The following is a 114,405-nucleotide window of genomic DNA, read 5'->3' on the forward strand; positions in this document are numbered from 1 at the left end:
AGCTGGCCAGCGTGCATGCGCGCGCTGGCCAGCTGAGTTCACCTTTTTAAAAGCTATTTTTCGCCTTCCCCAGGCTCCAGAGGCTTTATAGGAGCCTGGGGATGGCAAAAAGAGCCTCCCCGCCCCCCCCCCCCCCTCGGAGGCTTCAGGGACCGTCCCTGAAGCCTTCGGAACGCTTAAAACCACCCTCCAAGCAAACCGGAAGTGACTTCCGGGTTGCTCGGAGAGTCGTTTTAAGCGTTCCGAAGGCTTCAGGGACCGTCCGAGGCTTCCCTGATGCCTTTGGAGCGCTTAAAACCACCCTCCGAGCAACCCGGAAGTCACTTCCAGTTTGCTCGGAGGGTGGTTTTAAGAGCTCCGAAGGCTTCAGGGACGGTCCCTGAAGCCTCCGGGGGGTCGGGGGAGGCTCTCTTCGCCCTCCCCAGGCTCCTATAAAGCCCCTGGAGCCTGGGGAGGGCGAAAAAAGCATATAAAAATGGGGGGGTCGCGCGTTGCATTATGGGTGCGGCACGCCCGCACTCAACCCCCCTGCGCTCCCCCCACTTGTGGCACGCGAGCCAAAAAAGGTTCGCCATCACTGCTCTAGTATAACCAAGTAGCTGTAGAAATGTATTGCATGTCTCTACTTACCTCAAGCTTGGAAGCAATGAACAGGGTTGTAATTCCTATAAGCTGAAGCATGGTTTTATTTATGTCCTTCTGAGTCAACATGAATCTATCAAAGAAGTCTTGGGCCAAATAGAATGTTTCCCTATGAAGGGTGTAAACTTCACAAACCTGTAATGAATATTTTGAATAGTCGGTGAAAAGTTCATTTTGATATTACATGCCCTTAATTTTAAATAAAAATTAATAAGGTGGAAAAATGTTTTTGCTTGATTTTGTTCTCATAATTATTCACTTGCAAAGTAAGCATACCTGGGGTTGGAAACATACTATAAGTGTTCCATGTTGTGCCTTTTCTGTTGCCGTGGTGTGTGTGGTGTGTGTAGGTGTGTGGGTGTGTGTATGTGTGTGTGTGTAAAACATGAAATCCTATATATGCAGGTTTGATTCATCAATCACATAATGGCTTCTGTTATATGAAAAATTTAAAGTTGCAAGCTTGCATGTATTCCTTTATAAATGACTTGCTGATGCATCTAGTTTAAGGAGACAAGTTAAGCAAACAGGTGGGTGGAGTTCGCAAAACGCCTTTCTTTTTTTCTTGTTACTTCATTGAACAAGGCTGATGTGTTTCAGATTTGATCGTAAAATCCACCTTTCTCTTTTAAAATTATTTACTGAAGTTCTAGAAGTAATGTTAAATCCTTAATTTAAAACTGGTGCTTTAGCTTAACAAGAAAAATATACATTGTTAAAAGTAAACAAATTAAACACTTAAGATTCTTGGACACTATGCTATTCCCTCAGTGTTGTTTTACAATCTTATTTCAATACTTACTTCTAGAAGCCAATCCAGCAGGACTGATCTCATATGTGGCTGTAGATTTGAGTGTAGCGATGTGAAATGCTTGCAGTGAGAATATTTGTTTTCTTTTTTGAGAATGTTGAACCAAACATCTCTAGAACTTCCCCAACTAAAATCAAGATAAATAATAAAATTTCAGATAAAAGAAAAAACAAACATGCAAATTTGCTTTGGCACAAGCATTTGATTCTGAAACTAAATGCTTCTGTTTGGTGAACCCAATTTATTATTCTTAATTTCTAAAACAAAACACATTTTAACAGTGATTCTGTTAAATGCTGTGAAATTAAGTGCCATTTTATTTATTGCATTTCCTGGTTGATTTTCAGTACTGTATCATAAATACAAAAAAACCCAGTAGAAAAATAAACAGACATTTCACTTGAGACAAAACTGTAACACAGAAGATTGTTATATGCAAAAGAAACAAAAAATAGCATGAACAAGATCAAAACACATATTCTATGCAAAGCTATAGTTTATCTTAGACTTTTGAGAATTTATATTCCTAGATTCTACTGTCTGCTTAAAAATGGGATGTTTATTACACAGCAACTATACCGAAGTGAGTTCCATATTTTAAAAATCAGTTAGCTGTTTTATTTACACCTGAAGCCTCAGCACAACAAAATTCTCATGTTGGTCAGTTTTAACAACAAAACAGATTACTTTATGACAATTTCATACTTTAGAAGAGGTCACAAGAAGAGACGTTTTATTTGTTATATACGAGCTCGGAGCTCCCATTTTCCCTCTCAAAATGGGGATGAGGGAAATGGTACAACAGCCATATTGAGGAAATGCAGCTGTTATTTTCAAGTGTTGTTCCTGGAATGAAAGATCTTCAAGTGACTACAATCAGGTAGTTTTCTCCTGGCAAATAGTCAATTGCATTCCAAGGTGCCCTTGTCCACCAAGATTTGAGATTTTAGCATTACCTCTGAAAACATGAAGAAGGCTTAGATTAACACCAAAACATTTGAAACAGTTGCACTGGTGAGTTCTTTATTATGTTCCATATATCACTGGAATGAAGTTAAGTGTGACTCTTTTGTATACCCTCCTTAACAATAGTTAGGTATGGAACACGTTCTGTCTCCCCAGCTCCGCGTAGAACAATGGGTGCTAGCCAAAGCGCTGCTGCTTCCAAGCATGGTTTATCAATCTCTTGGAATTGTTAGGCACGTTATCCAAATGCAGGATGACATTACTTCAAGCCTATTTAAGGAAACTACTGTATCTAAGTAGCGTATGTTATATGTCTTTCTTTTAGACCGCACAATTAATGCTTAGGTACAGTTTAACCATAGCTATGCATGAAGCTTTCTGAAGAGATATCCTATTTTCTCCATTGATATATTAATACACAGCAATATTTTAAATACATTTTCAGCACATCTAGCTTACCTAAGATCCGGTAAAGGTGATGGATTTATGAAGAGATTTCTAAATCTGTATTTTTTGAATCTGGAAAAGTCTGTGGTTGTACTTTCTTTGTGTGGGGTTTCTATTATTATGCAAGGAGATACACCGCCTGATATTGTGGATGGCCAACAGCTCTAAAAATAAGACAATAATACAGTTCTCAGATAGTTTTTTCGCAAACAGTGATGCCTTCATCCCACACATTTTTTAATATGGATTTATGTCATTCATATTATGTTATCAACCCATTCTCATTTTAACTAAGTAATTACATACTGGGAACTAAAATGCAATGTTTCCTTACTGAACAATGGTCATAAACAAATTATAACATTAAAAACATGCCATTCATTTCCTTCTTACGTGTTTATTAAAACTAGATTCTGTCAATACAGAAGTGAATAAAATCTTCCCTTTATATTGAATCCACATATACTTTCTAAATTCTGAAGAACAGAATCCCATTATATTTCAAAGCAATATTATACAGATCAACCATACCTTAATTTCATATTGATATCCCACATTTTCTTCATCTATCTTGGAATCCTTTAGAAAACAAGCAAAAAGCATTAATACCTAAGCAGCAATGAACTAATATCCAGTTCCTCAGATTCATTAAGAGCTTCTCAAACAATTGGGACCCAGGGACAAAAACAATAAGACTTTAAATGCATGGCTTGTTATTCAAAATATTTATCAGATCCCGATATCGATCCAACTTCATTTCATGACTATGAAACAGCTGTACATACACTTTCCTTAATAACATAAAGTAAGTTTTATGTTATTAAATAACATAAAATAACATACGTTTTTTACAATCAAGCCAGGTCAATCTCATATGGTTAACAGATAAAGGGATTCTGTTGTAGGTTGTCAAATATTTCCACCAGATGTACGAATACGGCTACTGCCGTATACTTGAGGTGTTCCTGACAAGTGTCACCCTAAAGTAAAATTGGGTCAATGGAAAAAGCAGATTCAGGCCATAGCTAAGGTGTCAGGAGACATGCACTCAGGGTCCCACTCAATCAGATTTCATGTGCGTTTGGAACAATCAATCTTCTCAAACTACCCTGAAGGATTTTTGTGGTGAAGCTGAGAACAGGTCTCCATCTAAGCCAACGTGATTTCTCAGGGGAAAAAACAAATAGGTATAAATGCATTAATGAATTGGACCCTTAGTATTTGTAGATCTACGACGGGTGTTGGCAATCCGTGGCTCCAGAGCAGCATGCGGCTTTCATCCCCCTGTTGTGGCTCCCTGTCAGCTGAACCCACTGGCTAGCCCTGCCCCTCATCCTCCCCTCCCAGTCACTCTTCGCCTGAGAAGGTAAGGGCGACGGCGGTGGATGGAGACTCACTCCATATTCCAGAGCAGGAGAGAAGCACCCCTGTACTTGCCTCTTCTTCCGGCCCTTCTTGGTGCTGCACTCAGGGAGACGCGTGACTTTCTCTCTGCCCTGGATCAGCCCGGCTGCAGCCAATGCTCCCACTGTGATGGGCTCCAGGAGGAGGAGGAGGGGACATTGTCTCCCCTATTGTGAAGCACACTAAATCTAAGTCTGCTGTGCAAGGTGCTGAGAGAGCAACGAACAGGCCATAGAGGTGGCAAGAGCAGTATGTCAGCAGCGGCCAGGCCAGGCCAGTGTCTCAGGGTGGAGAGAAAGTTTCAAATCGAGAGAAAGTCGAACATCTCCCCGAGTGACTGAAGTGTGCGCAGCACCAAGAAGAGCCGGAAGAAGAGGGAAGTACAGGAGAGCTTCTTTTCTGCTCTGGAAAATGGAGCAAGTATCCATCCGCCACCATCGCCCTTACCTTCTCAGGCAAGGAGTGACTGGGAGGGGAGAGACAAGCCAGTGGTGGCTTCCGCTGAAAGGGAGCCACAGCAGGGAGATGAAAGAGCTTCATTTAACTGGGAGCCTGAAATGACTCTTGATTTAAATCATATGGTAAAAAGCAACCAAAGAAGAAAGAACATCAACAACAACAACAAAAATCCCAACCCTCGCCTGTTTTGGGAAATGGTTCAAGTGGGAACACACATACACACACAAGAGAGAGAGAGATGAGAGGGAGAGAAATGAGAGAGAGAGATGAAAGGGGAGAGAGAAACAGATGAAAAAGAAAAAGAGAGATTCACAGAAGGAGAGAGAGATACCTGTTTCCGAGAGAAAACACTGGGAGTCACAAAACCTGGCTAGGCATGACTGGGGGCGGGGGGTGTCATGTGACTGGGTGGGTGATGTCGGGTTGGCCACTCCCAACCAGGTTTTGTAGCTCCCGGTGTTTTCTTTTCTGTGGGAAACAGGTACAAATGGCTCTTTGAGTTTTTAAGGTTGCAGACCTATGCTTGAGAAGCTAATACCATATACATACACACACACACACATGCATATACATACATACACATGCACACAGGGATTTAAATCAGTTGCATCCAAAGGAGCTTGATTCTTTTGTCAGAAGGATGAAGGCAGCACTGCAACATTGTGCTGCACATCATCACAATGCGCTTACAAAAGCGACAACACTGTTTTTGTCATTCTTCCCCTACCCTTGGTCTGCCCTACAGATTCCACTATATTGAATTATTCACTAGTCATTCCATAAGGCCACCCCAGTTGCTACACAATCTTTTTTCTATATGTGACTCTTAAAATTCCAACCCACCTGCATTGATTTCCTTTTTCTGTTCTGAAGTGACAAAGGGACTTGCAGTTCTTCGGGAGATGCGTCCTGGCATGGCTGATGCAGTTTAGCTTGCAAACGGCTACTGCAGAAAGGAAAGATATTTTATTCCAACAGATATATAGAAGAGTGCACTGTTTTACTTGCCCTGTATAATTATAAAAGTGATCATTACCTTCGTCTGGACATCTTATTGGTAATTCCAGATTATTTCCTGCAAATAACAGAAGATCAGATGTTAATTCAAAGCCACAGTTTCTCCATTAAACACTAGCTTGTGAAAATTCTGAGCTTCAATTACTTATTCTGAAAAAGTGCTTCATTTGTTGCACCCCAAAAGTTGGGGAACTTGTCTCTATGTATGCATGCGAGTTGCATACTTCACCAAGACTTGCTACAGCAACATAAAGAACAACAAAGGACCGAAGCACACATTTATGGCACATCAGATTAACAGAGTTGGAAGGGACCTTGTAGGTCATGTAGTCCACACGCCCCCTCCATCTAAGCAGGAATCCATCTAAATAGATGTTTCTGAAATCCAGGTTCTGAAATGTACAACAAGAACAAACAAATGCTCCACAGAAAGGCAGGCTCCCGTTTCTCCTGAAAAACCTGGGCTTGGAAAATTCATTGGGCAAACTGCCCACACCAGTCATGTTTCATCCTGGGGAAATTCTGCATGCCTGAATCAGGTGAATTGAATTGGGAGACTGGCACACCGTCTCAACCTAAGATAACATATTTCTCTAAACCAGTATTTCTCAACCATAGCATCTTGAAGATGTGTGGACTTCAGCTCTCAGAATTATTGGCTGCGGAATTCTAGGAGTTTAAGTCCACATATTTTTGAAGCTGCCAAGGTTGAGAATCACTAGTGTAACCCCTTAGAAGAAAAGGTTATCTTTCCATCCTTTCAAAGAATCTAGTCAGTTTCAGGTTCGCCTACTTCCATTTATTGCCTCACAGTAGCCATTTTGTACTATATTTAAAGATCCTGCTTTGAGGCACCTCCTATTTCTGTTCTTGAAAGCAACTAACCCTATACAGTATTTTAGCCCTGTACAGTATTAGTTACAATGAAGTGAGAATTGTATAATCCAATATTAAGCGATACAGATACGTAGGATATACTGAAAATCTTAACAGTTTAAGAACTAGCACAACCTTTAGGAGCCGGTTTTATACCTGAAACTTTTCTAGGCACAGATATACATACTGACTACTGTACAACTCCCAGCCTTTATTTTATCCATTATTATGGTAGCTCATTATGACTACAAAACAGATACATTGTGGTTTCTCTTGGTTCGGGAAACCAAAAATAAAACAAAACTTCAATATCTCCCACCCCCTTCCCTTCCTTACTGCTGGGCGGGAAGGGGCCTGATCCTGTCCTATAACCTTTGCTCGTCAAGAGGAGGCAAGAGCTCTTCAAATGCCCCTGGTTCTCCGCTCTTAACAACCCCGCGCCAATTTGCAGAGAGCGGGTAAAGTGAAGAAGGCGGCAACAGCAGCAATTCGTCCTCCCAATGTCCACCCAAGTCCCGATTGTCGCCACTCTTAAACCTGCTGCCGTGCGGTGGCTGGGTCCGGGGGGGGGGGGATGCAAGTAAAAGGGAGGGAGGGAAATGGGGGGCAATAACGCCTTGCTAAATTTGCAAGGGTGAAGGGGGGGGAGGTCGCAAGCGGGAACCGGAGGGTGGGGTGGAAACACCCCTTTAAACAGTCACACAAGAGAACAGGAAACCTTTCCCGCCTTCAGTTACTTATTTGGGGGGTGGGGGGAGAAAGTGCTTTATTTCTCGCACCCCGATAGTCGAAGAGACCTTTGACACAAGAGCTCCAAGGGGGACCCCGGGAACCCCGATTGCTCCCCACTCTTTGCATTAAGGTTTCCCTCCAAATGGAGCAAGTCCGGACACCCCCACCCCAGGACAGCACCGATCGAGAGCCGGTCTTTTGACACACATCCCGGGCAAATACTTGGGGGGTGGGTGGGAGGGTATTTTGGGGGGAACAAACGAGCCCCCCCTCCCCAAACTGGCTCTCTCTCTCCCGCCTTCTGTTGAGAAAGCGCCTTCCACCTCCGCGCATGCCCGGCACCCCATCTGGATTGGAGGTGGAGGGGGGTGAGAGAAGGGTAAGTGGTGGGGCAGCCCGGGAAATGAACGGGCGGGCTCCCCCCCCCCTCTCTTGCAACGCGGGAGGGGAGTCCGGCTCTCTCCCTCCAAAAATATCTGGCACTCCCAGCAAAGGCAGGCCGATCGAGCCGGGTCTTACCTTAGGATATATATCCCCTTCGCTGAAGGATCATAGTCCCCCCACTTCGGTTAAGGCTCGACCAACACCCCACTCCAGCCCCCACTCCAAAAAAACCTCATCTTCTCATGCCCGGGATTCCCTCCGGGCGGGAGGGGGGCAAAGAGATATGAAACCACCCAGAAGCCGCCCTTTTGCACCCGAAGGGCAGACACCCCTCTCTCCCGCCACGACACCCTCCGAGCTGAGATCTCCGAGGTCGGATGGGCAGGGGATCCCCGTTATTTCCCCTTCCCCGCCTCATTCTCCCTCCAAAACTGCAAGCCGGAGAGCTGGCGGGCGTGCATCCCGCCTTCTGGCTTCCTTCCCCCTGGCGAGGAGCTTGGCGCCTCGGCCCCGCTGCCAATCGCTATGGGGCGCCCCCACCCGTGGACCCCCCCAAGCCCCCCGTCAGGATCTTGGGGCGTAGTGCACCCCCCGAAAGCATCTCCACAGCCGCTCCCCCATCCAGCGCCCCCTCGCGTGGCAGAGAAAAAAGGGGTGGGGGGGGTGAAGCCCGGGCAGGGCAAACCCCCCCCCCCACGGCGCCCCCTGGGGCATCCTCGCCCCCCTCCCCGCCGGAGCCCCCACGCACCGCACCTCAGTTGCTTCAGCCGCGCAGAAACTGAACTGTTCTCAGCTGGCGCCGGCGCCAAGGCTCTATATGGGGCAGGCCTGCGCATGCGCCAGCGCGGCTCCCGGCTCGTCCCTCCAGTCCGCGCCTGCGGTTCCCGGGCTGCGGATTCTCCCGCCCGCCTCGCTTGCTCCTCCGGGCGCTTCAACCCGCATCCAGGGCCCCGGGGTTTTGTTTCGTTTTTCCTCCGCGAGAGAAGTCCCCTTCCTTTCAGCCCGGCTTAGTCTGGTGGGGCTGCTGTTCCCCCCTTTGCAGGTGGAGGGAAGGGAGAGTTTGAAAGCCGCTGCTCAGAACCGGGCCAGGGTGGCGGTGCTGGGGGCTGGGGTGTCTCTTCCCTGCACCCGCTCGGCGCGCCTTGCAGAAAGAAGCTCTGCTCCGGCCTGCTTTATTCTGCCACCCCCACCCCACATACACCCCAAAAAACCCGGCGATTGCGCAACAGCGCGCCGCTGAGTGCCTGCCGGCGCCCAGGCTCATCCTCCCTTCCCTTTCCAGTCCCGCCAAATGTGTTTTCGCTGACATCACCGCTTCGAGCGGCTCCCTGCAGGGATGAGTCCCCCCCCCCTTCGGGTCGCTAGGAGCGGCGTGGTGCTACCCCCAGCCCGGTAGCTCCGAGAGCATCTGCCTCTTCCCTGGAAATACCCGGGGAAGATGCCAGGTTTGTACCCGGGGAGAATTAGCCCGGGAGGGATAAAACGAAGCCCCTTGTCCCAGACCCGGGCGTCCTCGTTCCCACGTGCGAGATATAAGGGTTCCCCCCCCCCCGCCCCGATGAGCCCCATCCGCCTTAATGCCACCAGGCGCAGCGGCAGCTCGGGGAGCCCGCGGAATCCGCCGCTGCCCGGGTTTCAGCCCGGCCTGCTGGTTTGTTTGGCGCTTGGTCGCCGCCCCTGTGGGCGGAGTCAATCGGCGCGCCGCAGCCAATGAGAAGGGAGGGAATCTCGGCAACGTGGAGTTGTCAGCAAAATGTAAACACAGCCGGTTTGAAGGGTGGCTGAGGCAAAGAAGCGCCGCTCTGCCTTCAACGCGGGGAACTGCAGCCGTGGCTTCTCTACGCGGGAAGGGAGGTTGCAGTGTTTCTCCGGAGAAACTATTGCAAAGCTTTAAAAGCCTGTAGAGCGGGGGTGTCCAAACTTGGGGACTTTAAGACTTGTGGACTTCAACATTTAGGCAAGGAAAACGAAATGCACAGGTACAGTATAGGTGGTACTTTGCTCAACAGTAGTAACTGTGAGAGGGATCTTGGAGTCCTAGTGAACAACCATTTAAATATGAGCCAGCAGCGTACAGCAGCTGCCAAAAAAAAGCCAACACAGTTCTAGGCTGCCTCAACAGAGGGATAGAATCAAGATCATGTGAAGTGTTAATACCACTTTAGAATGCCTTGGTAAGGCCACACTTGGAATACTGCATTCCGTTTGGTTCACCACGATGTAGAAAAGATTTGAAGACTCTAGAAAGAGTGTGGAGAATAGCAACAAAGATGATTAGGGGACTGGAGACTAAAACATGAGGAACAGTTGCAGGAACTGGGTATGTCTAATTTATTGAAAAGAAGGACTAGGGGAGACATGATAGCAGTGTACCAATATCTCAGGGATTGCCACAAAGAAGAGGGAGTCAAACTGTTCTCCAAGGCACCTGAGGGTAGAACAAGAAGCAATGGGTGGAAACTAATCAAGGAGAGAAGCAACCTAGAACTGAGGAGAAACTTCCTGACAGTTAGAACAATTAATCAGTGGAACAGCTTGCCTCCAGAAGTTGTGAATGCCCCAACACTGAAAGTCTTTAAGAAGATGTTGGATAGCCATTTGTCTGAAATGGTATAGGGCAGGCATGTCCAAAGTGCGGCCAGGGGGCCAAATGCGGCCCTTTTTCAAATTGCAAGCGGCCCACAGCCTCTTCTCCCCACCGGAGTTATTTGTTTAGTCTTTCATAAAATACCGTATTTTTCGAAGTATAAAGATGCATCTTTTTCCCCTCAAAAAAGAGGCTAAAAATCTAGGTGCATCTTATACACTGAATACAGCATTTTTTTGCCTTTCAAAACTCTGCCCCCTTCACCAAAATGGCTGTGCATAACCTTTAGGAGGTTTTCAGAGTGATCCTGGGGGCTGTGGAGGGCATAAATGAGCAAAAAGCAGGCCATTTTTTGCTCAACTTTACCCCCCCCTAGCCCCCAGGAGCACTCTAGAAGCCTCTTAAAGGCTATTCATGCCCTTTAAAAAAAGGCCCATTTTTGTGAAAAATGGGCCATTTTTGGGAGAGTGCAAAAAACTTTTTTTTTTAATTTGCCTCTTCAAAATCTTGGTGCGTTTTATGCTCCGAAAAATACGGTAGTTAATTCGCATTTAATGTTAAGGGTTCAAAGAATGTCAGGCTGAATGATCGGCCCCACACATTTTCACCTCACCAAATCTGGCTCTCCTTGCAAAAAGTTTGGACACCCCTGGTATAGGGTTTCCTGCCTAAGGCAGGGGGTTGGACTACAAGACCTCCAAGGTCCTTCCAACTGGGAGTTGAAGTCCACAAGTCTTAAAGTTACCAAGTTTGGACATCCCTGCTGTATAGATTCTTAGTCATCCAGGTCATGGTTCTTTATGCAGCGCCTTCAAAAGAAAAAACAAGAAAGTCCAGTCACGTCCTGGAAAAGCACCTTTGGGACAACCATGACCTGGATGATTTTATTTATTTTTAATTTATTTTTATTTATTATTGGTCAAGCATGTATAAGATAACAGATATAAGTATAAACATGATTATACTTGCGGCCGCGCGGGTGATTATGGGGAGTACTAAGTACTCCCATGTGACACCTCTCCTGTGCGAGCTGCACTGGCTTTCTGTGGTCTATCGAGTGCGTTTCAAGGTCTTGATTACAATCTTTAAAGCGCTCCATGGCTCAGGACCTAGTTACCTGCGGGATCGTATTCTGCCCCATACATCCCTACGACCCATCCGCTCGCACAGAGAGGGACTTCTCCAGGTGCCGTCCACCAGACAGTGCCATGGGGCGGCGCCTAGGAGCAGAGCCTTCTCTGTGGCGGGCCCAGCCCTGTGGAATGACCTTCCCCCGGATATTAGGACCACTACTGACCTCCGCTCCTTCCGTGTTAAGCTCAAGACCCACCTTTTCCAAATAGCTGGCCTGGCTCAACCATAACTTCATAACGCTCCTGATGGGTTTTTTAATTTAGTAATTTTATTTAAGGGGATTTTAAATTGTGTTTTTAATTGTCTTTCACTTATAAGTCAACTCTCCTCCATGCACATATGTATATGTCTTTGTTCTTTTTGTATATATGTTTGTCTTATGTGTATTTTTACCCGTTTTGATTGTACGCCGCCCCGAGTCCTTCGGGAGAGGGTTGCGGCTAATCAAATAAAATTATTATTATTATTAAATTATTATGAATACATGAAATGGCTATGAATAAATGGGGACAGTAGGACAGGGACAGTAGGCACGTTGGTGCGCTTGTGCACACCCCATACAAACCTCTTAGTAATAGGGTGAGATCAACAGTAGATAGTCTAAGGCAGGAGTGTCCAAACTTGGGAACTTTAAGACTTGTGGACTTCAATTCCCAGAATTCTGGGAGTTGAGTTTGGACGCTCCTGGTCTAAGGTTAAAGTTGTGGGGGTTTGGGGAAGAAACCACAGAGTCAGGTAGTACATTCCAGGCTCTGTGGTCTTCAAAAGAAAAAACAAAGTCCAGTCGCCACCTGAAAAAGCACCTTTGGGACAACCATGACCTGGATGACTGAGAATCTCTACAGATGTTTAGCTATACAATTTGGGATGGACACCTTTCGAATGGTGTGGGAGTAGGAATGGATTACCAGAGGAAAAATTGTAGACTACAGGTACCAGGAGCACTACTCAGGTGAGCCTGAGGACACAGATAAACCTCCAAGTGCTTCAACAACCCTCAAAAAGGATGCAAATGACCACCTGTCTGCAAGGAATATAAATCCTTCCATCCCCCACTATCCTGTCAGAGTTGAAGAAGCTTCTTAGATGAGAAGTGAAACGTCTTCGAAAGAAAAAACAAGGAAGTCCAGTTGCCTCTTGAAAAGCACTGTTGGGACATTGCAAAACTTTGTACTTTTTGTTGAGAACAAGCTCCATTAAACCCACTGGGTTGGCTGTACAGAAGTGCAAAGCGGCATTCGGCTTTAAGGAAGAAGTAGAGTAGCATTGATTTCCTTTTGCACCTCTTGAAATGTTTTTTTCCGATAGGGAAGAATTCCTCCAGAAGAGGAACCTTAGGCTTGAACTTTGGAATTTATCTCTTCTTAATGACTTGAAAATCCAACAATCTTAATTTTTCTTTGCCAACACCCCATTAGAGTGCTACTAGTCCTGGCAGATGCTTGTTGCTCCTTTAGCCCAAGTGATGGTGAGCCTTGGCTCTGTCTCTAAGGTCTACTGTGAGTACCATACTGTTGCAGAACAGGATGAGAAATTGAAGGGAGACAGAATCTCCACTGCCTGGGCGCTGTTTCGTTTATTCCATCTGAAGAGGAACATATTAACTTTGATGTTGAACTGTAAGGTGTATAATCACAACCTATTAAGATCTTAACACATGGCTGACCCACATGAGCTACTCTTTGGGGAGAAGTTTGCTTGTGTGAATAGTGTATTGGCATGAGGAGGGGTATTCTAGAGGTTAATAACCATTATAAAACCTGAAATGGATGACACCTGGAATGGATGAGTCATCATGTTAATCATCTTGATAAAAAATGTGCTTAAAGATAAACGCATCAAAGGGAGCCTACTGCTTTAATTCTTGTACAGGTAATCCTTGACCTATGACCATTATTGAGCCTAAAATTTCTGTTGTTAAGTGAGACATTTGTTAAGTGAATTTTACCCCCTTTTACTATTTTTGTTGCCACAGTTAAGGGAATCACTGCAGTTGTTCGTAATGCAGTTGTTAAGTAAATCTGGCTTTCCCGTTGACTTTGCTTATCAGAAGATTACAAAAGGTGATAGCATGATCCAAGTATGCTGTGACCATCATAAATATGAGTCAGTTACCAAGTGTCCGAATTTTGATCACATATCTATGGGGATACTGTAATGGTTTTAAGTGTGAAAAACTAATCACAAGTCACATTTTTTCAGTGCTGTTGTAACTTTGAACTGTCATTAAATGAACTGTTGTAAGTCGAGGACTATCTGTATTCTTCTATTTTGTGTGTGTGTGTGTGTGTGAATCAAGATTTAATCTGGATGTGATTGAATTGATAGAAAGTATAGGCCTTTTTATAGCATAAAGGTGAAATGTTTATTACTTACATTAGCTGACATAGATGGCGTGAAATCTTTTTAGCAGTAGTCCAATAAATCCTTTCATCAGATATATATATATATATATATATGTATGTATGTATGTATGTATGTATACACATACATACATACATACATATATATATACATACATACATACATACATATATGAATATATATATATATTCAGTTTAAACCCAAAGATATTTGTTTGAGAAAGATGCCAAATTAACTCTTGGTAAATGGTAAATTCTCTCTTCCTATTTTACAGATGGATATCATCTGTGTCTTTCATTTTTCTGTTATTTTTGTACTTCCTAATTGCTAGCAGTTTACTCCCACCCTTGTTCAATATTCCTTTTAGTTAGTCAGCTGTCTAACATGATGGCAGCCCATCTTCAGTTCCAGGACAATATAAGCATATGACTGATCTGTCAAACTAGCAGTTACACTTACATGTTTTTTTTTTAAAAAAATACCAGAGTTGGTATTCATGCACATTTTTCCCACAATCTACTCCACTGCATGAATATGCCTCCCAGAGTCATACATGGAAGCAAAATCCCAAAAGTAAAAGTGATCAAAGCCTGCAACACCTAGACAAAAAGCACCGTCACATTTAAATTCTAATTGATTAACACTAGGATGGCAAAAGAACTTTAAAGTGGAAATTACATTGCAGAACCAGTTGAAACAGTCGGAGGCTGTTGTCTCCTTGGCAAAAAAACCAGTGTAGCGTTGGTTGACCTATGTTGCTAGCATTTATCCTTCCAGTGCCCAGGCCATTTAGCAGTAAGGGGCCTTCCAGGGGCTGCTTGGGTCATGCAACTTGTTACCTACAATTCAACATCAGAATTGGCTGGCGCTTGTTCAGAACAGTGCAGCAGAGAAATGAGAAGGTCTGTTGGTATACTACTGAAGGCCAGTTTCTTGGCTTGACCCAGATGCTAAAGAATTCATCTGATTGTATGATGTACATCTTCTTGGTGGCAATGGTGGAAGATCAACTGAGCTTCTGTAAGCTGCGGAAAATGTGAGGAAAGGAAAATAAAGTGCCAAGGGGAAAGGTGGTAAAATAGATGCGGTGAAGATCTGAGACTGAAGAAGTCTGATGGAACTGGCCAAAAGATACATTCTCAAGGGAAGGCAGAGGTTGAAACTGGAAGATATCTCCTTCCACTAGAAGTGGTATAAAAAAGGTTCTCCAACCTTGAAACTAGAGGAATGTGCCTTTGAAATCATCAGGAGTCGAAGGGAAATGTATCTTAGACTTAATTTCAAATATTTTGTGGGAGAAAAACAGGAAGACATTAGTATTTTTGTTTCTCATAGACAAAGTGTCAATTTATTTATGTAGTTATATGTTGCACTAATGCTATTAGTCAGTGGCTAATTTCTATGCAGGTACCTTTGTATTGTTTTGGAGCAGAAACAGTCCCCAACTTTTAAAAAATCCTGGAACATTTTAAGTAAGTTCATTAATCAGTTAAGTTAGTGCCATTCTGGTACTTCTTGTCTCTCAATTCCATCAACGGAGTCTTTTTCAAAAGTTGCATTGCATTTTGTATTTAACAGGGAGCCTTATCTGAAGAGTCTTCCAGAAAAAGCTGTAGTTCTCCAAAGTTGGTGGAGACAGCGGTCATGCATGGGTTAACTCAGTCAGTAACCAATAGAACCGAGTCTACCAAAGTGATGTCATCACCTCTGAGGAGCATGCTCCCATTTTTTTAGACTCAGTTCGATTGGAACCGGCTAATCACTTTCTCCTTAACTAGTATTTAATAATTGACTATTCTAATTGGATTTAATTGGCTTTTACTCAAAGAACTAAATTTCTTCTAAATTGGAAACAGAGAATAAGCTCCTACTGGGCCTTTGGAGGCAGGACTCCCAATAGCCCCTGGGCGGCTGGAGAGACATTGCCAGGGCTTCTTCGAGGCTTTTGCCTCCGAATTTGCCTTCGGGCTTCTGAGACTCCCTGGCTTACAGCACAGTTTTGCAATAACTGTTGGAGGCTCCGCTTAGCGCTGCCACCACTGCTGCCTTCCCCTGGCTCTTCCTTGCCTCCAGCGCCGCTGACCACCACCACTGCCATCAGAACCCGTCGTTCAATGCAGGAGCCTCTAAAAGCCGCGAAAAGTTGCTGCTGCCGCACCTTGCCACTGTTCTTCCGCGCTCCCGCTGCCGCTGGGCCACCGCAGCTTTGCCCTTGGCTCGGCAGTCTTGCTGCAGGGCCTCAGACGCCCATGCGCAGTTCGCGGCCTTGGCTACCTCATAGCGCCGGCCCATAGGCTCTGTAGCTTCAGTGGCCATCTTGTTTGGGCGCGAAAATCATCTGCCGGCCATTTTAGGTTTCTTCAAGAGACGTGAATACAGCCTTGCCTCCTCTCCCTATTCTTCCTCCCTTCTCTTTGGTCCTCCTTTAGAGCCTCTACTGGTAGAGTCCAAGGATAAGCGGAAGGTTCTACAATCAGCCACAAAAAAAGCAGGAAGTTCGGAACCAGCCTTTTTATCGTAGGCAGCCCTTTTGTGGCCAGGACGGGGGTGCCTCCAACTCCCGTCTGCAATGGCAAGCCCCACCCAAACAGGCGCCCTCCTTCTCTAATAGATCAGGCAGAAACAATCAGAGATTCCAGCCCAGAAAGCCTTTCAGGGACAATTTCAATCGTTCCTTTAAGAGGCAGAAGTGACTGCGTGGAGGATCTCCCAATAGGGAGGCGTCTGCGGCCTTCGCAGATCGTTGGGACAACATCACCAATGACACGTGGGTCAGGTCCACAATCAGATTCGGCCTTCTCCTGGACTTGCGCTCCAGCCCTGCGAACCACTTTGTCACGTGCCCGATCACCAGGGACCCTCAAAGAAGGTTCCTAGTAGAGCAGGCCGTTCATCATCTGCTCCAGATTCGGGCCATTCAACCTGTGCCTTCAGGCCAGGTGAGACGGGGTTTTTATTCTTGTCTTTTTATCTTGCCAAAGTCTTCGGGGGGCTGGAGAGCAATCCTCGATCTCAAATTTTTAAATCAATTCATCAGATACAGGAGATTCAAAATGCATTCTCTCCTATCAATTCTCGAGAGTGTGCGCAGATACGATCTCCTAACATCAGTGGACCTCATGGAGGCTTACCTCCACATGCCCATTCACAGGCAACACAGACGGTTCCTCCGCTTTGTCCATGTGGGCTGCCATTTCCAATATCGGGCCCTTTCCTTCGGGCTGTCATCGGCCCCGAGGGTTTTCACGAAACTTCTGTCGGTCATAGCAGCCCACCTGTGGACCAAGCCCATCTGGATCTTTTGTTACCTGGACGACATCCTTTTGTTGTCCAGGTCACATAACCAGGCCCTTCGGGATCTCCAGGACACCCTACAAGTGCTGCAGAAGGTGGGGTTCTCCATCAATCGGGAGAAGAGTCACTTCGTTCCCACCTCTCGCCTGGTGTACTTGGGAGCCCTCATCGATTCCTCTCAGGGGAAGGTCTTCCTGTCTCAGGACCGCCAGAGCAGTATCAGGGATTTAGCCAAGGAGGTGCAAAGGAGACAGAAGGTCCCTCTTCTCCAGCTGTCTCAACTGCTGGGGAAGATGGTCTCCTACTTCTCCATTGTCCCTTGGGCATGGCTTCACGGCTACTGCCTTCAGTGGTTTCTTCTGCCTTTCCAGAAGACCAACAGCAGCTGTTCCCTAGTAAAAGTCAGCTTGACTCCAGAGGGTCTGCAATCTCTGGACTGATGGATCTCCCCGGCCATAGCTCAGGGCTCCCTTTTCAGGGAACCTTCGCATCTCATAGTTACAACGGACACGGGTTTGACAGGCTGGGGAGCTAACTTGGAGGATCAGTTAGCTCAGGGTCTCTGGTCTGATTCCGACCTATCCCACAGTACGAATTGTCTAGAATTGAGGGCCATCCATCTGGCCCTCCTTCATTTCCAAACCTCTCTTCAAAACACACATGTGCTAATTCAGACAGACAACACTACGGCCAAGGCGCATGTCAACCGCCAAGAGGTATCTCTCATGGGATCTGCCTTTTGCCTAGGAACCTGGGAGGAAGCCAACCTTCTCTCTCTCCATGCCGAACACATCTTGGGGTCTGACACCACCAGAGCAGACTGAATCGTTGCATTTTCAACCAGCTGTCATCCAGGTATGGGACTCCGACTCTGGATCTCTTCGCGACGGCATCCAAATAGCAGCTGCTCAGGTAACTGTCTCGCTACACAATACCAGGTGCGGAAGTAACGGACGCTCTATGGTGCAGGTGGCCTCGCCGTCTCCTGTACGCCTTCCCTCCCTTCCCCCTGATACAGAGAGTGATTCTGAAAATGATAGAGGAGGCCGATCTCATTCTAATCGCTCCCCATTGGCTGCGTTGACCATGGTACGCAGACCTGGTCAATCTTTCAGTGGAACCTCAGTGGCTTCTCCCCATGATACCGTTCCTCCTTCATCAGGGCTCCGTTCACCATCCCGACCTGCGCTGGCTCCGCCTAACCGCTTGGAGGCTGAGCGGGCGGTCTTAAGGGCGACTAAGCTTTCCGAGGCTGTAATCCAAACTATTCAGGCTTCCCGCCACCCAGCCACTAATAAAATCTACGAATCTGCGTGGCAGACCTTCGTGGCTTGGTGCCTGCCTCAAGGGGAGGACCCTCTGAAAGCTTCGGTTTCCCAACTATTGGATTCTTGCAAAGGGGCTTGATAAGGGACTCTCCCCGAACACGTTACGGTGGCAGGTGTCAGCTCTTTCCTCAGTTCTCTCACTTCACCGGGACTAACCCCTCTCCTTGCACCCTCACGTCCGCAGGTTCCTTAAGGGGGCTTCTAATCTCTGTCCTCCTGTCATACACCAATTTCCCTCCTGGGATCTGACCAAAGTCCTTGACTTTCTCACTGACCCGCCCTTCGAACCTCTCAGGTCGGCCTCCTTGCATCACCTCACGCTTAAAACTTCCTTTCTGGTGGCCATAACATCTGCGCAGAGGGTTTCAGAACTGGCGGCTCTTTCCATCCGGGCTGACTTGTGTGTGTTCCACCCAGACCATATGGTCCTTCGCATCCACCCCACCTTTGTCCCGAAAGTGAATTTGGCATTTCATCGCTCTCTGGATCTCTCTCTTCCAAATTTCTGTCCTGCTCCATCTCACAGTCTGGAGCGCAAATGGCACAAGCTAGACGTTAGGCGTGCTCTTAAGATCTACATCGCCAAGACAGCAGTCTTCAGATGCAGCGAAGCCCTCTTCATATCTTTCCACCCTACCAACAAAGGGCTGAAAGCTTCTCCATCCATGATTGGCTGATGGATCAGGTCTGCCATTGCACAGACTTACATCACGCATCATCTCATGCCTCCATCCAACATTATGGCTCATTCCTCGTGCAGCACGGCTACGTCAGGCCTCGGTGGAAGAGATCTGCAAGGCGGCTACCTGGTCTACTCCTAATTCATTTATACGACATTATAAAGTGGATCGGTATGCGTCGGTGGATGCGGCCTTTGGACGGCGAGTCCTTCAACAAGTTCTTCCTTCTTCCAGCTCCTAGGCCAGTCTCATTCCCTCCTGGGGACACGCCAGCTTTGGTACGTCCCATGCATGACCGTTGTCTCCACCAACTTTGGAGAATGGGGCATTGGTTCTCACCTGATACGCCCCTTCTCTGGGCAGGTGGAGACAGCGGTCATCCCCATTCTTTGGGGTCCTGGCCTACTTCGCAAGGGAGATCTGGGAGCATGTTTTGAAGTCACAGGACGGAAAGTGATTGTTCACCGCACAGAAGTCTACTTATCTTCTTCATCAAGAAGGCGATGACATCACTTTGGTAGACTCAGTTCTATTGGTTACTGACTGAGTTAACTCATGCATGACCGCTGTCTCTACCTGCCCAGAGAAGGGGCGTATCAGGTAAGAACCACTGCCCCATTCTGTGCTATATGAACTTCAGTGATCAAATGATGCCGTAACTAGGGGTTTGCACTCCTAAATTATCTCAAAATATTCCTTTGGCAATAGCCCTCTGTAAGTTGGCAAGGAATTGCCATTTTCTCGGCAGCTGTTTCAGAAGTATCAAGATATCTACCAAAATTTTGAAATGAGTGGCCTGTCCTCCTGCATCTCATCTCCCAAGGCCCCACTGTAGCAATATGATGGCTTGCTTACAAAAATCAGCCCAAGTGCAGAATTGCCAATACACTGCAATTTTAAAGACATTGGAAATTTGCCTTGATGGTGAGCATAGAAGCGAGGGAAAAGATTAAACTAGTTAGAGTAAATCTTGATTAGCTGGTAGTTCTCTGCAAGCTTGTTCGACCCACAGATGGGTACACATGCCTGTATCCAAAGTTTCTCTGTGTACAAGTAGATACAAAATAATTTTAATTTAATTATGAATTTGATGCATTTGAAACCAGATTCCGAAGAGATGAGAAACAAAAAGGCTAAAAATCTCAAGTAGCTAAAGTTAGACCACTGGTCCACCTATTGTAGTTCGGTGATATTTACCATCATTGATGTGTTTTGGGGTTCAGACTTTTCTAGTCCTACAAAGAATTGCAGAGGTGAAACTTTCTCTATGCAAAGGACTGTTCTACAATTACATTTTCCTTATCTATTGCAATTTGTATTGGGATTCTCCTTAGGCACAAAAGGGTCTTTAATCAGACCATAGTTGGTAGTTATCTGGGGAGATCATTTGGTACCTCACACCTCTCAGTGCAGAACCACAAAGGATTTTTCAATTCTTGATGTTACTTTATTGAAATCAACAAAAAGGTAAGCAAGCTTTAGTGTTTTGCAAATTGGGCTAAATCTAGAGATCAAATGGGTCTGAATTGTGACGAGTAACCTATGCCTGCTCCACTCCCAGATATTATCCTCACAACTCCAGCAAATCAATCTATCTCTTCCTCTCTCTCTCACACACACACACAGAAATGATTAATATAGAACAAATATTGGAGTCTGAAAACTTTTATCAATTGGCCTTTTTATTGACTGTTTCTCCAAAGCACATTATGAAACAAAATACTTAAGGTATGTAGATGAGTTATTATGATTAATTTCCCTTTTTTTCCTAGAGACCCTTAAAACCCTTTTATTTGACCTATTAGATTGCTAGCGTACAACGAGGTCTGAATGTGAAAATATCTGTGCCTCTATCACAACTGGCAGTGTTAATGTGATGAATTCACTGAAGAAATTGCCCTAGAACAGCAGTGTAGACCAGCATTGTGGCCCAAAGGAAACCAAACCATGACCAAATGACACAATGATGCTGTTGCCCAAAATATAACACACACAAGGAATAGATGGGGGAGAAACTGATCCGAAACAAGGCTTTCGTTACAAAATTCCTGGTCTGGCTATTCTTTGAGTGTAATAGAAAGCAACAATTCACATTAATGATATGTCCAAATCAGTCAGGCCAATATTTTACCATTAATATATCAATAAAAAAGAGCCTATAAAGACAGCTCAAAAGACACCAATTTCTCCAGGTAAAATTGAGTGATTTGTACATGTTAAACTGTCCAATGGATTTGGTTTATCACATATGCCAAACCAAACTGTAGTATTGACAAACACTGGCATCCAACTTTTATTTAGGCAGCAATTCAAGACATCTTCCTGACAGGCCAGCAGAGGTTCTGTTAATGTAACATCACATGATAGGACAGGGCCCAAAGTTCCTGGAATGTTTGTTGGTGGATTAAGTGGTTTGAATGTGTTTAAGGAAGTGTATAGCCACTGGGAGGTAAATGCTTCAATGCCATTGTATTGTTACTCCTAGCCTAGCACAGTACCATATGTAGACATAACCATAAAGTAGCTGCTTTGGATATAGTCTATATACTATGTGCCCTGAGCCTAATAAATTGGGACAGGGTGGAAAATTTCTACTAAGCACAGGTTTTCTAAATATAGGAATATTATCTTTTTGTGACATATACATTGAAATAAGGAGTCACTTGGCAAAACTTTTCTTCTTCATAGGAATAGATCATTGTAAAAATGAACGAGAAATGAGTCCCATGCATTTTCAAAATGAAAAGAATGGAAAAATAATCAGATGAAATCCAATTAATTTTCATTTGTCATTCATTTTCAGTTAGATTCTATTCTGGACCACAGTTAATTGCTCACATGGAGATACAAGCATGGAAAGAAATAAACTATCCAATGAAACTGAAAACTAGCAGGCTAGAAATCTATCAAACCTGAGCAACTGGTTGAGTTTGAACAACTTTTTAATGGCTTGTTAACCCAGCCCTCCCCTTTTTTTAATCCATCTGAAGAGTGACAGGTCTAATATCCTGTTTTAACAAGAGCCTGTTTTACAGCATTTTGCGCTCTTTTACCAATACCTGTATAAATACAATACAGTATGGTTGTTAAATGAATAAACTAATAAGGAGAAGCAAAATGGTTAAACTTTAAATGAATTGGGGGGGGGGGGAGTTTAAGCGTTAGAATTGTATGAGAAAAATGTCCTCCCTTGCTCACCCACAGCAGTCAAATGGTTTTTATCAAGCACCATGTCATTGGTGAAGATCAGAACTGCAGATTATGATTGAGCAGAAAGCTAAGCAACGTTATGCCGTCCTTATGGGTCAACTCAGACTTCAACAGTCTTCAGCGCCAGCCAACATGATCAAGGGCCAAAGACAACTATGAATCTGAAGTCTAACTCATTGCTTCTGAAGATGCCCTGCTGTAGGCGAATCAATGAAGGAAATGCTACTATATCAAAACCAACTTGCATTAGACAGCAGAATTTCATAACATATTGCAATATTCACAACATATTGCGTATTTCCTTTTCATTCCAGAACAAGAATTTGGTGTAGAAACTATTCAAGCTCTGGTCATTTTGAGATGTTTAAGTACTGTAACCTGTATATGGTATCAACAGGATGGCTAAACCTTGCTTACTAACAGTTCTGCCACAGACACAAGGAAAATGGCTCCACAAACAAGCTGCCATTGAGAATGCATAGGCTGATATACAGTATTTATCCAAACAGAAAGCTGCTTTTTTTTTTGTATCCTCAAATTCAAGTCTGGTGTGTACAAGTCATTGAAAAAGGCACATTTTTGTTTATAATATGTATAAAAACAGTTCCAGCAAAGTTATTGAAATACCATTCAACATTACACAAGGCCTTCATTTTTACAAGTTATTACATTTGTTTTTTGTGGAAAAAAATATACAGATATATAAAAAGTCATATTCTAGCCACAAAACACATATTGTTTGAAAAGCAACAAATTCTAATACTCTAATAGTTCCAGGCACGTAATAAAACAAGCTATATAAATATACAAGGAAAAGAGTCAGGCTTAAAGTTGTGTGTAAAAAATCCTTTCACCATAGCATTATTTCCAATGTTACAAACTGACAAGCACATATTTCTTTTTCCCTATCACTAACAAATTATCCATTAAAGACAGCAACTGTACCTCTCAATTATAAGTCCTAACTTCAAATTCTTGCTAAATCAGGAATGCAGAAATAAATGTGGCCTTTATTTTAAAATTCCTAAAAGTAGATAATGAGCATAATAAGAGTTTATGTAGGGGGAAAAAGATGGAAGTTGGCTAAGAGTCACTTGCTGGTACAGTACGTTATTTCACTTAATCAATTTAAAATCCAAGCCAAACTTGAAAGTGGTTCCTGAGTTTTAAGGGAGGAAATACAGTGATGTTCTGTGAATTTGACAGATGAAAGGTCCTGAGTGACTACTAAAACAAGGAATGCTTTAGCAGTTTTTAGAAACTGAACAGGAATCAAGATTCAAATCACAGAAATTTAGTAGAGTAACATCTCTCCTGAATCCTGGAAGCCAAATGGCAAATTCAAATATATATCCCCCAAAATATGTGGGGACAGCCAGAAAACAAACAAAAAGCTACTGAACTTTGCCAGCTGTGATTTTAAATTGCTTGTAAATTCTTTGGACTCTTCTTTTGGGATATTTGACAATTAGTGTCTGTATAAAAGCATGAATCTTTTTTTAGAATATCAAGGAAAAGTTAGTTAAACTTAAGTGAGGAATACACAATTACAGTGAGAAATTTGGGTTGCCAGGGAAACAACAGCCAGAGGAATTTCAGATTTCTACTTCAGCAATTATCCATTCCTTTTATAAACTATATTCCTGTAGTGTGTTTTGAGAAGGCAGTTGTGAATTGCAGTTCCTTAAAAAAACAAATATAACTTTCATCAATCTAGTGTAGATTGAATCTAATGGACGGAAATATGGCAGATCATGCTTATAAATCAGTTCAAAATTGAGAGTGCAGCTTTTGGCCTGACCTCAATTAATAAAACCTGAAGAAAAAGCATTATATGCCTCACATTTAAACAAAAGAGGATTTTGAAAAATGCAACACCCACGGTGGGCAATGATTCAAACAAACCAGAGCAGAAGAGTTATGCCTTTCAGCCCTATTAACCTCAACAAGTTTCCAGAATCTTTGATTACCTTATTTTTCAGAGTATAAGATGCACCTTTTTCCCTCAAAAAAGAGGCTGAAAAACTGGGTGCATCTTATGCACTGAATACAGCATTTTCTGCCTCCCAAAACTCCACCCCCATCACCAAAATGGCCATGCATAGCTTGTAGGAGGCTTTCAGAGTGCTCCTGGGGAGGGTAGAAATGAGTGAAAAACAGGCCGTTGTTTGCTCATTTCCCCCCCCCACCCCGAGGAGCACTCTATAAGCCCCCCAAATGCTATCCATGCCCTTTTTTTAAAAAAATGGGCCCATTTTTGTAAAAAACGGGCCATTTTTGGGAGGTTTGCAGAGTGCAAAAACTTTTTTTTTAATTTGCCTCTTCAAAACCTTGATGTGTCTTATACTCTGGTGTGTCTTATACTCCAAAAATACGGTAAATGTTCTGTTGTAAAATAGTCACTAAGTAATGTTACATTGTTTTGCATAATTGACTTTAGACCAATGCACTCTCTAGCTTTGTTGACAATAAGAAGGAATGTTTCGTTTTATCTGGGGATAATCTTTGTATTTTCATACCATTTCCTTTGACTATGGAGATCAGGTGCAACCTGAAATCAATAAAACCAATAACAGTGAATCTATACTCAATATATAGTCATTTTGGGACAGACTTCAAACTGCAAGTCTGAAACTTGAGACATCTGACCTAATTTGGGGACTTTTTTACTTCCTCCCTTTTCCATTTTAGTAGCTTCTTGCCTGATTGAGAGTTCTAGAAAATGTTGGGTTAAATTTCAATCGTCTTTAAACTATTATCAAATAATAGATTTTAGATTTCCCCCCACATGGCTTATCACTGCTTTTTATGAAAAGTTTGCTCCCATTCTTCAAAGTAATCTTTCCCAAACTGGGTACTAGGTATATTGGACCACAATTTCCATAAGTTAATTATATAATAGGATGACTGGAACACATACTCAAAACCTGGTTTGCACTGATCTTCATTTGTAGGTCCATTACATTCTACAAAATACCTCCATTGCACAGGAAACTGGTAAACCATACTAAACCAGAGATTTTGAAAGCTACGTATAAAGATATTAGGTTACACATTTTTCCCTCTTCGCCTTCCTTCTACTGCTACATAGAAAATAAATTCCATATTAGGAATATAATGCCATTCAGGCCACCTGTATTTGGATGGTTATGTTAATATTTTAAAAGACAATCTACAGTATACACAGATAATTGCAAGTGTATGGGTGACCCTGAGAAATTCTGTAACTACAAGATGACTGAAAGAGGCCTTATAACTTGGCTGTAAATACTAATATAAAAAACAAACAAAACCCATCCATACCTAATAAAATTTATAAAGTCTGACATAGGGAGGCAGAGAGGCACAATCACACAAACATTACTACACATACTGCATATATTACCTGCTACAAACAAAACAATGAAAAGGCATTTTGTGACACTGAAATCAAAGTGGTTTTCAACTGAATTGTAACACTCCAGTGATTGTGTAAAAACAACTCACGAGCATCCTAAGACAGTTCTCACCTTCATTGTCTCACAATAGTTAACAAATATTATTTCTGGGGAGAAAAATGCAAAACACTCTCAGTAATTATACTGACGCTGGCAAGGCTGGTGAACAAAAAATCCGCTGCTCTTGAGTTGCCGCGTGTAGGGATCCCTGGTGAGATTTTGGCGACGGAGATAGTTTCTGTTCAGGGATTGTCTTTCGCTGAACTCTTTTATCCACTGGGAAGGACGAAAACTCTTGGTACTTTGTTCAAGAAAAGTTGAGTGAGCAGCAAGTGCAGCGATGTAGCATTGGACGTGTTGGCCCATTTTGCTTTGGGCTTCGGATCTAAAATTCCAAGCACAAGGATGGAACTGATAGCACAGCCTATAGAGCACATGGCAGAGAGTTTTCATAGGTAGCCACAATAATACACAACACAACGAATCCTAAACTAGTCAATCACATTCCAATTTGCAAATATGTGAGCCCAACCAATGCACAGGTAGTTCTTGAATTCTGACCATAACAATGCCATCATGGTCATAACTTGCGATAGCCATAAATTGGATCGCCCATATGACCAACCTGATTTTATGACTTTTTTGCGATGTTGTTAAAAAATGTCACATGGCTGCAGAACATTGCAAACAGCCATAAATGTAAGCTGGTTGCTTAGCGCCTGAAGTGCAGTAATGTGACTGGACCCAGGGGGAGGGGGGATTGGCCATCAAAACTTTGATTCCAGTTGTAAGTAGCCCCAGGAAGGTCCATCATAACTTAGAATGGTTGCTAAGTGAGCGGTTGTAAGTCAAGGACTATCTGTAGTTACTTAATGGCTCACAGTGCAAGCATGTGCAGTTAACCTGGGTTAATACCATAAGTCCTCTTTAATTTAACCAAGGGTCAAAGTTTGTGCAAATCCAACCTACTAGTCTCACTGAAATGAAGTGAACAGCATTTTCCCCAAAGGGATACGAAGATACTGTACTTCTTTCCCCAAAGGAAGTTAAGGAAAGCCTTTGGATGCATGGTCAACTGCCCATTTTCTATAGGAACAGGCTGGAGAAAGGGAGTGAAAGATTGAGGTGATTAACAGGGCTTCAAGTAACAGCCGATGCTTCCTCTCCATACAGAGGATATGAGGAAATTCTTGATTCATATGCGTGTGCATGCATGTGTGCGTGAATCTTTTATCCAACCACTGCCCCTTCACTTTCCTTCTTCCTCCTCCAAATGTTAACTCGTGCAGCTGTCTGCAGTTCACCTTACTGAGATATACTGTATGAATTCCACTTAATGTGTGTAAAACCATTTACAACAGAAGCAGTTTTGATCTCAATAGGGGACTTGCCTCCAGTTCCTGGTATTTTCTCGTCTATCTGTCTTCAATGCTTTTTCCGCTCGCTCCTGTTAGCTGTTTACAAGCAAGCAATGACAAAGGCATTGATACCATACAAAGAAGCTCAAAGAAGAGGACAAATGAAGGACAGTGATGAAGGGGTAGAGTGGGGGAAGCAAGGAGAAAAGCATTCTGCTCATTCACACCACTCATAATAATTTTCAGTGCTGTGTTAATATAATTTTCCCATTTTTTTTCACTTGGTTGCTAGCACGTCTACATGTTGCCTGAATCAAAGAATAGAGAACATACCTATGATTGCTTTCATTGTGGGACTCCACTTCCTCCTCCTCCTCCTCCTCTTCTTCCTCCTCCTCTTCCTCCTGTTCTTCTTTTTCATCACAATTGTTCTTGTTGAGGTTGTGACAGGTATTATGGATTGCATATACAGACATGCTGGGATGTTCAATGAGAAGATTTTCCAGTGGGCTGGTTTCTACTTTGAGAGTGGTTAAACCACCTGCTGTAAAACACGGAGGGGGAGTGATGAACCAGCTTTCTTCCATGGGGCATGAGTCTAATTGGATGAAGCAGGATTCACTGGCATCTGCCAAGCAGTCCAAGGAATCAGGCAGACAAGAGAAGATGGGGGAGTGGTCATCAGGAGGTGGTTTGCAGATGTCATCCACTTCCTCCTCCTCCTCGTCTTCATCAACCGTAGAGAAGTTTGAACAGGAATCTATCAGGAATTACAACAGTCTTTGAGAAACACAAGAGCTGATCAAAGTAGCTGGAGATTGGATATTCTAGAGCAGGGGTGTCAAACTCAGAGAGCTCGCAGACTGCAGCCCTCTTGAGCTCCATTTTTGCTAGCAGGGGGTTGCAGGAGACTGCCATAGCCAAAAATGGAACTTGCAATGGAGCTTGCAAGGGTAACCCTCCCGAGCTCTGTTTTTGCTGGCAAAGCATTGTAGGAAGCCGTTGCAGCTGAAAAGGGAGATTGGGAGCCAGTTTTCATTGGCAGAGCACTCAGGCCACCACAGGTGCCCCCAACATGAGTGACCCTAGCCCTCCAAGGTCAAACACAACCCTGATGTGGCCTTCAATGATACTGAGTTTGACACCCCTGTTCTAGAGTTAGCCTTCTAGTAGCCAGGGACCTCTAGATAAGTTGACAACATATATCTCAACTCATATAGAGGGCCTAGTTAAGGAAGATTTAGTTATAGGAACAACATATAAATTGTTTACAGAATGTATATATTGCTTTTCAACCTCCAAAATAATCAAGCAGTTCATGTTAAGTACTGTATATAATACATTCCATCAAATTAAAAATAATACCCAGAGAGTAAACTGGCAATTAATTATGGTAATACCCATATTTTACATTTTATACGTATGTATGCAGATAGAGAAAAGCAGGAATCACACTAACTTAGCTTCAATACTTATAGGGTTGAAAATTCCATTTCCTGTAGCTGAGGAAGGTACATGAGTATTATCTCCTACTATGGATAAGAAGGATTTTCACACCAATGTAAACATTTGAACCAAAAGCATGCAGCACCCATCTCCAAGCTGTCCCTCTATTCTTATCAACTTCAGCCAACATGACCTCTAGGATTGCTTTGGCCTCGCTGTCTATCAATCTGCTACCAAGTTGGAGAAAGCAGCCCTTGAGAATTTATCCTTTTGTTCAACAATAACTGAGCAAACTGGAACAGGTAGAAGCAAGAATGAGGAATGGAACAGAACAGAACAATCTTCTGTTATAATCAATTGTTGAAGCACAATGAAATTATGCTAATTGTGAAAAGGTGGGCTAAGCAGCTTGAAGTTATATTATTTTCTTCCTCATGTCATTCATGTGTTAACCTGCTATATTGCCTGGATATAAATAACTTTTTGGTTTAAAATCTGCCATTGTTATGGCCCACCAGCAGCCAGAAGTGCTGGCAGCAGTTTCGGACAGTAAAGAGGGAACAACTAAAGAACAGGGATCGAATTGGGAGTAGGACCACAGGTGGACGATGAATGGTCCTTCCCAGACGAAATAAAAGAGGAGCGAAAGGGGAGTGGAGCTTGCAGGAGACAATCAGTTCGATTAATTGGTTTGTGACTCTCAGAGACTCCTTGCCAAGTTTTGCAGATATCGGCCTGGCAGCTCTCTACGCCAGATAAAGTCTGTGACTGTAAATCCTCCCTTGAAAGACTTTGTTGTATGTGAATGAGCAGAATTCACAGTCAATTAATAAAAGGGTTTTTTGTCAGGACCAGGAGTTTGCTTCATGCTCTTGGGAAGCCTCGGTCAAAACAGCCATTTAGACAATTCTGTTTCAAAGATATCTTACCGATAAAGTCTACCAGAATCCACTCTTCTTCTTCTTCTTTCTCACTGAACTCTGGTTCTTGGCTGGGCAAATCACTGAGTTCTCCCACAAACATATTATTCAGCCTCTGGAACATTACTAAGACGAAACAAGACTCTGGCTAGCACTTGTTTACGCCCACAGGATGAGGTACCACTCCACAGCGTACCAGCCAAAGTTTAAGGGTGCAGGTAGAAGATTAAAGTGCATAAAAACTTTTATCAGCTGAGGCACTGGATGCGGAGAGGCATGGTTTGTAAACAGTTGCTACAAAAACCTGGAGAGAAGACAATAAGAAAAGCATAACTTTAACGCTCTATGCAAGCACAAAACACATCATGCATCTGCATTCAATTAAACCTACTTGAGCATACCTGACTGATACATGCTTACCTCACTGAGATTATGTGTGTTTGTATGTTTACGTAACCATGTATAACCAACACACACACACACATGTATATGTACGTGTGTAGTATATTCTTGACCTACCTGAAAGTGGCAAATCTCACCCTAGTTTTAATACACCATTGCCCATGATAGTGTTGTATATGTTGTATTTACCATGATATGGTATATAACCAGGCAAGCCTGTTGAAGAATTCTGAGAGTTAAAACCAGTTTACCAGTTTGGAAGGTGTCACTGACTCAACAAAGTTCCCTGGATCTGTTTGGTGGTTTTTGGAGTTCTCATAAAATTAAAAACCAGAGAGGTCTGCCACCTGTGGTGCTACAGGACTTCCACAGGGCATCACAGAAAAGGAGACCTCTCCTTTTGCCATCAGCAATGTATTAATGTTGTCAGATATCTCCTTTCCCATGTTGGGCACCTTGCATATTATACTCCCCAATCTGGCTGGCTCCAAATACGCATCGGTCATTTCCTAGAATTCTCAGCAGTAGCCACCCTGGCTGAGGAATCTGGATCTTGGAAATTCATTCATCTAAAACACCCATGTTGGTCACACAACTATACTAAGCATAATGAGAACTGTTTGGTATTGGCTTAGTCCAGAGGGTATTCCATGGATTGTATTCGATTTTATAGTTTTCAATGAATGCTGTGACTATCATTAAACCTCAGCACCAAAAATCATTAACTTCTAGCAATGTGGTTTATTACTTTATTTTCCACCAAACATTCCCTTTAAAAAAAAGGAAACAAAAATAAAAAGAGAAAATAATCAACAATCTTCCATTGATAGCTTCAAAAGCTGTATGGACCCAGCCAACTATGATTTATTAAACAAGCCAGCATTAAGGCAATTATGGTTTAATACAATGTGTGAAGATACTCCTGATCTCCATTTCTTCTGACCTTACAAAACAAAAAAATTGTGTTTTGGAATCTATTCCAAATCTTCAAACTTCATGTTTTTTTTGTCTTTGATCATTTCTTTAAATATACTGCAAGAATATTTAAAAACCCCTTTGTTTTTCAGGGCACACTTTTGCTCTTTGACCATATCACTGCTTCCAGCAGGGGGCTCAGCATTGAAAAAGATTTACGGTAAATTCTAGTGTTCTCCTCCAGAAACCATTGACCATGATCCTTCAGTTTTCTTGCCTTGCATATCTGCAACAGGGTAAGGCATAGAGAGTTGCGGTAGATTTATATTATTGTATTTAGAACTTGTCCAAACAGCAAATCAAGCATACCACATAAGACATGGTTTACCGTAGAAAGATTATTTCAAATAGTTATTTTCATAGGGAAAAAAGTATAAATCTGAAACTCCCTATATAACTAAAACCATTCCAATCCAACCCCGTCTTCTCCTGAATACAAATGTAATGCTCTAAAGGAGTTTTTTTTTCCCTCCATACAAGCATCACCGCTGATTAAAATCTGAGAAGTTCATGTTCATGGATGTCTGAGATTGCATCAGATTACATAAATTGGATTTAGCCATGCCCGCAGTGAAAATAAACAAACAGAACAGTTGCCCAATATTGGAGGCGTCTGTACGAAAATACTTTTGAAACATAAAGGGGTGGAGGTAGGTAGGAAAATGATTCGCTTCTCACCAAAGAATCAAAATGATCTGTTGTACTATTTCATAACAATACATTCGCTGCTTAGAACAATCTAGGACACACTACCTTTACTGCTGCTTACTCTTTAAATTGGACCTCTCTCTCTCCCTCCATCTCCCTCTGTGTGTGTGTGTGTGTGTGTGTGTGTGTGTGTGTGTTTGTCTCTCCCAACTCCAGGAAGTGTTGCCCTAAGACTCTTTTCTAAAGAAACAATGGAAGAAGTTCTCAAAACCTCACATAAGGAGGAGGCCCGTCTAAAATATGGTTAGTCCTTTGAGATAATCTTACAGAGTCATTCAAGACAGTAAATGTCACTGGTTAAACATAATTTCAAAGGTCATTCCAACAATAGGGATTTCCCCCACCCACCCTTATTCCAGACAAAAACAAAATAGAGCAGGAAATATACTCATCTATAAAAAACTGGAGAAGTTTCCAATGTCTATCTACCCATAGGTCTCTCAAAAACAACCCTCTGGATCAGACACCAACCCACCCTACTTCAGCATTTTGTTTCTCACAACAGCCAGCAAGTTGCCTTTAGATGCTCATACATTTAAAAAGGCTCTGAATAGTTTTCAAATTGAGTTTGCAGTCAGGGAAAGTGGGGTTTCAATAAGAGAATAGTTGTAGCTCAGTCCTGAACTGTGAAGTCCTGGGTGCTTTCTAAACTGGGTTGTTTTCTTGGAGACGCTTCATTTCTCAATTAGCTAACTTCCTCAGAGCACTGAGAGCAAGCCGGGTAATGAAATGTCCTCAAGAAAACCACCAAGTTGAGAGAGCACCAAAGATGCCACAAAATGGGGTTTGTAGTACTGAACACATGGGAATGACAGCCTGTCTGTGTGCATTTTAGGAATTTATTCCTTATAGTATATGACTCCCACCCCACCCCCACAAAAAAACCCTGCTCCTGCTCAGATACACACGCACACACGCATAGTCCTTGACTTATGACCACAACTGAGCCCAACATTCTTGTTGCTAAGTGAAATATTCCGTGCCACAGTTGCTAAGTGAATCACTGCAGTTGTTAAGTTAACCGCATGGTTATTCAGTGAAGGCGACTTCTCCATTGGCTTTGCTTGTCAGAAGGCCGCCAAAGGCCTCTGATTTAATTTTGGATGCTATTTGGAACCCTGACACATTTGATGTTTTACTATTCCTCTCTTACTGGAGTTGGAGCTTCAACCACTTTCAGTACCAATATAAAAAGGAGTCAAACTCATTCTATTCTTCCCTGTGAGGGAGACAGAAATTTTAAATGGATAATTAATAAAATGCATGAGCCCAGGACATTGCAACCGTCCTGAATATCGAGTCAGTTGCCAAGCATCCTAATTTTGATCAGGTGACTATGGGGATACCTCAAGGGTCCCTACAGTGTGAATAACGGCCCTAAATCAATGTTTTTAGTGTGGTTGCAATGGTCACTAAATGAACCTTTGAACGGTCACTAAAGGAACTGTCGTAGTTGAGAGGACTTGGGGGAGAGAAGAAGGGAGGGAGGAACGGTGAGAGGGAGAGAGGGGGGGGGGGGACAGAAGACAGACTGATTGACTGGTCGCATTTCCCTGACAAGAAAGGGAAGGGAGTCAGGGCATCCGATTTGTTTTGTTCAATTTGTTTTGTTCGCCAGCTAACTCCTCCCTGGCAGCGGCGGCGCTTGGCTGCTCCGGGGAGGGTTAGTCATACCGGAGCGCCAAGAAAGTGCCCCGAAGTAGTTAAGGAAGGAAGGAAGAAAGAAAGGGCTGAAGAAAAGGCCACTTCTCGCTTCTTTTTAAGCAAAACAGGATATGCAAAGGAAGAGGGCAACCCGACACTTCTCCAGCCCCCTGGGCGGGACCGAGCACTTCCCTCTCCTCCTCTTCCATCTCGCCAGGAGGCGGCGAAACGCGAAAGCAACTCCCCGCGGCAGGTTGCAAACTAAGGCAGAGAAAGTGAAGAACGTGAAGCTCTAAAATGGGAGGATCGAGGCCCGCCGCCACCAGGCAGAATCCCGCCTCGTTGCCCGGCTTTTGGGTGGCACTTCATTCCAAGGAGCTGCGTTACTCCGAGGGTCGCAGCAGGCGGATAACTTAAAAGGGGCATTTGGGGAGTATTCGCCCCGGAACCCTCGCTGAATGGGATGCTGACCTCCGCTTGGATTTCTCGAGAGTTGAAAAGGGAGTCCTTTCCCGGCCGCCAAGCCTTGGCGCAGGCGCCCCAAACTCAATTTGGAGTGAAACCACGTTTTTCTTTCTTTCTTTCTTTCCTCCCTTCGGTTATTATTATTGTTTCAAAGTTTCATAGCCGCAGCCAACCATTCCGCGAGAACAAGCAAAATTCAAAACTCCGAAAGTGAACCTGGATAAGCAAATCGCCGATCCGTTTTGGGGAGAAGTAGGATTTAACGTTGGGCATACTAAATGCAGAATAAAGCACGTTGCAATCGCTCCCCCCCTGAAGCTGCGCGCACGTTGCTTAACGGCAAATCCACCCCCAATAATCTCAACTCGTCTTAATTCCCGGGTTTTAGCTCCGGGTGGCCCCTAAATACCCACCCACCCAAAATGCCACTCGAGACCACATGCAGTTATGAGAGAAGTGTAAAACATTAGGTAAAATCAGGTAGGAACTTCCCTCTCCTCCCCCGAATCTAAATGGCCATCCTTAAAAAAGAGCCTCTGAAATCCCTTCGCCTTCTTCCGGGGGAGCCCCACGGAAATCACCTATCGGAAAGGGCGGTCGAATAGCGGACTCTGCATTTGAACAGCCGTCTGAATCGCCTCTCTCCGGATGGGCGCTGAGACTGACCGACCTGCCTGGCGTCTTCCCTCCGAGGAAACGCGAGCAGCAAGGACGCTCGGCGCGGAGTCGGCGAGCTCGGAGAGACCTGCGCCACAAGTGGTTGCGCTGAGCCGCGCTAGCTAAGGCTGGTCGAGCCTGGGGCAAAAGCCGCCAAGTGGCTTTTCTCAGGACGCGGCTCTTGGAAGGAGAAGAGCGATTTTGGAGGCGGGGGGAGAATAGAAGAGGAACTACTTTTGTTATTGCGGCGTTACTTCTTCGCCTCGCCACCGGTCCGCTTGTTTACAGCTTTGCAGAAGCTGGAGGGGGGGGGGGAGGTAACCGACTCCTTCCTTGTCCACGGAAGGATGGAAGTCGATCAGCCCGCCCCACCTAAAGACGGCGACGGCGGCGGCGGCTATGAGAATCCCCCCCCCCCTGGTTCGGATCTTTAAATCGCCTCCGGGCGCGACCGATCCTTCCAGGCGGGACATGCCCGGGCAGATCGCGCGCCTTTGGGTCGCTTTGGCCACCCATCCAGCCACCCATTCGCTCAGCCCGGTGCAAAGGGCTGCCCACGGCGGCATCACTCACCGTCCTTGCTAACGTCGGGGCGTTACGAGGCTGGACGGCGGCGGCTGAGGTAGGTGGCAGGGCGGCGGTCCCCTCCGTTCCTTCGAGGCTCCCTGTTGCGTCGGCCCGTCTCGGCTCCCGGCTGAGTCTTTTGTTGTTATAGAATCCAGCGAACAGCTGATCGGCAGGGGCCGTCCCTGGCCCCGCCCCGGCTCCCCCCACTTTCCCATCCCATCCTGTGCTGAGTGTGTATGTATCTCTCTCTGCGTGTGAGAAAGCGGGGGAAGGAGGGGGGGGAGAGAGGGATGGACAGCGGCTTCGGCTGCGCACCAATGTGAGCCTCGCGGTGTTCGGGGCCGCGCCGACACAGGCTGTCACTAACGCACGTGATCCTGGCCCTTCGCTGCGGAATCGAAGCAAGTTCCGAGAGGTTGCAAAGCCCGAACAACAAAAGGAGTTGAGGAGGACGAAGTAGGGAGAAGTTGAGGGAGGTAGAAGAAAAGAGGGCAATTTGGGAGGAGGGGGGTGGGGAGAGAGTGAGGGACAAAGGGATGAAAAAGTGGCGAGAAGGAAGAAGCGACGGCCGGGTGGAAAAATACAGCATAAGAGAAGAAAGGGAGAAGGGAAAAAAAGGACTGAGTGATAGGATGGAAATGTTCCAACTGTTCTGAGGTTGAGTAAACATCTGGGCATGGAGAAGCTTTTCCCAATGTAATTCTTAAGTTTTTATCTCCTCAATTCTCAGGCTCTCCCACACAGAACAAACTTTTATCTCCCCAGTTCTCACAGGGATATATATCTCTGAGCTTGGCCACCAGATGGGAATAAGGAAATTCTGGTCTTGGTTTAAGAAGGTGCCAATATTTCGGGGTGGGTGTGTGGAGATCCCACCTGTATATCCTACTAATGACAAATCCATGCACTGTTTTTATAGTTGCCAGCAACATCATTCCTGTGGAATTCAACAGCTAGCTTTTAAGATAATTATGGACTTCAACTCCCAGAATCCTCCCGCCAACACGCTTGCTAGGGAATTCTGGGAGTTGAACTCTAGACATAAAGTGCTGAGGTTGAGAAACACTGATTTACATCACTAACCCTCTATGTAAGTTGGTTTTAAAGAATTTGGCAACAAACTCTAGAAAATAAAATATTTAGAGACCAGATGTATTGGCTTTGAATAACTTCACTAATTTGCAGTTTTAAGTACAATTCAGAGGTGTACAGTAGCCTTGATTCATACACAAAAAATGTGTAAATACTAAATATGTATGTCAACAATGTACCTTCATTATATAGCCATGATGGCAAACTCGAGCCATATCTGTGGGCACACAAGTTCAGCTCTGGCGCATATGGACATGCCGGCCAGCTGATTCTCGGGCCTTCTGGGCCAACCAGAAGTTGGGAAACAGGCTGTTTTCGGCCTCCAGTGAGCCTCTCGGGGTGGGGAAGGCTGTTTTCACCCTCCCCAGGCTCCTAGATAGGGTCTGGAACCTAGGGAGGGCGAAAAACGGGTCCACCATGCCATCACGTGCCAAAAGCGGGGAGAGGGCAGGGGTCTCACAAACATTCACGGGGCAGGGCGCATAGAATTATGGGTATGGGCACACATGTACATGACCTTCCCCACACTCCCCCCACTTTTGGCACGCGATGGCAAAAAGGTTAGCCATCACTGTTATATAGTATGCTATAATAGAGATTGATTGTGATTTGCTGTGGCACAAGGGAAACCTCCTCTCAGCAAAGTATGAAGAAAATTTGAGTCCAAAACAGCCAACTTTTGCTGACCTTTGCAACTCGTGTACATGCGGATGGGACTAAAAAAAAAAAGTGAAGATAGCCACAAGAGTGCCATCAAAATATTGGCTTTTTAAATATTCATTGTACAGGAGGCATACAAAAAAGGGGAACATAACTTCTACTATGGATTTTTGGTTTACTTTCTATTGGGGACTTTTTAACCCACTCCCCCTCAATAGAGGCACCTGCCTTACTATGAACTTTATGAACCCTAGTTACCCAGGCTGATTATGACAAGCGTCTAGCCTAGCATGCGTTTCCCCAGAAATATAAAATAAAAGTGGAATTTGAACCAAGCAGTCCACATACAGCAAATTATAATAGATACCATCTGTTTACCCAAGGTGGAGAATAGTTATATTAGTAATGTAGACATTTATAATTTAGTAGTTAGGTTTATATTAGGGTAGGGTAGGGTAGAACAAGAAGCAATGGGTGGAAACTAATCAAGGAGAGAAGCAACTTAGAACTGAGGAGAAACTTCTTGACAGCTAGAACAATTAATCAGTGGAACAGCTTGCCTCCAGAGGTTGTGAATGCCCCAACACTGGAAGTCTTTAAGAAGATGTTGGATAGCCATTTGTCTGAAACGGTATAGGGTTTCCTGCCTAGGCAGGGGGTTGGACTAGAAGACCTCCAAGGTCCCTTCCAACTCTGCTATTGTATTGTATTGGAATCAATAGCCTCCTTTATGTACGACCCACTTATTTCCATTGGTTTTTTTTCTTAGTGAAGACAAATTGAGATAATTTCTGATGACTCAGTTGACCCCACGGTCTGCTGATGTAATCATTGTGAAAATTGCATGCGTATCATTAAGATGTAAGCTCTTTGTCCTGAATAGAAGAAATTTTAGGGTTTTTCTTTTCTAAAATTATTCTTCAATATATATTTGCACCAATGACTCCTGAGGATGTAGACATGGTTCTATGTGCTAACAGTTGAACTACCATATTTTTTGGGGTATAAGACACATCGGCGTATAAGATGTACCAAGATTTTGAAGAGGCAAATTTAAAAAAAAAGTTTTTGCCCTCTGCAGACTTCACCAAAACGCCCTGTTTTTCATGAAAACTGGCTCGTTTTTTGTCAAAAAAAGGGCAGGCATAGCCTTTAGGAGGCTTGTTGAGTGCTCCTGGGAGTCAGGGGGGCAAAAACAAGAAAAAACGGCCTGTTTTTTGCTCATTTTTGCCCTCCCCAGCAGCATTCTGGAAGCCGCCTAAAGGCTATGCACAGCCATTTTTGCAAAGGGGGCGGAGATTCAGGAGGCAAAAAATGCTGTATACAGTGTATAAAATGCACCCAGATTTTTACCCTCTTTTTTTGGGGGGGGGGAAGTGTGTCTCATACACCGAAAAATATGGTAGTTTCCTGAACCCAGGCCCCTCCCAAGTTTGTGAAAATGCCCTGGGAGATGACCTGCATTTGGGTTCATCCTGTAATGACAGCCTCTTCGAAGAAGGGGGTTGTTGGTGCAACTTCTCCTGAAGAGACCGTCCTTGGGCGCGTGGTTTTTGATAACTATCATCCTGTCCCCAAACTTCAATTTTTAGGGAAGTTGTTGAGAAGGTGGGCAATCTGCAGTTAATGACAACAGATTTTCTGGACCCATTTCAGTAAGTGGATTTAATACAGAGACAGTCTTGATCATGCTAGATTACCTGTGGTGAGCCAAAAAGAGTAGATGCACCATCTTTGTGCTCCTGGAACTCTCAGCAGCTTTCATTCCATCAACTACAGTATCTTTCTGTGTTGGCTTCGGGGGTTGGGAATTACGATACCATTTTATAGTGGTTCTCTTCCTTCCTCCAAGGTTACCTTGTCCATAGTTACAAGTAGAATATCCGCAGAACTACGTGGCCCTAACATCCATAGCCACTCAGTCTTCTAGGATTGAATCGGAGATGGCTGCTCTTCCTCAAAATCTGCAGAGCCTCCAGGCATTAGGAAAGGACCACAATAGCTTGGGTTCCAAATATAATTGGGTATCGTCATCATACTATAATACAATAGTAGAGTTGGAAGGGACCTTGGAGGTCTTCTAGTCCAACTCCCTGCCTAGGCAGGAAACCCTATACCGTTTCAGACAAATAGCTATCCAACATCTTCTTAAAGACTTCCAGTGTTGGGGCATTCACAACTTCTGGAGGCAAGCTGTTCCACTGATTAATTGTTCTCACTGTCAGGAAATTTCTCCTCAGTTCTAAGTTGCTTCTCTCCTTGATTAGTTTCCACCCATTGCTTCTTGTTCTACCCTCAGGTGCTTTGGAGAATAGTTTGACTCCCTCTTCTTTGTGGCAACCTCTGATATATTGGAACAATGCTATCATGTCTCCCCTAGTCCTTCTTTCTCTTAAGCTAGACATACCCAGTTCCTGCAACCGTTCTTCATATGTTTTAGTCTCCAGTCCCCTAATCATCTTTGTTGCTCTTCTCTGCACTCTTTCTAGAGTCTCCACATCTTTTTTACATCGTGGCGACCAGAACTGAATGCAGTATTCCAAGTGTGGCCTTACCAAGGCATTATAAAGTGGAATTAACACTTCACGTGATCTTGATTCTATCCCTCTGTTGATGCAGCCTAGAACTGTGTTGAACTGTGTTGGCTTTTTTGGCAGCTGCTGCACACTGCTGGCTCATATTTAAATGGTTGTCCACTAGGACTCCAAGATCCCTTTCACAGTTACTACTACTGAGCAAGGTATCACCTATACTGTACCTGTGCATTCCGTTTTTGTTGCCTAAATGTAGAACCTTACTCTTTTCACCATTGAATTTCATTTTATTAGATAGTGCCCAATGTTCAAGTTTGTCAAGATCCTTCTGTATCTTAAGCCTATCTTCTGGAGTGTTGGCTATTCCTGCCAGCTTGGTATCATCTGCAAATTTGATGAGTTCCCCATTTATTCCCTCATCCAAATCATTGATGAAGATGTTGAAGAGTACTGGGCCTAAAACAGAGCCTTGGGGTACTCCACTGCATACTTCCCTCCATGTAGATGCAGTTCCATTGAGAACTACACGTTGAGTGCGGTTGGTCAGCCAGTTACGAATCCATCTGGTGGTGATGCTGTCTAACCCACATTCTTCTACTTTATCTAGTAGTCGGTACTGTTGATACCGAAGTCCATACTGGCAAATGATCTCACCCAGCAGTTTCATGTAGGAGGGGAAAGACAGTTGAGTCTATGGGGCCCCACAAAGGAGGAGCCTAGACGCCTCACAACTTGAATTACTACTGTATACATTGGGTTGCCCTTGAAGACCACCTGGAATCTTCAACTGAGCCAGAACACAGAGGAATGAACAACAATTGGGATGTGACATCCATGCTTGGTGAGCTGCACTGATTATCAGTGTTCTTCTGGTGTGACTCAAGGTGGTGATTATGGCTTATAAAGTCCTATATGGCATAGGGCCTGGTTACTGAGGAGCCACCTGTCTCCTGTGATACAGCCCTGGCAGTTTGATCTGACAGGTTGGCATGTTCTAGGTTTGTTTGAACAAACAGTGCCATCCAACCAGACCTTAGTGCCCTCTGAAATAAGGATTTTCCAGAAAACCAGACGATAGCATTCCAGTGGGCCTTAAAAGATCTGGCTCTTCTTCCAGATTTTAGGCTAGGAATACTAAAGACCCTTGTAGAGTAAATATATGTTCCTGTTAGCTGGATTCACCATTTTATCCGTTGTTTATTTTATCTGAATTTCAAATTGCAATTTGTTTTTTATGCTGTGAGCTGGCCAGAGTCAAATCATATCCAAGTTGAATACAGTACAATGCACAATCCTTTTAATTAAAGAAACCTCAACCGTTAAAGGAACATCTCTTTAAGTGTACATAATTTATGCTACCATTGGAGGCTCAGTTATATCACAATATTGTTTCTTAAAGACTTGGGTACTCTTTGATATGATCATCTTAATCACTGACTTCCTTTCTGAGATAGATAAGACTGCCTCTTCCTTGTTCTCTTTCAATAGCTAGTTGGGGTTATGAACATTTTAACAACCTGTGATGAGATCATTTAACATCACACTGACATTTGACTACCTGTTTTTTAATCCTCTGTTTCTTGATTTTATATTAAGCTTTAATTGATCTCCTTAGGTAGAGAGCATAATTTATGTTAAATGATTTAACATAAGTTTAATAAGTTCATAAGTGCAAATGTGGGAAGGCTTGTAAATCTGTATGTGAATATTATAATGCTTTTGTTTTACACTGTCCTTTCCTTCTGCTTGTGCACAAATACCAGCAGGGGCTATTCGTCCTTGAAAGAATAATTGCAGTTCCATACGCCCTGACTTTCAGTGGCCTTTGTTCTGCCTTTAAAAGGGCTATATCATTTGGGACACAGCTGTGCAGTGCTGTGTTTTTTAAAAATACAACTGAATACTACAGAGTCCTTGAGATATTATATTTATCTACACAGGAGCCCAGGATAGGAGGTGTGGGCTTATCATCAGAAGTTTGAATTGCAACTGGAACAGAAGAAAGAACAGAAGTGCAGAAAAGGTGCCTTCTCACTTTAGGAAAATGGTAGAGTAGGTAGTCAGCACCCATCCGTCCCCTAGAAAAATGAGATATTTTAGGAAATATTAAAAGGGAAGAATATTTCCCCTAAAAGGGAGGCAGAAACTCACACACCCCTCACCTTTGTCAATGGGCCATTAAGGCCTGAGCCAGTCTATTCTACATAACTAAGATCTACCTGCTTCAGGCAGAGCCATAGTAGGAATTGCCCAAAGCCCTCTACCCATCTCACCACATGGCACCTGGGAAGATTACATCATCCAGCAAGGCTCAACCTAGCCTGGGACTCAGGACAGCCGACAGAGTTGCCCCTGCATGGCTTCATGGGAGTCTGACAACCAATCAGAATACAAGCTCAAATTCAAAAGCCCAGAGAGGGCATAAAACTAGGGCACTCTCAGCATCTCTTCCCTTTTCCCCCCAAGACCTCAAACCACGTGGTCCTGTCTACCATTAAAAACCATCTTTCCAAGCAGTCTCCGTGTTTCCAATATCTATAACATTTCTTCCAACAGTAGGTTGACCAGAAAAGAGAATTGGTGAAAGAACAAGCCAAGATGCCTAAAGTCTGCTTGGCTATAGTAAATTTTCATTTGAAATCATTGATTTTATCACTGTTTGATCATTGTTTTTATATATTTGTTGTTTTTATTGATTGTGATACAGTGCCCAGGGTCCCTTGTGTGAAATGGCCAGCCATATAAATGTTAAGACAGACAGACATTTACGTTTCCTCTTGAAAAATCAGGATTTTAGATTTGCCCCAATATATTTCAAGGGAGTTTTGCTTCCCATGATCCAAAAAAGGCTTAGAAGGTATTTGAGTCTCAGTCTTGAATGAGAGGGTAAAACTATATTACCAGCATGTATCATTGAGCATGGTCTTCTACAACCAAGGGAAGGGAAGTGGCTTTTGGTGCAGTTTAGAAATGCTGGCAGATCATTAAGATAGATGTTAAATAGAATTGAGGTTAAAATGCAGCCCTGACATGCAGTCTCATTCACAGGGATAATGTTTCTAAGATCACCATCATTACAACATCTTATTTGCAATTAACTATTTTTGTACAGAGCTCTGTCTTTGTGCAGAGATTAGACAGACTAATCTCTTGTCAATAGCATTTTGTTGAGCTTTTGCCAGACTTTGGATTTAGGGGAAGACAAATATAGTCAAATATAGCCCTCAGGCCCATTAAGGTACCAGTTCCTCTACTGGGAAACTGAAATATTTTCCTGCAATGTGAGACCCAGACAGAGATCCAGAGTGCCATTTCCTGAAGGCAGTTTGGGCTTTTGTGACTAATGATCTCCCCCCCCCCCCCCCGAAATGATGTTAATTTATTATTTAGAAATCTGGACACCGTTTCCTGTAATAAATAATAAATTTATAGTCTACAGTTGGCAGCATTCATTGGAGAGCCTTTTCTGTAGATTGGGCATATTATATAGCTCAGTTCCAGCCTGAAGGCATTCCTGTATCCCTGAGTTGGTAGCAATTGTAAATAGCACGGCAAGTCAAAATACTCATAAATCAGATTTTGCCTGGTGAAATCAAGGGAAATATAGAGGGAACGCCCAGGAGCTTTCCTGTAGGAAGTTAAAACCCTCTCCTAGAAAAATGAAATATCCAGGAAAATATTGAAAAGGCAGAATATTATATTTCCCTGGATCAGAAATGGAGAAACATGTTTTTAGGCAGGAAACAGACTTACTCTTAATAGCCCCCACCTTTGTCATTGGGCCATTAAAAGGCCAGAGCCAATCTGTTCTACATAACAAAGATCTCCCTTCAGCTCCAGGGAGATGGGATTAAGGCATGATAGTATTAGCCCTTTACCCATCTCACCACAGGGCACCTGGGAAGAAGCAATCGTCAACCAAACTTGGACTCAAAACACAGCCTAGAGAGTTGCCCCTGCAGGGCCCTATGGGAGTCTGACAACCAATCAGAATACAAGATCAAGATCAAGGCCAGAGAGGCATAAAGCCAGGAACTTTCAGCATCTCACTCTTTTTTTCTTCTTCACCCTACATCTGGAAGCATGTGATCCCCCTTTTCTGTTCAGGAGCTCAAGCCATGTGATCCTGTTCACCATTAAACCATCTTTCTAAGCAGCCACCATGTTTCCAGTGTGTCTTTCCCCACTTGGAACTGAACCCAGAAGGACATTTCTTCCAACATTCCCTAATCTGAAATATTGAACAAAGAAACAGATCAGTTTCAGTTAGAAGAACTCAAAGAAGGGAATTTATAGTATTAAAATCTTTTTGGTTGGTATCAAAAGTCTTCTGGAAAAAAATAAGAGTTTGGAAACGGTCTTGCAAATAACAGACAGACGACACTTAAAATCAAGTTATTTAATTTATGCAGATGCAATTTATTGGTTAGATGGACTGGGCCAGCAATCAAAAACAGTTATGTGGTTGTCTTGAGAGTGACCAAGAATAGTCTTCAATGGTAAGAAAAAGATGTTACCTCTGCCCTCTGTCCAAACAATGCATATTGGTGAAAAACTTTCTCTGTTGATGCTTTCCCCACCCCATTCTTCCAATTTAAATGGAAGAGGCATGGTCACTGTACTTAGCCTCACCCCCCCCTTCTTGTGTGCTAATGCCTAAATTTCACTGGCCTTTAAGGGAGCCCAAATCTCTCAAAGGACAGCATGTCCTGTATGAGCACACATTGTTACAGAGAAGGACCAAGCCACTACTTTGCAATTCAGAAATGCCCTTGCTTTGCCAGAACATTATCAGCTGTAGCAATCTCACAAATCTGGTCAATGTGCAAAGCGATAAGGAGACATGTTGTTGAAAGCATCTTTTGGAGGGTGATTTACAATTTATCTCAATTCTTTTGGGGAAGTTGCTACCTGTGGTGAGCCTCTCCTGATTGAATTCTGATTGTAATGAGTAAGGGAGTTTGTAATAGGATTGCTGGCAAATCCGATTTTAAAAACATTTATCCTATTTGTTGAGATCAAGCCATTCAATATAGTTTGGTAAGATTGTAGAAAGTTGGCACCCACCCCTCTCCTAGAAGAATGAAATACTTTGAGAAATATTTAAAAAGGCAGAATATTATACATCCCCTAAAGGGAAAGAGAAATCTTAAAAGAAACAGAAACTCAGAACCACAGTTCCCTGCCCCCAAGCAGATACTAAGTGGAGGCCAGCTTTTATAAATGCAGATTTGGTAATCCATTCAAGACAGGATATTTTGAACAAAGGAAGAATTAGGTAGAATGGTAGGATCAGCCCTCACTCAAGATTTAAACCAGAAAAGCTATTAAGACACAATACGAATGGCCCAACATCCTTTCAGGACACAAGCCTCCTCATTACATCATCTCAGAGAATCCAGGCTTCAATCAAACTTAATTCAGACAACCTAAAAAGTTAGCTATGATCCCTGCATAACCCCTTGGGAGTCTGACAACCAATAGAATACATGCCTTGCATATAGGAAGCTCAAGGGCAAGGCCCAAGAGAGGGTATACATACCTATCCACTCCATGTGGTCAGCTGCTCAGGACCTCAAACCCATGTGGTCCTGTTCATCAATAAATCATCTTTCCAATCAGCCACCATGTTTCCAGTGTCTTTCTCCCCACTTGGAACTGAACCAGATGAATATTTCTTCCAGCAAGATAAAAGCTCAATCGAGTTGAGTCAACCCCTATTGTTTACGTAAACTCATCAATGGTGATTGCAGCTGTATTTTTAAATTTTGCAATTGCTTTCAGGATTTAAAAATTTTCTATTTCTTGCCTCCAGGTCTAGAATACCCTGGTAGACTCCATTCTACGGTCTAACCTGACTTGAACCTGCTCAACTCAGGTTGCAACAGGTTAGTATTAGAGCCAGAGACAAAAATGCACACAGTGTCTGTTGATAGAATAACCAAAAAAAAAAAAAAAAAGGAACAGCTTTACCCAATGACAATTTAGTACCCATTTAGTACATCTTTCTGCTTGAGGCTATTGTAATAATCCTGCAAAACAACAATTAAAGGGCTCAATCCACATAGTATTCAAAAACAGCAAAGTCATTGTTATAGATATATACATTTCAGTTACTCCCTACTATCTTGCATTGTCCATAATCAGTGTTTCAGACACCAAGTATACAAAAGAGTTGTGATGAAAGAATGAAATAGTTAACACCTGCTTTGCCTTCACCTTATTTGATTCTAATCTGCATCCAGAGAGACTCTTGAAAATACCAAATTTGCAGCATGAAGATAAACTTTGCTTCACAGGATTCGTAGAGGCCTTGATTGCAGCCCTTTGTAAACATAAATCTTCTTCTCTTCCCTGGTTATCATGATCCTTTTGCTGAATAAGCCTTGTTAAAAATGTCAGCCTGAGACAAACTGAAGAGGAGATTTCTTCAAGAAGAGCAGGAAAAATTCAAGCAACCTTCCCCCCCCCTTTCCATTCAGTCCAGAAAAATCTGAAATCTCTGAGCTAATGCCCAGACCTAGCAATGCCATTTTGTACTATTAAAACAGTTTGATTAGAATAGAGCAGGGGTATTGAACTTGATTTCATTGGGGGCCACATCAGGGTTGTGTTTTACCTCGGCAGTGGGGGGGGTGGGCATAGCCAGGCTGGGCGTGGTCAGTTTGATGTCATTCGTGTTGAGGGCACCTGTGGCAGCCTGAACGCTCTGCCAGAGAAAGCAGACTCTCAAGCTCCGTTTTTGGCTGCGATGGCTCCTGTGACCCTCTGCCAGTGAAGAGCTTAAGGGCTGCATGCGGCCCTCCCGAGCTTAGTTTTCGCTGGCAGAGGCATTGCGGGCCAGTCCTTCACTGTTTCCAGGATGGCCCTGCGGGACAGGTCTAAGCACCCCGTGGGCCGCATACGGCCCCCAGGCCTTGAGTTTGACACCCCTGGTGAAGAAGTGTGGGGAAAGATGAGGCTTGACACGCTGAGGAACGTCCAACACAATTTTATTGAATAACACAGCAAGAACTAATACAGGGGAGAATCGCCCATTCCTCTGCCTGACAGCTATTTATATGAAGAGCTGTCAGGCAGAGAAACCAATCAGGGAAGCAGAACAGCCCGCCTTCAGCCAAGCCGCGCCTGATTGGCTAAGGCGCGGCATGGCTGTTGCTAGCTGTCAACAGAGGGAATCCCTGGTCGTATGTCAGGGAGGAAAGGAATATAACACTCCTTCCCCCCTAGCGAGGACGCATGTGTGACAGCGGAGCATGCGTAGTCGCTGAGATACGCAGGGCGGCGTCGGACACGCCCAGAACGCCTCAGAACTGGGCAGACCATCGGAGGAGGAGGTGGTGCCCGTGGGAGCTCCTCCCGGGAGGGAGTGGAGCTCCGGGCGCCATTTTGAAGGCCCAACCCAGATGGAGGCGGAGACTCTGGAGCAGGTAGGCAGGGCCGGGGTGGCGCGGCCGCTGGCGGGCTTGAGTCAGGGAATTTTGAAATACTTGTAGGGTAGGGCTGGCCTGATTGAGGGAAGGCCAAGGCGGGGTGCAATGTTGGAACTGGTTGCCCAATGGGGGCTGGAATGCTGGAGGGCTGTGGCCAGCGGAAGGCGCCGGGCCCAGTCTCTGCTGGCAGATCTTGCGGAGCGGGCAACGGCCACGGCGGAGGGATCGGTTGCGGCGTCAACCCGAGGGCCTGCGGTTGAATGGCAGAGGCCGACCCTGCAGGGTTGTTGGTTGGATCCAGCGGTAGGCGACGCCTTAACTGATCCACGTGGCGGCGCCAGTCTGCACCGTCGGCGGTCCGGACCCTGTAAGAGCAGGGGCCGGTTACAGAGGTGACGGTGGCAGGCACCCACTTCAAGTCCCCCGAGAAGGCCCTCGCCCATACCGGATCGCCCTCGAGGAAAGAACGGGAAGGGGGCCCCAGGTTGCTCGGCTGTGCCTCTGAATAGGTTGGGTGCAACCTATCTAAGGTGGTCCGCAGGCGCCGGCCCATCAGCAGCTCAGCAGGGGTTTTCCCAGACAGTGGGCACGGGGTGGAATGCTGAACCAGGAGGTAAGCAGCCACCCTCGTGGGCCAGTCGCCCTTGTCCATCCGTCCAAGGGCGTCCTTGGCCGAGCGGACAGCGCGTTCCGCCCGGCCATTGCTTGCCGGATGATAGGGGGCTACCGGGGCGTGCCGGATGCCCTGGGAGGCCAGGAATTCCTGAAACACAGTGGACGCAAACTGGGGCCCATTGTCCGACACAACGACGTCTGGCAAACCATGGGTGGCAAACAGGCGCGTTAATGCTCGGACCGTGGCCTCGGCTGTGGTGGAGGTCATGAGGATGAGCTCCACCCAGCGCGAGTAAGCGTCCACCATGACCAGGAAAACCTGGCCTCGGAAAGGCCCAGCAAAATCCAGGTGGAGGCGTGACCATGGGCTGCGAGGAATCTCCCACTCCCGCGGCGGGGCCGCTGGAGGTGCTGGACGGGAGACCTGGCAGGTCGAGCACCTGGCAACCTAGGTAGCTATCTCGTTCTCCAGACGGGCCACCAAACATAGCTGCGCGCAAGCGCCTTCATGCGCGCTATGCCAGGGTGGCCGTTATGGAGGCGAGACAGCACCTGTTCGCGCAGGGTGGGTGGAATGACCACCCTGTCCCCCCACAGGAGGCACCCACTGTGGAGAGACAGCTCTAGCTGCCTGGCCTTGTAGGGGCGGTGGTCGTCAGACACCGGCCCCCCAGGCCATCCCCGCAGAACCCAAGTCATCACCTGGGAGAGGGTGGGGTCGGCCAGAGACGCTGCAGCCACATCGCTAGCGGAGAGCGGCAAGGCTAGGTCTGCAATGGCCAAAACAGACAGGCAAGGCACTGTCTGTGGGTTGGAGATGGGCAAGGGGCAGCGGCTGAGGGCATCAGCGTGCCCCAGCTGCTTGCCGGGGCGGTAGACCAGGGCATACGAGTATGCCGCTAGGAACTCCACCCAACGGGTCATCCGGGGAGACAGGATGGGAGGGGTCGAACGGTCACCGGCCAGAAGCCCAAGGAGCGGCTTGTGGTCAGTGAAGATCGTGAAATGCTGTCCGTAAAGGTACTCGTGGAACTTTTTAACCCTGGACACAGCAGCCAGAGCCTCCTTGTCGATCTGGCTGTAGTTCCTCTCCGCTGGAGAGAGTGTCGGGAATAAAAAGCTATGGGGGCCTCCGAACCGTTGGGGAGGACATGGCTCAGGACAGCCCCCAAACCCACGGGGGAGGCGTCACACGCTAGAGTCAGGGGCATCCTGTCACTGTATTGGACTAGGACTGCCTCTGACGTCAGCATGTCTTTGACAGCCGCGAACGCATGCGCTTCGCGGCTGCCCCAGTGCCAGGCCGCGGATTGGTCGAGCAACCGATGCAGCGGCTCGGCTAGTGATGCCTTGTGCGGCAAAAATGGCGCATAGAAGTTTAAAAGCCCTAAGAACGACTGCAGCTCCGCCTTGGAGGCGGGGGTGGGGGCGTTCTTAATGGCTGCGACTTTAGCAGGGGTGGGGTGGATTCCGTGGGCATCTATGGAGAAGCCTAGGAAGTCCACTTTAGGCACAGCAAATGAGCATTTGCTGCGCTTTAATTTGAGACCCGCGCCCCTAAAACGGTCGAGGACCTTCCCCAACATTTCGAGGAGTCCTGAGCGGCTGGACGCAGCGATCAGGACATCGTCGAAATAGGGTACAACGCCAGGGAGCCCATGGAGCAATCGCTCCATGAGGCTCTGGAAGATCCCCGGGGCCACGGAAACGCCGAATTGGAGGCGGCGGCAACGGAAAGCCCCTCGGTGGGTGACGATAGTCTGCGCAGCCGCCGCTTCGTCATCCACCGGGAGCTGCTGGTAGGCCTGCGCCATATCCAGTTTCGCGAAAATACAGCCCTGCCCCAGGGAGTGGAGCAGGTGCTGTACAACAGGGACTGGATAGGGGTTTGCCTGAAGGGCCAAATTGATGGTGGATTTAAAGTCGGCGCAGAGGCGTATGGAGCCGTCGGCCTTCACGGGGACCACTATTGGGGTCTCCCAACGTGAGTAGTCAACAGGCTCCAATACGCCCTGCGCCAGCAAGCGGTCAATTTCCTCATCAACTTTGGCCCTTAAGGCAAAAGGCACCCTGCGGGCCTTCAGCCTAATGGGAGCAACCTGGGGATCTAAATTAAGAGAGATGGGGGTGCCCTTATACAGCCCAAGCTGGCCATCAAACACGTCCGCGTAGGCGGAGATGACGGCAGCCACGTCAGGGGGTGTGTCTGAGAGGGAATACACCCCCTGCACGGAGAGCCCCAGGGCGGGGAACCAATCCAGCCCCAGCAATGCGGGGAGGGGCTTTTCGACTACCAGAACGGGCAGGCATCCCGAAAACCCCCCATATTCAACCCTAACTGTGAAGCTGCCCAGGGTTGGGATAAGTGACCCCTGATAGTCCCTTAGGGCCACGGGGCTGGCAGTCAATTGGCGCTTTAGGACGCCGGGGCAGAGTTTGTTAAAGTCAGCCCATGAAATTATGGAGCGGGACGAGCCGGAGTCCACCTCCATTACGCAAGGGGCGCCCTCAATGAGGACTGACACCTTGATTCTGTCCGCACCTGCGGAGGCCTGGTAGATTGCCTCAGCAGGGGCGGCTGCTGGTCCTGGCTCCACAGCATAGCAGCTGGCTCTCGTGCGCGGCTGGCGGCGGGGCTGCTGCGGCCCTGTGGTCGTCTGCTGGCCGGAGGCTCCTTGGAGTGGAGACGGAGGCAGTACGGCCCGGCAAACCTGAGCCAGGTGCCCTTTTTTGGAGCACCGGCGGCAGATGGATGCCCGGAATGGGCAGGCTGACCAGTCGTGGCTGCCCCCGCAGCCAAGGCAGGCTGCTGTAGTCTGGCGCGGTGGTCGCGGATTGCGGCATCTCTGCAGCTCTGCCAGGCGGGCCACCAGCTCTTCCTCTTCTTCAGCCGGGCTAGGCAACGGCGCCAGCTGATCAATGAGGCAAGTGCGGGCTGGATAGTCCGGCAGCTGGTGGCGGTCCATTTCGGCAGTGGACTGTTCGGACAATTCCACCGCGCGCGCCTCAGCGACCGCCTCGGCCAAGGTGATTTCTGGCCGAGCCAGGAGGCGTCTCTTCAGCCGGAGGTCCTTGACCCCGCTGACGAACTGCTCCACCAGGTTGTCCTCCAGGTCTAGGAACTCGCACGGGATGGCCGTGGTCCTCAGGGACTGGAGGAACTGGCTGACATCTTCGTGGGGTTTCTGGACACACTGGCGGAATGCGTACCGCCGCGCAATCTTCGATGGGGTTGGGGCGTAGTGCCCTTTCAGTTTGGCCATCAAAGTGTCCAAGTCAAGTTCGTGGACTGGCAGAGGGGCTGCCAATGCCCAGGCAGCGTTAAACATCGGGGTTCCGCAACTACTGAGGAAGAAACTGCATTTTTCCTCCATTGGAATACCCCGCTTTCCATTTGCCCTCATGAAGCACTCTAAGCGCTCTAAAAAACCGGTCCATCCTTCTCCGTCTGTCCCGAAGGGAGCGAACGGGGGAAGCGATGCCATAGCAGCTTGGAGTTGTTTGGCTCGGGGAGCTGGAACTCAAGCGGCAGATCGAGGAGGTCGGGTTCCTTCAGGTTCGTCACCTCAGAGCGATCCCACCCTCGTCGCCAGTGAAGAAGTGTGGGGAAAGATGAGGCTTGACACGCTGAGGAACGTCCAACACAATTTTATTGAATAACACAGCAAGAACTAATACAGGAGAGAATCGCCCGTTCCTCTGCCTGACAGCTATTTATACGAAGAGCTGTCAGGCAGAGAAACCAATCAGGGAAGCAGAACAGCCCGCCTTCAGCCAAGCCGCCCCTGATTGGCTAAGGCGCGGCATGGCTGTTGCTAGCTGTCAACAGAGGGAATCCCCGGTCGTATGTCGGGGAGGAAAGGAATATAACACCTGGAATAGAGCTAGGAAACCTTACACTTACCAGCTATTTTAAATTTAAACTCCCACTAGCTCAGGCCAGCATGGCCAATGCAAGGAGTTGTGGAAATTGTCGTATTTCATTATTACTGATTTATAGTAGTCTTTCCCAATCAGGGGCCCTCCCACTGCACTGAACAGTAGTAGCGTCCCTGACTGCTTGCTAGAGCTAAATGCTGAGGGTTGGGAAAGAGTGAGTTAAATAAAGTATTTATGGAATGTATAAATGTTGAAAATCAAATGAATTGCTACTGACAGCTACTTAATTGATTCAGGCTCTTACATTAGTGGGGGAAATGTGAATTGCTAAGCCTAATAAGAGCGAAGACAAATGCTTCTCCTTTTTATTAAATATTTCAGTCCAAAGCAGAATTTCAAGCGCTTAGGGGTGCATAATAGGTGCTGTGTAGATCGGGAAATGCATGCAGGGGGGATGTAGGATGGCTAGGTTGACTGTGACTGTGTTGGGCTGGCTATGGCGTCCCATAATGTGACAAACAATTGGGTAGCTCTGGGGCTGAATGCTGCCCACCCCCACCCCAAGGCAGGGTGCTGGGCAGCCAAGAAGGCAGAAATGGGAAAAGATAAAATGGATGGAAGGACTTGGAGGCGGTTCCTTATTTTAATGAGGCTCAGGGCTGGGGGGAGGGAACCAAATCCCGATTGGCTTGGATGGGGGTGGAGCCTCAGCTAACAACTTGTAAGATGCACTTAACCATGGCAACAGGGATTGTCGAGATTGCAATCACTAAGTGACATGGTCACATGATGCCTTGCTTTATGGGCACATTTCTTAGTGACTGAAATTCTGATCCCAGTTGTGGTTGTAAGTCAAAAGATTACCTTGCGGTTTTAAAGCAAAGTTTCTAATGCAGACGAATTCTGGTTTAGGTAGTAAGATCTACCAGCAAGTCAGAGGTGGGTTCCTACCGGTTCGGACCCGTTCAGCCGAACCAGTAATGATTTGGCGGCCTGGGTTGCTGGAACTGGCAGAGACCCAGGCCTGCCATGCCCCTGAACCGGTTCTTCTATGGGGCCGCCATCTTGATTTTCGGTTCTGTGCACGTGCAGAGAAAATGTAATTGCACACATTTATTTTTTCCCCTTTTTAAACATTTTGCGCATGTGCAGACCTATTTTTGCGCAATGATACGCGCACCGAACTGGCAGTAATGCCGGGAGCAACCCACCTCTGTAGCAAGTGTCTACAAAAGGCAAGCTGAAATGCTTAGTAAGGTATGGTCTGCACCTTATACAGGAGAAGTGTCCAGTAAGTTCTGATAAAATGTCTCCAGAGGCAGAAGGACAAGCAAAGAAGCACACAAGAGCAGGTCCTACAGGGGCATAGAGATGCCTATTCAGGAAAGTATTTGATCTTTCAGTCAATAGTAAAAAAATAATAATGAAGGACTTATCTTTTCAGAGGTGGTTTATTCCAGAGGAGAGCACACTGGGTCTTAGGTCATGTTAGGCCTTTTTGATGCATTAGTTTCACTGTGCAATAAAGATGAGTTTGATTCTCATTGGTTACACATCAACTACTACTATACCAATACCACAAGCCTGTATTAGTTACATGTCAGCTTAATATTTATTGTTTCTCTTTAAAAAATCCTGACAACCGCAGTTTGGAATGGGTTCTGAGAAAGTTCTCTTTTAGAGAATTCACATAGTTGAGAAATCAAATCTGGGTCAGTCACCTGGACAAGAGATTTGTTCTTCCGAGCTTTCAGACTCATGCTGGAGCCCATCTTCAGAGAACTTCTCTCTCATGGAATATGTGCTTTGAGCTATTCCGAGAGTTATATTTATGTGATGCCTTCCTACTGGTTGATTGGTATGTTGAGGGCTGGCGATTGGCCGTTGTTTCCTTGTCTCCTAAGTACTTCATAAGCTGGTGGTAAATCAGCACTCCTGTTAATTGACAAGGGGCCTGTTTCCCAAGCTTCAGTCATTTCCCTGGCTATCTTTGTACCTACATAGCCAACAGGGACGTGCGGTCAGGGGAGGCAAGGGAGGCAGAGCCTCACCTCTCTTCATGGAATAATAGTATATAATATTATATACATTCCCCAGTCGCTTTCGTGGCTTCGTCATCCGGGAGCGCCGACAACATTTCTGCCTCCGCAGCTCCCGGGCGCGGCCGGCTGGATGTAGCCAGAGCGATGCCAAGGCGGTCCAGGCGGACGAAAGAGCGAGCGAGCGAGCGATGGAGGTCCTCGGTCGCTCGCCCGCCGGACTGCCTCGGCGCCACTCTGGCTACCTCCGTCCGTCCGCGCCCGCAAGCTGCGGAGGCAGAAATGTTTTCGGCGCTCCCAGATGACGAAGCCACGAAAGCGAATGGGGAACGACGAGAACCTTCCTGCCTCTGCTGGACTGCAAAGTCCAGCAGAGGCAGGAAGGTTCTCGTCGTTCCCCAGTCGCTTTCGAGGACTGCGGAGCGCGAGCTGGCGGAGCACGCTCAGGAAGGCGGAGAATGGGATCACGTGTGCTGGAGGCTGAGGCAGCCTCAGCTTCCAGCACACGTGGTCCCATTCCCCGCCTTCCTGATGACGTCCCCAGCCTCACCAGCCATAAACCTCACCACACGTCACTGATAGCCAACAATCTTAGTAGCTGCGAAATTGAATGTGTGTCCTTGTCCATTGCAATATGAGGCTACCAATACAGGTTGTCCTTGACTTAAGAGCCATTTGTTTAGTGACCATTTGAAGTTACAACAACACTGAAAAAATGACTTTTGATTACTTTTCACACTTATGGCCATTGTAGCATCCCTGTGGTCGCATGATGAAAATTCAGCCACTTAGCAACTGGCATTTTTGGTTGCATTGTCTTGGGGCATTTAAAACCTTCCCAGCCAACATTTGATAAGCAAAGTCAATGAGAAAAGCCAGATTCACATAACAAACTGCATCGATTCGCTTAACAATTATGGCAAAAAGTCATAAAATGGGACAAATCTCAGTGAACTGCCTTTGGGCTCAGTTGTGGTTGTAAGTCGAGGACTACCTGTAAAACCAACCACAGTTCTAATACTAATAATGTCAATTTAGTATGTAGGGATGCAGCAGCCAGAATTCCCAGGTAGCATGTAGTTCATGGATGGCAACAGAATTCTATCCTCTGATGGAAGAGAAAGGATTCTGCCCTGTTTCCCTGAAAATAAGACCTCCCTGGATAATAAGCCCATTTGGGCTTTTGAACACGTGCGCTAAAATAAGCCCTCCCCCCAAAATAATACCTCCTCCAAAATATTGCAACACAGCAGCAGCCATGAGGTGACCACGCTCGCCACCTCCTGCACTTCAAAAATAATAAGACCTCCCCGAAAATAAGGCCAAGTGCTTATTTTGGGGGTCAAAAGAAAATAAGACCCTGTCTTATTTTCGGGAGAAATGGTAGTAACCTCTGACTCCCTTCTGTTGCAGCTATGTTTCATTTCAGCAGCACTCAGGGCACAGCCCTTTCCACTTAAGGAGAAGCAAACGCTCCTCCCACCCTCCCATAATCATAATAACCACATATTTGTGTTGCTATGGAGTAAAGCTGTGAAAATACCCATTTCCCAGTTGTCTAGTGAAGCAAGGCTGTAAAAATATGGTGTACTCATAGATCATTTATGCACAATCCTATCTCAGGAGGACTAGATTGGGCACATGTTTCAGTAAGTAGGAATGGCTAACACAAAAGCCATGCTTAAAAAAAACCAAAATGAGGGGTAACATTTATTTCCTTATCCTATCAACCTGTTGCATATTCTTACTAGTTGATGGGATTTAACAAAAGTAAATCAACTGGCAAGTTAGTCTTTAGGTTACAGTAAGGTTAGGTTAGAGTTCCCTGCTTCCATAGAGTAGCATAAGCAAGGTCATAAATTTGTCCTGGTTTTTTTTGTGCACATATAGGTAGTCCTTGACTTACAACAGTTCATTTAGTGACTTTTCAAAGCACTGAAAAACGGTGATAAGTCAACGTTTTTCACACTTTACAGCTTCCCAATGATCAAAATTCAGATGCATAGCAACTGGTTCATATTTATGAACATTGCTAAGTCCCAAGGTCACATGATCACCTTTTGCGACCTTCTGAACAGCAAAATCAATTGGGAATCCAGATTCGCTTAACCAAGGGGATACTAACTTACCAACTGCAGTGTTTCACTTAACAATGGAGACAAGAAAGGTCATAAAATGGGCCAAAACTCCCTTAACAAATGTCTCACTTAACAACAGAAATGTTGGGCTCAACTGTGGTCATAAGTTGAGGACTACCTGTAGTAGCCAGTACACCAGAAGCAATTTGAAACCTGGTTTATGAGGTCAATTGTATGACCTTACTGTTCTCTGAAAATCCTCCATGTGAAATAAGTAAGATTGGTTACATAATCTACTCCTTTCTTTTCTTACTAAAAAGTGTTGTTTGACAGCCCCAGTTGACCATAGCTACACTGAGTAGTTTGTATTTATGGCCATGGCACATGGAAAAACCACAGCTTGGAATGTCAAGAGAAGTAAAACATGAATTAACCAATCAAGAAAGGAAAGTGGATGCAATGATTACTTTTGTAATGAAGGGAAGGGGGAAGAATGTAATCTAAGGGCTACCAAATCCAAGATACAAAAATCCAGATGACCAGTAGACAGCAACAAAGAGTTAATGATAACAGTTAACTCATTGCTCTTAGCCTTCTGGATTTTTGCAGCCCAGATCTGGTAATACTCATGTAAACACTGTGAATGAATGTGGCCAGGCCTTGTAGAATGAAGTTGTATAACTGGAAAGGAACATGGAGATTTCCTGATGAGTGTAATTTTTTCTTTAGCTATGGCTGAGTGTTATTGTGCAAACTGTGTCTTCCCCTCACTTTTCCCAGAATACAAATTACTTGTTGGATTTAATATTGACTTGAGGTTTTTGTGGGAAATATTTTTCATCTCTCCTTTATTGAACAATCTTTTTTTTACTTTTCAAACATAGCTACGTAAGACTGTCTCCATTTAGCTCAGGCAGGAGTGTCAAACTCAAGCCCCACGGGCCAGATCCGCCTCGCGAGGTGCTTAAATCTGGCCCGCGGGACCAACCTGGAAATACCAAAGGACTGGTGCCTCTGCCAGCCAAAGGGGGCCACGGGGAGGGGCGTGTATAGCCTCAATGTGAGGTGTTTTTTGACGTCAGAGTGCTGCTGAAGGCTGTGGAGGCCAAACACTGGCAGCGTGGGGGCCTCGTGGGCCTCCACTTGCCACGTTTTGGCCGGCAGAGTGCTGCAGGAGGCATCTGTCCCATCTCTCCTCTCCTCTCCTCTCCCCGCTCCCCTCCACCTCCGCCGGCCCTTGAAGAAATCCAGTTTGACAACCCTGATTTAGCTGTTCTCTACGTACTATGCTGAGGAAACTGTACTGTTGCAGGCACCATGAACAATCCTAAGATATTTTCATTCTAAACTCTTTCTTAGGTCCAACCTGAGATAGAAAAAAACTCTGATCTTTGATCAGAATCTAGCCAGAAATAAAAACTTTTCACCTGCCCAGTAGACAGGGTTTTTTTTTAATGTCCATTAAACCCGAGCATCAGTAATGTTTGAAAACCATCACAAAAAGACTAAAAGGCAATCTGAGATCAATTCATCTGTGGAGCAAAAATAAATAAAATAAAATTCTTTCATCTGATCTGAGTAGAAGAAGGCATCTACACCCAGCCTCCTGGAATAGGCTGCTCTACTGGATGCCAGATTTTGGATGATATTAGCGGACATTTCGATGAAGAAGTTCCACACAGTGGCAGGTATGAAAATGCAGGATTTTTTTTTTTTTTTTGCAGATGCAGCCATTTCTGTGATGAGAAACTTTCCTTATATAGTTTGAACATGCATGGAATGCTGTGCATAGTTCCGATTATTATATTTAAAAGAGGATATAAAAGATACGGCAAGAACCATGCTGAATGAGGCAAGCTCTACTCCCTCCAGCAAGTATGCAGAGGTCATCCTCGACTTACAGCCACAACTGTGCTTAAAATTTCCATTATTAAATGACACATTTGTTAAGTGACTTTTGCCCCATTTACGACTTTTCTTGCCACAGTTGTTAAATGAATCATTGTGGTTGATAAGTTAGTAACCTGGCCGTTAAGTGAACCAGGCTTCCCCATTGACTTTGCTTGTCAGAAGTTCTCAAAAGGTGATCACGTGATCCTGGGACACGGCAAAAGTCATAAATATAAACCAATTTACAAGCATCCGAATTTTGATCATGTGGGGATGCTGCAAAGGTCATAACTATGAAAAACAGTCATAAGTCACATTTTTCAGTGCTGTTGTAACTCTGAACGGTCGCTAAACAAACTGTTGTAAGTCGAGGACTACTTGTGTAAGATTTGGAAAAGTGTATTTTGAGCAAAAAAGATCATAGGGATTGACCATATTAGAGGTTAACAAATGTTTAGTGAATGGAAATTCCAGTCCCAATTGTGGTGGTAGATTGAGGACTATATATTATTAGCTACATGATTGATAAAGAAGTACAGATGTCTCGTCTTTCTAAAAAAATAACCCCAAATATAATGGCTGAAAAGGCTCAGAAAACTACTGGTAGTTCCAATTCTTACCGGCCAGAGACGTACCAGCTGTCTATTTTTCCTTTAGGACATTTTCCAAATACTCTTTCACTAGTCTAAGAAACAGGTTCTGTGGGCGCACAACTAAAGTGAAGTGATGTCTTAATACAAATTGCTTCCAAGCAGTCTGGAGCAGCGTCCTACTCCCTAAGGGCTGTTGGGACACAGTGTGGGTGGATATGAGCGTTGTCAGCTTTTCCTATATCACACAGTGGTTGGATAAATAAGCGTTCTAACCTAAATGTATATTTTTTATCAAATGTCATAGAACTCATTTAAGTTATTTCTAATTATTGGCTTACTCGGACTCTCCTGAAGGTAACTCCCCCTCCCCCCCCGGAGGTCTGCTCAAGGCTTTCTGGTGTCTGATTTATCTGATTCACCACAGAATTTTAAAATAATTAACAAATTATTTGGCAAGCTCCCAAAATCTCAATGATAGAACTTGACCCAGGTGTGCGCCGCGTAATACCAGATGGTCAATTAAATGCTATGCTTGTTTGCTTAGGCAACTGAATAAAATGTACATATAATTGCAGTCTTAACTGTAATGTCTGTAGAGATACTCCAACAACATCACTTAAAGAGTCATGCTACCTTTCCATCTGCTTTCCTTGAAGCGTTGTCTTAACTCCTGCCAGTGTCATGCTGACCTACTTGAACTTTTCGGAGTTTGTCTGAGAAAACAAATGATAAGGACAAAGTTTGAGGAGGTACCATAATCTCGCTGATAGAAATGAGTAGAAAGGGAATTTAATTAAGAAGTAGTCTTTTCTCAGCATTTTTTAATCTAGAGAGTTTTCCCTTGACATAGCCCCAAAGTAATGCATTTTTCTTCATATAGTATTGTTTGTCAGTGATCCTAATATTTTCCTTTGCAAGGTAAATTGAGCTGTTTGTCTATTTGGGGATAGAGTTAATCAAGCTCTATCTATCTATCATCTATCTATCTATCTATCTATCTATCTCTATCTATCTATCTATCTATCTATCTATCTATCATCTATTTATCTATCTATCTATCTATCTATCTCTATCTATCTATCTATCTATCTATCTATCTATCTATCTATCATCTATCTATCTATCTATCTATCTATCTATCAATCAATCAATCAATCAATCTCTCATCTATTTATCTATCCATCCATCCATCCATCCACCCACCCACCCATCCACCCACCCACCCATCCACCCACCCACCCACCCACCCATCCATCCATCCATCCATCCAATCAATTTACCCACTCATAGAAAACAATTCTGGGCAATGTAGAACAATTCAATAAAACAGTAAAAATACAGGTAGTACTCGAGTTACGATGATTCACTTAGCGACCATTTGAAGTTATGACATACTGGCCCCCAAGTACTTACGACATGAGGTGGGGAACCAATTGTGGGCAGTATGAGGTATCTCTGTAGATTAGAGGAGACCTTGGGTGGGCTGTTCCATCATTTCCCCCTCTCCTCCATAGTCTTCCCCACCCTGAGATACCTCACTCACTTAATGACACACACATTCGATTTGTGACTGCGTGGGCAAAAGGGGGGGAGTTTTCATGTTCCTTTTTGCGATTCACTCTAATGAATCCTTTGATAACGAATGTAATTGGCAGACTCCATTATATTCGTAACTTGAGGACTACCTGTATAAAGATATCCTGATTCTGGCATAAATGTTCAAGCAAAAGAGGTGCATTATTCCTGATTGAAGTTTCTCCTCCTTCCCTTTTTCCATTAACATAATGATTGTAGGCACTATAATAGCAACGGTCTAATTATTAGGGTGAGAAGCAAAATAGAGTTTTGCACATTTGATATGATGGTAAAGTTTAATTCAAATCAGCACTTCCATTGTTCTATCCAACCTCCCCTCCCATTACAGTAATCAATAGTGCACAGGAGGTGTGTCAAATATATTTATTATTTCACCAAACAGCCCATAATCTAACAGAGATAAATATAATAAATTGGCTTAAAAGTCAATATGTTAAATAGTGGTAATACACAATGAAATGCACCAGGCCTTGGGGCAATTTAGAAGATGACAAATTAAGAATTTTTCATCTTCTAGACCCCATCTTATTTTTTTCCTCTAAATCTTCTCAGTATCTGATATTCTAGTGCTATTGTACTTTATGTAGGGTTAGGGTTACATTAGGTAATATATTTATGAACCCTGGTTGAAATAGGGTTTTCCCTTTCAACATGTGCTAATTAACGTAGGGTAGCCAGGTCTAGATTGTAAAAAAATATTTATTTATAAGATGTATATGACTGCCTTGCTCATTACACAACTCTGGGCGGCTAATAGCAATCTATAGATATATAAATGGCTGTGTGTGTGTGTGTGTGTGTGTTCCAGCATAACTCTGGAACGCCTCGAGCAATTTCAACCAAACTTGGCACACAGATGACTTACTCTCTGTAGAAAAAATACTGCGGGGATAAAATACTCCTAACACTTCTCAGGGTGTGTGTTCTGTTAAGATACAGCCTGTTGTGCCTTAAAATAGCTTCTACTGTACTGCCGTAAAATGGCTTCAACAGTACAGCACAATGGAGTTTCCATGGTAATGGCTTCACAGTTCTCCACAAGGGGGCTTCCTCTGGTAAGGGGGAAAATCCAACATTAGAAATTATGTTTGGTGTGGACATTTCCTCCCTATAAATAAATACCTGGACAATGCCAGGTTATCAGCAAGTAATTAAAACAGATCAATAAAACAATCCAAAAACAAACAAGAAAAACGCAACACCAAGTCCCACAACATCCATCCAACTATGTGGTCCCCCAGGCTCCAACCATACAGTTTTAGTGCCTGGGGGGCAGGGGAAAACAGCTCTTAGCAGCTTTCTGGAAATGTAGGAGGGTAGGGTCCTACTAGAGCAGTGTTTCTCAAACTTGGCGACTTTAAGTCCTGTGGACTTCAACTCCCAGAATCCCCCAGCCAGCATAGCTGGCTGGGGAATTCTGGGAGTTGAAGTCCACAGGACTTAAAGTCGCCAAGTTTGAGAAACACTGTGCTAGAGCTTAAGGGAGTGGATGTTCCCCAGGATAGAGGCCTCTACAGAAAAGGCATACTTCCTAGATAGCAACATTTGAGAGAAGGAACCTGGAGCAGGCACACACTATCTGACATAGTGGGGCAAGAGATGGACTGGCAGACACCCTGGCCCTGTGCCATATAGGGGGGCTTTAAATGTAATAACCAACACCTTGAATTGCATTCAGAAAGAAACTGGGAGCCACTTTAGCTTCCAGGTAATGGTGTAACATTGCTAACCAAGAGATGCCAGCCATTGCACAAGCTATTGTATTCTGGACCAGTTGTAATTTTAAGAGGGTCTTCAAGAGCAGGTCCATGTACAGCATGTTGCAATAGTTTAGGTGGGAAGGGACTAAGGTGTGAGTAAAGCTTCCTGGTTCAGGAACAGTCACAATTGGCACACTATGTATACGGGCAAAGCCTCCTCCCCATCAAAATTCCTCAAGCAGGAGTTGTGAGTCCAGAGTCGAGATGACTCCCAAATTGTGCACTATCTTCTCATTATTTGTCTGGAGAAGTGGTGCTACTACCCCATCAAGAGTAAAAGATAACACACCTGGGGAGGGGGGCAACCACAACCCCCCCTATCTTGTTAAGGTTAAGTCAAAGTTTGTTCCTCCTCATTCAGGTAGCTTCTAGGCACTGGATCATCACTGAAATAACATCTGTTTGGCCAGAGATATATTCCTAGATATCATTAGTCTACTGATGCCAGTGGATGACCATTAATGATAGCAATATGTTTGCTGCCATCTCATAGCTGACCTGATATTTGCCGATCTGTTTTAGCTTTAAATAAACTCATTGATATACTATCAAGATGTCAAGGTTATCATCAACAGTATTAAATAGTATGATAGTTCCTACATATTCTCTCTAAACTGCATCCTTCCAATCTTAACAGTCCCTCCATCTGCTCTGTCTATACACATTAAGGTAGAGTTTTATGCCTCAAATGCAGTGTTTCTCTAACTTGTCAGCTTGAAAATGGATGGATGTTAAACACACACACACCCAATCCCCCAACCAGCATAAATTTCTGGGAGTTGAATGGTTAAGAAATACTGGTCTGACTCATGAAGTGTTGTCCATAGACACCTAGAAGAAACAAATAGAAAGCTCACTTGTAAACTGAAACAGCATGTGAAGTACAGGCAGTTCTTGGATAACAAGCTCTTGTTCAATGATTATTCAAAGTTATGATGGTACTGAACAAGTGCTATTTATGTGCTATTGGAGTCCTAGTGGACAACCATTTAAATATGAGCCAGCAGTGTGCAGCAGCTGCCAAAAAAGCCAACACAGTTCTAGGCTGCATAAACAGAGGGATAGAATCAAGATCACGTGAAGTGTTAACACCACTTTCTAATGCCTTGGTAAGGCCACACTTGGAATACTGCATTCAGTTCTGGTCGCCACGATGTAGAAAAGATGTGGAGACTCTAGAAAGAGTGCAGAGAAGAGCAACAAAGATGATTAGGGGACTGGAGACTAAAACATATGAAGAACGGTTGCAGGAACTGGATATGTTTAGTTTAATGAAAAGAAGGACTAAGGGAGACATGATAGCAGTGTTCCAATATCTCAGGGGTTGCCACAAAGAAGAGGGAGTCAAACTATTCTCCAAGGCACCTGAGGGTAGAACAAGAAGCAATGGGTGGAAACTAATCAAGGAGAGAAGCAACTTGGAACTGAGGAGAAATGCCCTGACAGTTAGAACAATTAATCAGTGGAGCAGCTTGCCTCCAGAAGTTGTGAATGCCCCAATACTGGAAGTCTTTAAGAAGATGTTGGATAGCTGTCTGTCTGAAACGGCAGGGGGTTGGACTAGAAGACCTCCAAGGTCCCTTCCAACTCTGCTATTGTATTGTATTGTATTATTATGACTAGTCCTCAAACGTTCTGGCCATTCCAGCATAGTTTTGCCAACATGATCACGATTTGGGTACTTGCAACCAGCTTACACTTACAATGGCTGTGATGTCCCATGGTCATGTGATTGCCATTTGCAGCTTTCTCTGCCAACGTTCCACAAGCAAAGCCAATGGGGAAGCCAGCAGGATATGTTGAAAGTTGCTTCTGTAAATTGCTTGGACTCCCACTACTTTTTCTTCTGAGGAGCCCAGCTACAAAGTACAAGACCCCCAGGGACCTTGCATTCTGTACAGGTAGTCCTCAACTTACCACAGTTCACTTAATGACCATTTGAAGTTACAACGGCACTGAAGTGACTTATGGCCATTTTTCACACTTAACGAACATTGCAGCCTCCCCGTGGTCACGTGATTTATATTTGGCTGCTTGACAGGTTGCAGTGTCCCCAGGGTCTTGTGATCGTGTCCTGCAACCTTCTGACAAGCAGAGTCAATGGGGAAACCAAATTTACTTAACAGCCATATTACTACTTTAGCAACTACAGAGGTTCAGTTAATAAATGTGGCAAGGAAAGTTGTAAAATGGAGCAAAACTCACGTAGCAAATTGCTCACTTAGCAATGTAAATTTTGGGCTCAGTTGTGGTCGTACGTTGAGGACTACCTGTAGTGCATGTGCACACAGGCAACACCTCCCCACTCACAGCAGATGCCTTCGCACCTTCCCTCACCTGGCAGCAGCCAACCTTGGTCCTGCCACATTCACTTAATGCAGGGGTGTCCAAACTTGGGAACTTTAAGACTTGTGGACTTCAACTTCCAGAATTCCCCAGCCAGCCATGCTGGCTGGGGAATTCTGGGAGTTGAAGTCCACAAGTCTTAAAGTTCCCAAGTTTGGACACCCCTGACTTAATGATCTGCAACCCTTGCTTAATGACAGCAATGGGAATTGATGGGATTGATGTTCTAAGCCATGCATTGCTTAGCAATGGGAAATCCAGTCCTAATTATTGTTGTTAAGCGAGGAATACCTGTGTGATCCTTATTAAAGAGCTGGCTAAGTATTCTTAAAAATAAAAAAGATGAGTTATTTATTTAGTGATTGCTTTAGAAATATAAGTAGCCCTTAATGGCAAGTGAGTTCAGAAGATCCATCACCAAAGGATGTGGTTATAAAGCACAACTGCATCATTTAGCAAAGCAATCCCCTGGTTGTTAGGTGAGGTAGCTTCCTGCTGACTTCCCACAATCAAAGCCAGTGGGGAAGCTGTCAGGAACTTGCAAATCCCAAGCCAGCAAGCAGGTAAGTGCCCGCTGCTGAGTGAGGAGGAAGCTAAGGGGTGCACAGAGCTATAAGAAAGGTCAGGGAATGCATACAAGGGTGTGAGAGGAGATGCACAGGGGGTGCAAGGAGATGTGCAAGAAATAAAGCTTGGCTTGGAGAGTGCAAAGGAAGGTGTGCAAAGGTGCAGCATGGGTCAGGAAAGGTATGCAGGGCTGTGAGTGGGTGTGTAAGGATGCAACAGAGCCCTAAGGAGGGTCAGGCAGAGTGGGTAGGAGTGTGTGAGTGGTTTGCACAGCTCAGGCACAGAGGTGCTGAGTGAGGGTATGCATTAGGGGAAAAATTATCCAGCAATGTACAGTGATTTCTGCTGGTTTCCTCATTGACTTTTTGGGGAAATCACCAAGGAAGGTTGGAAATCGTTGGTTGTCTAGGGGCTAACCATCAGACTCCCTGGAAATGAACTTATTGAATTATCTGGAAACAGTTTGATTCTGTTGGACCTAAGGAAAGTGATAGGGTCCTATGGAATGTAAATGTCACCACCTGTGCATTAGATCCATGCCCCTCCTGGCTGGTTAAAGCTGCCGTTGGGGGGGGAGGGGATCATGTAAGTGGGTCCAAGTGATGGTGAATTCATCCTTGTTAGAGAAGGTGCATCTGAGTCCTTTTAAAGAGACACTGGTGTGCCCCCTAAGCAAGAACCCACTGCTGGTTCTAAATTTCCAAAAAACTTTTATATGCTGTTTTTCAATTTTAACATGTTATTGTATATTGCCCAGCATCCCTCCCCTGTGTAAAATAAATAAATAAATCATTCCTTTAGCACAATTGTAACTTCAGATAATACAATACAATAGCAGAGTTGGAAGGGACCTTGGAGATCTTCCAGTCCAACCCCCTGCCTAGGCAGGAAACCTTATACTATTTCAGACAAATGGCTATCCAACATCTTCTTAAAGACTTCCAGTGTTGGGGCATTCACAACTTCTGGAGGCAAGCTGTTCCACTGATTAATTGTTCTAACTGTCAGGAAATTTCTCCTCAGTTCTAAGTTGCTTCTTTCCTTGATTAGTTTCCACCCATTGCTTCTTGTTCTACCCTCAGGTGCCTTGGAGAATAGTTTGACTCCCTCTTCTTTGTGGCAACCCCTGAGATATTGGAACACTGCTATCATGTCTCCCCTAGTCCTTCTTTCCATTAAACTAGACATACCCAGTTCCTGCAACCGTTCTTCATATGTTTTAGTCTCCAGTCCCCTAATCATCTTTGTTGCTCTTCTCTGCACTCTTTCTAGAGTCTTCATATCTTTTGTACATCGTGGTGACCAAAACTGAATGCAGTATTCCAAGTGTGGCCTTACCAAGGCATTATAAAGTGGTATTAAGACTTCACGGGATCTTGATTCTATCCCTCTGTTTATGTAGCCTAGAACTGTGTTGGCTTTTTTGGCAGCTGCTGCACACTGCTGGCTCATATTTAAATGGTTGTCCACTAGGACTACAAGATCCTTCTCACAGTTATTACTATTGAGGAAGGTACCACCTAGACTGTACTTGTGCATTTTGTTTTTCTTGCCTAAATGTAGAACCTTACTCTTTTCACCATTGAATTTCATTTTATTAGATAGTGCCCAATGTTCAAGTTTGTCAAGATCCTTCTGTATCTTAAGCCTATCTTCTGGAGTGTTGGCTATTCCTGCCAGCTTGGTGTCATCTGCAAATTGATGAGTTCCCCATTTATTCCCTCATCCAAATCATTGATGAAGATGTTGAAGAGTACTGGGCCTAAAACAGAGCCTTGGGATACTCCACTGCATACTTCCCTCCATGTAGATGCAGTTCCATTGAGGACTACACGTTGAGTGCGGTTGGTCAGCCAGTTACGAATCCATCTGGTGGTGATGCTGTCTAATCCACATTCTTCTACTTTATCTAGTAGTAGGTTATGGTCTACCTTATCAAATGCCTTACTGAAGTCCAAGTAAACTATATCGACGGCATTCCTCTGGTCCACTAATTTTGTCACTTTGTCAAAGAATGCAATAATATTAGTCTGGCATGATCTGTTTTTGACAAACCCATGTTGGCTTTTGGCTATTATTTTGTTTACTTCTAGGTGTTCGCTAATTTGTTACTTGATTATCTTTTCCAGAATCTTTCCTGGTATTGAGGTCAGGCTGATAGATCTGTAGTTTCCTGGATCTATTTTTTTTCCCTTTTTTGAAGATGGGAACCACATCAGCTCTTTTCCAGTCCTCTGGTAGTTCCCCAGTGTTCCAGGATCTCTGAAAGATATAATTCAGTGGTTCTGAGATCTCGTCTGCTAGTTCCTTCAGAACCCTGGGGTGTAATCCATCCAGTCCTGTTGATTTGAACTTATCTAGGGTAGATAGACGCTCATTTACCATTTTCTTCCCTATTTCAACTTGTGTTCCTTATCATCTTGGAAATGATAAGCAGCATCTTGAATTGGTAGATAGCATGACTCACCTCATAGTGCGGTGGGAAAAACAGCCGAAAAGAATATTATATATGTTCGCTGCTTTGAATTACTTATGAAATAACAATAAATAAATAAAATTAATTAACATTCAGGTAGGCTTGCCTTCAAATATTATGAATGCTTGTCAATGGTGAAAACCACCATGGAAACAGTTTTTGAAATAACCCACAAATTTGTCAGTCCAGTCCATTACTATGTGTTCTACTTTAAAATTCTTGTATTTGTCAAAAATTATAGAGAAGAAATCGATAATTTATAGACAATTTTTCCTTCATATCATGGAATATTACATAGAAATATGTATTTTTCATTACATATTTCCCAATGTAGGGAAATAAGGTTTGGGCTATTCAGTTATTTTCCTTTTTCCAAAAGAAAAAAGAAAAAAAAAAGGAAGAAATTTGAACTTGCCATTCTGGATGAGCAAGTTTTGACCTTTCAAAGAGCATGCTTAGAAATACCATCATAAATTTTGCATAGATTATCTGGTACCATATAGCTGATGCAAATTGAGTAGCACATGTCATACAATATTGACACAATACTATCTGTTAGCAGATATTTCCTTATCTCGGTAACACTGTAATTCCTCATTCCTTCATCTGTTAATCTTTTCTTAAGTGAAAAAAAGAAGCATTTACAAGAGCTATACTGTAGTTCAGTATTATCCAAGGTCTTAACATTTATCACCTTACCTGCAAAATGAACCTAAATAAAAATACTACTTTCAAATGAAACTTTATTATTATTATTATTATTTATTTATTTGAACTTATTAGTCGCCCCCTCTCCCCACAGGGACTCGGGGCGACGTACAAAAGCAACAGTCAGAACAGTGTCATACAGAGGAGGTAAAAATAAATAAATAAATTACAATACTCAGACAGGTTAAAACCCCAATAACATTAAAAATTTAAAGAACTAAAATTACCAATTAAAAATGACCAAGGGGTGGAAAGGTTGTCGAGTTATGCCAGGCCGGCTAGCCGAAACAGGTGGGTCTTTAGTTTACTGCGGAAGGAGCGGAGATCGGTTGTTGTCCTAATGTCTGGGGGGAGGTCGTTCCAAAGGGTAGGGCCCGCCACAGAGAAGGACCTACTCCTGGGCACTGCCCTCTGACAATCTCTAGAGGACGGCACCCGGAGGAGACCCTCTCTGTGTGAGCGAATGGGCCGCAGGGATGTATGGGGCAGGACACGATCCCGCAGATAACTAGGCCCTGTGCCATGGAGCGCTTTGAAGGTGGTAACAAACACCTTGAAGCGCACCCGGTAGGCCACAGGAAGCCAGTGCAGCTCGCGCAGGAGAGGTGTTATATGGGAGAACCTCGATCTCCCCATAACTACCCGCGCGGCTGCATTCTGGACCAACTGCAGTCTCCGGGTGCACCTCAAGGGGAGCCCCATGTAGAGAGCATTACAGTAGTCCAGGCGAGACGTCACCAGCGCGTGAGTGACTGTGCGCAGGGCCTCCCGGTCCAAAAGGGGTCGCAATTGGCGCACCAGGCGAACCTCGCCACGGCTGCCACATGATCTTCCATAGCCAGCCGGGCATCAAGGAGGACGCCCAAATTGCGTGCCCGTTCCACCGGGGCTAATTGTTCATCCCCGATGGCCAGCGATGGAATGTGCTGGTTGTACTGGGGATCCGGAAGCCACAGCCACTCTGTCTTGGAGGGGTTGAGCCTGAGCCTGTTGTCACCCATCCAGACCCGCACGGCTTCCAGACACCGGGACATCACTTCGACGGCCTCGTTGGGGTGGTTTGGGGTGGAAATATACAGCTGAGTGTCATCAGCGTACAGATGATATCCCACCCCGAAACCACGGATGATCTCGCCCAGCGGTTTCATATATGCGTTGAACAGGAGAGGCGAGAGGATCGACCCCTGTGGGACCCCACAAGTAAGGGGCCTCGGGGTCGACCTCTGCTCCCCCGTCAACACACATTGCATCCGGCCAGAGAGGTAGGAGCGGAACCACCGCAATACGGTGCCTCCGATCCCCAACCCCTCCAGACGGCGCAATAGGATACTGTTAGATATTAGCATATATCGCAGCAAGTCTCCTCTCAGGTCCGCCGCTACGGCGGGAAACAGGTATCGTTCTGATTGGTCGAGAGGCGTACCCGATCCCTATAAAAGGGGAACCCTCCAGCCACAGAGCAAGCTGGATCACTACTACTACTAATAAAGAGCTGTTAAGTCACTACGTGTCCGGAGCCTGTTCTCTCGTTGCCCGAATCTAACATTGGCGACAAAGGTGGGATCGAGAGACAGATAGGATGAAGAGAACTACTTCAGAATCCCAGGATTCGATCCAGCCCAGGAATTCGGCAGTAATTCCGGCAGCCATCTCAGGACACCGCAGCGCGGCAAATTCAACGAACAGAAGATGGCGATGCACGCTCCCCCCGCTCCGTTCGACCCGATGAACGACCAATGGGAGGCATACATGATTCGTTTCGAGTGTTTCCTCGAAGCGAACGAATACACGGGGATAACCGATTCCCGGAAGAAGAATATTTTTCTCAGCTACTGTGGGCGAGAAGTTTTCAACATGGCCAGAGACCTCTCCGAGCCTACTCCGATACAAGCGGTTTCATGGACAGCGTTGCAACAGACTCTACAGACTCATTACGCGCCAAAACCTTCCCGCCACGTTTCCCGCCAGGACTTCAACACGCGGAACCAGAAGGCGGGAGAATCAATCAACCAATATGTTGCAGCGCTACGTAAAGCAGCGACTCATTGCGAGTTCAGGGATCTGGACGAGGAAATCCTGGCAAGACTTGTTTGTGGGTTAAAGGACATTTCGCTACAAAAAAGACTATTGGCAAATTTAACCCTCCAAATAGCACTAAATGAAGCAAGAGCATCTGAGTCAGCGGAAAGATCGTCGAAAACAATACAACATGGGTTCAACGTAAGCCAGCCAGCACTCAGACATACCAGAATCCACTACGAGGACACAGATCCAGACTACGAGGATTCCGAGTTCGAGGACAGTCACCTGATGCGGAGCAGTCACATGAGGCCTGGGGGGAGACCCGGATTCCGTTTGCCGCCCTGCGCGAGCTGCGGAGGGAATCACCCCCTGTCTACCTGTCGGTTCAGGAATGTTGTTTGTTCACACTGCAACAAACTTGGGCACATCGCACAAGTGTGCCGGAGCGAAGTCCCTGCCTCCTCACGGCAGCCTCCAATGTACCGCCAACAGAAGCCCAACCCAGGGGCTTGGCGAAATCAAAAAGGGCGCCCAGAGAGAAATCCACAAGTGTTTACCCAGAGAGACAATTCCCAAAGAGCTGAAAGGGCGTATTCCCAGAGAGATTGCACACAAAGAGCTGAGAGAGCGTTCTACTAAGACGCTCAACGAGAGTATTCTCAGGATACTGATGCTGAGATAGAGTTGACCCAGAGAGAGGAATTGCGAACCTATCTCACCACAATAAGTCAGGTCCGCACCAAGCGGCCTAAAAAGCTGAACGTCACAGTCCTCTTGGAGGGCTCTCCTTGCGAGCTGGAAGTTGACACAGGATCGTCCCTGACGATCATTTCATGGGCCTCCATAAAAAAGGCTATCCCTAGCCTCAAAAAGAGCCAACTACGCGCACCAGACATCCTGCTACGAGACTACCAGGGGAACCGAGTTCCCATCGTGGGTCAAGGCACGTTCCAAATTCGCTTCAAGGACATCATAGCCCAACTGCCCGTGACCATCGCCAGCACGCCGTTACAGAACCTTCTAGGACTAGATTGGTTTGAAGCCCTGGGGTTAGAAGTCACCGGGATCAACGCCGTGGAGAACAGCAGCGCTGAACAGATTTTTAAGGAGTTCGAGGATGTGTTCAGCCCCGGTCTTGGTAAGTATGTGGGTAAACCAATCTCATTCAATTTAGACCCCAAAGTGGCGCCAATCCGACTTAAACCGAGACGAGTGCCTTTTGCACTCCGCCCAAAAATAGATAAAGAGATCGATAAGTTAGTTGAGCAAGGAATCCTTGAGCCGGTGGATCACGCGCGCTGGGAAACTCCCATTGTGACCCCAGTTAAACCAGACGGGTCAGTCCGCATCTGCGCGGACTATAAATGCACAATTAATGTCGCGCTACAACAAAGCGCATATCCTGTGCCAGTAGTCCAACATTTATTGCACTCGTTGGGGCCAGGAAAGATATTTGCTAAACTAGACATGGCACAAGCTTACCAGCAATTGCCTGTGGATAGCGCCACAGCGGAGGCCCAAACTATAGTGACGCACAGAGGAGCATTCAAATGCAACCGGCTACAATTCGGTGTGAGTATTGCTCCAGGTCTGTTCCAGAGCGTCATGGAACGGCTTTTGCAAGGGATACCGGGAGTCGTCCCCTATTTCGACGACATCTTGGTGTCCGCTGCAAATGAGGAGCAACTATTAAAAAGCGTCAGAACTGTTTTGGCCAGAATCAGAGAAAAGGGTCTCCGCCTCAAAAAAGAGAAATGCCAAATTAACGTGCCTAGCGTAGAATTCCTGGGATATAGAATCGATGGTCAGGGAATACACTCCACTTCAAAAAAAAATAAGGCGATCCAGGACGCCCCCACACCACGAAATCAGACGGAGTTGCAGGCCTTCCTCGGACTACTTAACTTCTACAGCGTTTTTCTGAGACAGAAGGTGACCGTTGCTGAGCCATTACATCGACTACTCCAGAGGAACGCAACATGGAGATGGGGACGATCCGAAGCAGCAGCTTTTGCCGCAGTAAAGCGCCTGCTCACCACCGACTCGCTGCTAGTGCAATACAGCCAGACGCTACCGCTGGTATTGACCTGCGACGCATCCCCATTCGGAGTCGGCACAGTCCTTAGCCACCGGATGCCAAACGGGAACGACCACCCATCGCTTTCTACTCCAGGATTCTTTCATCGGCCGAGAGGAATTACAGCCAGATGGACAGGGAAGCGTTAGCTGCTGTAGCTGGAGTAAAACGTTTCCACGAATACCTCTACGGCCGCGATTTTGAACTGATTACAGATCATAAGCCGCTGTTGGGACTTTTGGCGGGAAACCGCCCCACACCAGTCTCCCTTTCTCCACGCATGACCAGGTGGACTGTTTTCCTGGCCGTGTACTCATACAAGCTAATTCATTGACCGGGCTCCACTCTAGGACATGCAGACGCACTCAGCCGTTGCCCACTTCCGGATCTCTTGCCAGACCCCACTCCCGAGGTACCGGTGTTGTTAATTGACTGTTTGGACTCAGGACCGGTTTCTTCCTGCGACGTTGCCAGATTCTCTGCTAGGGACAATATAATAAAGCAAGTTCAAACCTGGGTTTGGAGGGGGTGGCCGAAAGGGAACGTGGGCCCGGAATTCAAGCTATTTTGGGGGAAACGAGATGAGCTTTCAGTGTTGCAAGGTTGTTTATTGTGGGGGGATCGAGTTGTTATTCCTTATGCGTTACGTAGAAATGTATTAGAAGCTTTACATGTGGGGCATCCGGGGATCGTTAGAATGAAGGCGTTAGCAAGAAGTTACGTTTGGTGGCCCAACATGGACAAAGAAATAGAGGAATGGGTGGCCACTTGTGATCCATGCCAGGAATCGAGACCCGCACCCCCAGAAGCGCCCGCCACAGAATGGGAGAAGCCTAAAGCACCCTGGTCGCGAATACACATCGATTTCGCTGGGCCAGTCCAAGGTCAGACTTTCCTTATAGTTGTGGATGCATACTCCAAATGGCTAGAAGTAGTCCTAATGACTTCAACCACGGCAGAGGCAGTCATTAAGGTTCTACGGCGACTTTTCGCCACTCATGGCCTGCCCGACCTCCTGGTCTCCGATAATGGGCCCCAATTCACGGCCATGCAATTTGAAACGTACTTAGCAGGTCAGGGAATTCGGCATGCCCTCGTCGCGCCATTCCATCCGGCATCAAACGGACAGACGGAGAGAATGGTGCGATCCGCAAAAGAGGCCCTCGCTAGGATGGGTCCAGGTGATTGGCAAACACGCATTGACCATTACCTCCTAATTCAGCATATTACCCCCAGCGCAACGACGGGTAGGAGCCCCGCTGAACTACTCATGGGCCGCCGTCTACGGTCTCACCTGGACCGTCTTCACCCAAATTACTCTGCCACATCGCCCCCAGACTCGACAAGCAAAATTCGGAATTTTAGCATAGGGGATTCAGTATACGCCCACAACTATGCAGGGGGAACATTGTGGATGCCGGCAAGGGTCATTGGCATCACGGGTCCACGATCATATTTGCTAGAGCTTGAAGATGGACGAAATTGGAAAAGGCACATCGATCAACTACGAGGTCGCCTGGCACACTCCGACCTACGGGCTGAAGACGAAAACTATCTACCAGCACAAAGTCAGCCATCCGAGAACCCCAACACAGAGAATCACGACACCTGCGAGCCCAGGACAGAACAAGAGGTCGAAGGTGAAACCGAACAACGCCAAAGCAACGAAAGCCTGCAGACCCCCGAACGCGAAGCCGAAAAAGCAACCGATCCTGAAACCACTCCAGATCAACCAGAACTGCGGCGTTCCACCCGTGTAAGGCAAACACCCACTTATCTTAAGGACTATGTAACTAACCGGAATGCTCCGTCTAAGAGGGGAGGGGTGTTAGATATTAGCATATATCGCAGCAAGTCTCCTCTCAGGTCCGCCGCTACGGCGGGAAACAGGTATCGTTCTGATTGGTCGAGAGGCGTACCCGATCCCTATAAAAGGGGAACCCTCCGGCCACAGAGCAAGCTGGATCACTACTACTACTAATAAAGAGCTGTTAAGTCACTACGTGTCCGGAGTCTGTTCTCTCGTTGCCCGAATCTAACAGATACCATGGTCGATGGTATCGAAAGCCGCCGAGAGGTCTAATAGGACAAGGATGGAGGAACAACCCCCATCCTTTGCCCTCCAGAGATCGTCCACCAACGCGACCAAGGCTGTCTCCGTGCTGTGGCCGGGCCGGAAGCCGGACTGGCGCGGGTCTAGATAATCAGCTTCCTCCAGGTGACGCGGGAACTGCTGAGCCACCACACTCTCAACAACCTTCGCTAAAAAAGGAAGGTTGGAGACAGGACGATAATTTGCTAGATCCTTTGGGTCCAGAGAAGGCTTCTTGAGCAGGGGTCTCACCACCGCCTCTTTCACCAGGCAGGGGGGCATACCTGCGAGAGGGGGGACCCTCGCAGTCGTAAAATGTCAGCCCTTGAATAAATTAAGATGTTGATCAGTCCGTGACTATGGCTATGGCAGGGTTTTCTTTGCAATAGGTCCAAGATGTAAATAGATGTAAAAAGGCCAAGATGTAAATAGATGTAAAAGGCAGATGAAAGGAGAGAGGAAGCGTACATCGCCAAACCACAATAGTCTAACAATCCACCATCGAGGCCCAGAGGCAGTTCTTAAGGTGATTCTTAAGTTCTTAAGGTGTATAGAAATCACAAATCGCAAATCTGTGGGGGTGGGGGGGCGGGGGGGGATGGGCGAAGTGCCAAGGCCAGTTTCCCGGCCTGTTGATCTTCTGGGGGTTGCCCAGAGCCTCCGGCGACCCCCCTGACTTGCTTCTTCGATCCCCGCAGCTCCTCTCCGACCCCCCCGGCCTCCTAAACAGGCAGCTCACCGCGGTCAGAGAGATGGAAGAAAATATGGCGCCCGGTGTTCCAGCGCCATCTCCGCCGCAGCCGCCATCGTCGCCATCGCCGATCGAACCCACACGCCGCCCCCGAACAAGATGTAGCTCGCTCTCCTCCTCACCGACTCGCTCCCCTCATGGAATTGCTCCTCCGCTCCTCAGCTGTCCCGCCGCCCTGGCAGCCACGCAAACCTCATCCTCCGATCTTCCAGTATTCCGCTGCCGCGGCCCAGCCTCAGCATTCTTGCCTCTTAGCCTCCATCCTCCATCTCCTGTCCATCTGGCTGTCTGATTCTCCCGGGTCTCAGCTGTTCCCCCGGGTCCCAGTTGTTCTCAAAGAAGGCCAGGGTTGCCACTGACCAGCTCTAGACCCCCCAGAATGACCGGTGGGGGCCGAAAGCACCCGCTATCCCTGCCAGGGAGCCCCATCGTTCACGGAGCTCTAGGAAGGTCCACCATTGCCCCGGAAGCTCCTCCTTTAGATGGAGTTGGATCCATAATCTATACCCTTCCAGGAATGGAGACTAATGGTCCTCTTGATATTGTTGAAAGACAACCAAATATTTCTTATAATTGACCATCCCTGTTTTGACTTTTTCAAGATATAGTTTAGTGACATCTGGAAGACCTAGCTAGGTTCCCTATCCCAATTATATTCTTTTACGAAACTGTGAAAAGGAGAGGTGGGTTTTGGGCCCAGGTAAGTCATTTAATGGACATCATGGAATGTGTGATGTCATTATGGCTTTTAGCTGATGTCTATGCAGTCTTCTCCAAACTGTTGCCTTCTGGATATGTTGGGCCATTCCAATCCTGGAAGACCAGTCAAACATACCCCGGAGACAAATTTAGGAAGAATTGCTCTATGACAGCGATGGCGAACCTTTTTCAGCTCGCGTGCCACAAGTGGGGGGAGCGCAGGGGGGTCGTGTGGGGTGTGCCGCAACCATAATGCAATGCGCGACACCCCCTAGTGCGTGTGCGCACACAATGCATGACCCCCCCATTTTTACATGCTTTTTTCGCCCTCCCCAGGCTCCAGAGGCTTTATAGGAGCCTGGGGAGGGCGAAAAAAGCCTCCCCTGCCCCCCCCGGAGGCCCTCCGGAGGCTTCAGGGACCGTCCGGACGGTCCCTGAAGCCTTTGGAACGCTTAAAACGACCCTCCGAGCAAACCGGAAGTCACTTCCAGTTTGCTCGGAGGGTGGTTTTAAGCGTTCCAAAGGCTTCAGGGACCATCCGGATGGTCCCTGAAGCCTTCGGAGCGCTCAAAAGGATTCTCTGAGCATTTAAGCGAAGCGTTTAAGCGAAGTGACTTCCGGTTTGCTCGGAGGATCATTTTAAGTGCTCCGAAGGCGTCAGGGAAGCCTCCGGACGGTCCCTGAAGCCTTTGGAACGCTTAAAACCACCCTCCGAGCAAATGCTCGGAGGGTGGTTTTAAGCATTCCGAAGGCTTCAGGAAAGCCTCCGGACGGGCCCTGAAGCCTCCGGAGGCCCTCCTATAAAGCCTCTGGAGCCTGGGGAGGGCGAAAAATGGCTTTTAAAAAGGTGAACTCAGCTGGCCAACGTGAGCATGCGTGCTGGCCAGCTAACAGGGCAACGCCTTGCGTGCCCTGACAAATGGCTCCGCGTGCCACCTGTGGCACGCGTGCCATAGGTTCGCCATCAGTGCTCTATGATGTTAATCAGTCTGGAATATGTACACATATACAGGTAGCCCTTGACTTACAGCAGTTCATTTAGTGACTGTTCAGAGTTACAACAGCACTGAAAAAAGTGACCTTTGACCAGTTTTCACCCACTGTGGCATCCATGTGGTCATGTGATCCAAATTTAGATACTTGGCAATTGACTCATATTTACGACAGTTGCAGTGTTCCAAGGTCATGCGGTCCCCTCTTGCAGCCTTCTGACAAGCTAAGTCAATGGGGAAGGCAGATTGACTTAAGAACAGCTTGACTAATTTAACAACCCACAGGGATTCGCTTAACAGCTGTGGCAAGAAAAGTCGTAAAATGGGGCAAACTCACTTAAACAAATGTTTCGTTTAGCAACAGAAATTTGGGGGTCAATTGTGGCCGTATGTCGAGGACTACCTATACATACGCGGTGCAAGAAGAAATACCGTTTAGCCATTTTTACCTTTTCGGCAAAAGAAAAAAAATATTTGTACATTTTGGTTTCTTTACCATCATTTACTTCCCACCTTTTTATTTCATGTGGGATATACACAGGCACAAAAAAACACTCACACCACCACTCCATACACACTTCTTCATTCGTGGAGACTTCTGGAGAAATTTTAAAGAGCTCCCCTAATGCCATGATGGCAAACCTCTGGCATGCGTGCCACAGATGGCACACAGAGCCCTCTCTTTGAGCATGCCAGCCACCGCCCCAGCCCAGCTCCATCGCGCATGTGTGTGCATATCCTACTGACCAGCTGGTCTTCGGGTCTCTGCCGTGCGGGGGGGGGGCGGGGGGACATGCGCGGGGATGCATGTGTAGGGGCAGGGCGCATGTGCAGGGCATTTGGCACCAAAAAGGTTAACCATAGTGAAACCTAAGTACATGTGACTGGATAGTCTCTAAGAGAGTAACTTAAATGTTCTTGATAAACTTGGGAATAATTTGTTTGCAGTGGCTGCCAACTTTGCTTTATAATGCCTTGGTAAGGCCACACTTGGAATACTGCATTCAGTTTTGGTCACCACGACGTAGAAAAAATGTGGAGACTCTAGAAAGAGTGCAGAGAAGAGCAACAAAGATGATTAGGGGACTGAAGACTAAAACATATGAAGAACAGTTGCAGGAACTGAGTATGTCTACTTTAATGAAAAGAAGGACTAGGCGAGATACGATAGCAGTGTTCCAATATCTCAGGGGTTGCCACAAAGAAGAGGGAGTCAAACTATTTTCCAAGGCACCTGAGGGTAGAACAAGAAGCAATGGGTGGAAACTAATCAAGGAGGAGCAACTTAGAACTAAGGAGAAATTTCCTGACAGTTAGAACAATTAATCAGTGGAACAGCTTGCCTCCAGAAGTTGTGAATGCCCCAACACTGGAAGTCTTTAAGAAGATGTTGGATAGCCATTTGTCTTTCCTGCCTAGGCAGGGGGTTGGACTAGAAGACCTCCAAGGTCCCTTCCAACTCTGCTATTGTATTGTATTGGAATCAATAGCCTCCTTTATGTACGACCCACTTATTTCCATTGTTTTTTTTTCTTAGTGAAGACAAATTGAGATAATTTCTGATGAGTCAGAAGTTGACCCCACGGTCTGCTGATGTAATCATTGTGAAAATTGCATGCACATCATTAAGATGTTGATTTACAGCTCTGAGAAGCTCTGCGTGTCAATGTCATCCAACCCTTTTCATTAGTTACTGCTAAGTCCTCGACTTGCGACCGGTCCTAACGTCCTCCACTTACGACCGGCCGCAGGTCCTCGACTTACGACTGACAGCCGGCAACAGCTCAGCCGTGTTTGATTGGCTAAGGTGTGGCTGGCTGAGCGCGGGCTATCTAAGCATTCCTATTGGTCTCCCTGCTTGACAGCTCCAATAGCTGTCAAGCAGGGCGAGGTGCGGAATCTCTGTACATAGTTTGTTCTTGCCGTTCTACCAAATAAATAGCTGTTCTTCTTACCACAGCTGCCTCACGCCTCTTCAATTAATAGCGAATCCAACAGTTACTTTTAACAAGAATAAAACCCAGGGCAAGTTGACCTGGCTCTCCTCTCTCACCAAATAAAGCAAATGAGTAAAGACTGTCCTCTTTCCTTCTGAGCAGGTTGCACTCCATACTGCGGCAGGAATGCAGGAAAGCTGTGGAATCCTTGGCTCCCTTCTACCGAACGCAGGAAAACTTTAAATATTGACATCCTGGTTTTAAAATTAGCTCTTTGACCACTGTGTGAACTACTTTATCTGATGGAGGCAATATTCCTGTAAGAAAACGTTCAGGCTCAAAAACTTGCATAGAAATTTCAAAGGATATAGATGCTCAATCAGCAGAGGCCTCTAGGATATTAAGAATTCATGGCATAACTTAAGGGCTTGAGGTTATTTTGTCAGATAGAGATCAACCATCTACATAAAAGTTTGGAAGATCAAAGGCCAACCTAGTCCATTTTTCTATTCTCATAATGATCAGGAAGGGCCTAAATAGTATATCAGGATGATCATACATTTCTCTCCACCAAAGCTTTTCAGGAGTTCAGAGCATATCACTTTCTTCTGTTGTGATTCTCTTACTAATGGGTTTCATTGGGAGACCCCCAAAATGCTAGAATTTGTAAGGCAATGCTTGTGAACAGAAGTGCACACACAACAGAAGAGAGTATGCTGGTTGTGGCATGGGTTAAAATTGAAACAAATACCATTGATATCTGGTCAGCTTTACTGGGTCTTCCATTTAATTCATATCATGCATTGATAGAAAAACAACTCGTACTCCTAACATGGAACACAACTCTAGCCGTTGGGCCAGATTAAAAATGTAAGTAAATGAATACATTTCTAGAAAGGATTTGTGTGATTGTCCCTGGGAATAGGGCAAAAGGGTTGAGTGGGCAAGGATTGCAGATTTCATTTATTTATTTAGTTCCATTTAGTTATTTTTTTGTGTAAATCAGTAGCCTGGAAATGTTCTTGTGTGACTCATTGTACAGATAAGGAATGGACTTTCCCATAATTATATTATTTCACCTGTAATACTGTGTTTCCCCAAAAATAGGATTCAGGTCTTATTTTCTTTTGGCCCCAAAATAAGCACCAGGTGTTATTTTGGGGGGATGTCTTACCTGCTTACTTAGGACCACTGCAACCAGGCCACGCCATGACATTTGTCACACCACTGCCTGACTTCTTCTTTGGCTGCTTGTGGATGCTTGTGGCCAAATGCCACATAGTTTGCTGTGCTGGTGTCAGCACTCGTAGCAGGAGTCTGTATGGCATGTTGTGCTGTTGCACATGTGACCAGTGTAACATACTACATGGCATTCCTGCCACACGTGGCAGCACCTGCGCGACGAGCCTTGCGGCATACTGGGGTGAGTGGTGGAACCAGCATGAAGTACAACACGGCCTCCTGCCACAAGCATCAGCATCAGCGCGATCCAGTTGCAAGCAGCGGCAGAAGTCAGACAACAGAGTGACAGGTGTTGGGGCGTGGGAGGCCTGCGGCGGTCCTAAGGTAAGCGGGTGCAAGGCACATGGGTCAACTCCATCCCCCACTCCCACTCTAGCTTGATTTTTACGCATGCCTCGCTTCACCTGGTACAACCAGACAGCGGGCGGGGCTTAACTAGGGCTTATTTTTGGGTAGGGCTTATAATTAGGCACAGGCATGAAAATTGGGCTAGGGCTTTATGTGCAATAGTTCCAACTGTAGTGATAATCTACCTATCCAACACCAACTCAAACCAAAACATTTTGAATAATAACTGGTATTGCCCAAAACGGTGTATTATTGCTAGGAAAATGCATCTACCAGGTACATCAACACTTTGAAGAGTAAATCAAAACTTGAAAAGATGCCAGATAGTATCATTGTTATTGCTTCTAAAAATATAAGTCCTGGTGGGTTATTCCTGTGAGCAACACTGGTTATTTTCTTAATAAAAAATGGGAAGTATAAAAATGGGAATCAAAACTATAAATTAATTAAAAACAATCTAATTCAGATCCACCCACATATGGGGTTTTATTATTGACTGCAGGATAATTTGCTGATAAGATATTCATCTGAACATAATATCCCACTCTGTACATCACACTCATAACTTTAACGACAAACCATTTCCAAAATGTTTCAGGTTAACAAAGCAGATAATCGAGGGTAAGTTCAATAATGATATATGTATTTGCTTGCTTCTTTCCATATTTTACTGTTTTAATATGCAAATTAAAAATACAAAGCATCATTAGTCATGCAAAGACAAGTTAAGCTAGTATTTATGGACAAGGAATAATAGGTTACGGTTAGCATATTCGCCCTGCAATGCTTTGATCAACAGAGGCAAAAGGAGATTTTGCAGACCAAGTAACATTGGCAATCTTCCCTTGATAAATTCTCAAAATATTCCATTGATTACAGCAAGGGTTCCCAATCCCCAGTCCACGGCCTACTACTGGTCTGTGGCCTATTAGGAATGGGGCTGCACAAGCTAGTGAAGTTTCATCTGCCCATGTGTTGGATCTAGGTAGTATGCGAAAGCACAACCTCCCCGGGCCATGGAAAAATTGTTTTCTGTGGAACTGGTCCCTAGTGCCCAAAAGGTTGGGGATTGTTTGATTACAGCATTCAGCCTTGAGTCTCTACCTTAAGAGTGACTTTAAAGTGGAGTTCTTGGATAAAACATTAGCCTGATTTATACAGTATAAGGTCTTCACCACTGAAAACATCTGGACAATTTACATTTCTGTATGTGGTGGCTTAGTGGCTAAGATGCTGAGCTTGTCGATCAGAAAGGTCAGCAGTTCGGTGGTTCGAATCCTTAGCGCCTCATAATGTAGTGCGCTCCCGTTAGTTGTTCCAGCTTCTGCCAACCTAGCAGTTCAAAAGCATGTACTAATGCAAGTAGAAAAATAGGGACCACTTTGGTGGGAAGGGAACAGCGTTTAGTCATGCCTGCCACATGACCACAGAGATGTCTTCGGATAATGCTGGTTCTTTGGCTTTGAAATGGAGATGAGCACCGCCCCCTAGAGTTGGGAACAACTAGTACATATGTGCGAGGGGAATCTTTACCTTACTCTTCTGCAATCTTTCTTGATCTTAATAAACATACTATCCACTGGACTGACTGCTCTTTCTTGCTCATCAATATGGCTATTATTGTTTATATTTCTTATTTCTACAGATAGTCCTCCATTTATGACCACAATTGAACCCAAAATTTATGTTGCCAAGCAAGACGTTAGTTAAGTGAATTATGCTCCATTTTACGACTTTCCTTGCCACAGTTGGTAAATGAATCACTGCAGTTGTTGTTAGTAACAGGGTTGTTGAGCAAATCTGGCTTTCCCATTGACTTCGCTTGTCAGTGGGTCACAAAAGGTGTTCAAATGACCCCAGGTCACTGCAACCGTCATAAATATGAGTCAGTTGCCAAGAGTCTGAATTTTGATCACGTGATTCTGGGGATGCTGCAACATAAATGTGAAAAATGGTCATAAGTCACTTTTTTTCAGTGCCGTTGTAACTTTGAATGGTCACTAAAGGAACTGATATAAGTCAACGACTACCATTAATACCAAATAAATTCAACAAGATAAATTAATAGTTGGGAATATTCTGAACATTTTTAAGAGTATTTATTAATCTTCAGGGCTGACATAAATAGGCATATCAACATTCCGAATAATGTTGTGAATACAACTGGATATTTGCATGAACATGGAAACCAATAATCGCGATAAATTAAATTGAGCATATTTTCATCTGCCATTTAACACCACTTCTCACAGAGTATGCAGACATCAAGATGCTTATCATTGTTATATTCCTTCCTCCCCGACATACGACCGGGGATTCCCTCTGTTGTCAGCCAGCAACAGCCATGCTGCGCCTTAGCCAATCAGGCGTGGCATGGCTGAAGGCAGGCTGATCCGTTTCCCTGATTGGTTCCTCGGCCTGACAGCTCTTCGTATAAATAGCTGTCAGGCAAAGGAACGGAGATTCTCTCCTGTATTACTTGCTGTTGTTTAAATCTAATAAAATTGAGTTGGACGTTCCTCAGCGTGTCAAGCCTCGTCTTTCCCCACACTTCTTCACTGGCGACAAGGATGGGATACTCCTGAGGCGACGACCCTGACGGAACCCGACCTCAACACACAGCCGCTTGAGTTTTCGCTCCCCGAGCCGCACAACTTCAAGCCGCTATGTCTTCGCTTCCTCCGTTCGCTCCCTTCGGAACCGATGGAGAAGGATGGACGGGATTTTTGGAGCGCTTCGAGTGCTTCCTGCGAGCCAACGGGAAAAGGGGTATCCCGATGGAGGAAAAGTGCAGCTTCTTCCTCAGTAGCTGCGGAACCCCGATGTTCAATGCCGCTCGGGCGTTGGCAGCCCCTTTACCAGTCCACGATCTCGACTGGGATACGCTGATGGCCAAGCTGAAGGGACATTACGCCCCGACCCCATCGAAAATTGCCCGGCGGTACGCATTCCGTCAGTGCGTCCAGAAGCCGCACGAAGACGTCAGCCAGTTCCTCCAGTCCTTGCGGACCACAGCTATACCCTGCGAGTTCCTGGACTTGGAGGACAACCTGGTGGAACAATTCGTCAGCGGAGTCAAGGACCTCCGGCTGAAGAGGCGTCTCCTGGCTCGGCCAGAAATCACCTTGGCCGAGGCGGTCGCTGAGGCACGGGCGGTGGAATTGTCCGAACAATCCACCGCTGAGATGGACCGCCACCAGTTTCCATCTCTCCCAGCGCGCACCTGCCTCATTGATCAGCTGGTGCCCATGCCGAGCCCGGCTGAAGAAGAGGAAGAGCTCGTGGCTCGCCTGGCAGAACTGCAGAGACGCCGCAATCCGCGACCTCCGCGCCTGACGTTGACAACCTGCCTTGGCTGCGGGGGCAGCCACGACCGGTCCGCCTGCCCATTCCGGGCATCCATCTGCCGCCGGTGTTCAAAAAAGGGGCACCTGGCCCAAGTTTGCCGAGCTGTGCTGCCTCCACCACCACCCCAAGGAGCCACGGGCCAGCAGATGACAGCAGGACCGCAGCAGCCCCGCCGCCAGCCGCGCACGAGAGCCAGCTGCTACGCCGTGGAGCCAGGCCCAGCAGCCGCCCCTGCTGAGGCGATCTACCAGGCCTCCGCAGGTGCGGACAGAATCAAGGCGTCAGTCCTCATTGAGGGCGCGCCTTGCGTAATGGAGGTGGACTCCGGCTCGTCCCGCTCCATAATTGCCTGGGCTGACTTTCACAAACTGTGCCCCGGCGTCCTTAAACGCCAATTGACTGCCAGCCCCGTGGCCCTCAGGGACTATCAGGGGTCACTTATCCCAACCCTGGGCTGCTATACGGTCAGGGTTGAATACGGGGGGTTTTCGGGTTGCCTGCCAGTCCTAGTAGTTGAGAAGCCCCTCCCCGCATTGCTGGGGCTGGATTGGTTCCCCGCCCTGGGGCTCTCAGTGCAGGGGGTGCACTCCATCTCAGACACGCCCCCTGACGTAGCCGCTGTCATCTCCGCCTACGCGGACGTATTTGACGGCCAGCTGGGACTATACAAGGGCACCCCCATCTCCCTTAACTTAGATCCCCAGGTTGCTCCCATCAGGCTGAAGGCCCGCAGGGTGCCTTTTGCCTTAAGGGCCAAAGTTGATGAGGAGATTGACCGTTTGCTGGCGCAGGGCGTGTTGGAGCCAGTTGACTACTCACGTTGGGAGACCCCAATAATGGTCCCTGTGAAGGCCGACGGCTCCATACGCCTCTGCGCCGATTTTAAATCCACCATCAATTTGGCCCTTCAGGCAAACCCCTATCCAGTCCCTGTCGTACAGCACCTGCTCCACTCCCTGGGGCAGGGCTGTATTTTCGCGAAACTGGATATGGCGCAGGCCTACCAGCAGCTCCCGGTGGATGACGAAGCGGCGGCTGCGCAGACTATCGTCACCCACCGAAGGGCTTTCCGTTGCCGCCGCCTCCAATTCGGCGTTTCCGTGGCCCCGGGGATCTTCCAGAGCCTCATGGAGCGATTGCTCCATGGGCTCCCTGGCGTTGTACCCTATTTCGACGATGTCCTGATCGCTGCATCCAGCCGCTCAGGACTCCTCGAAGTACTGGGAAAGGTCCTCGACCGTTTTAGGGGCGCGGGTCTCAAATTAAAGCGCAGCAAATGTTCATTTGCTGTGCCTAAAGTGGACTTCCTAGGCTTCTCCATAGATGCCCACGGAATCCACCCCACCCCTGCCAAAGTCGCAGCCATTAAGAACGCCCCCACCCCCGCCTCTAAGGCGGAGCTGCAGTCGTTCTTAGGGCTTTTAAATTTCTACGCGCCATTTTTGCCGCACAAGGCGTCACTAGCCGAGCCGCTGCATCGGTTGCTCGACCGATCGGCGGCCTGGCGCTGGGGCAGCCGCGAAGCGCATGCGTTCGCGGCTGTCAAAGACATGCTGACGTCAGAGGCAGTCCTAGTCCAATATAGTGACAGGATGCCCCTGACTCTAGCGTGTGACGCCTCCCCCGTGGGTTTGGGGGCTGTCCTGAGCCACGTCCTCCCCAACGGCTCGGAAGCCCCCATAGCTTTTTATTCCCGGACACTCTCTCCAGCGGAGAGAAACTACAGCCAGATCGACAAGGAGGCTCTGGCTGCCGTGTCCGGGGTTAAAAAGTTCCACGAGTACCTCTACGGACGGCATTTCACGCTCTTCACTGACCACAAGCCGCTCCTTGGGCTTCTGGCCGGTGACCGTCCGACCCCTCCCATTCTGTCACCCCGGATGACACGTTGGGTGGAGTTCCTAGCGGCATACTCGTATGCCCTGGTCTACCGCCCTGACAAGCAGCTGGGGCACGCTGATGCCCTCAGCCGCTGCCCCTTGCCCGTCTCCAACCCTCAGACAGTGCCTTGCCTGTCTGTTTTGGCCATTGCAGACCTCGCCTTGCCGCTCTCTGCGGGCGATGTGGCGGCAGCGTCTCTGGCCGACCCCACCCTCTCCCAGGTGATGACCTGGGTTCTGCGGGGGTGGCCTGGGGGGCCGGTGTCCGATGACCACCGCCCCTACAAGGCCAGGCAGTTAGAGCTGTCCCTTCACAGTGGGTGCCTCCTGTGGGGGGACAGGGTGATCATTCCACCCACACTGCGCGAACAGGTGCTGTCTCGCCTCCATGAGGGCCACCCTGGCATAGCGCGCATGAAGGCGTTGGCGCGCAGCTATGTCTGGTGGCCCCGTCTGGACGACGAGATAGCTACCTGGGTTGCCAGGTGCTCGACCTGCCAGGTCTCCCGTCCAGCGCCTCCGGCGGCCCCGCCGCGGGAGTGGGAGATTCCTCGCGGCCCATGGTCTCGCCTCCACCTGGATTACGCTGGGCCCTTCCGAGGCCATGTTTTCCTGGTCGTGGTGGACGCTTACTCGCGCTGGGTGGAGCTCATCCTCATGTCCTCCACCACAGCCGAGGCCACTGTCCGAGCATTAACGCGCCTGTTTGCCACCCACGGCTTGCCAGACGTCGTTGTGTCGGACAATGGGCCTCAGTTCGCGTCCACCGTGTTCCAGGAGTTCCTGGCCTCCCAGGGCATCCGGCACGCCCCAGTCGCTCCCTATCATCCGGCCAGCAATGGCCGGGCGGAACGCGCTGTCCGCTCGGCCAAGGACGCCCTTGGACGAATGGACAAGGGCGACTGGCCCACGAGGGTGGCTGCTTACCTACTGGTTCAGCATTCCACCCCGTGTCCACTGACAGGGAAAACCCCTGCTGAGCTGCTGATGGGCCGGTGCCTGCGGACCACCTTAGATAGGTTGCACCCAACCTATTCTGAGGCACAGCCGAGCAACCTGGGACCCCCTCCCCGTTCCTTCCGTGAGGGCGATCCAGTCTGGGCAAGGGCTTTCTCCGGGGATCTTAAGTGGGTGCCTGCCACCGTCACTTCTGTAACCGGCCCCTGCTCTTACAGGGTCCGGACCGCCGACGGTGCAGACTGGCGCCGCCACGTGGATCAGTTAAGGCGTCGCGAACCTTCGGATCCACACAACAACCCCGCAGGGTCGGCCTCGACCATTCCACCAGAGGCCCTGGGGTTGGCGCCGCACCCGATTCCCCCGCCGTGGCCGTTGCCCAGGCCGCAAGAAGTTTCAACAGAGACTGTTCCAGGCGCCTTCCGCCTTCCACAGCCGTCCATCGTCCCAGCCCCCGTTGGGCTACCAGTTCCGTCATTGCACCCAATATTGGCCTTCCCTCAATCAGGCCAGCCTTTCCCTAAGAACGATTCAAACTTCCCTGACTCAAGCCCGCCAGCGGCCGCGCCACCCCGGCCCTGCCTACCTGCTCCTGAGTCTCCGCCTCCGTCTGAGATAGGCCTTCAAGATGGCGCCCGGAGCTCCACTCCCTTCAGGGAGGAGCTCCCACGGACACCACCTCCTCCTCCGACGATCTGCCCAGTTCTGAGGCGTTCTGGGCGTGTCCGACGCCGCCCTGCCTATCTTAGCGACTATGCATGCTCCGCTGTCACGCATGCGTCCTCGCTAGGGGGGAAGGAGTGTTATATTCCTTCCTCCCCGACATACGACCGGGGATTCCCTCTGTTGTCAGCCAGCAACAGCCATGCTGCGCCTTAGCCAATCAGGCGCGGCATGGCTGAAGGCGGGCTGATCCGTTTCCCTGATTGGTTCCTCGGCCTGACAGCTCTTCGTATAAATAGCTGTCAGGCAAAGGAACGGAGATTCTCTCCTGTATTACTTGCTGTTGTTTAAATCTAATAAAATTGAGTTGGACGTTCCTCAGCGTGTCAAGCCTCGTCTTTCCCCACACTTCTTCAATCATGTCATCGAAAGAATGTCTGTATCACACCGTCAGCTTTGTTTATGATTACTATGGGTAACTTTCTCTTTCTCTTCTTTGTCTCTGGCTCTCCCTACTTCTTTCTCAGGACTAAACTCCTGTGTTTTCTTATGTGTTCATGAAAACGAATGCAATTATACAGCTGTTGTTTTTTAATGTCAAAAGGGGCTTCTTTAGAAAAGGTGGTGAGGCTCAGTGGAAATTGAGACTAGAGAGTCACTTATCTGAAATAGTATAGGTTGGTGATGGCAAACCTTTTTCTTACAACATGCCAAAGTTGCACACACACACACTATCACATGCCCACTCAATCTCCCCACTTTTCTGCGCATGCGTGCGATCCCATCATGAAGCCTGGGGAGGGTGAAAAACGGCCTTCCCCGTTTCAGGAGCAAACTTTCAGTTGGCTCCTTGGGGGCGTTATTTGACCTCCCCAGCCTCCAGATGCTCTCCTAAAGCCTGGGGAGGGCGAAAAACGGCCCCAATGGCCCAACCAGATGTTCGGGAACGAATTTCCAGTTGGCCCGTTGGAGCTGTTTTTCACCCTCCCCAGCCTCCAGAGGCTTTTTTGAAACCTGGGGAGGGCAAAAACTACTTGTACATAGCCAGATCTTATTCTGTTGCCTCAAACCCTCTTCCAACTCATTAACATTCCATTTTAGATCATTATATGCAATTCATTAGTTTCCGGAGTTATCCAGGTCCAGATGTTGAATGGTATGGCAGAGTTCTGATAAAATGGTATAAAACAGTCTACGTTCTATTAAGTTCTCTTAAGATTTATATTTTATCATACATTCATGTACTGTATGAGGTATGATAGCTCCTAGAATAAGATCTGGCTATAATAACTCTAATGGTCCCCCATAAGGATTAGTTACGTACTGCCTTCTGGTGGTCAATATTAACTGAAAACACCATGCAGTATATACACAATCTGAAAATAGAAAAATCCTACCCACCCTCCTCCACCAAGAGGGAGTAGAAGTCATGCCAAACTTTGTAAACTGGGGCATTGTAACATCTGTGTTTTTCTCTCTTCCGTAGTCCCAACATATTCAGATCTTTTAACTGTCCATCATGGCTCTTGATTTCCAGCCCATTCACGCTCACGGTCTTGGTAGACTTCCTCTGAACTTGCTCCAATTTGTCACTGTTCTTTTTAAATTTTGATGACCAGAATTGGACACATTATTCCAAGCAGTGTTTTATCAGGGCAGATAGAGTAGAACAGTGACTTCTTATGAGTTGTACTTAGATCTGATTAATGCATGATAAAAATAGCAAAATAGCATATTAAAATGCAGTTGGTAAGTTTTTAAGGTATGATCTTTCTTTTTTTTCTTGGCTGAATACTATTTTAATTCTTAATGAAGTTGCATACTTAATGCATATCTTTCACTACACTAGCAGTATTTTCTAGGAGCATTTAAATGATTTCATAGAAATCAAATATGGTTATAAGTTACATCAGTGGTGAAATCTAATTTTTTTTCCTACCGGTTCTGCGGGCATGGCTTGATGTGGTCATGTGACTGGGTGGGTGTGGCTATGTAGTCCTGCGATTTGGGTGTGTGTCAAAAGACAGAAACTCACTTTAACAATGTCCTTCCGAAGCAGGTCATTTCCAGGTCATTTCCAGCCCTGGATTGCTGTGTTCTTTCAAGGTATCCTCTGAAGCTATGTCTGGTGCCAGGTTTGTGGTCCTTCCTCTCCTTTTTCTCCCTCTCCCTTCCTCCCTCCCTCCCCGTCTATCTTTCTTTCGCAGCACCCCCTACCACCACTTTTTAAAGCATTTTTTATCTGCCTATTCGCCCGAACCGGCAGGAAAATAATGCTTTAAAAAACAGGGGAAAAGCTTCCGACAATTGCGCAGCTCACAGCTGAGCCGTGCGATCCTCGGAAGCTTTTTTTTTAACTACTGGTTCGCAGAACCAAGGACAATAGTCTCTACCAGTTCGGCCAAACCTGGCTGAACCAGGAGGATTTCACTCCTGAGTTACATGTTTCAGAAGCTCAGTGCTTTAAATCAGGAGAGGCAACAGAGGGGTGTCAAATTCAAGGCCCAGGAGCCAGAGCTGGTCCACGGGGTGCTTAGATCTGATCCATGGGGCCACCCTGGAAACAGCGAAGGACTGGCTCACGGTGCCTCTGCCAGAAAAAACTGAGCTCAGGAAGGCCGCTTGCTCTGTTTTCATTGTCAGAAGGTTGCAGGAGGCCATCCTAGCCGAAAACAGTTCAGGATGGCCATGAACCACGCGCCACCAGGGAAGGCCACTCCCAAGTTGAAAACAGAGCTCGAAAGCCCATTTTCACGGGCAGAGCACTCTGGCCACCACAGGCACCCCCAACATGAGTGACGTCAAGCTGGGGTTCTTAATAGGTTGAGGTTCTTAATATAGCGCAGATTATGACTAGTTCTCCCAGTCTGTTCTTTCCCTTTGTCCCCCATGAGCTTTAATGCTCCTCTGATATATTGGCAGTTTTATTAAATGAATTCCTACTATTCAGAGATAAAGGAGAGAGGCTGTAGTTTTGCATGGCATGGGAAACTAGGCTACAGATGAATGGAAATCTTTGGGTTCGGTGTATTGTGGGGAGCTGATGATAATACAGTTCAATTGTTGTGCATAGCATGTTATGCAAACCTCATAGGAAAAAAAGGTAATTCAGATGAAATATCTAATATCTGGAGATGGTAATCCAGGGGTACTGTAAATCTAAAAAGTTTTTTTTGTGTGTTGCCCAAGAAATGTCTATAAAGTAGACAATTTTGGGTATGGAATTTTAATACAAATGCATAGGATACAATAAAAGTGTATAGACGTATCTCTGTGTGCATTTACAGTTATGTTTCACAACAAGTAGAAGCTAATATAGAGAGGCAGAAAAATCCCTTAGAGTTAACGTAATTAATTTGCCCATATTGAGAAAATTGCTATCATGAAGTTTCTCTATACTAGATCATATAAGATAATAGATTAGACAAGTGATAGAATCATCATGAATCTGTAATAATTTGGGATAGTAATCTTGTCTGGGCTTCTTAGTTAAGCAGGGTTGGACAAGTTAAATATTTACTGTAGATGGAAGATTTCCAGGAAGTAGAAAGGTGTAAGTTAGACTGGGAAATTTAAACAGCAAACAATTCTGTATTGCTGCCCAAAGAATAGGACATGTGACTTACTTGAAAGAGGTCCTACATTTTTAGCTACCTGCAGCCACTAGGAATGAATCCGACTTAACTTGCTTGGTTTCAAATCTTAACTTCTGAGTTAGAAAGATGCTTTTTTCCAAAAGACAAATGGACGTCTTTGAGAATCATCCATGACTTGTGTTGTAAGTTAGCACCCACCCCTCTCCTAGAAAAATGAAATATTCTAGGAAATATTAAAAAGGCAGAATATTATATTTTCCCTAAAGGAGAAACATGTTTCTAAAGACATAAACTCAGAGCCTCAGCTCCTTGCCCAACCCCCAGGAGGTATTTTGGTGCCAACAAATCTACAAGAGGAAGGCTGGGCCAGCTTATCTGCAAAAGAAAAAACATGGCCCTCAGGACATGATAGGATTAGCCCCCACTCAAGATCCAAACCAGGACAAAGCTATTAAGCCATAATAGGAATTGCCCAAAGCCTTCATTACATCATCACCCAGCAATATTCAACCAGGCCTGGGACTCAAGTCAACCTACAGAGTTACCCCTGCATCAGTGGTGGGTTCCGGATCCCGTTCCAATTGTCCACAGGGACGCGCGCAGTGCGCGCATGCGTCTTATCACCTCTGCGAGCCTCTGCGACGCTCCAGCTGCTCAGCAGAGCATCGCACAAGCACTGTATGTGCTGTGCACATGCACAGAAGCGCCAAAGACTTAAAAGACCGGTAAGGAGCTTGGGCAAGCGGGTGGGCCCTCCGGGTCACCGTACCGGAACGGTATTTGGTGCTCTGGGCAGGCTCCGGTATGCCCGTACCGGGGCATACCGCCTGCAACCCACCACTGCCCTGCAGGACCCCATAGGAATCTGACAACCAATCTGAGTGCATTTCTTGCACAGGAACAGGAAGCTCCAAGGGGCCCAAGAGAGGGCATAACTCTCTCTCCCTCTCTCACCCATGTGCTTTTTTTGCCCAAGACCTTAAACCATGTGGTCCTGTCCACCATTAAACCAGCTTTCCAAGCAGTCTCCATGTTTCCAGTGTCTTTCTTCCCACTTGGAACTGAACCCAGATAGACATTTCTTCCAACAATTAGATGATTGAGAATCTCCATAGACATTATGAATTAGAAGCTAAGAACAACCTGCACCTTCTAGAGGCAGAGCACTTTAGTAGTTTTGTTTAAGAAACCATCTGTACTTCTGATGCTTTTGGGCGATCCTGGAGATAAACTTTCTTGCATTAGCCCAATATGTTTCTTGAGAAACAAAAGTTATGTGGGTTGGTGTTGGGGCTGGAGAAGAGAACATGTTTTTTTTATAAAGATTTTTTTTTATTTTTGAATAAACGCAAACAGACAAAACACAGACACAAAAAATGCAAAACCATCTTCCATTACAAATTGTAGGAAGTGTGTCGATTGGTTACAAAAACGTCCGTGCATCCCTTCCACAGTCATCACCTACAATTCGTATCAAATCATATGTTTTAAATCAAATATATTTATATATATTACTATCATCATACCTCAACCTTCATTTGACTATCATTGTTTTTACGTCCTTTTATATAAAATATTCCAGATTTAAAGCCAAACCACATAATGGCATTCCATTAGCTCTTCCCAATATCATCCAGTAACATTACATCTTGATAACATGTTCTAAATATAAATTGGTTATATTTAATAACAGAGTTTCTAAACCTCCTTTCGTAGTCACCATTTGCAATTTATATCAAATTTCCTCTTATCAAACATATATATATATATATATATATATATATATATATATATATATATATATATATATATATATGCATGCATTATTATAATTATCAATCAATTATTCATCCATTATCACTTCATATTATACATAATGCTCTAAATTTAACTAAATTTGACTTAATTTTTTATTATAACCTTTCATTACATCAACCTGTGTCTTTTCAGTAATACTGCAGTCTTATGTCTCTTGCCATTTGTGGCATTAGTATTCTGGTTATTTCCTTAGTAAGTTTTGTATGGACTTCTCTTCGCAACTTATTACTTATTGCATATATTGTATAAACTCGAAACCCTCCATCTGCTTCTTTGGTCAGCTTCTCTTTAGTTATCACTAATGCTTCTGACAAAGTTTCTCTCCTTAGTTCCATCAATTCTTCTCTCTTTTCTTCTTCTATACTTTGAAATCTGGGGTAGAGCTCTAGTCCATCTAGCTCCCCTTTCCATATTCCACTCTTTCCATTTCCAACCACTCACAGTTCACTGTCAGTATCAACAATTTTCTTGTCTCTTTGTTTATTTTTTCCTTCAGTTTTTAGAACTCTGACCTCCACTTTCTTCATTTGATGAACATCCTCAATTTTTCCATCAAATTTTACTGTTCTACGATCTATGTTCTCCAATCTCTTCTCAATTTTCTCTGTTACTTCTAATAATTTTTGAATTTCAAACATAAACTTTTGCAATGTTAAGGCTTCTTTTTCATGTTGCGACATTTTTCCAACTTGTAAACACTGCCACTCTGGCATTCAAAACTTTTTATTAAATTTAAAGCAAGTTCATTTATAATCTTTCAAGACAAGGCTTTGTTTTCGCTCCACTCCAGCTGCCAATTAAGCTCCCGAAGAGCACCTGTATAAACAACCCATGCTCCTCTCACTATCACTCTCTGTAAACAAGCTGAGGAACCTTGAAATGCAAAGTCAAATGATGAAAGAGAAAAAAAAGACAATATTTCCAAGCCTTCCAAGCATCCAGCCTCCAAGTGGCAGTGTTACTTCCTTTCCCTCTGTTATTACAGCCCTCTTTGTATTTCTTTTATATCTTCTTTATATTCCAGGCTTAAAGAAAACAAAATTCTTAAATGGAGCAAAAAAACCCCATCCAATCCAGCATTATAAAAATAAGGAAAAAGATTTTAATCCATAGATATATAAAAAATAGAATAAGAAAAACTAATCTGTTCAATTTAAAGAATAGGAAACATTTGCAAAAGTTCCATCCGTAAAAGAAAATTAAAAAAAGGATAACACACTGTCTAATGTAGCTTAATTTCGCCGCTCATACTCTTCTGTTTTCAAATTTAATTTAGCTTTAATTTTTTTTGGTGTAGTCTCTTTTATAATAATAAGATTTCCTCTCCAGATGGACATACTTTCTCTTTCCGTTTTCCTCCCGTTCTGGAGCTGTCCCAACTTCAGCAGCATCAATGGCTGAGCTTCTGTCTCTGGCAAAAAGAGATTCTCCTGGATCAATCAGGGACTTTGCAGTGTCCCTGAGATCAGCAGGACATACTCTTCCCTGCCACCGTCTGTTCGGGACGGCTTAGGTCGAAAAGGGCTGTCCAGCGGCAAAAGTATCAACTGCCACATAAGCTCCTCCTTTTCAGAACAACATATGTTGACTTTGGTAGAAGAAGCAGTGGGATAAACAGTAACGTAATATTTCAAAACAAAAACACTAGTTGAACAATTTGTACTCAAGAATATCTGTGCAGGAATATATTTTTGGAAACATTTCAAATGTTTCTTTATTCATTAAAAAGAAAATCAATGTTATTTTCAAAATATTTTCCTTCCGCTACAAATACATTTTTGTCATCAAATGGAGTTTACAATGGGAAGCAAAACGTACTGCATTAAAAAAAACAACATAGTAATGTATTTGGAGACAGATGTCATTTTCTATGCTATGGCAAGGTAACGTTGGAAGAGCCTTTAGCTTCCATTGTGAAAATGCAGGCCAAAACTGCTTCCAGATGCAGTCTTTTTATTTTTGTGCAAAGATATAAAGGGAATAATATTTCTTTTATTGCATACATTTACCAAAAGTAGAAAAGAGGCTGAAAAGTGAATCTAGAGATCTAGAATAAACATGAACTAAGATGAAATACAGTAGCTGAGAACTGATAAGCTTTGACTGAGATGGCCAAAACGTTTGCACACCCACTTATGTGTGTCTGTTTAGATCCAGGTGTTTCCCCCACACAGCCAATTCAAACCACATTTTGAATTCCTGTGTTGTTTTTGGTGTAAATTGCAGAGGCATGATGGGTTGACAAAGCAACAATCTAAACAGAAACAAACAGGTGGTGTAAGAATCTTCCCCATTTTACCCTGCCTATTTCTGGTGACATAAATGTATAAGTTGGTAACTGACTTTTAAAGAAAATAAATTTTAATATGAAAAGCAGAAATTCTAACCATGCAATTATTTGTTTCAAGCATTTTTAATCCAGACCTTCAGCTGAAAATCTAATGTTTACAAAAATGATAAGACACTGGAGCTTGAAATTGAAAAGGCAGCAACACAGTTAGACAGTAAAGGGGGAAGGGTTGGGACAGAAGAAAAAAAAGGAAACACAAACTTTTTAACTTCCTAGGATAGTCAAGTAGAATTAAAGCACTCTGGGAAAGATGAATCCATTAACAATTAATCATTGGAACAGCTTGCTTTCAGAAGGTGTGGGTGCTTCATCACTGGAGGTTTTCAAGAAGAGATTGGACATTGATTTGCCTGGAATAGTATAGAATCTCTTGCTTGAGCAGGAAGTTGGATTAGAACAGGGGTGTCCAAACTTGGGAACTTTAAGACTTGTGGACTTCAACTCCTAGAATTCTGAGAGTTGAATTCCACAAGTCTTAAAGTTCTCAAGTTTGGACACCCGTGGATTAGAAGGTCCCTTCCTACTCTGTTTTGTTTCGTTATTACTTTCCTGCAGAGTTTAGGTCTCAGTGAAAGATCCTTGGTTTAAGAGCCTGTTTGCTTTACAATCTGTTGTAAAAACTACAGGTTGCAAACTTGCATTGCAAGTTTATCAGTAAAGAAATTTTTTAAAAAATGTCTCTTTCTACATCAAAAACTTTATTTTCCTCCAGCTTTAACCGTATTGGAATGCTGTTTCATTTTTTGAGTTTAGCAAATGATTCTCTTCTTTGTGGTTTGTGTGCTTGAGTTTATTCTGAACTGCCTCGTAATTTTGCAGGTTTCATACCGTAGTACAACGAGGAAGTCACTCTCAGATATACACATAGACATAACACAAAAAAAAATGTGTTTTCTTTTCCTGTGAATTGGTTTGTAGAATGGCCTGGACTAATGCATCCCATCCACGCCAGATAGCTAAACATTAATTGGTGCCTGCTGATGAAGATGAGATTACTTAGTTGAGTAAGGCGGGGTAGCTAGTTGGATAATGATGTCAACAAGTCAGTTAATGAAACATCTGCAAGCAGGCAACCAAGCTCAGTGAGCACCAAGGACTCCACTGTTCAACCCTGAGCTACAGAGCAATAGATCTCTTCTATTGAATAGTGTTTGACTGAAGGTGATTGCTATGAGCTGCAAATCATGATAATGTCAACAGCGTTGATGGGGTCCTATAAAAGATTGATGAATTCCAACCGGTAAGGGTTGACACAGCCTCATTTGTTTAAAGGGTGAGTTTTTAGATCTTTCACAAATAGTTTGCCTTTTAAAAACTTTAAAAAAAAGATGACAGTGTTTTATAACTTCCTGTCTAAAATAAAAAAAATCTGGAGCTTATAGATACCCTAAGGGGCAAGCCGCAACCATGCAAGTTTACATATGAAGAGGTTTATAATGAGAAATTTCTTTTTAAAACCAATAGACCAAAATTCTGTCTACAAGAAGGGGTTTATTGGGGAAAGGGGAATAGAAGAAAACAATGAAAGACAATCCACATACAGTACCTACTCACAAGCACCTTTTTAAATGAAATCAGTTGAATCAGTCGGGCTAAATTTCACTTGCTCACTTGCTTGGGTTTTGTTAGACAGCCCCCCTCTCTCTCCCTCCCTCCTTAGTTTCATATAATGCAGAAGATAAATGAAAAGCAGTGTCTTTAGGATTACTCTTTGGTGAAGCAAAATGTTTTCTGTTTCTTTCTCACGTCCTGCATCTAGCCAGGAAAAAAGAGAGCTATGATAGCTGCACTTACTAACATAATGACCCAATGATTGGATGAAAGGCACCATCTAATTTTCATCAGTTTTACCACTGTAGAAACACGAGAAACGTTTCAAGAAATTAAAAGAATGCTTTCCGCATGGGGCCAGCATGAAAATAGCATGATTCTACTGGGTACTAATTTTGTTAGAGATTCTGCTTCTAAGGAACTTTGAGCATTATAGGTCATTTTAAGAGCTCTGTTATTTGCTGCTGTTTTGGCAGATGGCCAATGTCTCAAGGACACAGACATGTTTTTCTACAAATGTTCAATCTCTAAGATAATCAAGATAACTAGATTCATTGAACAGTATATCTCATTATCCTCAGTCATAATAGTTCAGGCAAAAGTTCAGTGTATCTGGTGAACATGAGATTAGTCAGGGCAATTTTACAGCATAAAAATATATGTACCTTTATATAGTACCAATCTTTTCATTGCTATTTTTCCTTCCGTGTAATTATTAGTTCTTGAGGTCCCTCTGATAAATTGGGATTTTTGTGGGAATCAGATAAATCCTCACCACATTATGTTAATTGTTGCAAGTCCCAGAGGGGATTGTATTACGGAAACTGACAGGAACATAAATGATTTATTCTTCTACATACATTCTTGTTAACCTTTTGGTAGTTCTCCCAGTGCTGGCATTACTCACCCAATCCGTTTTTCTTTTGTGCTCCAAAAACTGCATTTGCTCCTATATGCGTCCATTTTTCTTGCCCAGAACTTACTTTAATTTGCTCTGTTGTACATAGTTACAAACCAGGAGGGAAAATTAATTTAAAATCCAAGTCAGTCATGATAGGATAGGATGAACTTCCTGACTTCCTTTAGTGACTAATTGTCAACTGGAGAATTGTTAGCCTTTCTATCCAAGGCCTCTCTCGCCTGTCCCGCCCTAGGAGAAGTAAAAAAACACGAGAGTATTTTGACTTTTCATGTGCAAAGTCCATAAATACAGAAGTTAACAAATATTGCCCCGCTGCTGAAACACAAGAGGCAGCCCTGTAATCATACAGTCTTTCACAGGAGAATTTTTTTAATGAGAAATGTATTTATTTATTTTGAACCTGCCTTCATTACTTTTATAAATAACTAAGATAGTTAATACAGATAATATTACTTCCTCCTATTTTCCCCACCACAACCACAGTTTGGGGTGAGGTAGGCAGAGAGAGAGAGAGAGAGAGAGACAGACAGACAGACAGACAGACAGACAGACACAGAGAGAACAGAGAAAGAGAGAGAGAGAGAGAAAGACAGAGACAGACACAGACACACACATACAGAGAAAGAGAGAGACACACAGAGAGAGACACAGAGAGAGACAGAGAGAAAGAGAGACAAAGACACACACAGAGAGAGAGAGACAGGTCAAAATTCAGCCAGCTGCCTTTTATGCCTAAAGTGGGACTATAACTCACAGTGTCCCAGTTTCTAGCCTAATGCCTTAACCAGTCGACCAAACTGTTTGTCAATTAATGACATAATGACATGTCTATCTGTATAAACCTAGAAAAGAAAACAAGATTAAAACCAAAGACAGCATTTGAATGAATCGAAATATTGTTAGAAGCCAAAGCAAGGAATGTAAAGCCAATTTATTTGACCAGGATTAAACATTTACTGACCAAATTATGGAACCCCTTTGCAGACTTTTTGCTGATAAGTGGATTAAAACATTAATGACTTGTGGATTTGCAAATGGATAAGAATGGGTGAAGGGAAGTAGAGATATATGAATGCAACTTTATAAGGAGAAAAGAAATACGTACTTTACTTGTACTTTTTGTGATGAAAATCAGAAGTCACTTCTTTAATTATATCACTTTTCTTTTTAACTCTTTCTCCTTTCTTTCTCTGCACTTTCTCTTCTTTTCATTTTCTCCTTCTCTTCTGAATTTGGCTTGTATTACCATGTATTATTTTAAAACTTTTATCAAAAACTATGATTAAGAAAAGATAATGAGTTGGCTGACTAACACTTTAAGGGAATGGCAGTGTTGCCAATGAGTGGCTGTGTCTCAAAGCCGCTGTGTCTAGAATTCATCCATGGAGTAAGGAAAATGGCACTAGGGGGTAGTGAAGTAACAAAATCAGTAAAAAAAAGTGGCCATTATAAAACGATTGTTGGTAGAAACAATAGGGAAATTGTATAGTATTAACAGGTGATAAAATGCCTAGCTTTCTTCCTCAGTATAAATGCATCTTCTGTGGAGTACAGGACTAAAGATAAGCACCACAGGTTTAAAAGTCTTCATAAGACCATTGGACACATTCAGGATGCCAGTCACTCTTGTCAAAATAGCTGTGAAGGGCAATGCCCTTCAGGGGATGAATGTGTGCCCACAATAACCTAAAGTAACCAATAGGAATGGAGCAGTTCACACGAGGAAACACATAACTGACAAAGAATGCCAGATGATACCCATGGGAAAACATGTCAGAAGAAGGAACCGGAAGGTTAAAGAATATTATTTTAGTTGCCCCAGCTGTAGGCTGGCGATAGTACAAGGATATGAAGATGTGACAGGAAAAAATGATTATGCAGAGAAGTTTGCGCAGCAGATAGAGGACCTAAGGAAGTGCCTTCTAATCATGCTTTTCAAAAATCAACTCGGCCCAAAACAAGTTAAAAGAATATATAATGTACTGTTAGAAAGAGACTCAGAAAGTGAATTGGTTAAGGATTGTATGATTAAATGGGCTCAGAATTTTGGTGAAGTGGTTATGTTGGAAACGTGGGAAAAAATATGGGTTCAGAATGTTAAATTTACACAGTCACAGAATTTAAGGGAGAACTTTTATAAAATGTTTTACAGATGGTATTTAGATCCTAAAAAATTATCATGCATGTACCCAAATGTTCAACCAAAATGTTGGAGATGCGGGTGTCTAGATGCTACCTTTTTTCATGTATGGTGGACTTGTAACAAGGTTAAAGCTTTTTGGATAAAAATATGGTGGGTTATGCAGAATGTATTTAAGAAAAGAATACAATTCACTCCGCAAATGTTTTTATTGGGTATAGCTAAGGATTTCACCAAAGGGGAAACAAAATTGGCCTTGTATATGGTCACAGCAGCTAGGTTGTTGATTGCGCAACATTGGAAAAAAGATTTTTTACCGACAATTGATCAATGGATTCAGAAGGTGGCGGGGTTCGCCGAAATGGCAAAAATTTCAGCTTTCTTAAAAGCTCAGAAACAGGAGGAATATACACAGGAGTGGGCAAAATGGATTGATTATATACAGAATAAATACCAGACTAGGAGTTATTATGTAGCCTTTAGGTAAGAATGTTTAGATTGATAGATGATCAGAGTAAATAATATATGGGATGTTTGGAATTGTTAGAGTGGTATACAGCGGAAGTCAGGGGGGTGGGTTTGTGTGGGAGGTGGGGGAGGGTTAGGGTGGAGGGCGGGGCAATATATATGTATGAATAAATTAGAAGATGGGATTAACGAAACATTGTTATTCTAGGAGAAATTTATATTAAAAGTTATAGATGTTAAATTAGCTTAGAAAATGGGATCAATGTGTTATTATTAATCTAAGAGAAATTTATATTGTGTTTGTTGGGAGGAGAGGGGTTACGAGTAATTTACTTTAAGACGGGGGAGGGGAGGGGGCAAAGTATTTGGTATAATATTTGAATGTGAATTTTTGCGGGGGGGTTGGGGGGTATAGCATTTGTATGAGATTTACATTGTATGGCGGGGGGGTGAAAAGGGGGAAAATCTGTTTGTACAAAACTCTTTTAATTAAAAAAAAAATCAACTCCATTTTTCTAAGCTTCAATAGTAACTTGGAAGCAGTCATCCCATCCTGAGTTTGGAAGTCGGAATATCCCAAAGTACAGCTGAGATGAGAAAATTGGCAGAAAACAGCATGAGAGGTAACTGTCTCCATTAACTTATTGTATTTGTAGACATCCTCCCACCTCCATAGGTCAAAGCATGATGTAAGAGTTGGCAGTGTGGACATGATTCTTGTGATGAAATTATCATCCAGATATTTATTTCAGGTCAAACAACCAGATCTGTGGTGCAAAACACTGGACAACCATTAGATGGCGGTGTAATGGGAAGTACAGAACAGGAGAAAGAAGGGCCACCTGGCAGCTCCAGGAACCTGACACCACCAAGACAACAGTCAGAAAAATGAAATCAGAGTCCAGGCCAGAATTGTAACCCAACTAAGCATCTTGGACTAGACTCCCCCCGCCCCCCTCTCCAGTTTTCTTAAGGATAAAGGCAGCGATTCAGACTTGTAAGATTCTGTTACTATAGGTTTACAATAAAAGTAGTAGAGTATTAGCATGCATGTCTTTGTTTCTTAGTCTGGTCTACCTTGAAGGGCTGACCTAAAGAGACTCGAGAAAAATAATTCTGATTTCATCAAGTGATTCTAGATTTTTGCAATGAGATAAGGTGGCCCTCTAAAAATATCCACCTTCCTTCTGCACTGCCCCTGCAAATGTATTTTTCTTCGTTGTCAATGGACGGAGAAAGAGAAGGCTGTCTCAAAAACTTCTGGCTTTATTTGAAGCATTAGCACTGCCAACATAGTGCAACAAGATATACCTGCCTCTGTGTGTGTGTGTGTGTGTGTGTGTGTGTGTAGCATGGGACATAGTGACTCAGTGGCTGAGATGCAGAGCTTGTCGATCAGAAAGGTCGGCATTTCTGCGGTTCGAATCCCTAGCGCCGCATAACGGGGTGAGCTCCCGTTGACTTGTCCCAGCTTCTGCCAACCTAGCAGTTCGAAAGCATGTGAAAATGCAAGTAGAAAAATAGGGACCACCTTTGGTGGGAAGGTAACAGCGTTCCGTGCGCATTCAGCATTTAGTCATGCCGGCCACAAGACCACGAAGATGTCTTTGGACAACGCTGGCTCTTCAGCTTTGAAACGGAGATGAGCACCGCCCCCTAGAGTCGGGAACGACTAGCACATATGTGCGAGGGGAACCTTTACCGTGTGTGTGTGTGTGTGTGTGTGTGTGTATGGCAAGGGTAGTAATCTAAAATCTAATCCACCTAAATTCTCTATACCAATTAGAGCTGGCCGTCCTATATACAGGGTCTTTAGGAAATAGCATAAGCTGTGGCAAGTCAGGAGAGCATTGTTTTCTTCTAACAACTGACAGATTGTAGGTCTATATTTAGAGAGACCTACAAGGCCAGAAAACATTGTTCAGCTCTCAGTTAACAGCTCTCTTGGGTCATGATATGCCAGGGTTATCTGTAGAAGAGTCATGTGTACATTTAACACAAACATATTGTACCTGCCCTAGGACATAGCTATCACTTTTAAGATCTCAAAATAAACAAAAGATGCTATGGTTGAATTTCTACGAATAAGATGAAAGCAGCACAGCAAGTACTATTGTAACAATTCCATTTTAATTCAAAACTATGAAGTTCACATACATTTAAAACTACAGTGCATATTTGTTATGCTACAGGTAGTCCTCGATTTATGACCACAATGATTTGTGTTGCTAAATGAGATATTTGTTAACTGAATTTTGCCACAGTTTATGACTTTTCTTGCCACGCTTGTTAAGTGAATCACTTGGGTTGTTAAGTTAGTAACACGGTTGCTAAGTGAATCTGGCTTCTCCATAGACTTTGCTTGTCAGAAGGTCACAAACGGTGATCATATGACCGCGGTTTACTGCAACCGTCATAAATATGAGTCAGTTGCCAAGTGTCTGAATTTTGATCATGTGACCATGGGGATGTTGCAATGGTCGTAAGTATGAAAAACGGTCATAAGTCACGTTTTCCAGTGGCATTGTAACTTCGAATAGTCATTAAATGAATTGTTGTAAGCTGAGGACTATTTATATTTATTTGATTTTTTTTTAAGTGAAAAATAATTACTGGTTGAATCAAGTCTTTTGATTTTCCTTTTCCAGGGACAGGCTGAAAGTTTGGGTATACAACACTGTTCTGACCCCCGTTCTCGTATACCAAAGCACTCCGAAACAAGGTCTCTACAAGATGTTTTATTTACACACAGTTTAAACCTTGGCAGCAATCCAGGTACAGATAACACCTTGGCAGCAATCCAGCCTGCCAAGGTACAGATAACACCGTGGCAGCAATCCAGCCTGCCGAGGTACGACACAGATTCGAGAGCGTCTCCAACTCTAATGATAAGTTGATTCCTGCAAAAACAGCTTTCAGAAAGTCCTTCCTTAAATAGCCTTGAGAGGAGCCTGATTACAATCACCTGAGTCCAATCATCTCTTGTAACTGCGCAGCTGTTCTCTACGTCTATCAGCTCTCCGTTGCCGGGCATCCAGAGACCACTCCCTTGTCTCCTCCCCACTGCTCCAAGGCATGATGTCAGGAACACACTCCCTTTGGCTTTCACCACTGCTCCATGCCTCAGGCGCCTTCTGGTGGCCAACCAGCCTCTCTGATCCCTGCTCAGAGTCGGAACCCCATCCAGTGTCCTCCACATCCTCCAGAGCCGACTCATAAGGACCCTCGCTGTTGGAGTCTGGTGGCAGCGCCAACGGCTCCTGCTGGGCCACAACAGAACACTAAGTATTGTATCAGGAAAAGAAGGGCCTGAGAAGAAATAGTAGCTAAGAAACTGGAAATCTAACTAGATGTTCATTTTTATTTAGTTAGTTAGTTAGTTTGTCACTCATGTACAAGATACCATGGATAAGAATAAACATGAACACAGGAAATGGGTACAAATAAATGGAGACAGGACAGGGACGGTAGGCATGCTGGTGCATTTATGCACGCCCCCTTATGGACTTCTTAGGAATGGGGTGAGGTCAACAGTAGACAATTTGAGATTGAAGCTGTGAGAGTCTGAGGCTGTAACAACAGAAGCATTCCAGACACTGACCACTCTGTTGCTGAAGTCGTATTTTCTGCAATCAAGTTTAGAGCGGTTTACCTTGAGTTTGTACCTATTATGTGCTCACGTATTATTGTGGTTGAAGCTGAAGTAGTCGTTGACGTGTAAGATGTTGTAGCAGATAACTTTGTGTACTATGCGTAGGTCAGACTGTAGGCGACATAGTTCTAGGTTCATGCTTCATGACTTGGATTTTTCCTCTCCCACTCCTCTTATTTTTCCATTTATCCCACAGATTCAGGAACAATGACAAAACAGGGGGGGGGGGGAAATGCAGTTTGTTGTTTAAAGTTGCTCAGCAAATCATGTTTAAAAAACATTGCAGTTTAAGAGAGAGATACGAATACAATGTGATTTTGTGGCATTTCTATTCTGCCATTGCAGTAAATGATAGCTCATGTGGCATGTGTTGTATATTTCTAACACATACAGCGCCGTTAACAAATTTATTATATCGTGTTTTTTTCTGAAATCATAACCTACAGTGTATGAAATACTGGAAGGTAAAGGTTAAAAGAATTAATCTGGTGGTATTTCTGCTGTTTTCTAGGAAATTATGTTCCATTCCATGCATACAAGAAAGATTTTCAGAAACCATCAAATGTGGAACTCATCTGATAAAAGGACAAAATTTATAAGTTACACGCTTTGCTTCCTCATCATTAATTCCACCTTTCTATCATTTCAACCTTCATTAAAAAAGCTTCTCAAATGGTAGTTGATCCTTGTTACAACATTCACAAAATCCTTGTCTTCTGAAATGGCCTTACCCTAAAGAAACAAAAAAGGGACAATCCTTTTAGATATGATAATGTGTATTATTTTTCTAAGTCTGAATAGCACACTGCCTTTTTCTTCTATTGCTATAGCAACAGACATCTGTGAGTAATGGCTCTTTTAGTTGTGTCGCTAAGAGTATTTTAATGACAAAAGTCTCTGTAAAATGTAGTCCGAGGGCAGGCAGAAGGGAAAGTTCACACTTCAAGGGTTTTAAAAAAAATCTTTCTCTACTTTCCTTAGGCAGTAATTGCCCTGTTCTGTAGTTGTGAGCCATAATTCTGTAAAGAAAAACAACAACAACAAAAGTTGTGCCTTCCATTCAAACCTGACATTTCCTTTACTTCTGAGCTGCTGGAAAATGCAATGTTTTGTTCCATGCCTATGTCTAAAGGCAGCTTTCTCTTCTCTTCTCTTGAAAGGAACTGGAGAGAAAGCTGGCATGGGAAAGAGAGGGTAACTACAGAGTCCGTAGAGTCTCTGGTCTTCTGATGCTGCTGCTTGTTAGAGATGCTACCACCTGTCAGTATCACGTCTCAACACCAAATTAGCAGTAGAAGTAAGAATATATGAAGCAACATGTGTTCCTGGCTGTCTTGGAAGTTCTGACTCCAAGCACTACACTACTTATCGACAATGCCATGAGTGGAAATATCATAAACAATGCAGTGATATTACTCCATAACAGTACCCCATTTATTCCACTACTAAACCAGTGGTAGGATTAATTTTTTTTACTATTGATTCTGTGGGCGTGGCTTGGTGGGCGTGGTGTGGCTTGGTGGGCATGGGAGAGGAAGGATACTGTAAAGTCTCCATTCCTTTCCCATTCCAGGGGAAGGTTACTGCGAAATCCCCATTCCCTCCGGATCAGCTGGGACTCGGGAGGCAGAGAATAGATGGGGTGGGGCCAGTCAGAGGTGGTATTTACTGGTTCTCCGAACTACTCAAAATTTCCGCTACCGGTTCTCCAGAACTGGTCAGAACCTGCTAAATACCACCTCTGTATCAAACCCAATGTGTAAATTATAGTTAGGAAGAGTTTATTTCATCCTTATTTTGGTGGAGGCCTTAATAAAATTATCTTCAGAGAAACTTTGGGATGTCCAGCCCAAGCCTCTGTAACTGAATGAAAGAGTTCCATCTCTCATTCCCCATTTCACAACTCAAGTAGTGGTTATTTTCCTAGACCCAAAAAGTAGTTATTTTCCTAGAAGGCCTGGACATTGGTTTTCCACTATTTGCTCACATTTATCTCTCTTGAATTGCAAGATTTAACACATTGATACTAGAAGCCAGGGGTTGGTTCCTGCCAGTTCTAACCTTTTCTATAGAAGAGGTTCCACAAATCTACCGTGCCACTTAGAACCGGTTCCAGCTCGCTCCCCCCGCCTGTTCACACACTTGCCCCGCCCACCGCCCACTGATTGGCTGGCTCACCAATCGCTCTTCCTGCCTCTAAGAGTCCTATCTAAACCTTAAAGTCTTAAATTGTCGTTTGAACACCCCTGGGTTTTTTTTTCTAAAGGGTTAGGGGTGCAAGGGTCTTGTAACTTGACAGCTTTAAGACTTGCGTGCTTCAAATGCCAGAGTTTCTGAGCCAACATTTTGGTTGCTAAGCAAGAGCATTGTTAAGTGAGTTTCACCACATTTTACAACTTGGCTACGCCCACTCGGTCACATGACTGCCAAGCCACTCCCACTCACTCACATGGCTGGCAAGACACTCCCACCCAGTCACATGGCCAGCAAGCCACTCCCACAAAGCAGGCCACACCTACAGAAGAGGTTCTAAAAAAATTTGAAATCCACCACTACTAGAAGCACATAAAGGAAAAAAACAACTAGGAATTTGTAATCAGCACACTGAAAAATTCTTGGAATGAGTATGGGGCTTTTTTGGGGCTTTTCCAGTAACAAGGTCTCCTACTGTTTTGGTGGGATCTCCTATCTAAGCAGATATCCTAGTGAAACTATAAATTTGTGTGGTCTACAGGCCTGTTCTCTCCCTCCCTGATATTATGCAAGTGAGTGATACCTAATGATTTCTCTATTCATTTGCAAAGTGGGTGGGTGGGGGGTATATGGTTCATTATAGGATTTCCCAATACCTGCCTTGTGTCCTCTGACTCATTATTGCACCCTGTATTCCCATCATGCAGTTTGCCTTATGATCCTCTCTGAAAACAACATTAACCAGCCACTATCTTACAAATTTTAGCCTGCAGGTGTCCTCACAAATGACACACTGTGTGATAGACTCAGCAGGACTCTGCACAGAGACATTGCAGAAGCCCATCTGGGAACTATCCCAAAGCAGAGCCTTAGAGCTGCCAGAAGGGTGCAAGTTGCTTGCTGTAGAGGCAAAGAAGTGACAGCTCTGGGAATTGGATCAGGGTGGCAACAGGTGGAACCTTGGGAAGGTAGGCATCTTTTGAGATAACAGCATCCCCTAAAGCAGGGGTGTCAAACTCAATTTCATGGAAGGCCGCATCAGGGTTGCATTTGACCTTGGGGGCTGGGAGGAAGTGGCCAGGGTGGGCATGGCCAGCTCAACATCACTCATGTCGGGGTGGGGGGCTGTGGTGGCCCAAGACCTCCGCCAGTGAAAACGGGGCCCGGGAGGCTGCAGCAGCCTCCTGCAACCCTCTGCTAGCAAAAACAGACCTCGCGAGCTCTGTTTTTTCTGGCAGAGGGTTGCAGGAGGCCATCGCAGCCTCCCAGGCTCTGTTTTTGGTGGCATAGGCACCTCCGGCTGATCCTTCACTGTTTCCAGGGCGGTCCAGCAGGCTGGATCTAAACACCCCATGGGCCAGACCCGGCCCCTGGGCCTTGAGTTTGACACCCCTGCCCTAAAGCATTTGGTAAATTACTCCATGTTGAGATACCAGAACAAATGAAATTTTGTGTGCTCCTCAAACCTCTGCCATAATAACCTGCTTATTCAGTAGCACAGTGGATGAAAATTATATCCTGCTTTTATTATTCCATCAAGGAACCTTATGTAAGGTTTTGCTCCTAGACATTTTCTGATTTTCTGGGTAAATGAGGGCATTAGAGAAGGAGCATTCTTTATGATTGAGCAGACTACCTTCTATATAACTGAGGATAGCGCTCAAGAAGAAGTGGGAGGGGGAGCAGTGAATCACCCAGATGATCTTGCTTCAAATACTATGTCCTTTGTAGTGAGCTGAATCTCAAAAGAGTTTATTTAATGGGGTAACACGTACTTATCTTAATCACACTGAATTCTGTCTTTGTGACAGTTGCCTTTCTGCCTTTAACCTTGTTCCCTTTTCCTAGTATGCTGAGCTTATCATGCCTGGCTGCAAAGATGACCAGGAGATGTTGGAAATAAGTTAGGTAAAGGAGTTTGGGACTCTGTGAGCAGCTCTTCACTTTCTGCTTATCCCATCATTAGTATAGGTCACCCACCATTTCTTGAGTGCAGGAAGAATAGAACAGAATAACTAGAGTTGGAAGGGACCTTGGAGATCTTCTAGTCCAACCCCTGCCTAGGTAGGAAACCCTACACCACTTCAGACAAATGGTTATCCAACATCTTCTTAAAAACTTCCAGTGTTCACAGCATTCACAACTTCTAGAGGCAAGCTGTTCCACTAATTAATTGTTCTAACTGTCAGGAAGTTTCCCCTCAGTTCTAAGTTGCTTCTCTCCTTGATTAGTTTCCACCCATTGCTTCTTGTTCTACCCTCAGGTGCCTTGGAAATTAGTTTGACTCCCTCTTGTTTGTGGCAACCCCTGACATATTGGAACACTTCTATCATGTCTCCCCTAGTCCTTTTTTTCATTAAACTAGACATGGCCAGTTCCTGCAACCATTCTTCATATGTTTTAGTCTCCAGTCCTCTAATCATCTTTGTTGCTCTTCTCTGCACTCTTTCTAGAGTCTCCACATCTTTTCTACATCGTGGCGACCAAAACTGAATGCAGTATTCCAAGTGTGGCCTTACCAAGGCATTATAAAGCGGCATCAACACTTCACGTGATCTTGATTCTATCCCTCTGTTTATGTAGCCTAGAACTGTGTTGGCTTTTTTGGCAGCTGCTGCACACTGCTGGCTCATATTTAAATGGAAGAGATGATGCCAGAGGTGGGTTTCTCCTTGTTCGCTCCGGATTGGGTAAACTGGTAGCGGCAGTGGGGGAGCCTCTGCCCATCCACCCGGATGCCTCTGCGCATGCGCAGAAGCATCGTGTGTGTGCACAAGCGAACTGGTAGTAAAATAAATTGAAACCCACCACTGGATTATGCCATCTGCCACCTCCTCTTTGCCAATCTCAAATGAGCCTCCGTCCATGCTTGAAGCTCTGTTTTCCATCCTAACCCATGTTAAACCCTTTTTGAGTGAATGATCTGTGGCTGTCCCTTCCAGTCTAACAACTCTCTTAGTTCTAATTGACCTTGTGGTTGATCCAATGATGGCCCATTAAGTCAATGAACTTTCCTTATCCCACGTTTTTTCTTGGTCCCCAAAAGAAGTTCAATCCTTAGATCACCCGGTGGGCACCCTTTGGGTTTCTATCTAGGCTGGTGAAACATGTTCCCCTTGTTTATTCAAGTTGCTCATAGGGCTTCAAAGCTTCTTCTTTCTGCATGGTAAAGGTTGCAACGTAGGCAGTGAGATGAAACTACAATGTTTCAACAAGTGCTATTGCGCTTCTATGAAGCACGGCCTCAATTCTTCCTTCCTACAAAGTTTCTATGGATTACATTGGGACATAGTAGCAGAACAAAATTGTGCTATTCCTAATCACTAATCAGAATAGAACTGGAAGGGATCTTGGAAGTCTTCTAGTCCAACCCCCTGTTCAAACAGGAGATCCTATATATACCATTTCAGACAGTCCAGTCTTTTCTTTAAAACCTCCAGCGATGAAGTACCTGCAACTTATGAAGGCAAGCTGTTCCAATGGTTAATTGACCTAATTTCCCAGCATTTTTTGTGACAGTCATTAAGCAAACACCATGGTCATTAGGTAAATCCACTTTACCCAATGAACTTTTTTTTTTTGCTGGAAACTGGAAGGAAAATCTGGACGCTGCGAAAAAAAAAACCCATCAAAAATCACGATCTCTTGACTGTGGGATACTGCAAGGCGAGCCAATTGCCAAGTGGCCAAAATACAACCATATGATTGTGGGTGTGGTGGAGGGGGGAAGCATTGTAACTTCGAAATCAGGTTGTAAATAGCTTTTGAGAGGGATCCGTCACAACTTTGAATGGTCACTAAGGAAACTGGAAGTGAAAGACTCCCTGCAGTGTGGAAAGAGAGCACCCAGGAAGGGCATCCAGCTGAGCAACGTCTGTGAAAGCAAAGGTAAAACAAGGCGTCTAATGAGAAAGGGATAATCACTGAAAGAAAAAGGCAGACTTTGGGAGACCCACCCACAAGAGACCAGCTACCAAGGCATGAGCAATCAATCATCTTTGGAAATACAGGTAGTCCTCGACTTACAAGAGTTCTTTTAGTGACCATTCAAAGTTACAACGGCACTGAAAAGGTGACTTATGACCATTTTTCACACTTATGACCATTGCAGCATCCCCATGGTCACATAGTTTACATTTGGATGCCTGACAACTGATGCACATTTATGACAGTTGCAGTGTCTTAGGGTCATATTATCTCCTTTTGCGACCTTCTGACAAACAAAGTCAATGGGGAAGCCAGATTCACTTAACAACCGTGTTACTAATTTAAGAACTGCAGTGAATTCACTTAACAAATGCTGGCCAGAAAAGGCGTAAAAGGGAACAAAACTCACTTAACAAATGTCTCACGTAGCAAGATAAAATTTGGGCTCAGTTGTGGTCGTAAGTTGAGGACTACCTGTAGCCGATACCAGCATGGGAGGGAAGCCATTTAAGGCTGCTGTGAGGAATTGCCTTGTCTGTCCATTTGTCCATTAGCAGAGAAACTCTCCAAACCCAGAAGAGGATAGGACCAGATACGGAACGGTGGGAGGAAAGTGCCAAAGACACAGAGAGTCCAAAACTGTCTGGATCCAGCCAAGAGCTTGAGAAGAAAAATCGTCACTGGCTCCCAAAACAGAGGCAGCTGGAAAGCAGCTCAGGATGCTGCCAGTTCCTCCATTTGAAGCATCCTCTCTAGTATTTCCTGTGACACACAAGGAGGTTGGAAAAAACAAAAAATTCAGAAGCCAAGTTGTGATATTTGGCTTCATTGGTTTAATAAGGAAGTCCTTACTAAAGTCTAACCCATGTGCATTGTGCACGAGTATACAATTATATATCGCTCTCTTGTATTTCAAGATTAGTGTGTGGTTTTTTAAGTCTTGTATTTGTGAGCTCAAGATCTAAAATATTTGCCTTTCCAGAGCTGGACTGCTAGGGGAAATCATCAGCTGAGAATTTCAAGAGGTTCACTCTAACTTGCATCAAACTATGAACATTATTTTTCACTAGGAAACCTTTGGAAGATGGGTTTGGTGTCTACCAGGGAGTATTTACATTTGCCTCCCATTGACTATCAGGGCAACTTCTTTACTCCAGGAGGTCCAACCAGATTCTCATCTACCTGAAGAAGTGGCTTCCCAAATCTGGCAGGTTGCTTCCCACATTGATTTTCTCTAACCATAACCATCCTGATGTACTGAAACCACAGCGTTCAAAATTCTCAGTATGCTAGATGGAACTTTGCTCTCAGGACCTCTAGAACAGGGATCATCAACCGTTTGGACTCAGGGACCACTAAAATTCATAATTTTAAATCCCATGGACCGCTAATATGATCTGCCTAATGACCACCCGAATGGGTGTGGCTAGGTGATCGTGTGACTGGGTGGGTTTGGCCAACTCGATGTCACTCCCATTGAGGGGCACCTTGATGGCTTCTACTCACCCCCCCCTCCCAGTCACTCCTTGCCTGCCCGCCCAGGCTCCTTAGGGCCCCAACAGGAAGCAGTTGTTGGAGCTAAGCAGCTACAATGAGAAAGAGTTGGCAAAACAGCTGGCTCTGTTCAAATTGGATCTCGCTGAGAAGGAGGCTCAATAGAAGCACCTCACTGAGGACTAGGAGCATAGGCTTTCCAAGCAGAGGGAAGACCTGAGGGAATGCAAGGCCAGGTACTGTCACCTGGACTGCTCAGCAGACTGAGATGGTCAGCCAGTTCTAGGCCATGATGCAGTCCCACTGGAACAAAGCTCTTCACCACCACCAGCACTTCCCTCCAGCCTTTGCCCAAAGCCCTGCACCAGGAGTCTGAAGCAGAGCCCAAGTCAGAATTCCCCCCCCCTCCGACCTGCACAAAAAGACCCCAAAGGGGGAGACTCTCTGCAGCAACACAAGCATTCATTGCACGTATCCAGCTTAGGGTAGTTTGAGGACCCCTGATTTAATTCAATATTAAAAAATGCAAATAATTTTTCTGCAGACCACCAAAACTTTCTTGTGGACCACCAGTGGTTCACAGACCACCAGTTAGTGACCACTGCTCTAGAAGAGAAGTTGATTCAGTAAATATGTCCCAATTCCCCAGGATCACAAATCCCACATCCCATACGATGGCTGTGAAAGATCCAAACTGTTCACCACCCTTCTTTCCCTGCCAGATGACACTTATTTGATACTTCCTGCTAGCTAGCCCTTTCAGGCTAGAGCCATCAGCTCCTGTTGTAGAAAAAAAACCCAAAGTCTTGTTTTGCTTTCACTAGAATATAATTTACCTGCAGTGATACCCGACACCATGCTACCATTTTATAATTGTTCTGTTACATCATGCTGGACTTCACAGTATTATCTTGGAGATGAAATGAGTGCTAACAAAAGGAGAATTTGGTTTGTTTGGATTACAATATTTCTGTCCAGCTAGAACATCTTGGAACAAAGAAGCTGTTAAGTATATAAAAAGGGCCTACTGACTCATATTTTAGAGTACATAACTGCTACATAACTGTAATGTTTTGTAACAACAGCTTTTATACTGAAGGAAGTGGTAAAAATGCCATGGAGAATTCTGGCATTTGAATTCTGCTGCTGTTCTTTAATTAAAATGGCTCTAACATTTTGCTTTATCAAAAATAATAGCTCAGTTAAAGGGGCAGTCCTCTGAGATGAGTTTGGCTGACTAGGAAGTATAAATAAGTGTTAGAAATAAAACATATTCAACTTTTGTCAGATTTTACTTTTGAGTAGATTTTCACCGGATTATGCTGTAAGATCATTTTCACCAACTTTGCCAGATCTTTTTGCTAAGGCATTCTAAAATACCTAATCATTTCTGGAAAGAAGAGTTTGGAAATCCTAGTAGGCCTTGTTTTATTTTAAGCTTTAAGATAAAATGCTGATGAAGGAACGAATTTGCGAACACCTAGAAGCAAACAAAGTAATAGCCAAAAGCCAACATGGATTTGTCAAAAACAGATCATGCTAGACTAATCTTATTGCATTCTTTGATAATGTGACAAAATTAGTGGACCAGAGGAATGCCATTGATATAGTTTACTTGGACTCCAGTAAGGCATTTGATAAGGTAAACCATAACCTACTACTAGATAAAGTAGAAGAATGTGGGTTAGACAGTATCCCCACCAGATGGATTCGTAACTGGCTGACCAACCGCACTCAACGTGTAGTCCTCAGTGGAACTGCATCTACATGGAGGGAAGTATGCAGTGGAGTACCCCAAGGCTCTGTTTTAGGCCTAGTACTCTTCAACATCTTCATCAATGATTTGGATGAGGGAATAAATGGGGAACTCATCAAATTTGCAGATGACACCAAGCTGGCAGGAATAGCTAACATTCCAGAAGATAGGCTTAAGATACAGAAGGATCTTGACAAACTTGAACATTGGCACTATCTAATAAAATGAAATTCAATGGTGAAAAGAGTAAGGTTCTACATTTAGGCAACAAAAAGAAAATGCACAAGTACAGTATAGGTGGTATCTTGCTCAACAGTAGTAACTGTGAAAGGGATCTTGGAGTGGACAACCATTTAAATATGAGCCAGCAGTGTGCAGCAGCTGCCAAAAAAAGCCAACACAGTTCTAGGCTGCATAAATAGAGGGATAGAATCAAGATCACGTGAAGTGTTAATACCACTTTATAATGCCTTGGTAAGGCCACACTTGGAATACTGCATTCAGTTCTGGTCGCCACAATGTAGAAAAGATGTGGAGACTCTAGAAAGAGTGCAGAGAAGAGCAACAAAGATGATTAGGGGACTGGAGACTAAAACATATGAAGAATGGTTGCAGGAACTGGGTATGTCTAGTTTAAGAGAAAGAAGGACTAGCGGAGACATGATAGCAGTGTTCCAATATATCAAGGGTTGCCACAAAGAAGAGGGAGTCAAACTATTTTCCAAGGCACCTGAGGGTAGAACAAGAAGCAATGGGTGGAAACTAATCAAGGAGAGAAGCAACTTAGAACTGAGGAGAAATTTCCTGACAGTTAGAACAATTGATCAGTAGAACAGCTTGCCTCCAGAAGTTGTGAATGCCGCAACACTGGAAGTCTTTAAGAAGATGTTGGATAGCCATTTGTCTGAAGTGGTATAGGGTTTCCTACCTAGGCAGGGGGTTGGACTAGAAGACCTCCAAGGTCCCTTCCAACTCTACTATTGTATTGTATTGTATTGTATTGTATTGTATTGTATTGTAAGGACCAGTATCTGTTTTACCTTTACTATCTCTCATAAAATGGGACGCGGTGACTCAATGGCTATGAGGCTGAGCTTGTCGATCAGAAAGGTCGGTGGTTCAAATCCCTAGTGTCACGTAACAGAGTGAGCTCCTGTTACTTGTCCCAGCTTCTGCCAACCTAGAAAGTTGAAAGTATGTAAAAATGCAAGTAGAAAAATAGGGACCACCTTTGGTGGGAAGGTAATAGTGTTCTGTGCACCTTTGGCATTTAATCATGCCAGCCACATGACTACGGAGACTTCTTCGGACAATGCTGGCTCTTCGGCTTTGAAACAGAGATGAGCATCACCCCCTAGAGTCGGGAACGACTACCACATATGTGTGAGGGGAACCTTTACCTTTACTATTCTCTCTCATAAAAGTGTTACATTTGGCTCAAGAATCACAAAGCAATATGCTGAACATATTTTCTCAGGAGTAATGTTCTTCTCTATCAAAACATGATCAAGTGACTATTGGATTGTCCTTGGCTGGGCAACGAAGGAAAGAGTCAGGGGAATTGCTTTGCTTCATTTTAAAATTGAAGCTATGACCTGTGTTGACCTGTTTCCTGGGACTAAGAACACACATCATCTTTCTGGAGAAGAAAAAAAAAATGCTTCCTGGACAAGTTTAGCTATCAATCTCCCTGCAGAGGCTTCTATTTTTCAAGGCCTTTAATATTTTGTTTCGGGACTTACAATCACTATAAATCACAATATCCTTAAATACTTTCTCCCTTTCCCACAAATATACTTTGGATAGGTGATTTGTCATTAATGTCTTTAGAAAATCCAACCAGCCTTCTCTGCTCTCATCATCCCTGCACAATTTAAAAGGCCATTCACATTCACTGAACAAAGAATATTTTCTAATTCTTATTTAGGTTGCTGAGATAAGCTTTTAAAAATATGAGTTAGTTAGAAAAGGAAGGCAAGAAAGGGGACTAAGAAAGGCATGAGTTGGGCTGATTGTGAGTATCCTCAAGTCTCGAAGTGCAGCTCCCGTAAAGGCTTAGAAACTGAGCATTCATTCATTCATTCATTTGGCTAAAGCACTAAACATTTTAGTTAATTAAAAATACAGTGTAGAAAAACATGATAATAAAAATTAATCCTTTATAATTACCTTGAATTAAATAAGCCTGTATTTATTTGCTTAATGCTGAACTTACTTCCTGTAGTAGTAGGAGACATATTCTGCAGGCTTCAACCGAACTGATATATCCTACTTGGGATTTTTGTAACTCAGGAGTTCAAATTTTCCTATTTCTATACAGTAACTCATGTTAAATTATTCTGGCATTGTT

At 44.9% G+C, this 114,405-nt stretch overlaps 2 protein-coding genes and 1 long non-coding RNA gene across 12 annotated transcripts in view; 1 reads left to right on the top strand and 2 right to left on the bottom strand.

Annotated features, from left to right (window-relative positions):
* The window catches only part of CCNE2 (cyclin E2), a 16,255-nt gene extending 7,413 nt beyond the window's left edge, over positions 1-8,842 (bottom strand). The window contains exons 1-7 of one of the 4 annotated variants that reach the window (XM_081949849.1): positions 8,492-8,842; positions 5,766-5,804; positions 5,573-5,672; positions 3,398-3,445; positions 2,879-3,030; positions 1,445-1,580; positions 631-777 (exon numbers count right to left, since the gene is read on the bottom strand). In XM_081949849.1, coding sequence (XP_081805975.1) covers positions 631-777; positions 1,445-1,580; positions 2,879-3,030; positions 3,398-3,445; positions 5,573-5,672; positions 5,766-5,779 — 597 coding nt within the window. In that variant the 5' untranslated portion in view covers positions 5,780-5,804; positions 8,492-8,842. Of the gene's footprint in view, positions 1-630; positions 778-1,444; positions 1,581-2,878; positions 3,031-3,397; positions 3,446-5,572; positions 5,676-5,765; positions 5,805-6,958; positions 6,979-8,486 lie in introns of those variants that run through there. The other 3 variants (XM_081949847.1, XM_081949846.1, XM_081949848.1) reach the window with 3 other exon arrangements.
* An 11,947-nt stretch (positions 8,843-20,789) lies between these two features.
* On the bottom strand, positions 20,790-96,666 carry TP53INP1 (tumor protein p53 inducible nuclear protein 1). Of its 6 annotated transcripts, XM_081952166.1 has the most exons (6): positions 51,122-51,689; positions 45,420-46,132; positions 44,743-44,877; positions 29,506-29,800; positions 27,464-27,890; positions 20,790-26,157 (listed from the first exon to the last, which is right to left on the bottom strand). In XM_081952166.1, the coding sequence occupies exons 4-6, from the start codon at positions 29,618-29,620 to the stop codon at positions 25,905-25,907; spliced, it is 795 nt and encodes a 264-aa protein (XP_081808292.1). In that variant the 5' UTR covers positions 29,621-29,800; positions 44,743-44,877; positions 45,420-46,132; positions 51,122-51,689; the 3' UTR covers positions 20,790-25,904. The 6 variants fall into 6 exon arrangements, with proteins under 6 accessions (XP_081808292.1, XP_081808293.1, XP_081808294.1 ...); XM_081952167.1 differs by lacking the exon at positions 44,743-44,877; XM_081952168.1 differs by lacking the exons at positions 44,743-44,877; positions 45,420-46,132; positions 51,122-51,689 and adding an exon at positions 96,411-96,666.
* Positions 94,742-102,903, top strand: LOC309391570. 2 transcript variants are annotated; one of them, XR_014175312.1, is made up of 3 exons: positions 94,742-95,225; positions 99,554-99,656; positions 101,682-102,903. It is a non-coding gene; the product is annotated as an uncharacterized lncRNA (long non-coding RNA). The 2 variants fall into 2 exon arrangements; XR_014175313.1 differs by lacking the exon at positions 99,554-99,656.
* The last annotated feature ends 11,502 nt before the right edge of the window (positions 102,904-114,405 follow it).

This window comes from Natrix helvetica (genome assembly GCF_964273705.1).
Source record: "Natrix helvetica genome assembly, chromosome: 4".
NCBI lineage: Eukaryota > Metazoa > Chordata > Lepidosauria > Squamata > Natricidae > Natrix > Natrix helvetica.

Excerpts from the sequence above, each read along its gene's own strand:
- TP53INP1 (XM_081952168.1), bottom strand. The coding sequence starts at position 29,620 with ATGTTCCAGAGGCTGAATAATATGTTTGTGGGAGAACTCAGTGATTTG. Across the intron at positions 27,891-29,505 it reads GATTCTGGTAGACTTTATCG|ATTCCTGTTCAAACTTCTCT; the intron begins GTAAGATATCTT and ends AATTCCTGATAG. Across the intron at positions 26,158-27,463 it reads CACAATGAAAGCAATCATAG|ATCCGAAGCCCAAAGCAAAA; the intron begins GTATGTTCTCTA and ends TTGGAATTTTAG.